The sequence below is a fragment of the Mobula birostris genome, chromosome 18 (assembly GCF_030028105.1).
Source record: "Mobula birostris isolate sMobBir1 chromosome 18, sMobBir1.hap1, whole genome shotgun sequence".
Classification (NCBI taxonomy): domain Eukaryota; kingdom Metazoa; phylum Chordata; class Chondrichthyes; order Myliobatiformes; family Myliobatidae; genus Mobula; species Mobula birostris.
This window is the reverse complement of record NC_092387.1, coordinates 69,717,065-69,861,243: the sequence shown is the minus strand read 5'-3', so window position 1 is coordinate 69,861,243 and position 144,179 is coordinate 69,717,065. Positions and strand designations below refer to the sequence as shown.

Genomic DNA, 144,179 nt, shown 5'->3' with positions numbered 1-144,179 from the left:
GGCAAGTAGGGTAAAGGAAAACCCCAAGGCATTCTTCAATTACGTGAAGAAAAAAAGGTTGATAGGAGTGAAGGTAGGACCGATTAGAGATAAAGGTGGGAAGATGTGCCTGGAGGCTGTGGAAGTGAGCGAGGTCCTCAATGAATGCTTCTCTTCGGTATTCACCAATGAGAGGGAACTTGATGATGTTGAGGACAATATGAGTGAGGTTGATGTTCTGGAGCATGTTGATATTAAGGGAGAGGAGGTGTTGGAGTTGTTAAAATACATTAGGACAGATAAGTACCCGGGGCTTGATGGAATATTCCCCAGGCTGCTCCACGAGGCGAGAGAAGAGGTTGCTGAGCCTCTGGCTAGGATCTTTATGTCCTCGTTGTCCATGGGAATGGTACCGGAGGATTGGAGGGAGGCGAATGTTGTCTCCTTGTTCAAAAAAGGTAGTAGGGATAGTCCAGGTGATTATAGACCAGTGAGTCTTACGTTTGTGGTGGGAAAGCTGTTGGAAAGGATTCTTAGAGATAGGATCTATAGGCATTTAGAGAATCATGGTCTGATCAGGGACAGTCAGCATGGCTTTGTGAAGGGCAGACTGTGTCTAACAAGCCTGATAGAGTTCTTTGAGGAGGTGACCAGAAATATAGATGAAGGTAGTGCAGTGGATGTGATCTATATGGATTTTAGTAAGGCATTTGACAAGGTTCCACACGGTAGGCTTATTCAGAAAGTTAGAAGGCATGAGATCCAGAGTAGTTTGGCCAGGTGGATTCAGAATTGGCTTGCCTGCAGAAGGCAGAGGGTGGTGGTGGAGGGAGTACATTCAGATTGGAGGATTGTGACTAGTGGTGTCCCACAAGGATCTGTTCTGGAACCTCTACTTTTCGTGATTTTTATTAACGACCTGGATGTGGGCGTAGAAGGGTGGGTTGGCAAGTTTGCAGATGACACAAAGGTTGGTGATGTTGTGGATAGTGTAGAGGATTGTCAAAGATTGCAGAGAGACATTGATAGGATGCAGAAGTGGGCTGAGAAGTGGCAGATGGAGTTCAACCCAGAGAAGTGTGAGGTGGTACACTTTGGAAGGACAAACTCCAAGGCAGAGTACAAAGTAAATGGCAGGATACTTGGTAGTGTGGAGGAGCAGAGGGATCTCGGGGTACATGTCCACAGATCCCTGAAAGTTGCCTCACAGGTGGATAGGGTAGTTAAGAAAGCTTATGGGGTGTTAGCTTTCATAAGTCGAGGAGTAGAGTTTAAGAGTCGTGATGTAATGATGCAGCTCTATAAAACTCTGGTTAGGTCACACTTGGAGTACTGTGTCCAGTTCTGGTCAGCTCACTATAGGAAGGATGTGGAAGCATTGGAAAGGGTACAGAGGAGATTTACCAGGATGCTGCCTGGTTTAGAGCGTATGGATTATGATCAGAGATTAAGGGAGCTAGGGCTTTACTCTTTGGAGAGAAGGAGGATGAGAGGAGACATGATAGAGGTGTACAAGTTTAAAAGAGGAATAGATAGAGTGGATAGCCAGCGCCTCTTCCCCAGGGCACCACTGCTCAATACAAGAGAACATGGCTTTAAGGTAAGGGGTGGGAAGTTCAAGGGGGATATTAGAGGAAGGTTTTTTACTTAGAGAGTGGTTGGTGCGTGGAATGCACTGCCTGAGTCAGTGGTGGAGGCAGATACACTAGTGAAGTTTAAGAGACTACTAGACAGGTATATGGAGGAATTTAAGGTGGGGGCTTATATGGGAGGCAGGGTTTGAGGGTCGGCACAACATTGTGGGCCGAAAGGCCTGTATTGTGCTGTATTATTCTATATTTTCTATATGTTCTGTATATGTGTCTGTGTGTCTTTATGTGTGTGTGCATCTGTATGTGTATATGTGTGTGCTTGTGTCTGAGTGTGTGCGTGTGTCTGTGTGTATATGTCTATATCTGTGTGTCTGTGTTTATGTGTGTCTGTGTTGTGTGCTTGGCCTCCACTCAGAGAAGCAATTCTCTACCACCACTCTCTGGCTTCTTCCATCGAGCCAATGTCTAATCCAACTTACCACCTCTCCATGTATACCTAGCGACTGAATTTTCCTAACTAACCTCCCATGCGGGACCTTGTCAAAGGCCTTACTGAAGTCCATGTAGACAATATCCACTGCCTTCCCTTCATCCACTTTCCTGGTAACCTCCTTGAAAAACTCCAACAGATTGGTCAAACATGACCTACCACGCACAAAGCCATGTTGACTCTCCCTAATAAGCCCCTGTCTATCCAAATGCTTGTAGATTCTGTCTCTTAGTACTCCCTCCAATAACTTACCTACTACTGACGTTAAACTCACCGGCCTATAATTTCCCGGATTACTTTTCGATCCTTTTTTAAACAACGGAACAACATGAGCCACTCTCCAATCCTCCGGCACTTCACCCGTAGACAGCGACATTTTAAATATTTCTGCCAGGGCCCCCGCAATTTCAACACTAGTCTCCTTCAAGGTCCGAGGGAACACCCTGTCAGGTCCCGGGGATTTATCCACTTTAATTTTCCTCAAGACAGCAAGCACCTCCTCCTTTTCAATCTGTACAGTTTCCATGGTCTCACTACTTGATTCCCTCAATTCCATAGATTTCATGCCAGCTTCCTTAGTAAATACAGACGCAAAAAACCTATTTAAGATCTCCCCCATTTCCTTTGGTTCCGCACAAAGCCGACCACTCTGATCTTCAAGAGGACCAATTTTATCCCTTACAATCCTTTTGCTCTTAATATACTTGTAAAAGCTCTTTGGATTATCCTTCACTTTGACTGCCAAGGCAACCTCATGTCTTCTTTTAGCCCTCCTGATTTCTTTCTTAAGTATTTTCTTGCACTTCTTATACTCCTCAAGCACCTGATTTACCCCCTGTTTCCTATACATTTCATACAACTCCCTCTTCTTCTTTATCAGAGTTGCAATATCCCTTGAGAACCAAGGTTCCTTATTCCTATTCAATTTGCCTTTAATCCTGACAGGAACATACAAACTCTGCACTCTCAAAATTTCCCCTTTGAAGGCTTCCCACCTATCAATCACATCTTTGCCAGAGAACAACCTGTCCCAATCCACACTTTTTAGATCCTTTCTCATTTCTTCAAATTTGGCCTTCTTCCAGTTCAGAACCTCAACCCTAGGACCAGATCTATCCTTGTCCATGATCAAATTGAAACTAATGGTGTTATGATCACTGGAACCAAAGTGCTCCCCTACACAGACTTTTGTCACTTGCCCTAATTCGTTACCTAACAGGAGATCCAATATTGCATCCCCTCTAGTTGGTCCCTGTATATAGTGATTTAGAAAACATTTTACAAACTCTAAACCATCTAGACCCCTAACAGTATGGGAGTCCCAATCAATGTATGGAAAATTAAAATCCCCTACCACCACAACTTTATGTTTCCTGCAGTTGCCTGCTATCTCTCTGCAGGTTTGCTCTTCCAAGTCTCGTTGACTATTGGGTGGTCTGTAATACAATCCCACTAATGTGGCCATACCTTTCCTGTTTCTCAGCTCCACCCATAAGGACTCAGTAGACAAGCCCTCTAATCTGTCCTGCCTGAGCACTGCTGTAATATTTTCCCTAACAAGCAATGCTACTCCCCCACCTTTCATTCTTCTGCCTCGATCACATCTGAAACATCGGAACCCTGGAATATTAAGCTGCCAGTCCTGCCCCTCCTGTAGCCAAGTTTCACTAATTGCTACAACATCATAATTCCACGTGTCAATCAACTCATCCGCCTTCCCCGCAATACTCCTAGCATTGAAATATATACACCTCAGAAGATTTTTACCACTCACAACCTTTCTATCAGTGGATTTGCTTAAACTTTCAACATCATTTATTTTCACCCCAGCCACACTGTCAGCTCTGGCACTCTGGTTCCCATCCCCCTGCAAATCTAGTTTAAAGCCTCCCCAATAGCACTAACAAACCTCCCTGAAAGGATATTGGTCCCCCTGTGGTTCAAGTGTAACCCGTCTCTCTTGTACAGGTCCCACCTGCTCCAGAAGAGATCCCAATGATCCTGAAATCTGAAACCCTGCCCCCTACACCAGTTCCTCAGCCACTTGTTCCTCCTCCAGAGCATCCTATTCCTACCCTCACTGGCACCTAGCACAGGTAGCAATCCTGAGATTACCACCCTTGAGGTCCTGCTTTTCAACTTCCTACCAAGCTCTCTATACTCATTCTCCAGGACCTCTTCACTCTTTCTTGCTATGTCATTGGTACCGATGTGCACCACGACATCTGGCTGATCACCCTCCCACTTCAGAATGTCATGCAATCGATCAGAGACATCAGATAGATATGTTCCACTTAAGAAGATCTCGAATGGCAGGCCTAGGCAACCATGGCTGAAAAAGGAAGTTAAGGACTGCAGAAAAGCCAAGGAAAGGGTATATAATGTAGCAAAAGTGAGTGGGAAGTTGGATGATTGGAAGTTTTTAAAATCCAACAAAAGGCAACTAAAAAAACTGTAAGAAGACAAAAGATGAAATATGAGGGCAAACTATCCAATAATATAAAGCAGGATACTAAAGGTTTTTTAGTTATATAAAGAATAAAAGAGAGGTGAGATGATATTGGGCCACTGGAAAATGATGTTGGTGAGGTAGTAATGGGGTCAAGGAAATGGCAGATGAACTTAATAATGAACTTCAGACTTTACTGTGGAGGACAATAGCTGTTTGCCAGAGTTGTCAGGGAACAGGAGTGAGTGCCATTGCTATTGGAAAGGAAAGAGTGCTAGGCGGACTGAAAGGTCTTAAGGTGGATAAGTCACCTGAGCAGATGAAGTACATCCCAGAGTCCTGAGAGAGGTTGCTGAAGAGGTAACGGATGCATTGGTCATGATCATGTAAAGGGAGATCTTGCCTGACAAATCTGTTAGAGTTCTACGAGGCAGTGACAAGCAGGGTGGACAAAGGAGAGGCAGTGGATGTCATTTACTTAGATTTTCAGTAGGCATTTGATAAGGTGCCACACATGAGGCTGCTTAATAAGATAAATTCCTATGGTGTTACAGGAAAGATACTGGCATGGATAGAGGAATGGCTGACAGGCAGGAGGCAGCCAGTGGAAATAAAGGGGGCCATTCTGGTTAGCTGCCTGTGACTAGTGGTGTTCCTCAGGGGTCAGGATTGGGACTGCTAATTTTCACATTGTTTGTCAATGATTTAGATAGCAGAATTGATGTCTTTGTGGCAACGTTTGTGGATGATACAGATATACATGGAGGGGTAGGTAGTGCTGAGGAAGCAATGTGATTATGACAGGACTTAGACAAACTGGAAGAATGGGCAAAAAAGTGGCAGATGGAATGCAGTGTTAGGTCATGTCTGATAATGCATTTTGGTGAAAGGAACAATGGTGTGGTCTATTAGAAAAACAGAGAGAAAATTCAAAAACATCAGAGGTGCAAAGGGACTTAGGAGTCCTCGTGCAAGACTCCCTGAAGGTTAATTTACAGGTTGAGTCTGGGGTAAAGAGGCAAATGCAATGTTGGCATTTATTTCAAGGGGATTAGAATATAAAAACAAAGAGATAATGCTGAAGATTTATAAGAGAGTAGTCAGGCCACGCTTGGAATATTGTCAACAGTTTTGAGCCCCATATCTCAGAAAGGATGTATTGTCATTGGAGAGAGTCCAGAGGTGTTTCATGAGGATGATTCTGGGAATGAAGGGGTTAACATATGAGGAGCATTTGGCAGCTTTGGGCCTGTACTCACTGGAATTTAGAAGAATGTGTGTGTGTGTGTGGGGGGGGGGTGATCTCATTGAAAATATTGAAAGAACTAGATAGGGTGGATGTGGAGAGGATGTTTCCTGTGGTGGGGGTATCCCTCAAAATTGAGGAGCAATCTTTTAGAATAGAAGTAAGGAGGAATTTTTTTAGCCAGCGAGTGGTGAATCTGTGGAATGCTATGCCACAGACTGTGGTGGAGGGGAGGTCCTTGGGTATATTTAAAGCGGAAGTTGATAGGTTCCAGATTGGTCAGGGATCAAGGGATATGGTGAGAGGGCAGATGTATGGGGTTGAGTGGGACCCAGGATCTGCCATGATGAAATGGTGGAGCAGTCTCGATGGGCTGAATAGACTAATTCTGTTCCTGTGTCTTATTTTGTGTGTGCTTGTCTGTCTGTTGGTGTGTTTCTGTCTGTCTGTGCGTGTGTGTGTGTATGTTCGGCACTGTCTGTGTTTGTGTATGTGTGTGTGTGTTTCTGTCTGCCTGTGCGTGTGTGTGTGTATGTTCGGCACTGTGTTTGTGTATGTGTGTGTGTGTATCTGTCTGTCACCCCGTGTGTGCATGTCTGTCACTGTGTGTCTATGTTTGAATGTGTGTATATGTAACCAGGTGACCATTGAATACAATTTTTTATTGACAAAATGCACTGATGTATCCACCCTGGTAATGCTAAAATAGCTGCCTGTGCCTTAAGAGAAACGGTGATGTCACTATGCACGTGTGGAGTAGAAAGAAGAGTTACAAAGTTCCAGAACAACATCAAGTGCTGGTCGTATGATTTTCATGAGTAAGGTATCAGCATCGGAGAGCGTGGTTGTGCAACGTTCCTTATTGGCCCAGTAGGTTAGTCTTTCCAGTAATTTAAACTACAAGGCAATATATTGTAAAAGTTCTTGCAAAAGTTTATTTTTGTCTTACTTTATTGTTTCATGACCGCATGTGAATGTAACGGAGTAATGTGAATGTGTTAACCTCTGTTTACGCAGTGTGAGCGAAGAGAACTCATTTCAGGGTCTACCCTATACGTGTTTGGAAGTTAAGCACGTGTGTGCCAAAGTGAGTATATCTCTTAGTTAAGATGAGATGTATTTATTCATATTTTTGATGTTGTGTATAACATACGGGATTGATGGAGTTCTAATGTCGTATGTATTGCCACTGCCATATTGGTTTTGTATATTGTTTTATTTATTACCACGCTGCATATGTAATAAGGGTGTGGAGCAAAATTAATCTGAGATTGCAACAGTGAAAGCTTTTTTTTAATTCATTTTGTCGTTTTTTAAAAATTTTGATACCCTCTTTCTGCATTAAAACATCTAAAACAGATAAAGAAATTAAAGACCTGAAAATGTATTTATCCTGCATGTGTATTTTTCCCTAGGTTACAAAATTTGGTACCAGGAGTGGTGTAATTCCAAGCCAGTTTAGAGGGTTTTTGCAGTACAATACATAGTAGTGGTAAAGAACAGGCCAGCCATTCCCGTGGGATGGAAGGAAAACCTGTTGTCACCTGCAGACTGTGGTGGAGTCCTGAGACCAGGCTGAGTCATCAGAATCAGATCAGCTTTATTATTACTGGCATGTGTCATGAAATTTGTTAACTTAGCAGTAGCAGTTCAATGCTTTACATAATATAAAAGAAAATAATAAAAATAATAAATAAATAAATAAATTGCAGTGTGTATATATATATATTGAATAGATTAAAAATCATGCAAAAAACAGAAATAATGAATATTTAAAAAGTGAGGTTGTCTTCATGGGTTCAATGTCCATTTAGGAATCTGATGGCAGAGGGGAAGAAGCTGTTCCTGAGTCGCTGAGTGACTGATGCCAGGGACGTGGAATTGTGACGGTGATCCAGAGCATCTGCAGTTATTGTGTTTTCTGCAAGAGACGTCAGCAAACCCTTTTCCAGGCTTCTTGTAGAGATTTTAAAGTCTTGAGTTTTCATTATGTTACATTCAGAGGACGGACAAACTGAAACTGATTTGAATGAACAAAGTAGAGTGTTGCGTAGTAGGCACAAGGAAACCAAGGCAACTACAATGCCGGCCAATAAGAGAGTAACGCTCTCAGAGATCAATTTGTAGAGGGGATCAGAGATCCTTCCCCTAGAAGGAAGCTCCACAGGTTCATGCAGAACAACCCTGAGTTCTCAATGGTAGAAGTGCGAAAGGAGGCTCGTCTGTGGTTTTTAGAGGAGTCCTCAGGAACTGCAAGGATGTTAGGTCAAAGTATAGCAGTAGCCAGGCACAGTGCTCAACTTTCAAAGCTCAGGAATCTCAGTCTGGCACTCTAGATGTCCTTAAAGTAGTTGTGGAACATAGAACATAGAACATAGAACATAGAATAGTACAGCACAGTACAGGCCCTTCAGCCCATAATGTTGTGCCGACCCTCAAACCCTGCCTCCCATATAAGCCCCCACCTTAGATTCCTCCATGTACCTGTCTAGTAGTCTCTTAAACTTCATTAGTGTATCTGCCTCCACCAGTGACTCAGGCAGTGCATTCCACACACCAACCACTCTTTGAGTAAAAAACCTTCCTCTAATATCCCCCTTGAACTTCCCACCCCTTACCTTAAAGCCATGGCCTCTTGTATTGAGCAGTGGTGCCCTGGGGAAGAGGCACTGGCTATCCACTCTATCTGTTCCTCTTATTATCTTGTACACCTCTATCATGTCTCCTCTCATCCTCCTTCTCTTCAAAGAGTAAAGCCCTAGCTCCCTTAATCTCTGATCATAATGCATACTTTCTAAACCAGGCAGCATCCTGGTAAATCTCCTCTGTACCCTTTCCAATGCTTCCACATCCTTCCTATAGTGAGGCGACCAGAACTGGACACAATACTCCAAGTGTGGCCTAACCAGAGTTTTAAAGAGCTGCATCATTACATCACGACTCTTAAACTCTATCCCTTGACTTATGAAAGCTAACACCCCATAAGCTTTCTTAACTACCCTATCCACCTGTGAAGCAACTTTCAGGGATCTGTGGACATGTACCCCCAGATCCCTCTCCTCCTCCACACTACCAAGTATCCTGCCATTTACTTTGTACTCTGCCTTGGAGTTTGTCTTTCCAAAGTGTACCACCTCACACTTCTCTGGGTTGAACTCCATCTGCCACTTCTCAGCCCACTTCTGCATCCTATCAATGTCTCTCTGCAATCTTTGACAATCCTCTACACTATCTACAACACCACCAACCTTTGTGTCATCTGCAAACTTGCCAACCCACCCTTCTACGCCCACATCCAGGTCGTTAATAAAAATCACGAAAAGTAGAGGTCCCAGAACAGGTCCTTGTGGGACACCACTAGTCACAATCCTCCAATCTGAATGTACTCCCTCCACCACCACCCTCTGCTTTCTGCAGGCAAGCCAATTCTGAATCCACCTGGCCAAACTTCCCTGGACCCCATGCCTTCTAACTTTCGGAATAAGCCTTCCGTGTGGAACCTTGTCAAATGCCTTACTAAAATCCATATAGATCACATCCACTGCACTACCCTCATCTATATGCCTGGTCACCTCCTCAAAGAACTCTATCAGGCTTGTTAGACACGATCTGCCCTTCACAAAGCCATGCTGACTCTCCCTGATCAGACCATGATTCTCTAAATGCCTATAGATCCTATCTCTAAGAATCTTTTCCAACAGCTTTCCCACCACAGACGTAAGGCTCACTGGTCTATAGTTACCTGGACTATCCCTACTACCTTTTTTGAACAAGGGAACAACATTCGCCTCCCTCCAATCCTCCGGTACCACTCCCGTGGACAACGAGGACATAAAGATCCTAGCCAGTGGAGCTGGGCAAAGCCATTAGTGAGTTGACTCAAACAGTGAAAGAGCTGGCTGTACAGAGAGCTGTTGCATATGCTACTAGCAGTAGGCCTAGGCTGACTGTGGGTGGGCAACCAATATGTTTCAAGGGCCAGGTGGGAGGGCATATTGCCAAGAATTGCCCACAGAGGCGAAGTGCAAGAGATGTAGAGCCAGAATTGTCCAGTCCTCAGGTTGTTGTGAGCCGGGCAATCCAAGGGAAACTCACAGACTCAGACAGTGCACAGACATCCCATGACCAGTTACTGCAACATGTCCTGTCATTGAGCCCCAGATACCAGGTGTCGCTGTCCATTGTCTGTCAGACACAGGTGGTCAAGTGGGCACCAGGACTGAGCAGTTATTTTGAGAATATTTGAATGAAGGAGATGAGGATATGTTGTCCACTGCTGGCTGGCTTAGGGTAACAGCTGCTAACCGTCTTGATATTCCTTATCTTGGGTATCTAGAGCTAGAGGTTCAAGTGATGGGTATGAAGATTCCCGGTTGTGGCTTTCTAGTAGTCAGGATCCTGTTAGCACTGAACAACCCGTCCCATGCATTGTAGGCATGAACACTATAAGCCAATGTAGATGACTTGTCTATGCCAAATTTGACACGACCCTGGCAGGAAAGTTGTGTTTTGATTGGAGAGATGTTTTCCAGAAAGTGCGGATGTGCACTACTGAAAAAAAAGCTGTAGTCTGAGTATCAGGAAATGATACTGAGTCCATACCTGCTGAATCTGTAGTTACCACTGTGGCTAGGAAGACCCCTGGTACTGACCATAAGATGTTACCTGAGCCATTTAACACAACTCTACCAGGAAGTCTTGTAGCTATTCCCATGCTTGTTGACTCTTGTTGTCATACACTACCAGCACAGCTTTTAAACCTCTCTCGGGAGGATGTATGGCTCTCACCTAGGACCCGGCTGGGCATACTGTCAAAGGTAGAATGTGTAGGTAGTGATCAGCAGGGTGTTGTAAGATTTCAGCGGATCTCAGCTGGCATTGAACAAGTAACAGTTGGTGTAACGGACGAGGGTAGTAACCTCAAGTTAAAATCAATTCTAGACGACCTCGACGTTGGAGGTGGTGAAGAACAATAAGCTCAGCTAAGAGCTTTACTGGCTAAGTACCTGGATATCTTTGCAGTCGAAGATGAAGACCTTGGCTACACTGACAAGATCAAGCATGAAATTTATTTAAATTGATGATGAGCCCGTTTCACAGCCGTACCATCACATTCCACCAAATCAGAACAGTAAAGTGGAAGAGCACATCTCAAAGTTGTTGAAGGAGGGTATGATTCAGGAGAGCAATAGTGTGTATGCCTCACCTGCAGTGTCAGTACGGGCGGCTGATGGTAGCATAAGACTGTGTGTAGATTAGTGGAGACTGAATCTTAAGACTAAAAAAGATGCCTCCGCATTTTGATGCCCTGCAGGGAGTACATTTTTCTCGACAATAGACCTCGCGAGTGGTTACCACCAAGTGGCGGTGGAGGAGCGTAATAGGCATAAGACGGCTCTTTCGACCCCGTTTGGTCTGTATGAATATCTTCGCATGCCGTTTGGGGTCTGCAATGGGCTGGTGACTTTTCATAGACTCATGCAGGCAACTATGAATGATTTAGTCTTCCAAATTATGCTGGTGTATCTGGATGATATTCTGGTGTGTTCACACACTTTCCAGGAACACTTGGAGAGGCTTGGCACTGTGCTTCATCTCCTCAGGGAAACAGGGCTGAAGATGAAATTGGAAAAATGTCATTTTCTGCAGTCAGAAGTCAAGTTCTTAGGACACCAGATATCAGCCAAGGGACAGGCACAGATCCCGAGAAGGTCTCGGCTGTTCAGCAATGGCCAGTACCATCTATAGTCAAAGACTTTAGATCACTTCTTGGCTTTTATAGTTATTATAGACTGTTCATTCAGAGATTCTCAAAGATTGCAGATCTGCTGCATGATGTAGTGAATTTATGTCATGGTGCAGGGAGTCCAAGTAAAACAAACCAGCTGTTAAAACAGTCTTGGACGGAAGAATGTCAAAGTGACTTTGACTTGCTCAAGGAGAAACTGACCAGTTCACCCATCCTTGGCTTTGCCGATTTCACACAGCCTTTCGTAGTGGAGACCGATGGAAGCAGTCACAGACTAGGAGCTGTTTTATACCAGAAACAGGGAGAGACAAAGAGGGTTATTGCATATGCATATCCCTATAATGGTAGGAATTATAGCAGCATGAAATTAGAGCTGCTTGCACTTAGGTAGGCCATAGTAGAGAAGTTTCGTGGTTACTAATAGGGTTCCAAATTCACTGTAATTGCTGACAATAATCTGTTATCCCACTTGAAAACTGCCAAGTTTGGTGCAATTGAGCAGAGATGGATCTCTCACAGCTGTCAGTGTTTGACTTTGATGTTCACCATCGTCCAGGTTGGGGCAATACCATGGCTGATGCTCTCTCCAGGCAGCCATCTGCAGGGGAGCCTGAGCCTATCTCAGAGGATGCTGAGTTTGACAGGTCTGTGATGATCTGTAGTCTGATCAATTGCAGCACTGCTCTTGACCCAGCACTGGTTATAGCTGGTCCTAAAAGCTGTGTTAAGCAAATTCGAGCTCTTGAGACTGGTACCGGTGATGTAAATGATCTGATGCAAGGACACACCCCAGCTTCCCTGGGTTATTCTGCTGGGGATTTGCACACTTTTCAGCAGCAGGACCCTGTGTTAAGTGTCTTCAGAAACTTATGGAACAGAAAAAGAAAGCCAAATGGCAAGGACGTAGAGCTCTGCTTAAACTGGTTTTGTCTCCGTTAAAACATTAGGACAGGATCAGGGAGCGTAAGGGGTTACTGTATCGTGTAGTTGAGGATGAGAAGCAGGGGAGTGTTATCAGCTACTGCTACATACCAGCTTGAGGAGTAAAGTGTTAGGGTATGTACATGACTCTATGGGCCATCAAGGCGTAGAGCGTACTCTGCACCAGTTGAGAAGCAGATGTTTTTGGGTGGGCATGCATGAGGATGTGGCACAGTGGATCAAAAATTGTCCACATTGTGTGTTAACTAAAATGCCACAGCCTAAGATCTGTTCCCCCATGAAATCATTTCTTGCTTCTAGGCCACTCAGAGTTGTCACTATAGATTTGACTGTGCCTGAGCCAGCAACTGATAGGCGTGAGAATGTCTGAGTAGTCACAGACGTTTTTACAAAGTTCACCCAAGCATTCCCAACTCGGGATCAAAAGGTGGATACCATAGCAAAGGTGCTATTGAGGGAAAGGTCTATGAGGTATGGTGTTCCTGTATGGTTGTATTCTGGCCAGGGGCTGCAACTTTGAAAGTGAGGTCATAGCTGAGCTTTAAAAACTGTACAGGGTAAAGAAAAGTCGTACTCACCCATCACCCTACTGGCAACGCTCAGTGTGAGCGTTTCAACAGGACGATGCATGATTCGTTGCGTATGTTGCCACCAGCAAAGAAACGCAGGTGGCCAGAGCATTTACCTGAGTTACTGTATGCGTATAATGTGATGCCTCATGCAACCGCCAGATATCCCCCTCATTACCTTCTGTTTGGTGTTGATCTCCACTTGCCAGTGGATGATCTGCTGGGGCGAGAACAGTCTGTGGACAGGAAATATAACTGGTTAGCCATACATCAGTAACGACTGAGTGATGCTCATGCCAGAGTGAAAGAATACTCTGAACAGAAGGCGGCAGAACGCATTGCCTGACAGGAGGATAAAATTTATTTTCCCCAGATTGACGTAAATGCACTGGTTTACCTCAGGAACAGATCATTAGGCTGTAATAAGATCCAGGATGCTTGGAAATCAACTGTCCACAGGGTGGTAAAGGTGCAAGACAACACTTACACTGTGGAATCTATGGGGGGGAGGGCCTATTAGGAGGGTAAACAGGGTAAACAGGGTAAACAGGGTGGACAGAACGTTCCCACCCCAGTTCCTAAAAGGAGACTACAAACTCCTGTAATTCAGGTCAACCCTTCCCTGGGACATGAATCAGACTCTGAGGATTCAGAGAATGGTGTGATATTGGGAGAAGGTGTGTCAGAACAGGGTGTACATAATCTCAACCCTAGCTTTGATGGCAAAACTTCGGGAACTGAGACCATAGTGCCTGTGACAGCTGATACAGGGTCAGATGTTGGTAGTCTCCCTGTAGCAGCACCCCGCAGGAGTAAAAGAGTAAATGCTGGACAGCACCCTAACCCACATCACGAACCAAGGTCAGTCCGAGATGTGGCCTCCATAGGTACTGCGGCAGGGTCACAGACACTGGCCAGTCCAAGTTCAGTTCTCTTCAGAGAAGCCGTTAAAGAGGTTGAAAGTACCTTTGCTGTGAGCTAGTAATCAAGGACTCTTACCTGCATGCAGGGGAGAATGTAACCAGGTGACAGGTGAATATAATTTTTTATTGACAAAGTGCATCTTGGTAATGCTAAAATAGCTGCTGTGCCTTTAAGAGAAATGGTGATGTCACTATGCACATGTGGAGTAGAAAGAAGAGTTACAAAGTTCCAGAACAACATCGAATGCTAGTCATATGATTTTCATGAGTAAGGTATCAGCATCGGAGAGCGTGGTTGTGCAACGTTCCTTATCGGCCCAGTAGGTTAGTCTTTCCAGTAATTTAAACTACAAGGCAATATATTGTAAAAGTTTATTTTTGTCTTACTTTATTGTTTCATGACCGAAATGTGAAGGTAACGGAGTAATGTGAATGTGTTAACCTCTGTTTACGCAGTGTGAGTGAAGAGAACTTGTTTCAGGGTCTAGCCTGTACGTGTTTGGAAGTTAAGCACATGTGTGCCAAAGTAAGTATATCTCTTAGTTAAGATGAGATGTATTTAAATTACGAAGACACGTAGTCCTCTTTTATTGTTATTTAGTAATGCATGCATTAAGAAATGATACAATATTTCCTCTGGTGTGATATCACAAAACACAGGACAGACCAAGACTGAAAAAACTGACAAAACCAAATAATTATAACATATAGTTACAACAGTGCAACAATACTGTAACTTGATGAAGAAGTCCGTGAGCACAGTACAGTTCAAAGTCTCTCAAATGTCCCACATCTCTCACAGACGGGAGAAGGAAGAAAAACTCTCCCTGCCATGCTGACCACAATCCGACTCTGAGACATCCGAAAACTTCGAGCTCTGATCAGCTCTCCGACACCGAGTACTGAGCGCCATCTCTGCCCGAACGATTCGACCTCCTTCTTGGTCGCCAAAAGCAGGCAAGGCCGGGGATTTTGAGGCCTACCCTCCGAAAGTTTCCAGACCGCGTAGTAACGACAGCAGCGAAGGAGCGTTTCAGAAATTTCTCCAGATGTTCCTCTGTGCTTTCACATCCATTCTCCATCAAATCAGAATTGTCCACGGCCCCTATTTAACAGATACAATATCATTTTTCACCGGAGGCTGCACGCGTGGGCACGCCGCCATCTTCTCTTCCCGCCTCCCCATATTATTTTATTCATATTTTTGATGTTGTGTATAAGGTACAGGACTCTAATGTTTGTATTGTTTTTAGAATTGCCCCTACCATATTGGTTTTGTATATATTGTTTTATTTATTTTTACACTGCATGTGTAACAAGGGTGTAGAGCGAAATTAATCTGAGATTGCAACAGCAGGAGCTGTTTGTTTAGTTCTTTTTGCTATTTTTCTTTTGATACTCTCTTTTTACATTACAACATCTAAAACAGATAAAGGAATTAAAGACCTGAAAAAAGTATTTGTTGTCCTGCATGTGTATTTTTCCCCAAGCTATAGATATGTGTGGTGTGTGTGTTTATTTGTGTGCAGGTGTATATGTGTGTGTGTGTGTTGTGTGTTTTATTCTTTTATTAAAAATAAGTCGTGCAAAAAGAGAGCAAAAATAGTGAGATTGTGTTCGTGGGTTCATCGTCCATTCAGAAATCTGTTGGTAGAAGGGAAGAAGCTGTTCCAGAAAGGTTGAGCTCGTGTCTTCATGCTTCAGCACCGCCTCCTCTCCTCGATGGCAGCAAAGAGAAGGGGGCATGTCCTGAGTGGTGGGCATCCTTAATGATGGAGCCCACTTTCTTGAGGCATTTGCCCTTTGAAGATGCCCCAGTCTTGGGGAGATTAGTACCCATGAGAGGCTGTCATTACTGGCAGGAGGGAACAAAGCCACAGGCTTGTGGAAGTGTGGGGTCGTCCAGAGCAAGTGTGGGGAAAGTGGGTTCTTTCAAACCCCTCAGTCTCTGATAAACCATGAACTGCCTCGATGCCTTTTACTCTGTCTGGGGCAGACACCATTTCACTCAACAATCATCAAATGAGATCAGGGAAGCAGAGGCAGGCCAAGTGTTATGTCTACAACTTTACTACCAGAATTCAATCAGTTCTCTGTCTTTATGTCATGAATTAAGCTGAATTCTAGTCTGGTGAGCATTCTCTTCAATTGCTATTTGCCAAGCAACTCTTAAATCTACACCAGCCAATTAACTAACGGCAATTGTCTTTGGGTTTATTACAGAAGTTTAATATGATCCAGGTTGCCAGCTGTTTTGTTTTTGCTTAATTTAATTTATTTTATCTTTTCATCAAGATCCAGTTTGCAGCAAGAGCCTGCTTAAAAATGAAATATGATGTTTCTCTGGTTAGAGAGCCGGTTACCTTTCAGTCTGAACCTCTGACTAGCTGTGTGCCTTTGGAAGATGACAAGCAGCAATTTGTCTTGTCTGGGGAAGAAGCAGGCAGCGTGCAGTGGGGTGATTGTTGCAGTGGTTGCTGGTTGCTGCTGGACTCTGCTGGTGTTTAAACAGAAGAAGCAGGCAGCGTGCAGTGGGGTGGCTGTTGAAGAAGTTGCTGGTTGTTGCTGGACTCTGCTGGTGTTTAAACAGAAGAAGCAGGCAGCGTGCAGTGGGGTGGCTGTTGAAGAAGTTGCTGGTTGTTGCTGGACTCTGCTGGTGTTTAAACAGAAGAAGCAGGCAGCGTGCAGTGGGGTGGCTGTTGAAGAAGTTGCTGGTTGTTGCTGGACTCTGCTGGTGTTTAAACAGAAGAAGCAGGCAGCGTGCAGTGGGGTGGCTGTTGCAGAGGTTACTGGTTGCTGCTGGACTCTGCTGGTGTTTAAACAGCCAGCTTCATGGTGACACTGTCAGTGAGCGAGGGGAGCCAGAGTTGGCAGAGCTTCAGAGAGCCCTGGGTGAGGGTCAGACTGTGACCAAACCAAGAACAGTTACGTATGTAATACAATACAAGTGGCCGGGACCTCGAACTGAGGCTCTCACTGACAAAATCAGAATCAGCATTGTTATCACTGACATAGATCAAGAAACTTGTTGTTTTGTGGCAGGAGAACCGTGCAATACATATAAAATACTATAACTTACAATAAGAATATATATAAAAAATAAATAGTGTAAAAAGAGAGCCAATTGGTGAGGTAGTGTCCATGGGCTCATTGTCCATTCAGAAATCTGATGGTGGAAGGGAAGGAGTTGTTCCTAAAATGTTGAGCGTTTGGCTTCAGGTCCCTGTCCCTCCTCGTTGATGGTAGTAATGAGAAGAGGGCGTGTCCTGGATGGCGGGGTTCTTTAGTGATAGATGCTGCCTCCCTGAGACAGTACATTTTGATGCTGGGAAGGTTAGTGCTCATGATGGAGTCGGCTGAGTTTGCAACCCTCCGCAGCTTTTTCCGACCCTGTGCAGCAGCCCTCCATACCAGACAGTGATGCACCCAGTTGAAATGCTCTCCACAATATGTCTGTAGAAATTTGCTGGAGTTTTGTTTTTTGGTGACATACCAAATCTCCTCAAAATCCTAATGAAATGTAGCCTGTGGTGTGCCCTCTTCACGATTACGTCAATGTGTCGGACACGGGAAAGATCCTCTGAGATGTTGACTTTTTCCACTTCTAACCCCTTGTAAATGACTGGTGCGTGTTTCCTTGACTTCCTCTTCCTGAAGTCCACAATCAACTCCTGTTCTCACCGACACTGAGTGCAAGGTTAGTGCACCTCCACTCTGGTGTCCAGCCTGCTGCTGCCCTCCGTTCTGCCTCAAAGCAGAAAACAGTTAAACTATTATTAACAAATTATTTCCAACTAGGTGTAACCCAAAATAATCATGTAGTGTATATATTTTATTTTTCACGGCTAATGGCAGGAGGAGAAGATGGCGGCGCGATGCAGCGCACGTAGCCTCTCCAGTGAAATAATATCGTATTTGTTAAATAGGGTACCGTGCACAATTCTGATTTGATGGAGACAGCCGTGAGAAGCACGGAGGAACATCTGGAGTAACTTCTGAAATGCCTGGCTCGCTGCCGCTGCTACTGTGCGATCGAGAATCTCCGGAGGGAAGGCCCCAAATCCTCGGCTTTGCCTGTTGCTGGCGGCCAGGGCTGGGGTCGAAGCGCTCGGCAGAGATGGTGCTCGGTGCTTGGTGTTGGAGGGCTAGTCGGAGGCTCGAAGTTTTCGGACGACTCAGAGTCGGACTGTGGTCGGGCATGGCAGGGAGAGTTTTCTTCCTTCTCCCGTCTGCGTGAGATGTGGGACTTTCGAGAAACTTTGAACTTTTTTAACTGTGCCATGGACTGTTCTTCATGAGGTTACAGTATTGTTGCACTGTTGTAACTATATGTTATAATTATGTGGTTTTTGTCAGTTTTTCAGTCTTGGTCTGTCCTGTGTTTCTGTGATATCACATCAGAGGAATATTGCATCATATCTTAATGCATGCATTATTAAATGTCAATAAAAGAGGACTGCGTGTCCTCAAAATCTAATGTAATCTAATTACAGCATTTGAACTCATAACAAACATCCTGTGCCTATTCATCCTTAACTGCAAAGTCCTACCAACTTCCATCTTGGATAAATTCATCCACCGCTCCCTGTGGTCGAGAGTTCCACAAACAAGCAGCTCTCCATGTCAGGAAATGTTTTTTTTCAGGTTATCACTGAACGGCTGACGCTTACTAAAGACTCCACTTCTCTTGGATACACAAGATGCTACGGATGCTGGAGTCTGAAGATGCCCTCAAGATGCTGAAGACACTCATTGGGCCAGACAGTATCTACAGGGAGAAACGGACAGTCAACATTTTGAGATCCTTAACTCAGCATCATTGTCACTCAATGGAGAAGTTCGAAGGTCTCATAAACATTCTGTTTAAAACCTGTCCTGATGATGGGTCTTGTCCTGAAACATCGACACTTCATTCCTCTCTATGATGCTACCTGACCTACTGAATTCCTCCTGCATTTTGTGAGTGTTATCTGTCCGTCTATCTCTCTCAACAGTCCTCACTGTATGTTGCAATGTATATGTGACAAGTAAAGTTAATCTTTCCCCTCACACTTGTATTCCATTTCAACTTTCTTGTCCATTCTTGTGACTGTCCTGTCAACCTTCGTAGACTCTGCCTCCTCCTCACAGCTCACTTTCCAACCTACCTCACACAAACTTCATACCCCCAGCATCTCCTCTTCTGTTATAATTTTCCTTCCCGGAATTCCCAGCTTCCAGAACCTTCTCAGTGGGACGCCAAGGCAGTGTAGCAGTCAGCGCGATGCGATTACAGCAGGGGGCGTCAGAATTCAAAGTTCAATTCTGGCATCCTCTGCGAGGAAGTTTGCATGTTCTTCCCGTGGCTTCGTGGGTTTCCTACGGGGGCTCTGGTTTCCTCCCACAGTCCAAAGACATACCAGCTGATTGGTTAATTGGTCATGGTAGATTGCCCTGTGATTAGGCTAGAGTGAAACAGGTGGGGTAGCTGGGCGCTGTGGCTCATTGGGACAGAAGGGCCTGTTCTGCCTTAAATAAAATAAAATATTTACTTAACACTTTGCCCATCTCCTGTGCTTCCACCCATTCTGTAAATGACCATGTTGATCACACTCTTTTGCTTTCCCTTTCCTCCCACATAGAAACATAGAAAAGCTACTGCAGGATACAGGCCCTTCGGCCCACAATGCTGTGCCGAACATGTACTTACCCATAGCCCGCTATTTTTTTGAGCTCCATGTACCTATCCAGGAGTCTCTAAAAAGACCCTATTGTATCTGACTCCACCACCGTTGCCAGTAGCCCATTCCACACACTCACCACTCTCTGCATAAAAAACTTATCCCTGACATCCCCTCTGAACCTACTTCCAAGCACCTTAAAACTGTGCCCTCTGGTGTTAGTCATTTCAGCCCTGGGGAAAAGCCTCTGACTAACTATCCGCATGATTCCACAGATGCTGCGTGGCCCACTGGGCTACTCCAGTGTGTTGTTTTTCACTCCATATTTCAGTGTCTGCAGGCGCTTGGCGTGCATGAAAAGTATTTCTAGTGAAGATTACAACAGTCACTGTTTGCAGACTCATAGAGTCATAAAAAATTACAGCACAGAACAGGCCTTTTGGTTCACTAAGTTCTGCATGAAGCCAACTAAATTAGTAATCAAATGGCCAACTAAACTCTACCCCTCTGCCTACATAATGTCCATATCCCTCTATCCATGTGCCAATCTAAACCTTTCTTAAAAATCCCTAACATATCTGCCTCTGCCACCACCCCAGGCAGCGCATTCCACCACTTCTGTGTAAAAACCTTGCCCCTTACATCTCCTTTAAAAATGCCACCTCTCACCTTCAATACATGCTCTCTGCTATCAGACATTTCAACCCTGGAAAATAGATACTCCTTGTCTACTCTACCTGTACTTCTCATTATCTTACAAACCTCTATCAGATCTCTCCTCAGCCTCCACTGCTCCAGAGAAAACAACCCAAGTTTGTCCAGCCTCTCGTGATAGCACATGCCCTCTAAACCAGACAGCATCCTCGTGAAGCTCTTCTGCACCCCCTCCAAAATATCCATTCTATAGTGGGCGACCAGAACCGTATGCAACATTCCACACACGGCCTACTTAGACTGTTATGAAGCTGCAAGATAACTTCCTCAACTTCTGAACTCAATGCTTTGACTAATGAAGGCAAGCATGTCTTAGGCCTTCTTAAACCCCCCCCCCCCCCCCATCAACCTGTGCAGCCACTTTCAAGGAACTATCAAGTTGGACCCCAAGATCCTTCTGCTCATCAACACTGTCAAGGGTCTTGCCCTTAACAGTGTACTTACTGCCTCTTTACATTTGACTTATTAAGGTGCAAATCTTCACATTTGGCCAGGTTAAACTCCATCTGCCATTTCTCTGCCCATACCCATAAATGATCTTTCTCCCACTGTATTCTTTACCAGTCACCTACGCTACCCACAACACCACCAATCTTTGCGTCATCTGCAAGCTTACTAACCCACCCATCTACAGTTCAATCCAGGAAATTTCCATACATCTCAAACAGCAGAGATCCTAGTACAGACCCCTGCGGAACCCCACTATTCACAGACCTCCAGTTAGAATAAGTCTCTTTGACCGTGACCCTCTGTCGTCTACGGGCAAGCCAGTTCTGAATCCAAACAGCCAATTCACCATCGATCCCATGAATCTTCTGGAAGAGCCTCCCATGAGGGACCTTGTCAAAGACCTTACTGAAATCCATGCAGGCAACATCTACAGCTCTACCTTCGTCAATCACTCTCGTCACCTCATCAAAAAACTCAGTTAAGTTAGGAAGACACGACTTGCCCCACACAAAGTTATGTTGACTCTCCATAACGAGCCCATGGGTTTCCAAATATGTATATATAATTGTAATTTATAGATTTTATGTATTGCACTGTATGCTGCTGCGAAACATCACAGTTCATGGCATATGTCAATGATATTAAATCTGATTCTGATTGTTATTAATTCCAGACCTATCTAAGGTGAATCATCATCCAGATAAACCAGTCCGTAAGAAGTGCTCTCCGAGGCGTGGCTAATGACACAGTAGGTCTGCTAATGTCACCAGCATTCCTCTGTTGGTCTGCAAAACCTGAAATGGATTGCTGTGGATTCCAAATTAGCAGGAAAAAAATCAGAGGAAGTGAGGACCAAGATGAAGACATTAAACATGACTGATGTATTCAAAGTGCCCAAAGCAAAAGGGTTACAATTCGATATGTTCACAACAGAAACAAGCAGTCCGCAACAAGCATTCGGAACACAAGCAACATGGGAGTTGCTAGAATAATTAATTACTGACAAAAATTCAAATTATGGAGGTATAATTACGCCACACAAATGTTATAAAATGCCATTAACGTAAGAGTTAAAATTATCTCTGAGCCCAATGATAAAATCAAACTTGCATCTTCTGGCACAGAATGAGGGAAAGTTTTGAAAGAGAGAAAATTGGCAATTAAATAAATATCCAATTTTTTTTTCTTTTGCTTTCAAAGGAACAGACTCAAAGTAAGGCTGCTCTGCCAAGAAAGTTGTTTTGAACCTATGCAATTCTCTTCAGGGCTGTTCGTACAGACTGTGCCAGGAGTGACATGACTTTCTTCCATGGAGTGTTGTTTATAAACCCTCTGGTAAATACCAGCATCTACTTGGTGCCCAAGTTGTTCACTTAAAGGTTTCATCCAGATTCTCTTACACAAGTTGTTTTACTCTGAAGATTGTAGGTGGTAGTGGCTGGAAGGAGATGGAATCAGATTCAGAATCAGGTTTATTCTCACTGTTTTATGTTACATTAAATTTGCAGTTTTAAGATCATAAGACCATAAGGTATAGGAGAAGAATTAGGCCATTTGGCTCGTCGAGTCTGCTCCACCATTTCATCATAGCTGATACATTTTCCCTCTCAGCCCCAGTCTCCAGCTTTCTCTCCGTATCTCTTCATGCTCTGACCAATGAAGAATCTATCAACCTCTGCCTTGTATATATCCAATGGCTTGGCCTCGATTGTCCCCCGTGGCAATGAATTCCACAGATTCACCACGCTCTGCCTAAAGAAATTCCTCCTCATCTCTGTTCTAAAAGGACACCCCTCTATTCTGAGGCTGAGCCGTCTGGTTTTAGACACTCCCACTACAGAAAACGTCCTCTCCACATCCACTCTATTGAGGCCTTTCAACATTTGATAGGTTTTAATGAGGTCACTCTCATTCTTGTAAATTCCAGTCAGTAGAGGCCTAAAGCCATCAAAAGCTCCTCATGACAAGCCTTGCAACCCTAGAATCATTTTCATGAACTTCCATTGAACCATCTCCAATATCAGCACATACTTTCTTAGATAAGTGGCATACTCACAATGCTCCATGAGAAGCCTCACCAGTGATTTACAAAGCCTCAGCTTTACATCCCAACTTTTATATTCTAGTTATCTTGAAATGAATTCCAACATTACATCTGCCTTCCTCACCACCAACTCAATCTGCAAATTGACCTTCAGGAAATCCTGCATAAGGACTACCAATTCCCTTTGCACCTCAGTTTTATGTGGCAGCAGTAGATTGAAAAGACATAAAATTACTGTAAATGAAAATATAAATAAATTGAGCAAAAATAAAGAATAATGAGTTAATGTTCATGATTTCATTGTCCATTCAAAACTCTGATGGCCAAAGGGAAGAAGCTGTCCCTGAACCACTGAGTGTGAGTCTTCAGGCTCCTGTAGCTCCTCCCTGATGGTAGTGATGAGAAGAGGGTATGTCCCGGATGGTGAGGGTTCTCAAAGATAGATGCTGCCTTCCTGAGGCAGTGCTCTTTGAAGATGTTCTTGGTGGTGGAGGGGAGGGGAGGGTTGTGCCTGTGATGGAGATGGCTGAGTTTACAGCCCTCCGCAGTCTCCTACCATCCTGTGTACAGGAGCCTCCCTACCAGACGGTGATGCAACCATTCAGAATGATCTTCACTCGACATTTGTAGAAATTTGCAAAAGTCTTTGGTGATTGACAAAGTATTGTTTAAATCTCTGCCTTGGGGGAATGGACGGTATGCCTACATCGGGGTGTCTCCCATGGCCACATTGACGCAGGTCTCCCTGGAGTGACACCCAAGTTCTTCATTTAGCTCTGAGCTTGAACCTGGGGGTACAGAGACACTGTGTGTCCCACACACTTCTACCACTTCACCTCCCCCGCCCCCCCCCCGCCTCCATGCACCCACCATATGGTTGTTTCCTGTGGGGTCACTGGATGTGAGAAGCCTGAAATGCTGGTCACATTGTCTCACAGTCCAGTGGCCAGTTTAACAAAAAGAAATAAGTTAAAGACGCGAGATTCTGCAGAGGCTGGAAATCTGGAACAAAAACAAGATGCTGGAGGAATTGAGTGGTTGGGGGTGGGGTGTAATTCAAGTTAAAGTGTTTTTGTCAAGGTTCTTGCAGAGCACGAGGGAGATGAAAGGAAGCTGAGACCTTTGCCATCTTGGTACATTGTTAAATTTTTACAGCCATCAACCCCTATTACAACCATCAGGCTCCTGAACTCATCTAAACACCGCACTGATCTAACAACCTACAGGCTCACTTTCGAGGGCCCTCTACAACTCCTGCTTTCAGTCCTGATGAAGGGTCTCGGCTCGAAACATCAACTGTTTACCCCGTTCCATAAATGCTGCCTGACCTGCTGAGTTCCTCCAGCAGTTTGTGTGTGTTACTTGCAGTACTAATGTCTTTTTTATATTTTCACAATTTGTCTTCTTTTGCATATTGGTTGTTTATAAGTCTTTATGTTTAGTTTTTAATAATTCTATTGTTTTTTTCATTTTCTTGTAAGTACCCACAAGAAGATGTATCTCAGGGTAGTATATGGTGACATATACCCACTTTGACTTTGACTACTACAGTATGTAGTTACTCAGGATAAACCCCGGGATAACACACAAAAAAAAACAGTTCTGGAAGCTTTTGCAAATCAAAGGACAAAATTCAATGTTATATTCCAGATGTGTCCAGACTCCCACTTCTCTTACACAAGATCCTGGAATGCCTAGTTCTGTAGATTGACATAATCTGTATTTGAATGGATCGCCCTGGGAAGCAATTCCAATGACTGTCTACTCCAGGGTCTGCCAACTTGGCTCACATCAAAATCCACCTTAGTCATTGGTTAAGTAGTTTATCGTCATCACGTGGACAGAGGTCGTTTGTTTTGCATGTCATCTGTTCAGATTATCTCACCAGTAGAAGTCATGGAACACTACAACTGTGAAACAGGCCCTTTGGCCCATCTAGTCCGTGCCAAACTGTTACAGTACATCGAGGTTACAGTACAGTACAAGGGAACACCAGTAACAGAATGCAGAGTAAAGTATTACAGTTACAGAGAGAGTGCAGTGCAGGTGCAAGATCCACAACATGGTAAATTGTGAGGGGAAGTGTCCATCTTATTATGCAAAGGAACTGTTCAATAGTCTTGCGATAGCAGAGTAGAAGCTGCCCTTGATCGGATGGTACGTGTTTGCAGATGCCACCAGGAGATGCTATCCTTGAGCTGGGAAAATTTGCTTTGTTACACATGTGTGTAAATGTTTAATGCTGCACCAACTGTTCAGGTCCTCCAGGAGGACCACTACACTGTCACAGAGTTTGGACTCTTCTGTACCTCAATGACCTGGAGAGCAATGCTGGCTGGAGTCAGTGCCTTGTGCTTTGAGTCTTGGTAGGGTCACCCATACCAAACAGACCAAAGGATAGAAGCCAGACTAAGAGTTGTCCATTGCTTCTCCAGGTTGAGGGGTTCAGCTCAGGGCTAACAACCCTGACTGGTCAAAAAGAAATTGCTACGGAAAGAGTAATGAAGAATCATATATCTGTGTGTGATGGTATTCCTGAGTCTTCAACCGGGATTTACATGACTGACAGTATTGGAAACCACTAGGAAGCTACTGGCATGATGGCCTGAACACTGCCGAGACCAAGACCTAAATTGATTTTTGGAATGTACGAACCATAAACAACACTGGCAAGCTAACACAAATAACTGCAGAAATATGTCATTGCAACCTGCATGTACTGGGCAGCAATGAAAGGAGATGGGCAGGGTCTGGCAGACCAAAGGCATTAACTGGTGAAAGAGTTTTATACTCGGGACGGGTAGATGGTCAGCATCATGATGGTATAGCAGTCACTTTGAAGAAAGGCATTGAAACATGCTTGCTGCAGTGGAAACCAATCAACAGTGGGCTGATGAGAGTTAGGCTGAAAGGGAAGCAAGTGAACGTGACTGTGATCCAGTGTTATGCTCCGAATAACAATAGCACCATTGAATGAAGGGACGTATTCTGCTATCAGCTGCATCCAAAGGTACAATTAACACCATTCCACAACATAACCATCACCATGAGTGATCCAAACAGCAAAGTGGGAAATAACAGCCAACACTTCACTAGTGTCATGGATGTGACAGAGTCAGACAGAGAAAGTCTGAGACCATCACCCTCAATGTCGAAACTCCTCCTCCTGTCAAGGCATATAACATCGATTTACCCAGCACGGGCATACTCATCGAGCTGGGCAGCATCATGGTGGCTGACTGGTCTAAACCTGCTTCTCTAGCTGAAGGTTTAATCATTTATATTCAATTCATGTTTTTCTTGTGAATGTTGTTTATCTCATGCTGTGTCTGTAACACTGTGTGTGTCTGTGAGTGATACTGATGGCCTGGTGGAAGAAGTTGTCCCGGAGCCTGCTGGTCCTGGCTTTTATGCTGCGGTACCATTTCCTGGATAGTAGCAGCTGGAACAGTTTGTGGTTGAGGTGACTTGGGTCTCCAATGATCCTTCGGTTCCTTTTCACACACCTGTCTCTGTAAATGTCCTGAATAGGGGGAAGTTCACATCTACAGATGTGCTGGGCTGTCCGCACCACTCTCTGCAGGATCCTGCGATTGAGGGAGGTACAGTTCCCATACCAGGCAGTGATGCAGCCAGTCAGGATGCTCTCAGTTGTGCCCCTGTAGAAAATTCTTAGGAGTTGGGGCCCATACCAAACTTCTTCAACCATCTGAGGTGAAAGAGGCGCTGTTGTGCTTTTTTTGGCCACACAGCTGGTGTGTACAGACCACGTGAGGTCCTCGTGAGATGTTCATGCTGGGAACTTAAAACTGTTCACCCTCTCAACCCCAGATCCATTGATGTCAATAGGGGTTAGCCTTTCTCCACTCCTCCTGTAGTCCACAACCAGCTCCTTTGTTTTTGTGACATTGAAGGAGAGGTTGTTTTCTTAACACCGCTGTGTCAGGGTGATGACTTCCTCTCTGTAGGCTGCCTCATTATTATTTGAGATTAGGCCAATCAGTGTAGTGTAATCAGCAAATTTAATTAGCAGATTGGAGCTGTGGGTGACGACACAGTCATGGGTATACAGAGAGTAAAGGAGGGGGCTTAGGACACAGCCCTGGGGGGCTCCTGTGTTGGGGTCAGAGGGGCAGAGGTGAGGGAGCCCACTCTTACCACCTGCTGATGATCTAACAGGAAGTCCAGGATCCAGCTACACAAGGCAGGGTGAAGGCCGAGGTCTCTGAGCTTCTTGTCGAGCTTGGAGGAAATTATGGTTTTGAGAGTAAAGCAGTGGGCTAAGCACACACCCCTGAGGTGTACCAGTGTTGATCATCTGCGAGGAGGAGATGTTATCACCAATCCACACAGACTGTGGTCTTCCAGTTAGGAAGTCGACGATCCAATTGCAGACGGTGGTACAGAGGCCCAGGTTCTGTAACTTCTCAATCAGGATTGTGGGAATGATGGTGTTAAATGCTGAGCTATAGTCAATGAACAGCATCTTGACATAGGTGTTTGTGTTATCCAGCTGGTCTAAGACTGTGTGAAGAGCCATTGAGTTTTGTGTCTGCCATTGACCTATTGTTGCGATTGGCTCGACATTGTCTACTCCTATGCCTCTCCAGTGCTGTGGTGCTATCCAGTGCAATGAGAACTGCTCAGATCTGTATATTGCCGAGACAAAACACCACATCACAAACAATGGCCCAACACAGGAGGGCTAACATCTCAGGTCACGACTCGGCTGTATATCTACACCTAAAGGACAAGGGACACTCCTTTGATGATAACAATGTGCACATTGTGGACAGGAAGGACAGGTGGTTTGGAAGAGGGGTTAACGAAGCCACCTTTGTCAAACTGGAAAACCCATCCCTGAACAGAGGGGGTGAGGTACGACACCTCCTATCAGCTATTTAAAATGCAGTCCTAGTATCTCTACCCCGGCGTCTCCACAACAGCTCACACCTCCATTCATGGAAAGACTAATGACCCTGTCATTACCTCTATGACTCTTAATGACCCTCATGTGATTGCTGTACCTTTAAACAACTCACAGAGTTTATAAGCGGGAAAACCACCCACCAAGGATCAGAACTCAAGCCTTTCAGATGAGTGGCGAATCGTCCCCTGACAACACAACAAGTCCAGTTGCCTTGGATTACAATGATCTGGATGACTGAGAACCTTCATAGACATACTGCATGAAACATAAAATGCCTCACTTTGTTTTATTCGTGATAACCTACATGCTGAAATATGTAGTGTCACAACCACGGACTCTGTGCAGGGTCTATGTACCCGCACAGGCCGGCTGTGTAGCAGGTTCGACAATCATGCTCATCAGTTTGCACGTTCCAGCTAGTTAGTTGTCCATTATGGTGGCAACACACACAAAATACTGGGTAAACTCAACACGCCAGGCTGCACTTATGGAAAAAAATGCAGTCGACGTTGTGGATGGAACCTTTGCCATTTTGGTGGTATTTAACTTCCTTTTTTTTATTTTAGTCTTGTCGAGACTTGACAAAAAGCATGGCAGCGTTTACATTCTCTGCTTACCCTCATCCTTGTCCAGGAGAGAAGACTTCCATTTCAACAGACACTGTCAAGGAGTGGAATTCATTTAATATTTAATTATTGTTTCCAGCAGCAGTGTTGGCGTTACTTTCAATTAGAGAGTTTTAGTTAACGGCTCTGCTGACCTAATGTCTATTGTTTTTCTTTTACTTTAAATTGTTCAACAGGTCTCATTAAAGTTAGTGAACTGTTGATCTGCTACAGTCTCAGTCTCTCTCTCTCTCTCTCTCTCTCTCTCTCTCTCTCTCTCTCCCCCCCCCCCTCTCTCCCTCCCTCCCTCTCTCTCCCCCCCACTCCCCCCCCCCCACATTTGGGCTGTATCTGAATGTCTTGACCTGTTGTGTGAGGTTAAGACCCCAAACTGGGTGCAAGATGGGAACCTAAATCACCCGCTCATGAAACCTCACCTCAACGTTCATTCAAACTTACCTAAATCACTTCAGTTAATAAGGTTTTGTCAGCAGGAACCTGATGATTGGCAATGTGAGTAACTAGACAATTTGTCTAGTCTGTAACTTGCCATATAGAACAAGAAGACCCAAATGATTTGTTAGCAAAAAATCTGTTTACTGAAAACAGCAAATGCCTTTTTTTCTGCTGCAACTTGGAGCATTTGGCAAAATCCATTACACATGTGCTGTGTAATATCATTACAAGCTGTTTTTGATCCTTAAATAGATACCATTCAGCATTTCAACCCAATAGCAATATGAGATCATTAAAACCAAATGTCACGAGGTTTCACAACCTGAATGGATGTCTTTCATGGTGTATTGCTTGGAAGACGTGTTTTCTGAAGCACCAATTATGTTCAATTTATTCTACAAATAGAAACAATAACAGGAAATGCAAGGAATACACAACAGATCAGCAGCATCTGTGAAGTAAGTTTATCATTTCAGCCTGAAATGTACAAGTTATTTTTGTCTATAAACAATGCTTGCAAAAGTCTTAGGCTCTTCATTATAGCTAGGATGCCTGAGACCTTTGCACAGTACTTTAGTAATTTTATGTATTGCACAGTACCGCTGCCACAAAGGAACTTTTCGGAATCAAATGACCTTATCTGGTGTCTCAGGGCACCCACACCACATCCCTCCCCTGGCACTCCTGCTCTGCCATCTATCCACGGCCCTCCCATGGTTCTCCACCCTTGCCACTCCCAGCATCGTTTTCTCCAGCCAGATTTACAAACTTACTCTCCGCTCTGCGTTGACAAACATGATACTGTGTAAAAGTCTTAGCTACCCTAGCTATATATATATGACTTCAGCACAGTACTGTACACATACAGGAAATTTGCAATGTTGTTACTCTTCCTAAAACATCTCTATGCCCTGGGATAGACCAAATGGTGAACTGGTTTATAATCACCAAATGTAGGGTGAAAATTATTGTTTTACGTGCCATCCATACCGATCAGTTCATAACGTCAGTACATCAATGTGGCGATGACAGAATGCAGAATAACATTTTAGTTACTGAGAGAGTGCAGTGTAGGCAGACAATAAAGTGCAAGGACATGACGAAGACTTCAGAGTCAGATTTATTTATCCATGTTTGTGTGGAATGTGGAATGTGAAATGTGTTGTTTGTGTTAAAACCAACACACCTGTGGATGTGCTGAGGCAGCCTGCAACTGTTGCCACGCATGATACCAACATAGCATGTCTACAATGTTCAGCAGAACAACACAACCCACAGCAACGTCAGCAAAACAAGTCCTTTTCCACCCCTCCACCCCTCACACACACGAACAGACCTCTAACCCCAGGAAAGACTCCAGAACTCAGTTCGTATCCATCTCTCACTAAACTCTCTGTGCAAGCACTGTGAGTCCAACTGATTCAATATGTGGTCTAAACCATGAGCATTTATGGTCTAAACCATGAGCACTTATGGTCTAAACCATGAGCATTTATGCTCTAAACCATGAGCCTTTATGGTCTAAACCATGAGCGTTTATGGTCTAAACCATGAGTATTTATGGTACAGCTCTGTGCGGATATTCAGACCACTTCAACAACGTGAACAATAACAGGGCAGAATGTAGCTGGGGACATGGAAACAATCCAAGAATGCTTACTTTAATTTTTAAGATCTATGAGAAATTGGATTACTACAAAAACTGCTGACAGGACCTATGCACTACAGAACATTCAAGGTCAATTCATGATTAATTGGTCGATTAATCTGGTTGTCTATCATATCCGATGATGGCAGTTAGATTTCAGATGAAGTGAATTGCACGAAGAAACCTGTGCCGGAGAGTTTTTGAAGTGGAAAAGCCATTGCTCTAGGACAGTGCTTCCTTCTCGACCTCAGAAGTCCAGGTCCAGTGGTACGAACAAGAGTCACAAACTGGGAACTTCCTTGGTTGGAGTGGATGACCGTGACATCTTCTGTGGCTGGTCCACAGATCACATGGTGTTGCAGAACCATTCTTCTGGCTGTTGGATCTCACAGTTGCTCTCATCCACCCAGTCTGCTGGAGTTGACTTCACATGCTAGGACAGACATGTCCTTATCTCACCAGGTATGAGGCCCACCTGCTACCATCACCTCATTTAGCCCACCTGTCAGAGTGGTGTACCGGGCTTTGGCTGCTGTCACATGTAATACAGGTGAGAGCTGAGTGTCCAGTGGGGACCAAAGCTGAGTGAGTTGCCTCAGAATAGACACGACAATTGAATTGAATTGACCTTATTTCTTACATTCTTCACATACATGAGAGGTAAAAATCTTTACGTTATGTCTCCATCTTAATATGCAATGTGCAATCATAATTTATAATAAATAGAACAGTCAATGTAATATAGCTCAAATCAATGTGAGTTTGTCAATCAGATGACCTGGTGGAGGAAGCTGTCCCAGAGCCTGTTGCCTGGCTTTTATGCTGTGGTATCACTTTCCAAATGGTAGCAGCTGGAATAAATTATGGTTGGGGTGACGGGTTTCCAATGATCCTTTGGACCTTTTTTACACACCTGTCCTTGTAAACGTCCTGAATCATGGGAAGTTCACAACTACAGACGTGCTGGGCTATCCGCACCACTCTCTGCAGAATCCTGTGATCGAGGGAGGTACAATTCCCATACCAGGCAGTGATGCAGCCAGTCAGGATACTCTCAATTGTGCCCCGATAGAAAGTTCTTAGGATTTGGGGGCCCATACCAAACTTCCTCAACCACCTGAGGTGAAAGAGGCGCTGTTGTGCCTTTTTCAACACACAGCTGGTATGTACAGATCACGTGAGGTCCTTGGTGATGTGGATGCCGAGGAACCTAAAGCTGTTTACCCTCTCAATCCCAGATCCATTGACGTCAATAGGGGTTATCCCATCTCCATTCCTCCTATAATCCACAACCAGCTCCTTTGTTTTTCTGACATTGAGGGAGAGGTTGTTTTCTTGACACCACTGTAGGACACCTCGTTATTATTTGAGATAAGGTCAATCAATGAAGTGTTATCGGCAAATTTTGATTAGCAGATTAGAGCAATGGGTGGTGATATATAGTCATGGGTATACTGAGAGTAAAGGAGGGGACTCAGTACGCAGCCCTGAGGGGCTCCTGTATTGAGAGTCAGAGGGTTGGAGGTGAGGGAGCCCACTCTTACAACCTGCTGGCAATCTGACAGGAAGTCCAGGATCCAACTGCCACAAAGCAGGGTGAAGGCCGGGGTCTCTGAGCTTCTTGTCGAGCCTGGATGGAACTATGGTGTTGACTGCTGAACTGTAGTCCAGGAACAGCATTCTCACATAAGCATCCTTCTCCAGATGTGTAAGGGTGGTTTGTTGAGCTGTGGCTATTGCGTCATCTGTTGATCGGTTGTGTCGGTAGGTGAATAGTAGGGGGTCCAGTGTGGGTGGTAGCATGCTGCAGTTGTAATCCTTGACCAGCCTCTCAAAGCATTTGCTTATTATTGAATAGGATGCCAGTTGTTCAGGCATGTTACCTTGTTTTTTTTGGTACAGGGACAATGGTGGATAATTTGAAGCAGGGGGGCACTCTACACTGGGGGAGGGAGAGATTAAAAATGTCTGTAAACACACCTGCCAGTTGTGCTGCGCACATCCTGAGTACTCGCCCTGGGATGCCATCCGGTCCCGCAGCCTTGCAACTGTCCACTTGTTGGAAACACCTGCGTACCTCAGCCTCAGAGATGGCCAGGTTGCAGGTTTGATGGAGGACGAGCACCCCCTCCCTGGACACCCCTTATTTCCTAAGGTGCACTTCGTACAGCGACATCAAACCAGATGAAGAAACACCCTCTAAGATGACGTTTCTGCAGCATTTAAAGGCAGTCTTTGGCCGTCTTTTGCTCCACTTTGCCCATTCTCTCTGCAGTTGGTACCAATCTATTCCTATCCAGGACTCTGTCCTACATAGCAGCCACCCAGCCTCCTGTGGTTGTGCACACAAGGATGAGCTGGTCTCCTGGCTGATATTGTTGTGGACATGGCACACCTGATAGTCCTGATCTATCTCCTGAGAACAACGTAGGCAATGCTGTTTGTATAAAGCAAATGCATCAACTGAGTACCCAAGGGAAACGCTGTTCTGCTCTGTATTGGTTTATGAACAACATTAGCCCAAGGAATGGTCCACACTGGTAACAAATGGAGTTATTACGGAGTGTGGGCTGTACTGGCAGGGCATGAGAGCTTATAATGGTGGTTGATTATTGGGTCTGACGATGACAGGAAACCTGCAAAGTGGAAAAGCCACTGATCTGAGGGAATTCCACTTTCTCAATCTCAGAAGCCTGGGTCCAGTGCTACAAACAGGCGTCACAAACGGGGATCTTCTTTAGTTGCACTGGATGACCATGACACCTTCTGTGCCTTGTCCTGCCCTTCGTTCTCCACGGAACGTCACAGAACTGCTTTCCTGCTCATTGGATCTCACTGTAGATCCCATCCGTCCAGTTCACCAGAGCTGACTTCACCTGCCAAGACAGGCATGTCCCTATCTCAGGGAGGTGTGAGGCTACCAGCTACCCTCACCTGGTATAGCCCGCCTGTTGAAGTGGTGTAACGGGGTGTGGCCGCTGTTGCATGCAAACAGCTTATGCTGTGTAACAAGAAATCTGACCATGAGACATTGTCTAGAGCAGACTTGGGCTATTCAGCCCATCAAGTCTGCTCTGCTATTCCAGCATGGCTGATTTCAAAGATTCAAAGATTCAAAAAACTTTATTGTCATTCTAACCGTACATCAGCTCTGCAGGGCAGAATGAGACAGCGTTTCTCTGGAGCAGTGCAATCATAACATAACAAACGCAACGCTAAATAATAAATATAACAATAAATAGCAAAACACAACAGCCACATGTCAGATAAAATCAAGTTAGAAGTGTCCAAAGCAGAGTCAGGTGGAGCAGCTATTTAGCAGTCTGACTGCTTGTGGGAGGAAGCTGTTTAGTAGCCTTGTGGTTTTAGTTTTGATGCTCCTGTAACATTTCCCCTCTCAAATCCACTCTCCTGCTTTCTCTCTGTAACTTACTAATCAACAACCTATAAATCTTCACTTTAAATAAACCCAGTGACTTGGCCTCCATGGCTGTTTGTGGCAATGAATTCTATTGATTCACCACCCTCTGGCTAAAGCAATTTCTCTGCATCTCTGTACTAAATAGAGGATGTTCCCCTCTTCTGAGGTTATGTCCTCTGGTCCTAGACTTTCCTACTAAAGGAGACATCCTCTCCACATCCACTCTATCGAGGCCTTTCAATGTTCAATAGGTTTCAATGAGATGTTCTCTTAGTCTTCTGATCTTCAGCGAGCACAGACCCTGAGCCTATGTGTTGGAATGCTTAATGCACACATAAAAAATAAGCAGGGACTTAGTAGAAAGGTCTGAGATTCATAATAGGCCATTCAGCCCATTGTGTCTGATAGTTCATTGAAAATATTTATCCATTTGGATTCACTTGTAGGATCTCATCAAAATGGTAAGCCATAGAGTCACTGAAGTCTAAAGCACAGAACCAGGCCCTAATCTATGCTGAACTATTATTTTGCGTAGTTGCATTGACCTGCACCCAGACCATAGCTCTCCATACCCCTCCCTGTGTTTTGATAAAGACAGAATTCACAATAAAACTGCCAGTAAACAATTATTTTGCTTCACCTGTGGGTCTGAAGATAGCAATGTTCTCATTAACTGTCCTGATCACAGTCATCCATTTACTTTCCAATCTGACTTGTAACTTGAAAACCCTGCAGACTGGTAGTTGCTGTGAGGACACACTCTTTCTGGCAGCCGTTTTGAAAATAAAGCAGTGATGAAGCTACTACTAAAGTGCGTGACCATGCATTTTCCAACATTTTATTTCATCTGCCACTTTCTTGCCATTCTCCTAATCTGTCTAAGTCCTTCTGCATCCTACCTGTTTCCTCAACACTACCTGCCCCTCCACCAAACTTCATATCATCTGCAAACTTGGCAACAAAGTCATCTATTCCATCATCTAAATCATTTATATACAGCAGAAAAAGAAGCGGTCCTAACACTGACCCTTGCGGAACACCACTAGTCACTGGCAGCCAACCAGAAAAAGGTCCTTTCATTCCCACTCGCTGCCTCCTACCAATCATCCAATGCTTTAACCATGCCAGCAGCTTTCCTGTAATACCATGGGCTCTTAACTTGGTAAGCAGCCTCATTTGTGGCACCTTGTCAAAAGCTATCTGAAAGTCCAAATATACAACATCCACTGCATCTCCTTTATCAACCCTACTTGTAATTTCCTTAAAGAATTCCAACAGGTTCATCAGGCAAGATTTTCTCTTCAGGAAGTCATACTGACTTTGTCCTACCTTGTCCTGTGCCACTAAGTACTCCATAACCTCGTCTATAACAATTGACTCCAACATCTTCCCAACCACTGAGGTCAGACTAACCTGTCTATAGTTTCCTTTCTGCTGCCTTCCTCCTTTCTTAAAGAGTGGAATGACATTTACAATTTTCCAGTCCTCTGGTACCATGCTAAGGTCCAATGATTTATGAAAGATCATTTCTAATGCACCCACAATCTCTACGGCTACCTCTTTCAGAACCCTAGGGTGCAGTTTATCTGGTCTGGGTGACTTATGTATCCTTAGGTCTTTCAGATTTTTGAACACTTTCTCCCTTGTTATTATTTCTCCAGCCTCATTTTCTAGTGGTCCTATTTCCACTCTCATCTCTGTTTGATTTTTGACATACTTGAAAAAGCTTTTACTATCCACTTTGATATTGTTTTCTAGCTTGATTTTATATTTCATCTTTTCCCTCCTAATGATTCTTTTAGTTGCTCTCTGTAGGTTTCTAAAAGCTTCCCCATACTCTGTCTTACCATTAATTTTTGCTTTGATGTATGCCCTCTCTTGCTTTTACATTAGTTTTGACTTCCCTTGTCAACCACAGTTGTACTATTTTGCCATTTGAGCATTTCTTTATTTCTGGAATGTATCTACATGCAACTTCCTCATTTTTCCCAGAAACTCACGCAATTGCTGCTCTGCTGTCATCCCTGCCAGCAGCTCCTTCCAATTTACTTTGGCCAACTCCTCTCTCCTATCACTGTAATTTCCTTTACTCCACTGAAATATTGCTATGTCAGACTTTACTTTCTCTCTATCAAATTTCAAGTTGAACACAATCATATTGTGAATCCTGCCTGCTAAGGGATCTTTTACCTTAAGCTCCCTAATTGCCTCTGGTTCATTACATAACACCCAATCCTGTATAACGGATCCCCTAGTAGGCTCAATGACAAACTGCTCTAAAAAGCTATCTTGTAGGCATTCAACAAACTTATTCTCTTGAGATCCATCACCAACCTGATTTTTCTAATTGACATGCATGTTGAAATCCCCCACGAGTATCATAACATTGCCCTTTTGACACGCCTTTCCTATTTCCCATTGTAATCTGTGGTGTAATCCCGGCTACTGCTGGGAGGCCAGACTGTCACAGCAACAACCTGGCACTCAATGTCAGTAAGATGAAAGAGCTGACTGTGGACTTCAGGAAGGGTAAGACAAATGAGCACATACCAATCCTCATAGAGGGATCAGACGTGGAGAGAGTGAGCAGTTTCAAGTTCCTGGGTGTCAAGATATCTGAGGATCTAACCTGGTCCCAACATATCGATGTAGTTTTAAAGAAGGCAAGACAGTGGCTATGCTTCATTAGGAGTATGAAGAGATTAGGTATGTCAACAAATACACTCAAAAACTTCTATAGATGTAGCGTGGAGAGCATTCTGACAGGCTGCATCACTGTCTGGTATGGAGGGGCTACTGCACAGGACTGAAAGAAACTGCGGAGGGTTGTAAATCTAGTCAGCTCTATCGTGGATACTAGCCGACAAAGTACCCAGGACATCTTCAAGGAGCGATGTCTCAGAAAGGCAGCGTCCATTATTAAGGACATCCAGCACCCAAGGCATGTCCTTTTCTTGCCGTTACCATCAGGTAGGAGGTACAGAAGCCTGAAGGCACACACTCAGCGATTCAGGAACAGCTTCTTCCCCTCTGCCATCTGATTTCTGAATGGACTTTGAACCCTTGGACACTACCTCACTTTTTTTTAATATACATCATTTTTGTTTTTTGCACAACTTTTAATCTATTTAATATATGTATTGTTACGTACCCCATAACTGGGTTGCCAAACCAGCAGAAATGGATCACTCAGTTGGAGTCTGGATTACTAGAACTAAGAAAGTTTTATTAAAGAAACAAGCAACACAGTACTCTAATCAAAAGGATAATAAATGCAACAGTTCAGCAATGATAAACACACATGTACACAGAATTAAGATAACAGGATCAATCAAGCTCTATCGTTGTCTAGGGGTAAATGACCAGTTTCAAAGTGACACAAAGTTCAGTTCAATTCAGTTCAGTTCAGTTCAGTTCGCAGTAATCGCTGCCGTGGCGATGGACAGTGGGGGGAAGGAGAGAGAGAGCAAAAACGAATGAATATTCAACTCAGCTTCCACACAGACCTTCGCAGTCAGCTTTCAGGCGAGCCCTTTGTGATGTCATCTGAGGTCACCGACCGTGACCCCTCCATTTCCCGATACGATCGTTTCCCTGCGGTGAACCCGGCACCCAGGCAAGGGTGGACACACACCAAGTTCCCACCGATCGTGCCTTTCCACCCTGAGCGTCTATGGCTTGATCCCGCGACCAGCCATCCAAAAGCTTCCCACCGACTTGTGAGAGACGCACCGCTTCCAGGGTCTCGTTACCTCGGGGTGTCGTGTGTGTCCTGCCTTAGCGAACCTGTCCCTTTTTATCCCCCTGCTGGGGTATCACCTGTCCATCACTTCAAACAGTTCAGGGTTCAAAGGGGGAGCCACTCTTGACAGCTCTCCTTCCTTCATTAACATCTCCAAATGCTGCTCCATTGTTTTCCTTATCTCTCTCTCTCCTGAAGACAGGTGGCAGACCAACTGCTGATTCCACTGGTGCCAGCACAGGACAGCTACATCGTAATCTATGTGTATTCTTGTCACAGTATATTGTATTTGATTTACTTATTTATTACTATTATTATTTTTTTTTCTTCTTCTATATTATGTATTGCATTGAACTGCTGCTGCTAAGTTGACAAATTTCATGACACATGCCGGTGATAATAAACCTGATTCTGATTCCGATACTATTCATCGGGGTCCTCTTACCCTCGCAGTTTCTTAATTCAACCCACAAAGATTCACAATTTTCTGATCCCACGTCACATCTCCTACTGATGTGATGCCATTCTTTACCAACAGAGCCATGCTACCTCCTCTGCCTACTTTCCTATCCCTCTGATACAATGTGTAACCTGTTTTTCTGTTTTTTGCATGTTTTTAATCTATTCTATATATGCATACTGTAATTGATCTACTTACTTATTTTTTTCTCTTCTAGATTATGTATTGCATTGAACTGCTGCTGCTAAAAAAGGGGAGGAGGGGTGGCATTACTGGTCAGGGATACTATTACAACTACAGAAAGGGTGGGTAATGTAGCAGGATCCTCTTTTGAGTCAGTATGGGTGGAAGTCAGGAACAGGAAGGGAGCAGTTACTCTACTGGGGATATTCTATAGGCCCCCTGGTAGCAGCAGAGATACAGAGGAGCAGATTGGGAGGCAGATTTTGGAAAGGTGCAAAAATAACAGGGTTGTTATCATGGGTGACTTTAACTTCCCTAATATTGATTGGCACCTGATTAGTTCCAAGGGTTTAGATGGGGCAGAGTTTGTTAAGTGTGTCCAGGACGGATTCCTGTCACAGTTTGTGGACAGGCGGACAAGGGGGAATGTCATACTAGATCTAACACTAGGTAACAAACCAGGTCAGGTCACAGATCTCTCAGTGGGTGAGCATCTGGGGGACAGTGACCACTGCTCCCTGGCCTTTAGCATTATCATGGAAAAGGATAGAATCAGAGAGGACAGGAAAATTTTTAATTGGGGAAGGGCAAATTATGAGGCTATAAGGCTAGAACTTGAGGGTGTGAATTGGGTTGATGTTTTTGCAGGGAAATGTACTATGGACATGTGGTCGATGTCTAGAGATCTCTTGCAGGATGTTAGGGATAAATTTGTCCCGATGAGGAAGATAAAGAATGGTAGGGTGAAGGAACCATGGGTGACAAGTGAGGTGGAAAATCTAGTCAGGTGGAAGAAGGCAGCATACATGAGGTTTAGGAAGCAAGGATCAGATGGGTCTATTGAGGATTATAGGGAAGCAAGGAGGGAGCTTAAGAAGGGGCTGAGAAGAGCAAGAAGGGGGCATGAGAAGGCCTTGGCGAGTAGGGTAAAGGAAAACCCCAAGGCATTCTTCAATTATGTGAAGAACATCAGGAGTGAAAGTAGGACCGATTACAGATAAAGGTGGGGAGATGTTCCTGGAGGCTGTGGAAGTGAGCGAGGTCCTCAATGAATACTTCTCTTCGGTATTCACCAATCAGAGGGAACTTGATGATGGTGAGGATAATATGAGTGAGGCTGATGTTCTGGAGCATGTTGATATTAAGGGAGAGCAGGTGTCGGAGTTGTTAAAATACGTTAGGACGGATAAGTCCCCGGGGCCTGATGGAATATTCCCCAGACTGCTCCACGAGGCGAGGGAAGAGATTGCTGAGCCTCTGGCTAGGATCTTTATGTCCTCGTTGTCCACGGGAATGGTACCAGAGGATTGGAGGGAGGCGAATGTTGTCCCCTTGTTCAAAAAAGGTAGTAGGGATAGTTTGGGTAATTATAAACCAGTGAGCCTTACATCTGTGGTGGGAAAGCTTTTGGAAAAGATTCTTAGAGATAGGATCTCTGGGCATTTAGAGAATCATGGTCTGATCAGGGAGAGTCAGCATGGCTTTGTGAAGGGCAGATCGTGTCTAACAAGCCTGATAGAGTTCTTTCAGGAGGTGACCAGGCATATAGGTGAGGGTAGTGCAGTGGATGTGATCTATATGGATTTTAGTAAGGCATTTGACAAGGTTCTACACGGTAGGCTTATTCAGAAAGTCGGAAGGCATGGGATCCAGGGAAGTTTGGCCAGGTGGATTCAGAATTGGCTTGCCTGCAGAAGGCAGAGGGTCGTTGTGGAGGGAGTACATTCAGATTGGAGGATTGTGACTAGTGGTGTCCCACAAGGATCTGTTCTGGAACCTCTACTTTTCGTGATTTTTATTAACGACCTGGATGTGGGGGTAGAAGGGTGGGTTGGCAAGTTTGCAGATGACACAAAGGTTGGTGGTGTTGTAGATAGTGTAGAGGATTGTCAAAGATTGCAGAGAGACATTGATAGGATGCAGAAGTGGGCTGAGAAGTGGCAGATGGGGTTCAACCCAGAGAAGTGTGAGGTGTACACTTTGGAAGGAGAAACTCCAAGGCAGAGTACAAAGTAAATGGCAGGATACTTGGTAGTGTGGAGGAGGAGAGGGATCTGGGGGTACATGTCCACAGATCCCTGAAATTTGCGTCACAGGTAGACAGGGTAGTTAAGAAAGCCTGTGGGGTGTTAGCTTTCATAAGTCGAGGAATAGAGTTTAAGAGTCGCGATGTAATGATGCAGCTCTATAAATCTCTGGTTAGGCCACACTTGGAGTACTGTGTCCAGTTCTAGTCGCCTCACTATAGGAAGGATGTGGAAGCGTTGGAAAGGGTACAGAGGAGATTTACCAGGATGCTGCCTGGTTTAGAGAGTATGCATTATGATCAGAGATTAAGGAAGCTAGGGTTTTATTCTTTGGAGAGAAGGAGGATGAGAGGAGACATGATAGAGGTGTACAAGATAATAAGAGGAATAGATAGAGTGGATAGCCAGCACCTCTTCCCCAGGGCACCACTGCTCAATACAAGAGGACATGGCTTTAAGGTAAGGGGTGGGAAGTTCAAGGGGGATATTAGAGGAAGGTTTTTTACTCAGAGAGTGGTTGGTGCGTGGAATGCACTGCCTGAGTCAGTGGTGGAGGCAGATACACTGGTGAAATTTAAGAGACTGCTGGACAGGTATATGGAGGAATTTAAGATGGGGGGTTATATGGGAGGCAGGGTTTGAGGGTCGGCACAACTTTGTGGGCCTAAGGGCCTGTACTGTGCTGTACCATTCTATGTTCTAAGATAATAAACCTGATTCTGATTCTGAACGTTGGACATTCAGCTCCCAACTGTAACCATCCTTCAGCCACTATTTAGTGATGGCCACAGAATCATACCTGACAATCTGTAATAGTGTAACCAGATCATCCACTTTATTTGTTATATTCCACTGAGATATAACACTTTGAGTATTGTATTTGCTATCCTTTTTGATACTGCATCCCTAATGCACTGATACTCACCCTGCTGGCTACAATTTTATTCTATCATCTGCCTGCCCTTCCTGACAGTTTGACTGCACACTATCTTTGTGCAGTTTTTTACCATCTGTCCTATCCTGAGACCCTACACTCCGGTTCCGATCCTCCCTGCCAAATTAGTTCAAACCCTCCCCAACAGCTCTAACAAACCTGACTGCTAGAATATTGGTCCCCCTCGGGCTCAGGTGCAACCGATCACTTTTATACAGGTCATACCTCCCCCAGAAGAGAGCGCAATGATCCAAAAACCTGAAGCCCTGCCCCCTGCACCAGCTTCTCAGCCACGCATTAATCTGCCAAATCATCCTGTTTCTACCCTCAATGGCACATGGCACAGGCGGCAATCCAGAAATTACTACCTGGGGAGGTCCTGCTTTTCAGTTTTCTGCCTAGCTCTCTAAATTCTCTTCTCATGACCTCTTTGCTTTTCCTCTTTGCAATGACCTTCCCATGTCATTGGTATCAATCTGTACCGAGACATCTGGCTGCTCTCCCTCCCCCTCCAGTTCATGGTCCATTCCATCATGAATACCAAAACACTGAGATTTCTCAGTCCATCCTATCATGAATACCAGAATACTGAGATTTCTCAGTTCACCTAACAGCGAATACCAAAATCCTGAGATTTCTCGGTCAATCCCATCACGAGCAACAGAATACTGAGCTTTCTAAGTCGACTATTGTTCTGCATTATTGTCTTTCTCGGTTGGACATTGCTTGCTCTCATCTCATTGGTCTGTTCCTCCGTTTCCGTAGCAACTGTTATCTCCAGTGAGTTTTGTTCAGAGTGAATTTCCCTTTTCATCTCCTACCCTGCCACACATTTTCCCATATTGTCACGGCAACACTAATTCATTTTATTTTTCCTTTCTGACCACACTGTTGTTTTAATGTCTCTGTGGCTCATTTTATCCTTTTACCTGTGAAGAATAAATTACTGTTAACATCTGTGCACCCGCAGCTGCTCAAGTTGCAGTATTTGCATGACTTCACCCATTTGGTATGATTTACCTCCAGAACACAATCACTCTCAGCTAATCTTGACGAATCTCAAGTCAATTCCATAGTACAAGAACACATGAAGCCAATTCCTGTTTTCTGTTTAATGTGGAATTCATGCGTTGGGCATTGTCCAGAGGGATTTACCACTTAGTTGCTTACATTGGATTCCTTTCCCACACCACAGCCTCCATTTTCCCCCTGGACATCAGACTCCATTTGACATACTTCCCCTCAATAGAGAAAGGAGGCACTTGGCAAGAATCTTGCTATACCTTTAATTTCATCATTTGCTGCCAAAGCCAAACTCACACCCCGCCTCCATAGAAAAAAAATAAAAGCCACAAAGGAGGAACAGAAGTTGATGAGGGAGGGGAAAATGCAGAAATGGGACGTGGAAATCAAACAGCCAAGAAAGCAAACATGGAGAGCAATCTCCTCCTGGCAAAAAGCCCAAATTGGAAACTATATAGGTTTTCATTAATAGTTTGCGTTTGACCCAACTTGTCTGAACATCAGTCACAAAACTAGGGGAGGATCATCTGCTTAAGTTATTGGCTGACACTAAAAAGATGTCCCAAAGCGAACTTACCCCATTCCTTGGGGAGGAAATAAGAAATTAAATAGAGAGCAAATTGAGGAAAGACTTAAATAAAATGAATGAACAAGGCAGGAAAGTATGCTCCAAAAGGGCTCATTTCAATGGAATGAATGGATTAGTTGGTGATTTCTCATTTCTTGCACATTGTTCCCCAGTGAGTGTTTATTCTCCATGTTACCCAGTCTCACTATTACACATGGACTGAAATGCAAGAATATAAGTCAGAGTTTTAGTTAAACCTTTCCACCAGATCCAATTAATTCAAACATGTCAGGAAATAAACGACACATCGCACTCATGTAACTAAAAACTTCAACAGAGCTAGCTACGACTTGTAAAGACTGAGATGTGAGAACTGAAAGTGCATTTGTACCGTTGCATCATCAGGGACTTGCAGCATCCAGGCCAGGCTCTCTCCTCACTGTTGCCACCAGGAAGAAGGCACAGGAGCCTACGGTCCCACATCAACAGCTTCAGGAGCAGTTAACCATCGGCGTGGATAACTTCATTCACCATATGTATTTACGTGGATTAGAAATCTGTTAGTCAGGGGCCAACAAAAAAGCAGTGACATTCAACAATTATATGGAATATATTAAATCTAGAGTTAGAGATCAAAGTAGGGACATAGAATAAAATGTGCAAAATATATTAACACCAGCATGAAGCCAATCTAAGGAGATGATTGACCATGTACAAGTACAGTTAAGAAACTCTTTTAGGTGATACAGTAGACTTCGTAAGGCAGATCAGGGGGCAGGTGATGGAGACATGAGACTATCACAGCTCGCGGTGTTGGAGTTCGGAGTTGAATTCCTGCGTCCTCAATACATCCTCCCTGTGGAATGCAGGGGTTCTCTCCGCACCCTCCAGCTTCCTCCCACTGTCCAAAGACATACCAGGTAGGTTAATTGTTCATTGTAAATTGTCCCGTGATTAGGTTAAATCAGGTTTTTTGGGGGTGCAGTTTAAAGGGCTGGACGGGCCTGTGCTTGCTGTATCTTCAAATAAATGAACAGAATTGAGCCAGGAAATGGCAGATGATGGAAATTGGAACTCAGCATGTCAGAAAGGAAATGGACAGTCAGGTCAGGACCTTCACCTGGACCAGAATTGAGCCGGGGTGAGATCGTTAACCAAACTAGAAGAGTTTAGTCTCCATTGTCCGGTCTGAACTCTGTTGTCCTCGTATCAGATAAACTGGACTGACAGAGTACATGACAGTAGAACTCATGCATGCAGCACATCACACTGGAATGGAGATACTTGGACTGGTTGTGTACACCTCATATTGCCTGCTTTACAAACTTAGCCTGAGCGAGCACATGATCCTCACCAAATAATAACTGTTTAACCATGTAATCCCTCCTGCCACTCAGGGCATTGTTGGAATTTATTTTAATCATTTCACTGATGTCTCAGTTACTGAAAGACTCCTAAACAAAGAATTATTTGTCTTTATAAAAGCAGTAAGGCTACAGGAATTAAAAAAAAACAGAGGCAGCCAAGAACAGGGTATGAAGCAAAGACAGGAAGAAGAAGTGATGGCTGTTTAAGTTTACAGCTGCAGACTGCAGTCAGCAGTTACTGTGCAATGTTTGAGTCCAACAGATATTGTATTTAAACAATTGTACAGAACCCTGGAGTAATGATTCTGAGATTTTAACTTCAGATGGTGCACTAGTCATCCTGTGCTGGGTACCATGGTGGTGTAGCAGTCAGAGCAACTCCATTAAAGCTCAGAGCACTGGCGTTCGTAGTTCAGTTCCAATGCCATCTGAATGTCCTCCAATGGAAAGTGGGGTTTTCTCCAGGTGCTCTGGTTTCCTCCCTCAGTCCAAAGGTGTACCGGTCAGTCGGTTAATTGGTCATCATAAACTGACCTGTGATTGGGCTCGGGTTAAACGGAGGTTGCTGGGTGCTGCAGCTCAAAGGGCTGAAGGGCCTTTTCCATGCTATATCTCAATCAATCAATAGAAACTGTTCGAGAATTCAGATCTGTTTTGTTAAACTAATTAGTGACATGACTTTGCAGCTCCTGGATTACCGGCTAAGCTCTGGCCGGGCTGCTGGTGTCACTTGGGGAAGGGGGCCTGACTGTACCCAGTTGGGTCTGATCCCATGAATCTGAGGGACATGTTCCTCAGCCTTGGGAATACATGAATGTTCTCCTGCCAGGTGCAAACCACAAACTGCTGGAAAAATTCTGTACATCAGGCAGCATTTGTGATGGGAAATGGATGGCTCATGGTTCAGGTCAAGACCCTGCCTCCGGACAGGCTGAGAAGGGGTAATACCAGAGATGGACTTCTGCCCATAGTTGATGGAAAGGTAGGTGTAGCTGAGACTCCTGGCACATTTTGAAGGATCTGAGAGGAGTTATAAGAGAGATTTCGGAGTAAGCACAGGCTCTGTCAGATGGAGGAGGGTCATAGTAGAGAGGGAGACTAGTACATGAAGATAAATTTTGAAAATAGTCCTGTTAATTATATATGTATACACTAGGAATTATATACACACTATATAAATGCCCTGGTAATTATATATACTCTGGTAATTATATACACACTTCTAATCCAGTTTAAGATGGCGCTGCTGAAGACGTGTGACAGCTTTCTGGTAACTCATAAGGCAAGAGACTTGACTAAAGCGTTATTACAGCATCGTTTCTGAAGGAAGTGCGGTGAACTCTTGGCACAGATGTGAGAAGTTCACCAGAGGTTTGGGGGATGAGCCATACTGAGGCACACTAGGCTCACACTAGGCACACCGTGTTCGAGCTGCAGGGGTCACAGGCCCAGAGTTGGTATCGCTGCCGGAGATGGAGTGAGCGATTTGGAGAGGTGTCAATGTGGAAGAGTTTCGATGCCCGTCCTCCTCACCCGGGTGCGAGGTTGAATCGCTCCAAATGCTGAGCCGATTTGGTGAGGTTGAGAACAGCTTTGGGCTGTGTGGCCTAAGCATACTGGGGCGCTGGGATTCAGGTCCTAGAACCTGGCACTGCTTGGTGCTAGGACAAGTTAAACATCAGCCCAGAAAGACTGGAAGTCTGATTGTCAGTACAGAGGTAAGGGTTGGGCTGATTTCACTCACTCTCCTGCAAATGTCATCCCTTCTCCGCGGCACCGAGGCTGTGAACTGATCCTGCAGGTGTGTGCTTTTGACCCGCTGGTTTGGTGAAATGGGAACCGAAGCTTGGCTTGTGCCTGTGCCGACTCCAGCTGCTCCCGGGGCAGATCTGCATTGTGTGTGTGTGTGTGTGTGTGTGTGTGTGTGTGTCTGTGTGTCTGTGTATGTGTGTCTGTGTCTGTGTCTGTGCCTGTGTGTATGTGTGTCTGTGTCTGTCTGTCTGTCTCTATGTTTCTCTCTCTTCCTCTGTGCTGTGGTTTTTGGTCTCTTTTTTAATTGGGTTATTTGGGTCTCTTGCTTTGTGGCTGCCAGTAGGCAGACAAATCTCACTGTGTATAATTTATACACCCTTTGATAATAAATGTACTTTGAATCCTTGAATGAAACATACACTGTTAATTTTATAAACACAGGCCCATTCTTCTTAAACCTGGGCACCATCCCAAAACCTAACACCCAACATTAAACACATATTAACCAGGTTGACTCAGTAACTCACATTAACCAAGCTGACCCAGTAACTCGTGTTAACTAGGTTGACTCAGTAATTCACTTCAATAGCTCACATTAACCAAACTGACTCAGTAACCGCCATTAAAAGGATTTACCTGTGACAGCCGCACACGTAACTTTCTCAAGGATTCCGGATGAATCCAGCATGTCAGTGAGACTCCATTCCTTCTCAACACACGACAGGTCTGTAGAAAATAGTCATAGTCATACTTCATTCATCCCGGAGGAAATTAGTTTTCGTTACAGTTGCACCATAAATAATAAATAGTAATAAAACCATAAATAGTTAATAGTAATATGTAAATTATGCCAGTAAATTATGAAATAAATCCAGGACCAGCCTATTGGCTCAGGGTTTCTGACCCTCCAAGGGAGGAGTTGTAAAGTTTGATGGCCACAGGCAGGAATGACTTCCTATGACGCTCTGTGTTGCATCTCGGTGGAATGAGTCTCTGGCTGAATGTACTCCTGTGCCCACCCAGTACATTATGTAGTGGGTGGGAGACATTGTCCAAGATGGCATGCAACTTGGACAGCATCCTCTTTTCAGACACCACCGTCAGAGAGTCCAGTTCCATCCCCACAACATCACTGGCCTTATGAATGAGTTTGTTGATTCTATTGGTGTCTGCTACCCTCAGCCTGCTGCCCCAGCACACAACAGCAAACATGATAGCACTGGCCACCACAGACTCGTAGAACATCCTCAGCATCGTCCGGAAAATGTTAAAAGACCTCGCTCTCCTCAGGAAATAGAGATGGCTCTGACCCTTCTTGTAGACAGCCTCAGTGTTCTTAGACCAGTCCAGTTTATTGTCAATTCGTATCCCCAGGTATTTGTATCTTGTATTCCTCGTATCCCCAGGAAAATGATGAATTTCAAACCACTGCTGACACAGGCGATGTTCTGCAGAGACCTGGAGGTAGCACTGAGCTATTGCGAACTGGAGCAGGAGTCAGCATGTGCCAGTCACAACATCTGCTGATCGCACAGGGAGCACATTGGTATTCCGTGTAAAGTGAAAATTAGAAGCAGATTGGGCATTTTAAAAATAAACTGACACCACCGATAACGGGGCTCTGAAACGTGTGCATGAATGATTTGTAATTTGTATTCCAAAGTACAAGACCAATTTAAAAATAATATCCAAAGTAGTGCTTGGACATGTTTCTTGTCGAATGGTAGTTCAAGATGGTTTTCCTTTCTGATATGGTGTTACAAGCAGTTACTTACCTGAATTTCTAAAGAACCAGGCCGAAGGTCTGCTGGAGTTTCACACCACTGCAGAATCATTGGATTTGGCACCTTGATTATTGTCTTCAAGAAAGAATCACATCAGCCAGTTCCATTGCAGGGTCTAGCCATCACCACCATTGAAGAGATCTTCAAAGACGATGCCTCAAAAGGGTGGTATTCATTAGTAAGGAACTTCACCATCCAGAGTGTGTCCTCTTCTCATTGAAATCATCAGGGAGGAGCTACAGGAGCCTGAATACACACACTCAATGTCTTACAAACAGCTCCTTCCCCTCTGTTATCAAATTTCTGATGGAATTATGAACCCATAAATATTCCTCACTCTTCTGCTCTCGTTTTGAGCTACGTATTTTTTTTATATACTTATTGTAACTTAGAGCATTCTAATGTCTTGCACCATACTGCTGCTGAAAAGCTATTCCTGGGATGGCAGGACTTTCATATGATGAAAGACTGGATCGACTAGGCTTATACTCGTTGGAATTTAGAAGATTGATGGGGGATCTGATTGAAACGTATAAAATCCTAAAGGGATTGGACAGGCTAGATGCAGGAAGATTGTTCCCGATGTTGGGGAAGTCCAGAACAAGGGGTCACAGTTTGAGGATAAAGGGGAAGCCTTTTAGGACCGAGATTAGGAAAGACTTCTTCACACAGAGAGTGGTGAATCTGTGGAATTCTCTGCCACAGGAAACAGTTGAGGCCAGTTCATTGGCTATATTTAAGAGGGAGTTAGATATGGCCCTTGTGGCTATGGGGGTCAGGGGGTATGGTGGGAAGGCTGGGGCGGGGTTCTGAGTTGGATGATCAGCCATGATCATAATAAATGGCGGTGCAGGCTCGAAGGGCCGAATGGCCTACTCCTGCACCTATTTTCTATGTTTCTATGTTTCTATACCTCAGCGATAATAAACGATTCTGATTCTGATTCTAAGGGAACCGGGGGAGGATTAGAGGTGGAGAAATATCCAACACAGAGTTTGGCCACGCACAAAGACATTTTCAGGGTGCTATACCTGTCCTTTCAAGACCCTAAATAGTCCTTCCAGGTGAGCAGGCACTTCACTTGCAAATCTGTTGGGGTCATCCACTGTATCCAGTGCTCCCAGTGCTCCCAGTGCAGCCTCCTCAACGTTGGTGAGACCCAATGTAGATTGGGGGATCTCTTTGTCAAGCACCCTGCTCCACCCACAAAAAGTAGAATTTCACAGTGGTCAATAATTTCAACTCCTATCCCTATTTCTGTTTTGACATGTCAGTCCATAGCTACCCACAGCTCCGATCTGCTAATTAAATTTGCCGATGACACTACATTGATTGGCCTTATCTCAAACAATAACAAGGTGGCCTACAGGGAAGAAGTCATCTCTCTGACACAGTGGTGTCAAGAAAACAACCCCTCCCTCAATGTCACAAAAACAAAGGAGCTGGTTGTGGATTACAGGACGAATGGAGATGGGCTAACCTCTATTGGCATCAATGGATCTGGGATTGAGAGGGTAAACAGATCTAAATTCCTCGGCATAAACATCACCGAGGACCTCACATAGTCTGTACACACCAGCTGTGTGGTGAGAAAGGCACAACAGTGCCTCTTTCACCTCTGACGGTTGAGGAAGTTTGGTATGGGCCCCCAAACCCTAAGAACTTTCTATAGGGACACAATTGAGAGCATCCTGACTGGCTGCATCACTGCCTTAATCGCAGGATTCTGCAGAGAGTGGGGCGGACAGCCCAGCGCATCTGCAGTTGTGGACATTTACAAAGACAGGTGTGAAGAAAGGGCCCAAAGGATCACTAGGGACCCGAGTCACCCCAACCATAATCTATTCCAGCTGCTACCATCCAGAAAATGGTACCACAGCATAAAAGCCAAGACCATCAGGCACGGGGACAGCTTCTTCCACCAGGCTATCAGACTGATTAACTCACGCTGATTTGAGTGTATTTCTATGTTACATTGAATGTTCTATTTATATTAAATTTCTAGACAGAGGTGGAGCAAAGTGACAATGGTGTTAAACGGTGACTCCTTCGCTTGCATCTCCAGAAACAGCTCTGTTTCCATCTTTAATATCTCTATTTTTTCCTTTCAGGGTTCTTTTGAAGACCCTGACCTGGAGTTACACACTGACTTTGTTTTTTTGCAGGAATGGGACCTGCTCTCGGGGCGTCATGACTGGCCATTATCCAATGTGCCAAGGGTGCGGCCTATGAGCTCGGCTCACCTTTGGAGACCTAGGATCTCGAGACTCTGGAGACGAGTGGATCGAAGGTCGGTGTCCCGAACCAGTGTGTCGTGTGAGCCAGAAGATCTTTAGTTGTGTGCCCAGAGACCTGAGATCTTTGGGCACAGAGCTCAGAAAAAGCAACGCATTAGACCTTTAACATCATAAACCAGCGAGCTGTTTGTTATGTCTCCCCCTTCGCTGTGAAATGGAGACACTTCTTTCTCCCTTATTAGGAGAGAGAGAGCCTGTGGTATGTTGAATACCGGGTGAACAAGTAGTCTTTGGATTACTGCAAATCGATGTCTTTGCTGTTGCTTTGCCCACACTTGAGTGCTCGGTGACAGGTGCCGATGCTTTTTTTTCCGGTGTGGGGGGTGGGATTGTTGCCTGCTGTGGCTTACACATGGGAGGGAGGGGAGCTGGAGGGTGGGAACTTTGACTGTCACTCGTTCTTTGGGACACTCCTCTGTTTTCATGGATGGTTGTGAAGAAAAAGCATTTCAGGATGTATATTGTATACATTTCTCTGACATTAAATGTACCTTTGAAACCTTTAATTGCACATTGCACATTTAGACGGAAACATGACATACAGATTTTTACTCCTCATGTATGTGAAGGATATAAGAAATAAAGCCAATTCAATTCAATTAAGCCTTCTCTTCTACAATGATGAAGGCACTCTCAGGCTGGAGGAGCAACTCCTCATATTCTGTCTGGGTAGCTCCAACCTGTTGCCATGAACATCAATTTCTCCAACTTTGGTAATTTTCCCCTCCCCCTTCCCTCTTCTGTTCCTCAATCTGGCTTCTTCTCCTCTCCTGCCTATAGCCTTCCCCGGTTTCCTCTCCTCCTTCCCTTTTTCCATGGTCTACACTCCTCTCCTATCCGATTCCCTCTTCTCCAGCCCCTTACCTTTTCCATCTATCACCTCCTAGCTTCTTACTTCATCCCTCCTCCCCCACTCACTCGGTTTCACCTATCACCTTCTAGCTTGTCCTCCTCCCCTCCCCTCCCCTCACCCTCTTATTCCGGTTCCTTTCCCCTTCGTTTCCAGTCCTGATGAACTTCGGCCTGAGAAGTGCACGTATGTTACCACGTACTACTTTGACATTCATTTTTGTAGGCATTTACAGGAAAATAAATAAATACAATAGAATAAATGAAAAACTACACCCAAAAATGACTGACAAATAACCAATGTGGAAAAGAAGGCACACTGTGTAAATACAAAAAATATAATACTAGGAACGTGGGTTGTGGAATCCGTGAAAGTGAGTGCATAGGTTTTGGGAATTGGTTCAGGAGCCTGATGGTTGAGGAATAATAACTGTTCTTGGACCTGGTGATGTGGGACCTAGAGCTCCCATACCTCCTATCTGATGGTTGTAGGGGAAGAGAGCACGGCCTGGATGGTGGGGTCCCTGACGACGGATGCTGCTTTCTTTTGGCTGTGCTCCTTGTAGACGTGCTCAGTGCTGGCGGGACTGGATGATGGCCTGGACATGTTCTGTAGCCTTTTCTCTTCTTTTGGCGCAGGCCTGCGTGCGTGTGAGTCTGTGTGTGCGTCTGCGTGTCCGTGCGTGTGTCCGTGATGATGTCTTTTTCATGGCTTTTACAAGGTGCAGAGCAAGAGAGTGACTGTGTGGCGTGCCACACCTCACACAGACATTTTCGCAGTATTTTCCCTTTATTTTATGAGGTCGAGTTGCGATCTTGACACTCAACCCGGCATGGATGGAAAGCGTACTTGGGAGCGGACCCGACTAGTTTCAAACATGGGAACCTCCGCTCCCAGGTCCAGTGCCGATGTCGTTGCACCACCAGCCGGCCCTCTGTAGCCTTTTCTGTTCCTGGTCATTGATGTTCTCCACATAGTACTCCATGTAGGTGTACTCAATGGTGGCGATGGCTTTGCCCATGATGGACTGGGATGTTTCCACCACTTTCTGTAGCCTTTTCTGATTCTGGGCATTGGCGTTTCCATACCAGGTCATGATGCAACCAGTTAGGATACTTTCCACTGTGCACCTATAGAAATTCATCAAAGTTTTAGGTTAGACACCGAATCAACACAAACTTGTAAGAAAGTGATGAGTTGAATTTTGACTTGTGCTTACGGTCATGTGTTGTTTATTTTGTGCCTATAAGCTGTGTGCTTTGTTGTTTATATCTGTGTTTCTTGTATTTGTGATTTTAGCTACCTGTTATGGATTGTACAGCACTTTGGTCAACATGGGTTGTTTTTAAATGTGCTTTATAAGTAAATTTGACTTGACTTGACTTGACTTGAATGGCCAATTTCTCTGCTGTAGCTTGGTATGATATATCAGCATAAAGTCAGTGGGTTTTGACCTGAGGAGCTGAGGCAAGGACAAGTTGTGGACCCAGTGGGTCAACATCCCTGGATGAACAGGGTATAAGGATGGCTTTCCATAACCAGAGTGAATAAAGACCGGGGGTGAGTGAGGAGTGGAATGGACAGTACCCCAGGCAGCCAGCAGACTCTTCATGTCCACCATACGACCCACACAGCTGGTGTAAGATTTCATATTCAAATGAATAAAACCCCTTGTGGTCAACCCAAGATTGTCTGCTGTGTGGATTTTAATTTAGCAAGTTAGTTTTTTTTGTTTGTTAACACTTGCAGGGATGATAATTATGATATTTTATTAAACATTCACTTAATCAGAAATAACAGATGTTTGTAGAAAATCCTCAGAATATTCAGTAATAAAGATGGTAATCTGATTTCAATAAATTGAAAATGATCTTGTTCACAATATTGACTAGAGGTGAACAATGTGGCAGGTTAACATTTCGGAAGCATTTTTAATTGATGTTACGTTGTGCAGCAGAAGAGTGGTTTTGTTCTGCTGGGTGGTGTGATCGTCCAAGATCGTTCAGTGATGGACTGAGTCTGTTCCAGGGTGCCTGGGCTGTGTCGTGCCACGTGGTCTGTTCAGTGATGGACTGAGTCTGTTCCAGGGTGCCCGGGCTGTGTCGTGCCACGTGGTCTGTTCAGTGATGGACTGAGTCTGTTCCAGGGTGCCCGGGCTGTGTCGTGCCACTTGGTCTGTTCAGTGATGAAATGAGTCTGTTCCATGGTGCCCGGGCTGTGTCGTGCCACGTGGTCTGTTCAGTGATGAAATGAGTCTGTTCCATGGTGCCCGGGCTGTGTCGTGCCACGTGGTCTGTTCAGTGATTGACTGAGTCTGTTCCAGGGTGCCCGGGCTGTGTCGTGCCACGTGGTCTGTGCAGTGATGGACTGAGTCTGTTCCACGGTACCCAGCTAGGTCGTGTCACGTGGTCTGTTCAGTGATGAAATGAGTCTGTTCCAGGGTGCTCGGGTTGTGTCGTGCCACGTGGTCTGTTCAGTGATGGACTGAGTCTGTTCCAGGGTGCCCGGGCTGTGTCGTGCCACGTGGTCTGTTCAGTGATGGGGATTGGTGGGGCAGCCTTCAGAACACAGAATCGAAGGGTTACCCTCAAAGGTGGAGATTTATCAGTATATAGGAAGGAGATTGAAAGTCTGGTTGAATGGTGCCACAACAACAACGTCCTAATCCATATCGTGTCCATTAAATAGGGGCCGTGGACAATTCTGATTTGATGGAGACAGACGTGAAAGCACAGAGGAACATCTGGAGAAATTTCTGAAACACAGGTCCGCTGCTGTTGTTACTGCGCGGTTGGGAATCTTCCGGAGGGAAGGCCTCAAAATCTTCGGCTTTGCCTGCTGTTGGTGACCGAGATTGAGGTAGAATCGTTCGGATAGAGATGGTGCTCGGCACTCGGTGTCGGAGGGCTGGTCGGAGGCTCGAAGTTTTTGGACGACTCAGAGGCGGACCGTGGTCGGGCATGGCAGGGAGAGTTTTTTTCCTTCTCCTGTCTGCGTGAGATGTGGGACTTCCGAGAGACTTTGAACTTTTTTACTGTGCTCATGGACTGTTCTTCATCAAGTTATGGTATTGTTGCACTGTTGTAATTATATGTTATAATTATGTGGTTTTGTCAGTTTTTTCAGTCTTGGTTTGTCCTGTATTTTGTGATATCACACTGGAGGAAATAATGTATCATTTCTTAATGCATGCATTACTAAATGACAATAAAAGAGGACTGCGTGTCTTCATAATCTAATCAATGTAGCAAAACCAAAGAGCTGATTATGTACTGCAGGAGGTAACAGCCAGAGGTCCGTGTGCCAGTCCTCTTTAGGGAATCAGAGGTGGAGTGGGTCAATAGCTTTAAATACTTCAGAGTTAGTGTATCAGAGGATCCTTCCTGGGATGCAGTAAGTGCTATCACAGAAAGCATAACAGCACTTCCACTTTCTTAGAAGTTTGCGTAGATTTGGCATGTCAACCAAAAACTTTGACAAACTTCTACAGATGCACGGTGAAGAGTATCTGGACTGGTTGGATCATGGTTTGGTATGGAAACACCAATAACCAGGAATGGAAAAGTTTACAGTCCAGTTCTTCACAGGCAAAGCTGTCCCACTATTGAACACATTTACACAGAGCACTGCCACAAGAAAGAAGCATCCATTATTAAGGACACCACCCCCTCAGTCCAGATCATGTTCTCTTCTCACTACTACCTTTGGGTAGGATATACAGGAGCCCTTGGTTCCACACCACCAGGTTCAGGGACCTACAACCTACAACCATCAGATTCCTGAATCAGTATGGATAACTTCATTCACCTCAACTCTGAACTGATTTACACAATATGTCTTGCGAAATAAACAAAAAAGAAAAGGTGGATATTATTTACTTGGATTTTTAGAAGGCTTTTGACAAGGTGCCACACATGAGGCTAGTTAACAAGCTAAGAGCCTTTGGTATTATAAAAAGATACTAACATTGATAGAGCATTGGCTGATTGGCAGGAGGTGAAGAGTGGGGATAGAGGGAGTCTTTTCTAGCTGGCTGCCAATGACTGATGGTGTTCCACAGGGGTCTGCGTGCGGGCTGTTTCTTTTCACATTAGATGTCAATGATTTAGATGATGGAATTGATGGCATTGTGACCAAGTTTGCAGATGATATGAAGATAGGTAGAGGGGCAAGTAGTTTTCAGTAAGTAGGGAGACTACAGATGGATTAGACAGATGAGGAGAATGGATAGGGTGGCAGAAGGAATAGGGTGTCGAGAAGTGTATGGTCATGCACTTTGGTAGAAAAAATAAAAGGGTTGACTATTTTCTAAATGAAGAGAAAATTCAAAAATATGAGGTGTAGGGGACTTGGGAGTCCTCGTGCAGGATTCCCGAATAGGTGGTAAGGATTCCCGAAAGGTTGATTTGCAGATGGAATAGGTGGTAAGGATTCCCGAAAGGTTGATTTGCAGATGGAATTGGTGGTAAGGAAGGCAAATGTGCTATTAGCATTAATTTTGAGAGGACTAGAATATAAAAGCAAGGATGTAATGTTGAGACTTTGCAAAGCACTGGTGAGGTCTCACTTTGAATATTGTGAGCAGTTTTGGGCCCCTTATCTAAGAAAGCATGTGCTGACATTAGAGAGGGTTCAAAGGAGGTTCATGAAATAATTCCAGGATTGAATGGCTTGTCATATGAGGAGCTTTTGATGCCTCTGTCCCTGTATTCACTAGAATTCACAATAATGAGAGGTGACCTCATTAAAACCTTTCAAATGTTGAAAGGCCTAAATAGAGTGGCTGTGGAGAGAATGTTTTCTATGGTGGGAGAGTCTGAGACCACAAGACGCAGCCTCAGAATAGAGGGATATCTTTTTAGATGATGTGGAATTTCTTTAGCCAGAGGGTGCTGATTCTGTGGAAGTCATTGGGCATATTTAAGGCGGAGGTTGATAGATTCTTGATTAGTCAGGGTATGAGGGAATACAAGGAGATGCCAGGAGACTGGGGCTAAGAGGGAAAGTGGATTGGCAATGATGAAATGCTGGAGCAGGGTCGATGGGCCAAACGCCCTAATTCTGCTCCTGTATCTTAAGGTCTAATGGTCTTCTTTCGCACATTGGTTGTTGGTCAGTCTTTGTTTCTATACAGTGCTTATAAAAAGTACTCACCCCCCTGGAAGTTTAAATGTTTAATTGTTTTACAACATTGAATCACAGTGGATTTAATTTGGCTTTTTTTGGCACTGATCAACAGAAAAAGACATTTTTGTGTCAAAGTGTAAACAGATCATAGGTCTCTTGGTGGCCTCCCTCTCTAGTCCCCTTCTTGCATGGCCACTCAGTTTCTGAGGACAGCCTGCTCTAGGCAGATTTACAGCTGGCCATATTCTTTCCATTTCCTGATGATTGACTAAACTGTACTTTAAGGGATATTCAGCGACTTGGAAATCTTCTTCTGTCCGTTTCCTGACTTGTGCTTTTCAATAACCTTTTTGCGGAGTTGCTTGGAGTGTTCTTTTGTCTTCATGGTGTCGTTTTTGCCAGGATACTGACTCACCTGCAGTTGGACCTTCCAGATACTGGTCTCCATTTAACTGATTACGTGACTTCTAAAACCAATCGGCTGCACCAGTGGTGATTTGGAGTGTCATTTTAAAGTGGGGGGGGGGAGTGAATACTTAGGCAATCAATTATTTTGTGCTTTATATTTGTAATTAATTTAGATCGCTTTGTGGAGATCAGTTTTCACTTTGACACAAAAGTGTCTTTTTCTGTTGATCAGTGTCAAAAAAGCCAAATTAAATCCGCTGTGATTCAATGTTGTAAAACAATAAAACATAAACACTTCCAAAGGGGGTGAATACTTTTTATAGGCACTGTGTGTGTGTGTGTATATATATATATATAGAGAGAGAGAGAGAGAGAGAGAAAGAGAAAAAGAAAAAGAACGCACGCACTGGGAGGCAGCCCATACAGTCATGGTGAAAATCTACAAGCTCCTTACTGGCGCTGCCGTGTAATTCCGGCCACTACACTACCGTATAAGAGCTCCAGATGATGGAGCGCCAGATCTGACTGCGATACCAAAGATAGCCAAGCCGTTTGAGAAGTGCTGGCAGTCTCCTGTTAACATAGCGGCAAAACCATAAACAGTTTGTCAGCCCATAATAACACCAAGAAACTTCCAGGTCAGATTTACAGGAAAGCAAAATTGTCACTGCCTATGGTTTGATTTTGCTAGGGTTGTGAGAGTACTGCGGCCAGTCGTTCAGTACCCTTGAGATCTCAGAGTAGGCTATTGGGCAGCTTCTGTTTGAACTAATTAAACTGCACTACAACAGAAATACAGTTTATATCACTCCTAATCTGAACAGAAATCTCAATTAAAAAATAGCACATTTTTCCTGCATTTCAGTAAGTCTTTTGAAGTCCAGCTTCCAAGTTTCAAAACACCTTTTAGCTACTGATTATACAGGAACGAGATTTCCTTCACCTCGATGGCATGCTGATTGAGGGGAAAGATCTGATTAAAAGCCCAAACCAGACTTTATTCCTGCTGTAGGAGCAGGTGGGTCTCCACCGTCACGATGTGCGCTGGCAGTATTGGAAGCCAAGAGCGGAGTAAAGGCAGACTGTGATGTAGAGATGGTGATGATGAGGGTTTTTCATAATAATGCCAAAAGAACATTGATGACACAGCCGAGCGACACAGTGAGAAGTAATATTCTCAAACCTAGGACCCTGTGATTAGCACTTTTCTGGCATCCGCTTAAATAATACAAAGAACACAGAACCCCTGAGCCTATCAAATAAATTTAACAAGCTTAAAGGGAAAGCGCCAGGAGCCACATTATAAAGAGCAAGTCGCTTGAGAAAAACACAGGGAACTCTAAACTATTAAAGACTCTTATTAAACAATAATTAACCACTTCAGGTGCTTTAAAAACCTCGGAGCCCAATGTTCTCTGGCTCCCTGCACAGGCCTGAGGCACTTATTATGGCAGCAGCTAAGGAAAATGATTTGTGTAGGTGAATAACAAAGAATGACTTGCATCTATTTAGCCATTCTTATAAAACATAGAACAGAGAACATACTATGGAATTTAAAAATAAAACAGTACAATGGAACCCTTTAAGCTACTCCAAGATCAATCTAACCCTTCCCTCCTACACAGTCCTCCATTTTTCTATCATCCCAATGTCTATCTAATAGTACAACACCAAACGGGCCTTCAGCCCATCACCTCTGCACTGACCGTGACCCCAATTAAAACCAATCCTACTTTCTTTCACATGTCTGCATCGTCCATTCCCTGTCTGTATAAATGCCTCGGTGTAGTTCATGAATGCAATATATGCTTATCCAATACCCGATACCCACCAGCCTCAGTACCTGATACCCGCTGGCTCTGGCGCCTGATACCCACAGGGTTCAGTACCGATACCCACCGGCCTCAGTAACTGGGATCCACCGGCAGTGCCCGATACCCGCAGGCTCCAATATCCAACACTCACCGGCCTCACTACCCTATACCCACCGGCCTCAGTGCTCGATACCCGTTGGCCCCAGTGCCTGATACCCATCAGCCCCAGTGCCCGATACCCACAGGGTTCAGTATCCGATACCCACTAGCCTCAGTGCTCGAAACCCACAGTGTTCAGTACCCGATACCCACCGGCCTCAGTGCCCGATAACGACAGGGTTCAGTGCCCAATACCCATAGGGTTCAGTATCCGTGAGCCACCGGCCTCAGTACCTGCGATCCACCGGCCTCAGTGCCCGATACCCACTGGCCTCACTACCCTATACCCACCGACCTCAGTACCCGATACCCGCAGGCTCCAATATCCAACACTCACCGGCCTCACGACCCTATACCCACCGACCTCAGTACCCGATACCCGCAGGCTCCAATATCCAACACTCACCGGCCTCACGACCCTATACCCACCGACCTCAGTACCCGATACCCGCAGGCTCCAATATCCAACACTCACCGGCCTCACTACCCTATACCCACCGACCTCAGTACCCGATAACCACAGGCTCCAATATCCAATACTCACCAGCCTCACTATCCTATACCCACTGGCCTCAGTATCCGGGATAGTGAGGTGTGTGTTGGATAATTTTGCTCCTTCTTCGTGAATGTTTATTCCTTTCTCTGCAGTGTCAAAGCTGTGAACTGATCCGCTGCTGCCCATTTCTGCCCTGCTGGTGTGATGAACTGGGAATTGAGACTGTTGGCCCACTCCAGGACTGGATCCTGGACTCTGACTGGTTGAGAATGTTGTAGGCTTGCTTCTATTGTTTGCCTGATGTGTGCGTTTTCTCTCTGCACAATGGGTTTTGGTCTTTTTTTTAGATTGAATTATTTGGGTTTCTTGCTTTGTATCTACCTGTAAGTAAGCTGTATAATTTATACATTCTTTGATAATCGATGTGCTTTGTAATTTTGAATCATACACAAGAACAGCCACATGTCTCTGAGGGAATTACAGTATATTTGGTGGCTGTGTAGTCAATAGCCTGGGCAGAATCTGAACAGTTATGTCAGGGACCAGGCCATCTATCCCCCTCACATCTCTACAAAGCTTCCCCTTCGATGTATTGACGAGTTGCTGACAAAGGGCAGCCATTTTGTGCCCTTTACCTGGAGTGTCAGGTCAGTAATTCTGGCTGCTGCTTCACGTGGATACTAAGAGTTCTGGAGGAGCAGTTCCTGCAGATTAATAAACTGAGAGACTCGTATCTGAAGAGAAAACTGTTGATTTATTTTACTGATTTCAAAGCAGGTAATCACTATCTCCATTTGGCACTTTAAACACTCCAATGTGCTGGCAGCAATGTGAAAGTCACAAGATCTATAAATACATACAAAGTGTTGCTAAATTAACAGTGTCACACTGTGAACATTGCTGGTACTAAGGACAAATGCTGATAGAGGTACCACAACAGTATTACAACATTCATTATACTTATTAGAAGCAACCTCATTAGATTTTTAGACAAACCAAGGCAACCTGCTGCAACTTAATTAAAATCCTGTCGGTTCTTGTACAGCTCCTTGCAAGCAAAGGAGCGAAATGTTTCTGTTCCACGGCAGCTCGACCTGATGTTCATGTCATGATGCAGCTTGGCCATTTCTCCAGACTGCATGCTCCTCACGGCTGCCTGGATCACAGCTGTTCAGTTGCGGTTTAGTCCCCAACCTGTCTTGAGATGTGACGTGCCAGAGGTGTACAAGATGATGAGGGGCATAGATAGAGTTAACAGCCAGAGACATTTTCCCAGGGTGGAAATGGCTAATAGGAGAGAGCATATTTTAAAGTGATTGGAGGAAAATTTATGGGGATGTTAGAGGTTATTGATTTATTGATTTATTTTACACAAGAGTGGTGGGTATGTGGGTCACATGTGCTGGAAGAGGCAGATACATTAGGGACATTTAGGAAGCACTTAAATAGGCACACGTGGCGCGTGGCCAAGTGGTTGGGGCATTGGGCTCAAGATCTGAAGGTCGTGGGTTCAAGTCTCGGCCGAGGCAGCGTGTTGTGTCTTTGAGCAAGGCACTTAACCACACACTGCTCCAGTCCACCCAGCTGAAAATGGGTACCGGCAAATGCTGGGGGTTAACCTCGTGACAGACTGGCGTCCTATCCGGGGGGCAGTCTCGTACCCTCAGTCGCTTCACGCCACAGAAACCGGCATAAGCACCGGCCTGATGGGCCACAAGGCTCGGGACAGACTTTAACTAAATAGGCACACAGATGATAACAAAAATGGAGAGCTATGTCAGGGTTAAGTTGTTTTTTTCTTTTACACAGATGGTGGGTGCGTGGAATAGTCTGCCAGTGGTGGAGGCGGACACGATAGGGTCTTTTAAGAGACTCCTGGACGGGTACATGGAGTTCAGAAAAGTAGAGGGCTATGGGTAACCCTAGGTAATTTGTAAGGTAGGGACATGTTCGGCACAGCGTTGTGCCTGTATTGTGCTGTAGGTTTTCTATGTTTCTGCGTGGAACGTAAGGGTTAGATTGGTCTTAGAGCAGATTAAAAGGATGGCACAACACTGTGGGCCGAAGGGCCTGTACTGGTCTACAAAGCAGCTGCTAGAGGCTTGCAGAGGTGTGGGGTTCTGTTTTCTCAGATACCCACACAATGCAGTCTGCTGGTCTTTGGTGATCCCCAAAGCCACCCAGCTGGTACTGTCCGTGTCAGTAGGTCCAGCCGACCCATGGAAAGTCAGCTTAACAAGACTAGGCAGAGTGCAGTGCTGGGAGATTCCAACTTGCACACTCTTGCAAGAACTGGTGTTGAATTCAAGAATCTATGCTCAGAGCAGCTCCAAGTGATGTGATCGATTGACCCAACTTCGTTGAATCTAATTATTTGGGAACGTGAAGGCTATGATCAGGGTCAGGGCTGTCTCTCTACCCTATAGCACACAATTGTGTTTCTTTGGATGGTACCTTACTCTCACCTCTGTTCCTAAACCTGCTGTTACACAACAGTGTCCTTTACTTTTCTCTTTTGTGACAGAGATATTGTTCTTCCAGAGATTTCCCACATGATGGAATTAACTCCATTGTATATAGCCTTTGTGAATCTACTGTGAGAACAGTTATCCATTCTACTGGAATCTACTTGTAGACATGTTCACATGAACCATATCAACCATATAACCCATCTACAAAAGAGCTCACCAGCTCACCTGTACAACATCTGAAAGGTGGAATGCCTACTACTTTGTGTGAAAGCTAACACATCTAATGCCTATTGAGGTCCAGGAGATCTGTACTCACCCCTAGCATGGTTCAAGCGAGGCCATTACTGAAAGCTGTGCAGTGGAAACATTGAAGGAAGAATGCAAAGCCGTGGAATGGAAGTGGTCATGTGGTAGACTTTGCTGTCTCTGTAGAAACGTACAGGCCGGTAACACAGATGCTGCAGCCAAGAATGAGGAATACATCCCCTCATTTTCTACATACACATGGAAGGCAATAGCAGTGACCGGATTCACAGGGAATTAAACAAAATACAGAAACACTCAACACTGCAGGCCGTGTCTGTGGATTAAGGTCCAGAGTGTGTCCCACAGCCCTGAGCTTCACTTCACAGCTAAATGACGAGAGTGTGTCCCACAGTCCCAATGTGCACGTCACAACTTGTGTGTGTTCACTTGTTGGCTCTATCCCCCTAACAACCCCATTAACTTTATCAGCCAGATGCCTGATCCCCACAACCATGAGCTCCCTGACCCACTCATCTCTCCCCAATCTCTGCAATGTAAAATTAACCTGTGTTCATTTCCTTTCCTGGTATTGAGAACAGGCCATCCTTGAGAGTAATATCTGTTCCTTTTCCACAGACACTGTTGACCTGCCACCTTCCTGCAGCTTGATTTTATTTCCCGTTTCCACTACGTGCAGCTCTCCTAATCTTGAAGAAGCATGTTCACACGAGAGGTGAAACCCAAACTTCCTCCACATTCCTCCTTACTCTCAACAGATTCCAATTTAAAGGCAAGGAATTTGGAAGAGAAGGATTACCAAATTATCCAAATGATGTCAAGTCCTAGTTTCTGCTGAGACTCAGGAAATGGAACTTGAAATTAATGAAGAACAAAATTGCTTTTAAATGTTAAATAACAAATTACTGCAAACCAATGTCTTGTTGCTGATTGGCTGACATGACGAAGGCACAGTTAGTAACTCACTGGGATTCTGACTTTGGACCAAAATGTTAATCCCTATGTGGTGATCCAGCCACAAACCACAGACCAGTTACCAAGGGACATTAGCTCATTCAGTGGGAAAACTAGAAGGGAAAATAAAACAAATAACATCAATTATTTCAATGAAGGAATAGGGTAGTAAAGACAAGTCCAGAGCAACATGAAAAAATTCAGAAGGAACTCAGCAGGTCAGGCAGTATCTATGGAGAGGAATAAATAGTCCATGTTTTGGGCCGAGACCTTTCATCAGCCCTGATAAAGGGCCTGGTCTGAAACGTCGACTGTTTATTCATTTCCATAGATGCTTCTTTTCCAATCCTGATGAAGAGTCTCGACCCAAAATGTTGACTGTTAATTCCTTTCCGTAGATGCCGCCTGACCTGCTGAGTTTCTCCAGTATTTTGTGTGTGTTGTTCGGCTCATACAGAAATCCTTTGCTTACAAAGGGGTAACTCTTTATCCAAGGTTGTCAAGCCAAGGGGTGGTAGTAGGGAACAAACTCCCACTACCTAAAAGTGCTCCTCGCGGCATGCACCTCAAATAGCCTCTGACAACCAAGTCCAACTCCTGGCTTAGCCTCTAGGCCCAGCGGAACTGCTTCTACTGACAGGAGAAGGGACGAAGGCGGGTCCTGGCGCCTTAAAACCAGTGCTTCGGGTAGATGGAGCAACTCAGCCTGGGAAGGCAGTCCACCTAAGAGAGGAAAAGCTCTGATTTCAAACCTGCGCTGCCTTGCGGCCATGCCCACTCATGGGAAAGGCTTTGGGAGTAAACCCTGAGGACAAGTCTGGAGCTGGAGTCCCTAAGGCAGTCCGACATTGCCTTCAACCTCGTTCTGGCAACTCCTGCAACGACACCGGTGCCAAGTTGTGTCGGCCCTCGCCCTTCCCTTGGACAACATCGGTGGCATGGAGAGGGGAGAGTTGCTGCTTGGGCAACTGCCGGTCTTCCATACAACCTCGGCCAGGCCTGCGCCCTGGAGAGACTGAAGCAAGACTTTCCAGGTGCAGATCTATGGTCTCGCGAGACTAATGGATGCCATTTACAATTCTTGACATCTCAGGACTAATGAAGGATCACAGCGCAAAACGTCGACTCTGTATCCCTTTCCACGGATGCTGCCCGAGCTGCTGTTCCTCCAGCACAAAGGGTTAATAAACATTATTTACACACTTTCTCCAGCATCTGCAGTGCCAGGATTTCATTCACTGTTGTCCGAGCAAATCATTCTCTCCCACTCTTGTAGCCGTACTACCTGTGGTCAGCTCAGTTACCAGGGCAAGGCCACAAGGGATCTGGCTGGTTGACTGAAAGCTTTCTATTTGGGGCTCATCTATGAATCAATGGATGATTCTCTTTCAACCTCTGGGTGTTTATTTCAGACATTGTCTCATCCTCTGACAGTGGGCTCCAAAGGGAGAACAAACCTTTGGCCATTGAGTTTTGCCATACAATAATAAAGCTGGGACTTAAGGGGAAGTAACCAAAGAGCATTGGGAATTGGAGTCAGGTCAAACAATGCAAACAACAAACAATCATTACACAGATACGTTAGAGTGTTAGAAACAGCTAACATAGCCACAATGGGAAAATGTGCTCAGTTTCACGGGCCTTTTTCAGACCTGGTCCCTAAAGCCAATTTACAGAAAAATGTTTTAACAGTACTGCCCTGTTATTTTGTTACCTACTGAGAGTTGGACTTGATTGGTCAAGAATGAACAAATTAACCTTCACTTTAACCCCCAACAGCAGCTTGGAAAAACCAACTAAATTTGATTATATAATGCGATTTGATTGTGGTTGTCTCACCCATCTCTCTCTCTCTCACTCACTCAGATACACTGACACATATTCACACAGACTCAAGTCAACAAAAATACACGTGGATAGATACTCAAATACTCTCCCTGTCTCTCTCACACTCATACATACACAAACATACACTCTCTAACATACATGTATACACACATGAACTCTCTTTCATACACACGATTGCACAAACAGAACAAATTACCATACACACTATGCATGTGTGTGTACATCTCTATTGTACAGTCGCAGAGTTAGACCCCCACACATGAATATGTACATACACACACACACACACACACACACACACATACACAGGCACACACACATACCCCGCCACCCCCAACAAGAGAAAGACTTGTCCTGCTCAGGACATTGATATAATGCTTGAGTATTTCAATAACCAATGAGATGAATTTATTTTTCTTCTTGACTCTTCTATTGCTGAGGTTTGTTAGGCTCCTTGTTTGACGACGCAGCTCCTTTCAAGGCAGGAATGCCCGGTAGCCATGGTGATGAGAGATCAGGAATGGTTCTCTTAGCCTGACGTAAGTGGCTAATGGCCGTGTAGAGGCTTCCGCGGGGCCCTGCCTCTTGCTCAGAGTAATACATCTCCAGAGCGGCAGGGGTGCAGTGTTTATGCTGCAAGAGGAAACAGAACATACCATGACAACCGCTTGGCAGGCAGAATTATCCCTCCCTAGATCTCACAGAGTGATTCCCAGGAATTTTCCCGTTCTGGAAAGGGGAAGGTTTTTTTATCCATAATAAATTTCATTCATAATAAAAAATGTTTAGTAGAATAAACCACGCAATGGTTTTTCATTCTTACATACAGAGACAGAGAGCACTACAACCCAGAACAGGCCCTTCAGCTCATCTAGTTCATGCCAAACTGTTGTTCTGCCTAGTCCCACTGAAGTGGACCATATCCCTCCATACTCCTCCATCCATGTACCTATACAAACTTCTAAATGTTGCAATCAGACTCACATTCACCACTTCTGCTGGCAGCTCATTCCACACTCTCACTGCCCTCTGAGTGAAGACATTCCCCCTTATATTTCACCTTTAACCCTTAACCCATGACTTCTAGTTAGAAACATAGAAAAACCTGCAGCACAATACAGGCCCTTTGGTCCACAAAGCTGTGCCGAACATGTACTTACATTAGAAAATACCTAGGGTTACCCACAGCCCTCTATTTTTCTAAGCTCCATGTACCTATCCAGTAGCCCCTGAAAGGACCCTATCGGATCTGCCTCCACCACCGTCGCCGGCAGCCCATTCCACGCACTCACCACTCTCTGCATAAAAAAAACTTACCCAACCTCAGTGGGAAAAACCCTACTTGCATCTACCCTATCAATACCCCTCGTAATTTTGTCTACCTCTATCAAATCTTCCCCCATCTATGTTCCAGGGAATAAAGTGCTAACCAACCTTTCCCTATAACTCCAATCCTCATGTCCCGCCAACATCCTTCTAAATTTTCTCAGTACTCTTTCAATCTTATTGATAGCTTTCCTGGACATAGGTGACATACCAAATCTCCTCAAACTCCCAATGAAATCTAAAGCTGCAGAGAATAATCCAAATTTGGCCTCACCATTGTCGTATACAACTTCAATATAACATCCCAACTTCTGTACTCAGAACTTTGATTTATGAAGGCAAATGTGCCAAAAGACAATGCATTAATCGACAATTCATTAGGTAATATTTAATTACATTTCTTGAAGTTTCTTAACAGTCCTTGATGACCCAAATGGCCTAACCTGCTCCTATATCTTATGAACTTAAAACCAAAAGCACCATTGGTACTTCATGTGCATGTGGAGTTGGAACAATAATCGAGAGGCTTCCTCACCCAACTTGGCCCCTCCCTGTCTAATAGTGGTAGACCATGGTGTTAAGAAAGTTGAACTAGCTTTGACTCAGGTGAAGCTGCGAAGATCTTGCCCAGATTTCCCGCATTCAATAGGTGAGAGACCTGTTACAGGTGCAGGGTATGCAACTGATCTAGACATTATATAAACTTCTCATATTTCCATATCACAGACAAGCTCAGCTGTGGAAAGGGCGAGCAGTTTCAAGTTCCTGGATGTCAATATCTTGTGAAGATCTATCCTGGGACTAACATACTGATGCAATCACAAAGAAGGCAAACCAGTGGCCATGTTTCATTAGGAGTTACCAAAGACTAGCAAATGTCTACAGATGTGGAGAGTATGCTGCCTGGTTGCATTACGATCTGGTATGGACGGGCCAATGCACAGGATCAGAAAAGGCTGCAGAGGGATGCAAGTTCAGCCAGCTCCATCATGGGCTCTAGCCTCCCCATATGAAGGACATCTCCAAAAGACAAAGCTTCAAGAAAGCAACATCCGCCATTAAGGACCTTCGCCCTCCAGGTCTGCTCATTACTACTATCAAGCAGGTGGTGCAGGAGCCCGAAGATGCACACTCAACAGGTTCTTCCCCTTGCCATCAGGTTTCTGAATGGCCCACGAACCCCCGAACACTGCCTCACTACTTCTGCTCTTTCTGTACTACGTATTTATTCGTATCTGTATTTTTATTTGTAATTTATAATGTATTTATGCTGTGCTCTGTACAGCTGCTGCAAAACAACAATTTTCATGAGATATATCAGCGACAATACACCTGATTCCGATTCTGATGCCATTTGGCCACCCAGTCTCTACTGTCCGTATACTTGATATAACTACACAAAAGATGGACAATATTGACCATGCAAACACGAGGAATTCTGCAGATACTGGAAATTCAAGCAACACACATCAAAGTTGCTGGTGAACGCAGCAGGCCAGGCAGTATCTCTAGGAAGAGGTACAGTCGACGTTTCAGGCCGAGACCCTTCGTCAGGACTAACTGAAGGAAGAGCTAGTAAGAGATTTGAGAGGGGGAGGGGGAGATCCAAAATGATAGGAGAAGACAGGAGGGGGAGGGATAGAGCCAAGAGCTGGACAGGTGATTGGTGAAAGGGATACGAGAGGATCATGGGACAGGTCCAGGGAGAAGGAAAAGGGGGAGGAGGGGAAAAACCCAGAGGATGGGCAAGGGGTATGGTGAGAGGGACAGAGGGAGAAAAAGGAGAGAGGGAGAGAGAATGTGTGTATAAAAATAAATAACAGATGGGGTACGAGAGGGAGGTGGGGCATTAGCAGAAGTTTGAGAAGTCAACATTGACGAAGGGTCTCGGCCCGAAACGTTGACTGTACCTCTTCCTAGAGATGCTGCCTGGCCTGCTGCGTTCACCAGCAACTTTGATGTGCAATATTGACCATGATAGTAACACAACACATGCATAAGGGATTTCGTTCTGATGCATTGTGTTTGAACAACAGCATTGCAGGAAATCTCACAACACCACCCGGGCACCCACTGGCATACCAGTCACACGACGATATCGCAGTGTTTGCATTGACACCAACAGGGCTCTTGTCCCTGAATAATTTATTTATAAATTTACATTCCAGAGGTAACTAGCTCGCTCACCCTGTCATCTGTTACACCACTGTTGCCATGGTGAATCATGAATTTTCAAACAGTTTCACGACACGACACATCTCATTGCTGTGTGAGTTGTAAAAGAACGATGTTAGGAAGGCTCTGTTTTTAAGACATGATAATACGATGCTCTTCTAATCCCTTATAGTATCTCCTTCACTCTCGCTCAACCAATCAGATGGTGCAACAGTGAGATGCAGACATTCTCGTTTAGCACAGCTCTCTGACTGAGAGGCAACTGGGGCTTTTTGGAATGCTGCTGAGAGAGGACGATAACACACAGGAGCACAATTAGGCCATTCGAGTCTGCTCTACTATTTCATCGTGGCTGATATATTAAACCTCTCAACCCCATTCTCTTGTCTTCCTCCCACATCCTCTGACACCCTGACTAACCATCAATCTCGAAACTATCAACCTCTGCTTCAAATATACCCAATGACATGGCCTCCATAAATGTCTGTAGGAATGAATGCCACAGATTCATCACCCACTAGCTAAATAAATTCCTCCTCATCTCTGTTCTAAATAGACGTCCCTCTATTCTGAGGCTGTGCCCTCTGGTCCTAGACATTGCCACTACAGAAAGCATCCACTCCATGTCCACTGGCGAGGACTTCTTATATTTGATAGGAATCAATGAGATGCCCTCCGCGTTGTTCTAAACTCCAGCAAGTAGACACACACAGCAATCAAATGCACCCCAAGCATTAACCCATTCATTCCAAAATATACTGGGTTCAGGGAAGGAGCTGCGGATGACGGATTGGTACCATCACTTCTGCAGTATCCCCTGATCCCACTCCACACAGCTCACACACTGTACTGAAACCATCAGTTCACACAGCTCACACACTGTACTGAAACTGTCAGCCTGCCCAGCTCACACACTGTACTGAAACCGTCAGTCCCCACGACTCTAACACTGTACTGAAACCATCAGTCCGCCCAGCTCACACACTGCACTGAAACCGTCAGTCTGCACGTCTCACAAACTGTACTGAAACCCTCAGTCGTCACAGCTCACACACTGTACTGAAACCGTCAGTCCCCCCAGCTCACACACTGCACTGAAACCGTCAATCCCCATGGCTCACACACTGTACTGAAACCGTCAATTCCCATGGCTCATACACTGTACTGAAGCCATCAGTCTGCCCAGCTCACACACTGTACTGAAAACCTCAGTCCCCACGGCTCACACACTGTACTGAAACCATCAGTCCGCCCAGCTCACACACTGTACTGAAACCGTCAGTCCGCCCAGCTCACACACTGTACTGAAACCGTCAGTCCGCACAGCTCACAGACTGTACTGAAACCGTCAGTCCGCACAGCTCACAGACTGTATTGAAACCGTCAGTCCACCCAGCTCACACACTGCACTGAAACCATCAGTCCGCCCAGCTCACACACTGCACTGAAACCGTCAGTCGTCACAGCTCACACACTGCACTGAAACCATCAGTCCACCCAGCTCACACACTGTACTGAAACCGTCAGTCGTCACAGCTCACACACTGCACTGAAACCGTCAATCCCCACGGCTCACACACTGTACTGAAACCATCAATTCCCATGGCTCACACACTGTACTGAAACCGTCAGCCTGACTAGCTCACACACTGTACTGAAACCGTCAATTCCCATGGCTCACACACTGTACTGAAACTGTCAGCCTGCCCAGCTCACACACTGTACTGAAACCGTCAGTCCGCACGGCTCACAGACTGTACTGAAACCGTCAGTCCACCCAGCTCACACACTGCCCTGAAATCGTCAGTCCCCCCCAGCTCACACACTGTACTGAAACCGTCAGTCCCCACGGCTCACACACTGTACTGAAACCGTCAGTCCCCCCAGCTCACACACTGCACTGAAACCGTCAGTCGTCACAGCTCACACACTGTACTGAAACAGTCAGTAGTCACAACTCACACACTGTACTGAAACAGTCAGTCGTCACAGCTTGCACACTGCACTGAAACTGTCAGTCCCCACGGCTCGCACACTGCACTGAAACTGTCAGTCCCCACGGCTCACACACTGTACTGAAACCGTCAGCCTACCCAGCTCACAGACTGTACTGAAACCGTCAGTCCGCACAGCTCACACACTGCACTGAAATCGTCAGTCCCCCCAGCTCACACACTGTACTGAAACCGTCAGTCCCCACGGCTCACACACTGTACTGAAACCGTCAGCCTACCCAGCTCACAGACGGTACTGAAACCGTCAGTCTCCCCAGCTCATACACTGTACTGAAACCGTCAGTCCGCCCAGCTCACACACTGTACTGAGTCCGTCAGTCTGCCCAGCTCACACACTGTACTGAAACCGTCAGTCCGCCCAGCTCGCACACTGTACTGAAACCGTCAGTCCGCCCAGCTCACACACTGCACTGAAACCGTCACTCCGCACTGCTCACAGACTGTACTGAAACCGTCAGTCCGCACAGCTCACACACTGTACTGAAACCATCAGTCTGCCCAGCTCACACACTGTACTGAAAACGTCAGTCCCCACGGCTCAGACACTGTACTGAAACCGTCAGTCGGCACAGCTCACACACTGTACTGAAACAGTCAGTCCGCACAGCTCAAACACTGTACTGAAACCATCAGTCTCCCCAGCTCACACACTGTACTGATACCGTCAGTCTCCCCAGCTCACACACTGTACTGAAACCATCAGTCAGCACAGCTCACACACTGTACTGAAACCGTCGGTCCGCACGGCTCACACACTGTACTGAAACCATCAGTCTGCCCAGCTCACACACTGTACTGAAAACGTCAGTCCCCACGGCTCACACACTGTACTGAAACCATCAGTCCGCCCAGCTCACACACTGTACTGAAACCGTCAGTCCGCCCAGCTCACACACTGTACTGAAACCGTCAGTCCGCCCAGCTCACACACTGTACTGAAAACGTCAGTCCGCACGGCTCACAGACTGTACTGAAACCGTCATTCCGCACAGCTCACACACTGCACTGAAACCGTCAGTCTGCCCAGCTCACACACTGTACTGAAACCATCAGTCTGCCCAGCTCACACACTGTACTGAAACTGTCAGTCTCCTAGCTCACACACTGTACTGAAACCGTCAGTCTCCCCAGCTCACACACTGTACTGAAACCGTCAGTCTCCCCAGCTCACACACTGTACTGAAACCGTCAGTCCACACAGCTCACACACTGTACTGAAACCGTCAGTCTGCCCAGCTCACACACTGTACTGAAACCGTCAGTCCGCCCAGCTCACACACTGTATTGAAACCGTCAGTCCACATAGCTCACACAGTGTACTGAAACCATCAGTCTGCCCAGCTCACACACTGTACTGAAACGTCAGTCGTCACAGCTCACACACTGTACTGAAACCGTCAGTTGTCAGAGCTCACACTCTGTACTGAAACCGTCAGTCGTCACAACTCACACACTGTACTGAAACCGTCAGTCCACACAGCTCACACACTGTACTGAAACCATCAGTCCGCCCAGCTACACACTGTACTGAAACCGTCAGTCCACACAGCTCACACACTGTACTGAAACCGTCAGTCTGCCCAGCTCACACACTGTACTGAAACCGTCAGTCCGCCCAGCTCACACATTGCACTGAAACTATCAGTCCCCACAGCTCACACACTGTACTGAAACCGTAAGTCCACCCAGCTCACACACTGTATTGAAACCGTCAGTCCCCACAGCTCACACACTGTACTGAAACCGTAAGTCCACCCAGCTCACACACTGTACTGAAACCGTAAGTCCACCCAGCTCACACACTGTACTGAAACCGTCAGTCCACCCAGCTCACGCACTGTACTGAAACCGTCAGTCTGCCCAGCTCACACACTGCACTGAAACCATCAGATTGGCTGGCTCATTTCTCTCTATAACTTGGAAGGCATCTCAAACCCTGTCACCCCTGGGCTCAGCACTTTAACAAGAGATCCTCCGATGAAAAAATTCATAGTTCAAAGTAAATTTATTCTCAGAGTATACATGTATATGTCACCATATACAACCCTGAGATTTATTTTCTTGCAGGCATTCACAGTAGATTCAAAGAAACACAACAGAATCAATGAAAAGCAGTGCACGACAGAGATGGACAACAACCAATGTGATAAACACAACAACTGGCAAACACAAAAAGAAAATCTGAAAATTAAATAAAGCAATTAATATTAAAAACACAAGTTGTAGAACCCTTAAAAGCGAGTCCATAGGTTGTAGCATCAGATCAATGTTGGGGTGAGTTTTGGTTCAAGAGTCTGACAGTTGAGGGGTATTAACTGTTCCTGAACCTTATGGTGTGAGTTCTGGGTTTCCTGTACCTTCTTCCTGATGGCAGCGATGAGAAGAGAGCATGGCCTGGGTGCTGGGAGACCCTGCTGATGGGTGCTGCTGCTCTCCTGTAATGACTTACCTTGTAAATGCCACCCACCCTCATCCCTACCAGTTTGTCACTGTTCCTCCTGTGACTTTAGCAGTCCCTCTCACCGTGAAGAGTGTAAATCATGATGGCAAGAAATAAAGTAATTAGTTTTACTTGTCACATGTGTCGAAATAGAGAAACATACAGTGAAGTGTATCGCTTGCATCAAATCAAATGAAATCAGCCGGGTTTGTAATGGGCAGCCCACAAGTGATGCCATGATTCCGCTACTGACATAACATGCCCACTACTCAGAAACCCTAACCGGAATATGTTCTTGGAATGTGGGAGGATACAGGAGCACCCGAAGGGAACCAACGCTGTTATGGAGTGAGCAGACATCAGTGGGAATTGAAGCTCCATCTTCCAGCAAGCACTAAGCAATGTAGTAACTGCTTTACTGCTGCGCCACTCCCGCCTGGCACAGTTCCTGCCACAACCTCATCAATCCTTCTTGCCACGAACACTGTGAACCACAAACTCACAACATAAAGAGGTTGAGCTTTATTTGTCACATCTACATTGAAACACAGTGAAATGAGTTGCTTGGATCACCGACCAACACAGTCCGAGGATGTACTGGGAGCAGCCCACAAGTATTGCCATGCCTCCAGTACCAGCGTAGCCTGCCCACAACCCACTCGTCCATATGCCCACAACTCACTAGCCCGTATGCCCACAACACACTCATCCATATGCCCACAACTCACTAGCCCATATGCCCACAACTCACTCGTCCGTATGCCCACAACCCACTCGTCCGTATGCCCACAACTCACTCATCCGTATGCCCACAACCCACTCGTCCGTATGCCCACAACTCACTAGTCCGTATACCCACAACTCATTAGTCCGTATACCCACAACTCACTATCCCGGATGCCAGAGCAGCCCCAGGAAACTCATATGGACACAGGAAGAATGTGTAAACTCTTTACAGACAGTGGTGAGAATTGTACCCAGGTCACTACCGCTGTAAAATGTTACTCTAGCTACAATGCTACCATGCCATCTTATCGCCAACAACTCCAAGAAAATACACTCACAACTTTAATGACATTCAGTGTAGGCAATCTACCCCAAATCTAGGACACGTCATCCTTCAAGGTTAGCTCAGAAAAAAAGCCCTTCTCCATTGGCACCAATGCTAATTTGGACTCTCGGCCTGACCTGATTCTGCAACACGGTGGAACCTCGCTCTGGTGGGGAGTTCCTTCAGTCACCTGCAGTAAATCTATGCAGAGACAAATTGCAGGTGGAACAAGTGCTACACCTCTTCCCTCACTACCAGTCAGGGCAGCAAACAGTCCTTCCAGGTGAGGTGACACTTCACCTGGGAGCTTGTTGGGAACATCTACTGGATCCGGTGCTCCCAGTGTGACCTCCTGTACACCAGTGAGCTCCAATATATATTGGGAGACTGCTTCTCCGTGCACTAGAAAAAGCAGGATATCTCAGTGGCCACCCATTTCAATTCTACTTCTTATTCCCATTTCGACATGTCAGTCCATAGCCTCCTCTACTGCTGCAATGAGGCCACACTCAGGTTGAAGGAGAAACACCTTATATTCTGCCTGCGAAGCCTCCAACCTGAACATTAGTTTCTCAAATCCCAGTAATTGACACCCCCTTTCACTTCACCATTCCCCCATTCCTGTTTCCCTCTCTCACCTTATCTCCTTACCTGCCCATCACCTCCCTCCAGTGCTCCTCCCCTTTCCTTTCTTCCATTATCTTCTACCTCCTTCTGCAGCCCTTTATCTCTTTCACCAATCAACTTCCCAGCTCTTTACTTCACCCTCCTCCTCTCCTGGTTTCACCTAGCACCTACCACCTTGTCCTTCTTCCTCCCCTCCTCCCACATTATTGCTCTGACTTCTCATCTTTTTTTCCTGTCCTGATGAAGGGTCTCGGCCCAAAACCTCGACTGTACTTTTTTCCACAGATGCTGCCTGGCCTGCTGAGTTCCTCCAGCATTTTGTGTGTGTTGCTTGGATTTCCAGCGTCTGCAGATTTTCTCTTGTAGGCACTATCTTAGTTCCTTAATCTCTCTCTTTGCATAGTGGACCTCTATCATTATCTGTTCCACTTTCTTTTGTTCTATCAACTCTTAATAAAATGATTGTGAAGCAACTTGTTTTGTGCCTCTTTCCTGACTTCTGAAAGAACCTTGGATTTAAACATCAAAATCCAACAACCTGTAATGAAATAAACTCCTGTATATTTAGATAATCTCACAGGACCTGGGGGAATTAAACCCAGGTGATAATAGCCAACTTGGATTCATTCTGTCTGTGGAACAGAGCATCAGGATTTGGGAATATGAAATGATCCACCCAACCACAAAGATATGAAAAGCCACTGTGGTCTTAATTCTCAGTACTCTGAAATGGCTATAACGGAAGAGGTCGTTATTTGGCAGGTAGAAAATACACAGAGTACACAACACGGTGGTGTAGTGATGTTATCACAGCTCGGGTCATCGGGGTTCAGAGTTTTATCCCAGCGTCCTCTGTCGGGAGCCGCCAAATGCGCTCCTCGTGGAATGTGTAGGCTTCCTCTGGGTCCTCCGGTTTCCTCCTACACTCCTGAGACCTTTTAGGTAGGTCTATATTATGGTACACTATACACTATATTACGGTACACTATAACACACTAGACACAGTTCACTATTTTAATGAAACCTTTCTCCACAGAGCCCTGTCCTCCAGTTATCTGTTAACATGCTCGTGTTGTTCTGCACTAATCTGCAAGAGGTGGATAAACTCCCTTAGGGTGAATGGCTAGGATCCCGCAATCCACTGTCCTCTCTACTCATGACGTATCTCACCAGTGCGTGGCTGGAAGAGTTAGCTATGTACGAGAAACACATCGTACAGACTTCTGGATCTCTTCGCATTGTTGTGCCAGACAACTGAAGTATCTGAAGATTTTTACTGTGACAACATGCCCTCGTTCCCTACAACACTGCCTAATGATATTTCCATCATCCCTATAATCAGTACAGCAATGTACGAAATTAGCAGAAATGCTGACAGCGCGCTTACCTTAAATACAAAACCTTCGGGGCAGCTTAACTGATCGTACCAGAATGCCTTGTACATGACGAGCATCAAGAGGCAGGCGAGGAACGCCATGGTGATGATGATCAATCCCGTGAGCTGTACGGATCAAAGCAGATCTCCCGTGAGGAGGACACAGAGCCATTCAACAGGCAGAGAATGAGAACCAGGGCAATGAGCAGTGTCACCTACCTTGACTTTCTCAGAGACTTCATCATAAAGATTAATGTTCAGCTTCTTAATCCCCGGGATGTGCAGCTTCCTCTTCTTCTTCTGCTGGATCTGATACTCAGTCCTGGTCTTCACTACCACCTGGGCAGTGCATGAAAGCAAGAGAGGTCAGGAGCAGATTGAGGCAGCAGCAAAGTGAAATGGGACTCATTAAGTTCTCCTCACTCTCCATATCTCCATGAAGCAGTCTTCACTTTCTGTCTAAGGGATGCGAACATAATAGATGGGCTGAATGGCCTCTATGCTAGTACTTCTATTTGACCCCATGAATCAGTGTGACATCCTGCCGCAGCTATTAGTTAGACAGAGAGGAAGGGAGCTTCAGTGCAATGCTTTTTGAAACTGTCTGTTAAGTTCAGACAGAGCAGACAGGACCACAAGTGCACAGTTCATTGAAAGTGTTGTCACAGGTACCGAGGTGATGGAAAAAAGCATTTTGTATGCTGGCCGCCATCAGTCAGGGCACTAAGTGTAAGAGTTGAAACATTATGATAGATGATAAGACACAGCAGCAGAATTAGGCTGTTTGACTCCTCAGGTCTGCTCTGTCATTCAATTATGGCCGATTTCCCTCTCAATCCCATTCTTATGCTTTCTCCCTGTAACCTTTGATGCCCTGCGTAATCAAGAATCCATCAACCTTCACTTTAAATATTCCCAGTGAGCTGGTTTCCCTGGCCATGTGTGGCAATGAATTCCACAGATTCACCACTCCTCATTTCTGTACTGAAGTGATTTCCTTCCTTTCTGAGGCTGTGTCCTCTGGTGCAAGATTCCCAGCATTACTGAAGACTCACAGTATTTATTACAGATGTACAAGTTATTAGTGAGGCCACACAGTGCACAGTTTTAGTAAGCTTGTTATAGGAAAGTAGTGATCAAACTGGAACCAATGAGATAAGATTTTCTTGGGTGTTAGCAGAATTAGAGGACTTGAGTTTGAGGGAGATGTTGGCCAGGTTATGTCTTAAGGAAATTCCTTGAAATGTAGGACAATGAGGGGTGATCTTACGCAAAGATAAGGTGGATGGTACAGGCTGGGGGGGGGGGGTATAAAACTAGGGGCCATTGATTTAGTGTGAGAGGAGGAAATTTAAAAGGGCCCTGAGAGACAACTTTCTTCACACAGATAGTAAATACATGGAACGAGCTGTCAGAGGAGGTGGACAAGGCAAGTCCAGTAGTATCATTTTGGAAGCATTCGAAGAGGCACATGGAGGGGCAGGGCTTAGAGAGGTACCGGCCAAGCACAGGACATTAGGACGAGCTGAATGGGCACTGTGGTCAACACGGAGTGGTTGGGCCAAAGAGCCTGTATTACTCAGGTTTATTACCACTGACTTACAAGATGTGAAATATGCAGTTCTGTGGCAGTAGTACAGTGCAAACATGTAAAAATCACATGAATAAATAAATAGCACTAAGAAAGGGATGAGAAGGTAATGTTCATGGGCTCACTGATCTTTCAGAAATCTGATGCTGGAAGGATGAAGCTGTTTCTGAAGCTACCTCTGACGTAAGACCATAAGACATAGGAGCAGAATTAGGCCATCTGGCCCATCGAGTCTGCTCCGCCATTCAATCATGGCAGATCCTTTTTTTTCCTCCTCAGCCCCACTCCCTTGCCTTCTCGCTGTAACCTTTGATGCCTTGTCCAATCAAGAAACTATCAATCTCTGCCTTAAATACACCTAACTGCCTCCACAACTGCCTGTGGTAATAAATTCCTCAAATTCACCACCCTCTGGCTAAGAAATTTCTCTGCTTCTCTGTTTTGAAAGGGTGCCCCTCTATCCTGAGGCTGTGCCCTCTTGTCCTAGACTCCCCCATCATGGGAAATATCCTATCCACATCTACTCTGTCTCGGTCTTTCAACATTTGAAAGGTTTCAATGACATCCTCCCTCATCCTTCTCAGATCCAGCAAGTACAGAGCTATCAAACGTTCCTCGTATGATAACTATTTCATTCCTGGAGTCATCCTTGTGAACTTCTCCTGGACTCCCTCCAATACCAGCACATCTTTTCCAAGTTGAGGGGCCCAAAACTGTTCACAATACTCAAGGTGAGGCCTCACCAGTGCCTTATAAAGCCTCAGCATCACATCCCTGCTCTTGTATTCTAGACCTCTTGAAATGAATGCTAACATTGCATTTCCCTTCCTCAGCACCAACTCTACCTACAAGTTAACCTTTAGGGTTTCTGCACAAGGACTCCCAAGTCTCTTTGCATCTCAGATTTTTGTTTTTTTTCCCCATTAAGAAAATAGTCTGCACATTTATTTCTACTACCAAAGCGCATGACCATGCATTTTCCAACATTATAGTTCATGTTCCCTTCTCCTAATCTGTCCAAGTCCTTCTGCATCTTACCTGTTTCCTTGACACTACCTGCCCTTCCACCAATCTTCGTATTGTCTGCAAACTTGGCAACAAAAGTCATCTATTCCATCATCTAAATCATTTATATACAGCATAAAAAGAAGTGGTCCCAACACCAACCCCTGTGAAACACCAGTAGTCAGTGGCAGCCAACCAGAAAAGGATCCTTTTAATCCCACTTGCTGCCTCCTGCCACTCAGCCAATGCTCTAATCGTGTTAGTAGCTTTCCTGTAATATCAAGGGTTCTTGACTTGGTAAGCAGCCTCATGTGTGGCACCTTGTCAAAGGCCTTCTGAAAGTCCAAATATACAACATCCACTATACTTTACTCTTTTAACCTTATATTTTCTTCCTCTTTTGATCTCTTTCTGTATTATAATCAAATGGTTGCTTCCCAGTTCTGCCGGTGAGCAGTCGAGTGTCTGTGGACACTCACCTGTCATTACCTGCTTTTCTCTGGGGGAAAAGTTTCCTCAAGGCAGCTGACCTGATCGAAAGACTGAGACAGGGAAATGGCGACGGCTGCAGCCACCAAAGGTATTTTAGTGTCAGTGGCAAAAAGGTGAGATCTCCTGTTGCTCACCTATTTCAGTTTGACTTCCCATTCACATTCTGACATGTCATACCAAGGCCCCTACAGCCATGCTGAGGACATACTCCGGTTGGATGAGTAAAACCTCATATTCCATCTGGGTAACCTCCAATCTGACAGCATAAACATCGTTTTTTCCAACATCTGGTAATCTCTCCCCCTCCACCTTCTCTCTTTTTCCATTCACTATTATGGTTCCCTTCTCACCCTTTGTCTTCTCCTCACCTGCCCATCACCTCCCTCCAGTTTCCCTCCCTTTCCCTTTCTCCCATTGTCCACTCTTAGTTCCTTTTTCTTCAGCCCTTTTCCAACTATCACCTCCCAGCTTCTCACTTCATCCCCCCTCTCCCCCAGCCACGCACCTTCCCCCTCACCTGGTCTCACCTATCACCACTCAGCTTCTCACTTCATCCCCCCTCTCCCCTCCCCTACGCACCTTCCCCCTCATCTGGTCTCACCTATCACCTGTCAGCTTGTACTCCCCCCTCCCACCACCTTCTTTTTCTGACTTTCTCCCCTTCCTTTCCAGCCTGATGAATGGTCTTGGCTTGAAACATCAGCAGTTTATTCCTCTCTGTAGATGTTGCCTGACCTGCCGAGTTCCTCCAGCAAATTCTGCCAGCTCTGCTATGGGCATTCACCACTCTCCCAACATCAAAGGCATCTGCCTCAGAAAGGCAGCTCCCAACACCCAGGACATGCCCCCTTCTCATTGCTACCATCAGGGAGACGATGCAGGAGCCTGAAGGCACACACTCAACATTTTAGGAACAGCTTCTTCCCCTCTGCCACCAGATTCCTGCATGGACAATGAACCCAATAACACTACCTCATTATTTTTGCTCTCTTTTTGCACTCCTGATTTAATTTTATTTGTAACTTAGAGAATTTGTTGTATATTGAGCTATGCTGTTGCCGTAAAACAACAAATGCCGTGACAAATGATATTAAACCTTATGCAGATTCTGCTGTGCAAGTTGCTCAAGATCTCCAGCATCTGCAGAGTCTTGCGTGCTTAAGCTTTTACACTGTGTCATTTTTAAATTCGTTCCTAAAGGATTTATTGTGTTAGAAACATAGAAACATAGAAAATAGGTACAGGAGTAGGCCATTCAGTCCTTCGAGCCTGCACCGCCATTCAGTATGATCATGGCTGATCATCCAACTCAGAACCCTGCACCAGCCTTCCCTCCATACCCCCTGATCCCCATAGCCACAAGGGCCATATCTAACTCCCTCTTAAATATAGCCAATGAACTGGCCTCAACTGTTTCCTGTGGCAGAGAATTCCACAGATTCACCACTCTCTGTGTGAAGAAGTTTTTCCTCATCTCGGTCCTAAAAGGCTTCCCCTTTATCCTCAAACTGTGACCCCTCGTTCTGGACTTCCCCAACATCAGGAACAATCTTCCTTCATCTAGCCTGTCCAATCCCTTTAGGACTTTATACGTTTCAATCAGATCCCCCCTCAATCTTCTAAATTCCAACGAGTACAAGCCCAGTTCATTCAGTCTTTCTTCATATGAAAGTCCTGCCATCCCAGGAATCAATCTGGTGAACCTTCTTTGTACTCCCTCTATGGCAAGGATGTCTTTCCTCAGATTAGGGGACCAAAACTGCACACAATACTCCAGGTGTGGTCTCACCAAGGTCTTGTACAACTGCAGTAGTACCTCCCTGCTCCTGTACTCGAATCCTCTCGCTATAAATGCCAGCATACCATTCGCCTTTTTCACCGCCCGCTGTACCTGCATGCCCACTTTCAATGACTGGTGTATAATGACACCCAGGTCTCGTTGCACCTCCCCTTTTCCTAATCGGCCACCATTCAGATAATAATCTGTTTTCCTATTTTTGCCACCAAAGTGGATAACCTCACATTTATCCACATTAAATTGCATCTGCCATGAATTTGCCCACTCACCCAACCTATCCAAGTCACCCTGCATCCTCTTAGCATCCTCCTCACAGCTAACACTGCCGCCCAGTTTTGTGTCATCCGCGAACTTGGAGATGCTGCATTTAATTCCCTCATCCAAGTCATTAATATATATTGTAAACAACTGGGGTCCCAGCACTGAGCCTTGCGGTACCCCACTAGTCACTGCCTGCCATTCTGAAAAGGTCCCGTTTATTCCCACTCTTTGCTTCCTGTCTGCTAACCAATTCTCCACCCACACCAATACCTTACCCCCAATACCGTGTGCTTTAAGTTTGCACACTAATCTCCTGTGTGGGACCTTGTCAAAAGCCTTTTGAAAATCCAAATATACCACATACACTGGTTCTCCCCTATCCACTCTACTAGTTACATCCTCAAAAAATTCTATGAGACTCGTCAGACATGATTTTCCTTTCACAAATCCATGCTGACTTTGTCCGATCATTTCACCGCTTTCCAAGTGTGCTGTTATCACATCTTTGATAACTGACTCCAGCAGTTTCCCCACCACCGACGTTAGGCTAACCGGTCTATAATTCCCCGGTTTCTCTCTCCCTCCTTTTTTAAAAAGTGGGGTTACATTAGCCACCCTCCAATCCTCAGGAACTCGTCCAGAATCTAATGAGTTTTGAAAAATTATCACTAATGCATCCACTATTTTTTGGGCTACTTCCTTAAGCACTCTGGGATGCAGACCATCTGGCCCTGGGGATTTATCTGCCTTTAATCCCTTCAATTTACCCAACACCACTTCCCTACTAACATGTATTTCGCTCAGTTCCTCCATCTCACTGGACCCTCTGTCCCCTACTATTTCTGGAAGATTATTTATGTCCTCCTCAGTGAAGACAGAACCAAAGTAATTATTCAATTGGTCTGCCATGTCCTTGCTCCCCATAATTAATTCACCTGTTTCTGTCTGTAGGGGACCTACATTTGTCTTTACCAGTCTTTTCCTTTTTACATTATAAAAGCTTTTACAGTCAGTTTTTATGTTCCCTGCCAATTTTCTCTCATAATCTTTTTTCCCCTTCCTAATTAAGCCCTTTGCCCTCCTCTGCTGAACTCTGAATTTCTCCCAGTCCTCAGGTGAGCCACTTTTTCTGGCTAATTTGTATGATTCTTCTTTGGAATTGATACTATCCCTAATTTCTCTTGTCAGCCACGGGTGCACTACCTTCCTTGATTTATTCTTTTGCCAAACTGGGATGAACAATTGTTGTAGTTCATCCATGCAATCCTTAAATGCTTGCCATTGCATATCCACCGTCAATCCTTTAAGTGTCATTTGTCAGTCTATCTTTGCTAATTCACGTCTCATACCTTCAAAGTTACCCCTCTTTAAGTTCAGAACCTTTGTTTCTGAATTAACTATGTCACTCTCCATCTTAATGAAGAATTCCACCATATTATGGTCACTCTTACCCAAGGGGCCTCTCACGACAAGATTGCTAATTAACCCTTCCTCATTGCTCAAAACCCAGTCCAGAATAGCCTGCTCTCTAGTTGGTTCCTCGACATGTTGGTTCAAAAAGCCATCCCGCATACATTCCAAGAAATCCTCTTCCTCAGCACCTTTACCAATTTGGTTCACCCAATCTACATGTAGATTGAAGTCACCCATTATTACTGCTGTTCCTTTATTGCACACATTTCTAATTTCCTGTTTAATACCATCTCTGACCTCACTACTACTGTTAGGTGGCTTGTACACAACCCCCACCAGCGTTTTCTGCCCCTTAGTGTTATGCAGCTCTACCCATATCGATTCCACATCTTCCCGGCTTATGCCCTTCCTTTCTATTGCGTTAATCTCATCTTTAACCAGCAACGCCACCCCACCTCCCCTTCCTTCATGTCTATCCCTCCTGAATATTGAATATCCCTGAACATTGAGCTCCCATCCTTGGTCACCCTGGAGCCACGTCTCTGTGATCCCAACTATATCATAATCATTAATAACAATCTGCACTTTCAATTCATCCACCTTGTTACGAATGCTCCTTGCATTGACACACAAAGCCTTCAGGCGGGCTTTTACAACTCTCTTAGCCCTTATACAATTATGTTGAAAAGTGGCCCTTTTTGATGCTTGCCCTGGATTTGTCGGCCTGCCACTTTTACTTTTCTCCTTACTATTTTTTGTTTCTACCCTCACTTTACACCCCTCTGTCTCTCTGCACTTGTTCCCATCCCCCTGTTGTGAACTAACCACCTCTCACCTAGCCTCTTTAATTTGATTCCCACTCCCCAACCATTCTAGTTTAAAGTCACCTCAGTAGCCCTATACAATAGAAATTAATACAATCTCAGGGCTAGTTATTTAAATTATGCATACATATAAACTTTCAACCAGTGATCTGCCTGTCGGAGGTGTGACCTCCCCTCACAGGGTATTTTATTACGTACCTTCTCGGGGAGTGGCTGCTGAAGTTGATTTACATCAAGTGGAGTTATCAAAGGGATGTTATCAAACCCATCGTCTGTACCCTGCTGTTTCTCTGCCTTCTCAGAGAAATTGCATCCAGGCTTCACCATGTCTGATTGGAACGATTAATCCCACCTGTAAGTGAGCGAGAAAGTTAATCAGGTGCTTTCTCTGATCCACAGGCTTCTGATGTTCTAACTCAACTCGGAGTTCGCAGTTAAAGAACATATTCTGTTATACTCTGGGGCGATTGTTAATTCAAGTCAGGCAGCACATATGAGAGGAAAGAACTGTCAAGGGTTTGGGTTGAGACCCTTCATCAGGAGCCAGAATAAGAGGCTGAGAAAGGGAGGGAGTACAAGCTGACAGGTGATAGGTGAGACCAGGTGAGGGGGAAGGTCAGTGGGCAGGGGGTGGGGATGAAGTGAGAAGCTGGGTGGTGATAGGTGAGACCAGATGAGGGGGAAGGTCAGTGGGCAGGGGGTGGGGATGAAGTGAGAAGCTGGGAGCTGATAGGTGAGACCAGGTGAGGGGGAAGGTCAGTGGGCAGGGGGTGGGGATGAAGTGAGAAGCTGACAAGTGATAGATGAGACCAGGTGAGGGGGAAGGTCAGTGGGCAGGGGGTGGAGATGAAGTGAGAAGCTGACAGGTGATAGGTGAGACCAGGTGAGGGGGAAGGTCAGTGGGCAGGGGGTGGAGATGAAGTGAGAAGCTGGGTGGTGATAGGTGAGACCAGGTGAGGGGGAAGGTCAGTGGGCAGGGGGTGGGGATGAAGTGAGAAGCTGACAGGTGATAGGTGAGACCAGGTGAGGGGGAAGGTCAGTGGGCAGGGGGTGGGGATGAAGTAAGAAGCTGGGTGGTGATAGGTGAGACCAGGTGAGGGGGAAGGTCAGTGGGCAGGGGGTGGGGATGAAGTGAGAAGCTGACAGGTGATAGGTGAGACCAGGTGAGGGGGAAGGTCATTGGGCAGGGGGTGGGGATGAAGTGAGAAACTGGGTGGTGATAGGTGAGACCAGGTGACGGGGAAGGTCAGTGGCAGGGGGTGGGGATGAAGTGAGAAGCTGGGTGGTGATAGGTGAGGGGGAAGGTCAGTGGGCAGGGGGTGGGGATGAAGTGAGAAGCTGACAGGTGATAGGTGAGACCAGGTGAGGGGGAAGGTCAGTGGGCAGGGGGTGAGGATGAAGTGAGAAGCTGGGAGGTGATAGGTGAGACCAGTTGAGGGGGAAGGTCAGTGGGCAGGGGGTGGGTTGGAGTGAGAATCTAGGAGGTGATAGGTGAGACCAGGTGAGGGGGAAGGTCAGTGGGCAGGGGGTGGGGATGAAGTGAGAAGCTGGGTGGTGATAGGTGAGGGGGAAGGTCAGTGGGCAGGGGGTGGGGATGGAGTGAGAAGCTAGGATGTAATAGGTGAGACCAGGTGAACGGGAAGGTCAGTGGGCAGGGGGTGGGAATGAAGTGAGAAGCCGGGTGGTGATAGGTGAGACCAGGTGAGGGGGAAGGTCAGTGGGCAGGGGGTGGAGATGAAGTGAGAAGCTGGGTGTTGATAGGTGAGACCAGGTGAGGGGGAAGGTCAGGGGGTGGGGATGGAGTGAGAAGCTGACAGGTGATAGGTGAGACCAGGTGAGGGGGAAGGTCAGTGGGCAGGGGGTGGGGATGGAGTGAGAAGCTGACAGGTGATAGGTGAGACCAAGTGAGGGGGAAGGTCAGTGGGCAGGGGGTGGGGATGGAGTGAGAAGCTGACAGGTGATAGGTGAGACCAAGTGAGGGGGAAGGTCAGTGGGCAGGGGGTGGGGATGGAGTGAGAAGCTGGGTTGTGATAGGTGAGACCAGGTGAGGGGGAAGGTCAGTGGGCAGGGGGTGGGGATGGAGTGAGAAGCTGACAGGTGATAGGTGAGACCAAGTGAGGGGGAAGGTCAGTGGGCAGGGGGTGGGGATGGAGTGAGAAGCTGGGTTGTGATAGGTGAGACCAGGTGAGGGGGAAGGTCAGTGGGCAGGGGGTGGGGATGGAGTGAGAAGCTGGGTTGTGATAGGTGAGACCAGGTGAGGGGGAAGGTCAGTGGGCAGGGGGTGGAGATGAAGTGAGAAGCTGGGTGTTGATAGGTGAGACCAGGTGAGGGGGAAGGTCAGTGGGCAGGGGGTGGGGATGGAGTGAGAAGCTGACAGGTGATAGGTGAGACCAAGTGAGGGGGAAGGTCAGTGGGCAGGGGGTGGGGATGGAGTGAGAAGCTGGGTTGTGATAGGTGGTAGATTTCCGCAGATGTTGCGTGGACAGCATTCTAACTGGTTGCATCATCGTCTGGTATGGTGGGGCCACTGCACAGGATCAGAAAAGGCTGCAGAAAGTTGTAAGCCCAGTCAGCTTCATCATGGGCACTCGCCTCCCCGGCACTGAAGACATCTTCAAAAGGCGATGCCTCAGAAAGGCAGCATCCGTCGTGAAGAACTCCCCCTCCACCCACACCATCATTCGGGACATGCCTTCTGATCGGGTGAGGTACAGGAGCCTGAAGAAACACACTCAACATTTCAGGAACAACTTCCCCTCTGCCATTGGATTTCTGAATGGACAATGAACCCATGTACACAACGTCACTTTTTTTGCTCTGTCTTTTTGTATGACTTACTTAATTTTTTTATGTATTATATATGCTGCAAGGTAGTCATAGCCAGGAGTGGTAATGGGGACAAGCTCCCATTATCTATTAAATGCTCCCAGTGGCGTGTACCTCAAATAGCCTCTGAAAACCAAGTCCAGTTCCTGGCCTTCACATGTGGTTTAGCTACTAAGCTTGGCGGAACTGTTTCTACTGACAGGAGAAGGGGGAAAGGCAGGTTACTGGTGCCTTAAAACCAGTTGCTTTGGGCAGATGGGGCTCATCAGCCGTGGCTGGCAGCTCATCTAGAAGGAAAACTCTGATCTCACATCTCCGCTGCCTTGCAGCCATACCCACTCATGGTGAAGGCTTCGGGAGTAAACCCTGAAGGAAAAATCCGGAGCTGGTGACCCTAAGGCAGTCCTACGTTGAGTTCAACGCTGACTGGCAACTCCTGTGACAGTGCTGGTACCAAACTGTATCGGTGTCTACCGTTCCTTTGGGTTCATCAGTTGCGTGGAGAGGGAGCTGGCTACATGGACAACAGCTTGTTGTACTGCCCAGGATTGTGTAGGTAGCTAGGACATAACATCCATGTTAAACTCTGACCGACGGAGGCCTTATACTATACTTAGAATTTATAGTTTTTAACATTATATATTGCAAAGTACTGCTGCTGCAAAACAGGAAATTACGTGACGTATACTCATGACGCTAAATCTGATTCTGAGAAGTTCAGTTGCACAGCACTGTTCAGGGACATAAATCTGCTCTTTCTGGAATGGGACAAATCTCCAAACATTTGCAGGTTGCATGTCTCACATGAGAAATTCATCGGGGCACGTCTGCCCATGAATCACGTCTCCACCAACGACACACGTGGTCTATGTGGAATGAGGTCACTTGCTGTGCAAAACTCCACTGCTAGTTTGCTTATGAAATTGGTTCAGGAGTGTATGAGCACATCTGTTGTAGAGCTTTCTCAGAACACCCACCTTTCCAGCTTGCTGCCACATTCATTTCTAAAGGGTTTCGCTGAGCAGGACCCATCCTGATCTACAGATACTGATTCAGATGGGCGGTCAATAATGAAAAAAACAGATACAGGGGCCTACAGATACTCAGCAGGTCAGGAAGTATCTGTGGAGACTGAAACACTTAACTGAAAAGCAGTTCAATTCAAGTCAAAATCGAGATTACATCACAAGTACATAAATGCACAGTCACAATGAAAAATTTCACACTCACAACAAAAACACAAATTAAACATAAATTACACACAACTTCTTTGAGAAAAAAATAATTCAAACAGAAAAAGTCAATGCTAGTGCAAGGTCATGACAGGATGCTGGTGTTGTTAAACGATTTGGATTAGGGTTGTGCCAGATGGTTCACAAGTCCATAAGATACAGGAGCCAAATGAGGCAATTTGGCCCTTCGATTCTGCTCTGCCATTCAACCATGGCTGATTTACTTTCCCTCTCAATCACATTCTCCTGCCTTTTCCTATAACATCTGACACCCTGATGAATCACTAGGCTAAATGCCCTAATCCAATGTCTTATGCTTTTAGATGTGGGAAACAGACAAAAACCTTCCTACTGATCCACCTGCTTCCACCCCGCATTGACATCAGCCCAACATCAATAACACGGTCATTTTGGTAGAACTGAGATAGTCCGCCTGAATCGCATATCAGTAGAGTTCATTATTACCACACACACTAGTGCTTTCATAAGAAGTGTATTTATAATCTACCACACACACAGACACACACCATCACATACACACCATCACAAACACACACACATACACACCATCACACAAAGACTCACACACACTCACAAGCACACAGACACACACACACATACCATCACTCACAGATACACACACCATCACACACACATCATTACACACAATCACACACACACATGCACACTATCACACAGACTCACACACACTATCACACTCACATGCACACACAAACACACACACACATCATCACTCACAGATACACACACCATCACACACAGACTCACACACAGACACACCATCACACACACCTTCGCCTCAGATCTCATGATGTGATCTGAGCTCACTAACACTCACACCTTTAGAGTCCTGTGTTGTTTGGATCACAGTTGGTCACACTGGGATGTTTTGGAAGTCATTATCATCAGAGTCAAACAGACAGTCTTGTTCTGGGATATGAGGGTTCTGTGGTATTAAAGTTTCCTTTAATTTGGGGAGAACTTTACTTAGTTCTGAATGGAAGCACATAATTCATCAACTGTCAACTCATCAACAATATTTTTATCCAGGGTTGAAATATCTAATACCAGAAGGCATGCAATTAAGGTGAGAAGGGAAATTTCAAAGGAGATGTGAGGGGCAAGTTTTTTTAAAAAACACAGAGAGCGGTGAGCAACTGGAAAGTGCTGGTGGTCCAGGCAGATACATTAGGGAATTTTAAGACACACACACAAAATGCTAGAGGAACTCAGTAGGCCAGGCAGCATCTATAGAAAAAAGAACAGTCGATGTTTCGGGCCAAGACCTTTTGACAGGCCTTTGGGTCACATTTATTCCTTATAGTCCTGGTGAAGGGACTTGGCCCAAAATATCTACTGTACTTTTTTCCACAGGTGCTGCTGAGGTCCTCCAGCATCTTGTGTGTGTGCTTGAATTTCCAGCATCTGCAGATTTTCTTTTGTTTGCGGAGGGAATTTTAAGAGGGAACGTGAGGGAAATGGACATTTAGACAGATGAACATGAGGAAAATGGACATTTAGACAGATGAATGTGAGGAAAATGGACATTTAGACAGGCAGATGAATGTGAGGAAATTGGACATTTAGACAGGCAGATGAATGTGAGGAAAATGGACATTTAGACAGATGAACGTGAGGAAAATGGACATTTAGACAGATCAATGTGAGGGAAATGGACATTTAGATAGACAGATCAATGTGGGGAAATTGGACATTTAGACAGATGAACGTGAGGAAAATGGACATTTAGACAGGCAGATGAATGTGAGGAAATTGGACATGTAGATAGACAGATCAATGTGAGGGAAATGGAAGGATATGGACATTGTGTAGACAGAAGGGGCTAGTTATTTGATTATTAATTTAAGGTTCAGCACAATATTGTGGGCTGAATGGCCTGTTTCTGTGCTGTTCTCTTCCATGTTCTATGTTGGTCACAGGGCTCCTTCCCCTGGTTTGATGTCCTGGGTCATAGACCTCAAGGTTCATTTGCCTTTACTTTCCATCAGGCTAAGGGCTTGGAAATCTGGGTTGGTACCATTCACCAGCCAGAGCTGCACATCCCACTCACAGACAGTAATAATCCAAAACTTGGCCTTGGTGAGAAGTCTCTCCACAAACCAGAAATTGTGGTTGCTAAAGGACTGGAAGTTTCCCAGTGGTGAAGTGAAGTGTGGTTCCATTAGACAGAGGTAGCATGGATTTAGAAAGGGCAGATCCTGTTTGACAAACTTACTGGAGTTCTTTGAGGACCTAATGAGTGCAGTGGATAGAGGGGAACAGGTGGACGTCGTATACTTGGATTTCCAGAAGGCGTTCGATAAGGTGCCGCACAAGAGATTTATAAATAAGATACGGATGCATGGAGTCGGAGGAAATGTATTGGCGTGGATAGTGGATTGGTTAACCAATAGAAGGCGGAGATTTGGTATAAATGGGTGTTTCTCCAGTTGGTAGTCAGTGGTGAGTGGGGTGCTGCAGGGGTCGGTGCTGGGCCCGCAGCTGTTTACCATTTACATTGATGATCTGGAAGAGGGGACTGAGTGTAGTGTAGCAAATTTGCTGATGACCCTAAACTGAGTGGAAAAGCAAATTGTACAGAGGATGTGGAGAGCCTGCAGAGGGATATAGATAGGTTAAGTGAGCGGGCCAAGGTCTGGCAGATGGAATACAATGTTGGTAAATGCAAGATCATTCACTTTGGAAGGAATAATAGAAGAGCAGATTATTATTTAAATGGTGGAAGATTGCAGCATGCTGTTGTGCAGAGGGACTTGGGAGTGCTTGTTCATGAATCGCGAAAAGTTGTCTTGCAGGTACAACAGGTTATTAAGAAGGCAAACGGAATGTTGGCCTTCATTACTAGAGGGATTGAATTCAAGAGCAGGGAGGTCATGCTGCAACTATACAGGGTACTGGTGAGGCCGCACCTGGAGTACTGTGTGCAGTTCTGGTCTCCATACTTGAGGAAGGATATACTGGCTTTGGAGGCAGTGCAGAGGAGTTTCACCAGGCTGATTCCAGGGATGAAGGGGTTGACTTATGAGGAGAGATTGAGTCGCCTGGGACTATACTCGCTGGAGTTCAGAAGGATGAGAGGGGATCTTATAGAAACATACAAAATTTTGAAAGGGATAGATAAGATGGAAGTAGGAAAGTTGTTTCCATTGGTAGGTGAAACTAGAACTAGGGGACATTGCCTCAAGATTCAGGGGAGAAGATTTAGGACAGAGATGAGAAGAAACTGTTTTTCCTAGAGAGTGGCAAATCTGTGGAATACCCTGCCCAGGCTTCCTCACTAAATATTCTTAAGAAACATTAGATAGGTTTTTACATAGTAATGGAATTAAGGGTTATGGGGAAAAGGCAGGTAGATGGAGCTGAGTTTACAGACAGATCAGCCATGATCTTAATGGCGGGGCAGGCTCAATGGGCCGGATGGTCTACTTCTGCTCCTATTTCTTGTGTTCTTATGTTTGTCTGCTGATAAGAAAATTATTAGAAAGAAAATAGAATTTGCCTGTCATGTCATCTTGACCGTGATGAATTAAAAAATACAATCAAAGTTCCCAATAGAATAAACTGTTTTCTGAATGGATTGTGCATGGCATTTAGAAAGTTATGGTGAGTGGTTGCAATGTGGCTGCTGCTGAAAGTTCAGATTATGTTCTGGAATCAGCTAATTCATGTAATATACAACCAGGGGCCACTTTATAACGTACAGCAGTGGGACCCAGTGTAGTCTTCTGCTGCTGTAGCCCATCCACTTCAGGGTACAACGTGTTGTGCGTTCAGAGATGCTCTTCTGCACACCGCTGTTGTAACATGTGGTTATTTGAGTTACTGTCACCTTCCTGCCAGTTTGAACCAGTCTGGCCATTCTCCTCTGACCTCCCTCATTAATAAGATATTTTCACTCACAGAACTGCTACTTACTGGATCTTTTTTTTGTATTTTTTTTTAAACACAATTCTCTGTAAACTCTATAGACTATTGTGTGTGAAAATCCCAGGAGATTAGCAGTTTCTGAGATACTCAAACCACTCCATCTGGCACCAACAATCATTCCCCGATCAAAGTCACTTAGATCACATTTCTTCCCCATTCTGATGTTTGGTCTGAACAACAGCTGAACCTCTTGACTGTGCTATTATGCATTGAGTTGCTGCCTCGTGATTGGATGATTAGATATTTTCAATAATGAACAGGTGTACAGGTGTACCTAATAAAGTGATCACTGGGTGTACACTAACGTCTCAGGGCAGCGAAATAGTGCAGCAAGAAGTGCTGCTGCCACGGCTCCGCTGACTGGTGTTCAGCCTCAGGTTCTGGTGCAGTCTGTGGGCGTTTGCATGGCCTCCCTATAATCTAAACTGGGGTGCTCCTCCCACAACCCAAAGTGGGGTACATGAGAGATAGGTGGGGCAACGAACTGATGTGTGTGCTCTTGGAGCCGGCACAGACTTGACAGGCTGAATAGCCTCCTTCTGTGAATTAAGAAAGCACGATGAATGCAACAGTGCTCCTTCTTCAGCGCTTACCTCTGCAAGTCCCCTGCCATCTTGGCAAGAACAAGGGCCTGGATTCAGTCCTGAGGCTAATTGACTAGACAACTTCATTCAGAGATATTCTCTGCTTCAAATAGTGCAGATGGATGGTCCTCGGATGAAGAAGTGGTGATGTTCAGTGTAGCCTCCCCTAAACTGCTGCCACTTAGAACATAGAACAGTGTAGCAGTACAGGCCCATTGACCCATGATGCTGTGCCGACCTCAATCTACTCCAAGACCAATCTAAACCTTTCTTCCTACATAATCCTCCATTTTTAGGAGAGGTACCTAGACAGGCACATTGACAATAGAAAAATGGAGGGTTATGTGCAAGGGAAGGGTTATATTGATCTTAGAGTACATTAAAGCATTCCGAAGGGACTCTACTATGCTGTAATGTTCAAAGTAAAGTCTGTTTGTCAACCCCTAAGACAAAGATCATGAGGCCTTAAGACATAAGAGCAGAATAAGGCCACTTGGTCCATCAAGTCTGCTCTGCCATTCGATCATGGCTGATTTATTTTCCCTCTCAACCCCATTCTCCTGCCTTCTCCCCATAACCTTTGACCCCTTACTGATCAAGAATCTATCAGCCTCTGCTTTAAATATACCCGATGACTTGGCCTCCACAGACATCCATGACAATGAATTCACCACCCTCTGGCTAAAGAAAGTCCTCCTCTTCTCTATTATACAGTGTCCTCTGCTCCTAGACTCCCCCACTATAGGAAACATACTCTCCGCATCCACTCTATCTAGACCTTTCAATATTCAGAAGGTTTCAATGAGATCCCTCCACATTCTTCTAAGCTCCAGCAAGTACAGGCTCAGAGCCATCAAACACTTCACCCTCTCCATCCTCAGGGTTTTTATTCCACAGTTCTGCCTCACACCTTCTCCATTGCCCCTCCAAACTGATGTTCCCCGTCCCTGTGAAGATGCTCTGTAGGTAAGCAAAACATGAACTGTCGGAAAGACTCAGTGTGCCGGACAGCCTGTGGGGAGGCAAAGCAATGTTGTTGATGTTTCAGGCCAAAGACTCTTTGTCTCCAGTGATGTTGCCTGACCCACCAAGCACTCGCAGCTGTTTGTAGCTCCAGGTTCATAAGAATGATCCCAGGAATGAAAAGGTTAACGTAAGAGGAGCAAGGCGTCAAAGGCTATGGGGGCGTAGCACGAGATAGTTTTGAGAGGGTGGAGCAGACTTGATGGGCCGGATGGCCTAATTCTGCTCCTATGTCTTTTGTGTTATTGCAGCATCCATAGCCTTGCGTTTTTCCAGTTTCTAGCTGTGGGATTTTATTCCCTGTATTCAGCAGTTTATTCCCTCCTGTAAAGATTAGGAACTGCATCAGAACACAGATTAACTCAGTGACTCCCACTCCTAACAATGAAGCCTTGAGTGTAAAAAGGTCCAGCATACGTCATCAGAAACAGCTCGAACAGCTTGTCCTAACCTTCACACATTATCTAGGTCAAATGCACTTCATAACACAAAAGTAAAGTGATCCCAAATACAGATACTAAAAGTGAAATGTTGCTGTTATTTGAGAGGAGTGTCAGAACACTTGTGTGTGTGTGTGTCTCTCTCTCTCTGTCACTCTGTCAGAACAGAGTTACAGTCTTGTGTGTGTGTGTGTGTGTGTCTCTCTCTCTGTCTCCCTGTCAGAACAGAGTTACAGTCTTGTGTGTGTGTGTGTGTGTGTGTGTGTCCTTCCTGACTATGGAATCTAACTTCCTTCTCTCAGATTTCACTACCTTCATGCAGCATCCGTCTACAGACCATGCCACTCAGGGAGTAGGGTATATATATATTTATATTTTTTGTGGCTGTATGTTTTTCTGCTATTGGAAATGTATGTGCTGTGTACTGTGCGTGACTGTAGGTACTGTGTCGTGCACTTGGCACACTGTTTCATTTGGCTGTATTCATGTGTATGCATGAATGACAATTAAACTTCAACTTGATAGTCCCTGTGGCCTGACTTACAATGGAAACTGTAAACTTTGTCCACACTAACTCAGACCAGTGACATTAATGCCTCAGCGTCGTCACCCTGCTCTTGTTCCAAACCAGCACTGCTTTTCAGCATTCCAGCACTCCGCTAGGAAAAGTGTCTCTGTGGTGACCTAACTCAAGGACAAAAGGGAAAAGGCAATAAGTGCCAGTTGTGCCCACATCTCTTGACAAAGAAGTCTCCATTGCCCACATCTGTGCATCCAGTCTGTGGAAGACTTGTGCTTCCTGTGAAAGGTATTTTTTGCTGACCTTTGTGTGAGTCCAAAGACTGTCCTTTTCTCAACCTGAGGCTGTACACCATGTGAAAAGCACCTCATGGGTGGTCCCATACCTGATTCCCCACACTCTACCTATGATAGCTCATTGAAAGCAGTTGCTGAGAGATGCATTGTTGGAATTATTATTTAATTACAGTACTTAAATAATTTTCATAACTTTTAAGAATTTATAGTGACTTGATAGAGATGTACAAGATGATAAATGGCATAGATCGTGTGGACAGCCAGAGATATTTTCCCAGGGTGGAAAGGAGACAAATATTTTAGGTGGTTGGAGTAAAGTATAGGGGGGATGTCAGCGATAAGTAGTTTTTTTTTACATGGAGAGTGTGGGTGTGTGGAGCTCTCTGCTAGGTGTGGTGGTCGAGGCAGGTACAATACAGACACTTAGGAAACTTGGATAGGCACATGCGTGATGGAAAAATTGAGGACTATGTAGGAAGGAAGAGTTAAATTGATCATAGAGCAAGTTAAAAGGCCAGCACGCTTCCCAACTCTGTATTCCATCAGCCACTTCTTTGCTCATTCTCCTAATCTGTCTAAGTCCTTCTGTAGCCTCCCTATTTCCTCAACACTACCTGCCCCTCCACCTATTTTCATAACATCTACAAACTAGGCCACAAAACCATCAATTCCATCAAATCATTGACATGTAACATAAAAAGCAGCCCCAATGCAGATCCCTGAGGAACACCACTGGTCACCAGCAGCCAACCAGAAAGGACTCTCTTTACCATCTACCCCTATTCCTCACTCTCTTCATTGCTTTCCAGTTCCCTCACTTCCCTGTCAGGTACCAGGCAGATGCTAAGAAATTCTAGTACGTTCAGTCCTTTTTATGCCTAGTGTTCGAAGGCGGAATAAAACACCATTTGTGGCAGTTCTGGTATCTTTTAGCAGGTGCATATCCATGTGCAGAACCATTTTGAGAGACCATTCCCTTTGTTATTGAGACTAGGCTCATTTTCACTACCGGAGAGATGGGGTGGTGACTGGAATCCATCAAAAATTAGAAAGCAGTCTGCACGTTTTGGCACCCTGACACTGTCAGGCTATGCGCTGTTTCTTCCACACTTAACCCCCATACACGCACCCCCCACATCAAGACTGTGGTTGAGATATAGTCTGTATACAGAGAAGTGGTTCCACTTAGCAGAATAATTAGTTCTCCAGCTCTGTTTCTACTCGAAATTTTCAATTTAATGCCAATTTAGATTAGATTTTAGATTCTGAGGACACACAGTCCTCTTTTATTGTCATTTAGGAATTTCAATTTTAGTATACTCAATTTCTGAGTATTTCTAAACTTGAGCAGATCGTACACACTTTTGGAAAGAAATGTTTCATTTCTCAAACACACTTGTTTCATCACTCAGTCACAAGATCTAGACGACTGACCAAACAACTGTTACTCTGCTTGACCACCTCACCGGACCAGTTCTGGGATCCAATAAGGAAGGAGGATTTTGTTCCCTATATGTTAGTGAACCAAATAGGTTTTTATAACAATCAATAGTTTCACAGTCCCATTCGATAAAAGTGCAATTAATTCCAGAATATTTTTACATAATTAAATCTAAACATTCTGACTGCTGCTCTGGGTATTTGAACATGTTGATTAATCTGTGTGACATATCCTCTCCCTGTCTACAATCCAATTCCATTTGGAAACACTTAAAGCCTCACCCCCTCTTTTAAATTATTTAAAATACAGTCTATTTCTGTTCTACTGCATTTAATGAATTGAATCAAAACGCAAATAGATTTTTTGCTTTTACTCACGTAATTTTGACTGAAAATGGTTGCCAGAAAGTGGCAGAAGTTGTGTGAACTTCTGTTCGTACTGTAATCCTTTCCTTACAGAAGAGGCTTTTTTTTATCCTAACGCTGTTCCCAGCTCATCTGCAGTAAAATCACATCTTATGTATGGAGGGAAGCACTGCTGGCAGGTTCAGAGATATCGGTCGGGATTATACATGCCAGAATTTTTATGGCAATAACTTTCAAAGTTTACATGGGAAATTTAGGGTTAGGGTCAGTCTCCGAAACAGAATGAAAAACAGGAGAGTTGGCTTGTGTAATGCTGCATTTTTAAATAATTCCTTTAAAAAGTTATATCACTGCACTCTGACACTCAGCTGGAAAGCAGTTTTGATATTTGTTGTTTGTATAAGAGAATCTTCAGAAAAAAAAGGAATAAGATGAAAGTCTTGAAAAGAATGCATTGACTCTGCAAAGCATGACAAATCTCCACACCATGAGATTCTTAAAATTCCACTGCCTTCTACCTTCATCTAATTAGTTTCTGTTTGATCTCACAATAACAGTTTATGGCTTTAGCTTCAAGCAACAAAGGGGTGAATATTGTCTCACCAATTTATGCAGGCGAGAGGCACTAATGAGAAACAACTTCTTCAGGTCCTCTGGAGAGAGTGGGTGACCTTCTCAGCAGGGTATTATATCATAGCCTCTCCTTTTGTTACTCTGCATCTAGTTTATCTTCAATCACCACAATGATATCCATCCACAAATTTCACATTGTAAGCTCCGAAAATCATTATCATAATAATCCTGGCATTTAGGATCTTGGCTGGTACCTCCGAATCTTTTAGAAAGTGACAACAGTACACTCGAATATCACTTCTGTGAATCCTGTAATAATTCACAATGGTAGCTTCTTTGTGATGATGTTCTGTTAGCAGTGGATAGACCGGCAGTTCAACCTCACTGTTGTGCTCACTCAACCACGTTAACTCCTTACCAGACAATGCTTGGATTTTAAAAACCTTACCATCTTGTTCAAAATGCAACTCTGATCAACCCTGCTGTCCAGAATCACAACACATCTAAATTTTTAGAATCTAAACCTATTAACAAATTGGAACATACCTCATTGTGGCAATCTACACTCAGTAGCCACTTCATTAGGACATCCTGTACTGAGTGTGTGTTTGTGGTCTTCTGCTGCAGCCCATCCACATTAAGGTTTGACATGTTGTGTATTCAGCGATCTCTTCTGCACCATAGAGACGTAGAAACATAGAAGATAGGTGCAGGAGTAGGCCATTCGGCCCTTCAAGCCTGCACTGCCATTCAGTATGATCATGGCTGATCATCCAACTCAGAACTCTGTACCTGCCTTCTCTCCATACCCCTTGATCCCTTTAGCCACAAGGGCCATATCTAACTCCCTCTTAAATATGGCCAATGAACTGGCCTCAACTGTTTCCTGTGGCAGAGAATTCCACAGATTCACCACACTCTGTGTGAAGAAGTTTTTCCTCAACTCAGTCCTAAAAGGGAGCTAGGGCTTTACTCTTTGGAGAGAAGGAGGTTGAGAGGAGACATGATAGAGGTGTACAAGATAATAAGAGGAATAGATAGAGTGGATAGCCAGCGCCTCTTCCCCAGGGCACCACTGCTCAATACAAGAGGACATGGCTTTAAGGTAAGGGATGGGAAGTTCAAGGGGGATATTAGAGGAAGGTTTTTTACTCAGAGAGTGATTGGTGCGTGGAATGCACTGCCTGAGTCAGTGGTGGAGGCAGATACACTAGTGAAGTTTAAGAGACTACTAGACAGGTATATGGAGGAATCTAAGGTGGGGGCTTACATGGGAGGCAGGGTTTGAGGGTCGGCATAACATTGTGGGCTGAAAGGCCTGTACTGTGCTGTACTATTCTATGTTCTATGTGCTAAAAGGCTTCCCCTTTATCATTAAACTGTGACCCCGCGTTCTGGACTTCCCCAACATCGGGAACAATCTTCCTGCATCTAGCTTGTCCAATCCCTTTAGAAATTTATACGTTTCAATAAGATCCCCCCTCAATCTTCTAAATTCCAGCGAGTATAAGCCTAGTCGATCCAGTCTTTCATCATATGAAAGTCCTGCCATCCTAGGAATCAATCTGGTGAACCTTCTTTTTACTCCCTCTATGGCAAGAATGTCTTTCCTCAGATTAGGGGACCAAAACTGCACACAATACTCCAGGTGTGGTCTCACCAAGGCCCTGTACAACTGCAGTAGTACCTCCCTGCTCCTGTACTCGAATCCTCTTGCTATGAATGCCAGCATACCATTCGCCTTTTTCACCACCTGCTGTACCTGCATGCCCACTTTCAATGACTGGTGTACAATGACACCCAGGTCTCATTGCACCTCCCCTTTTCCTAATTGGCCACCATTCAGATAATAATCTGTTTTCCTGTTCTTGCCACCAAAGTGGATAACCTCACATTTATCCACATTAAATTGCATCTGCCATGAATTTGCCCACTCACCTAACCTATCCAAGTCACCCTGCATCCTCTTAGCATCCTCCTCACAGCTAACACTGCCGCCCAGCTTCGTGTCATCCGCAAACTTGGAGATGCTGCATTTAATTCCCTCGTCTCAGTCATTAATATATATTGTAAACAACTGGGGTCCCAGCACTGAGCCTTGTGGTACCCCACTAGTCACTGCCTGCCATTCTGAAAAGGTCCTGTTTATTCCCACTCTTTGCTTCCTGTCTGCCAACCAATTCTCTATCCACATCAATACCATACCCCCAATACCATGTGCTTTAAGTTTGCACACTAATCTCCTGTGTGGGACCTTGTCAAAAGCCTTTTGAAAATCCAAATATACCACATCCACTGGTTCTCCCCTATCCACTCTACTAGTTACATCCTCAAAAAATTCTATGAGATTCGTCAGACATGATTTTCCTTTCACAAATCCATGCTGACTTTATCTGATGATTTCACTGCTTTCCAAATGTACTGTTATCACATCTTTGATAACTGACTCTAGCATTTTCCTCACCACCAATGTCAGGCTAACTGGTCTATAATTCCCCGGTTTCTCTTTCCCTCCTTTTTTAAAAAGCGGGGTTACATTAGCCACCCTCCAATCCTCAGTTACAACCACTGTTGTAACGAGTGGTTATTCGAGTTACTGTCACTTTCTTCTCTGGCCATTCTCCTCTGAGCTCTCTCATTAACAAGACTTGTTCGCCCACAGAACTGCCACTCACTGAATGTTTTTTTTGGTTTTCACAGTATTCTCTGTAAACTCTGGAGATCGTTCTGCGTGAAAATCTCAGGAGATCAGCAGTTTCTGAGATACTCAAGCCACCCTGTCTGGCACCAACAATCATTCCATGGTCAGTCACTTAGATCACATTTCTTCCCCAGTCTGATGTTTGGTCTGAACAACAACTGAACCTCTTGACCATGTCTACATGCTTTTATGCATTGAGTTGCTGCCACATGATTGGCTAATAAAGTGGGCACTGCGTGTGAATACAAATGGCTGTGATGTTCTGTTATAGTATAGCCTCCTTCTGCTACATCCCAAAATGTTGGAACGTTGCTTTGGGCAGGAATATTGCAATGTTACTTTACATCATTCCAGGCTCTAGTCTTCTATGGCAATCAAAGATTGTGCATACTTCTCCTTTCACAGGCTGCCTGCATCGTGTATTATCTTCAGAATGAGAGCTGTGCTCCATCTACCCATAAGCGCAAGAGATTCTGTAGATGCTGGAAATCCTGAGCAACACACACAAAATGCTGGAGGAACTCAACATCTATGGAGAGGAGTGAAGGGTCTTGGCCTGAAACACAGAAAGTTTATTCCTCTCCATAGATGCTGCCTGACCTGCTGAGTTCCTCCAGCATTTGGTGTGCGTGCCACATCTAGGTTGTGTGTTATTTCTCCAGGTCGCTGAGTGCAACTTAAAACATGACTTCTGGCACTGAGAGAGGACTTTCCTCCTCTCCATTCGGGACACTTATTTATTTACTTAGAGATATGCATGGGACAGACCCTTCCAACCCAACCAGCCATGATGCCCAGCAACACACCTAGCCTAATCACTGGGCAATTTACAATGCTCAATTAACCTACTAACCAGTACGCCTTTGGACTGTGGGAGGAAACCGGAGCACCTTGCGCAAATTCAGGCAGCTACAGGGAGGACATACAAACTTGTAACAAAGGACGCCAGAATTTAACTCAAACTCTGACGACCTAAGTTATCATAGTGTTGTGCTAACTTCCACGTTACCATGGCGCTACTCGGTAAAAACCAGTCATATACGCAGTTGGCTCATCTCTATAGACAGGGCACATCAGAAGTGCAGCATACACAGTGACCCTGGCAATACACATTCCCAAAGACACTTCCCATCCTTCCCACAATCTCTCTGACCTCCTACCATCAGGCAGAAGGTAGCACTGCACAGGAATCAGAACTGTCAGGCTGGGTAACAGCTTCTGCCATCAGGCTGTTGAGACTTCTTAGCACCCTGCTGCCACCCGGCACACATGTACCCCCTGTCTGAATGCCCTGCTGTCCCCCCTCCTCCCCTACATCCAACTCACCAACACACTCCCATCCTGCACTGGTCAATTTTCATCTTTTATTGCTGCTGTTTCACATATTCATATGACTGCTTGTTTTATTACAATAGTGACAGTAACATTACACTGTCTTACGAAACATGCACCTCACACTTTATGTCAATCTCCAGGCCCTGTTATTTTGTGACCGTATGCGCTGGATCGTAACTACATCTGCTGTGTGTGACTGTATGCACTATGTTTTGTACCTTGGTCCCAGAGGAACAATGTTTTGTTTAGCTGTAGATATGCGTAAGGGTGAATGTTTCGTTTAGCTGTAGATATGCGAAGGGCGTGAAGGTGAGCTGATTGCTGAACAAGGATGTGATATTGGGAGCGCTATATGTTTGGATAATGAGCATCACCTTGGCATCAGCAGATACTGAGCTCCCCCGGTGCTTGGTAAACACCGTCCGGTGTTTGGCGCCACGTTCAATCAGTGAAAGCAACTTGCAGTCACATTGCACTTCGAAAGGAAAACATCCCAAGCAGTTTCACCACAGGGTAAACTGACAGAAACCAGCAAAGTAGCAAGGAAGGGGAGAGCTGAAAACTTAATCAAATGGGTATGTTCTAATGGGGAGGGGGTGAGGGGCTTCAGGCCTGAGGTTCAAGGAGAACTCTGGGTGCCACAGTAGTGTAATGGTTAGCATGACTTTATCACAGGGATTCAGAGTTCAATCCCAGCGATCTCTGTATGTCTTCCCCATGGAATGCATGTGCTTTCCCCAGGTACACCAGTTTCCGCCCACAGTTCAAAGACGTTCCGGTTAGGTTAGTATGCCATTGTAAATTGTCCCGTGATTAGGTTAGAGTTAAATTGGGTTTTTTTGGGGGGGGTGGTTGCTGTGCAGTGAGGCTCGAAGGGCCAGAAGGGCCTATTCTGCATTGTATCTCAAAATAAAATAGAAATAAGTAAAAACGTTCCAGAACTAGGGTCATCTCTCATGGGAGGCATGTCTGCAGCGGTAAGGTACAGAGAGAATTTAGAACAAGCGTTAAGGTTACAAGTTGTTCTGAAAGGCTGTGGGTCAGGAAGGCAGCTGGTACAGAGTGTACGACCTATGGGCGGTTGAGGTGGACATTGGGAGAATTGTATAACTAGGGCACTGGGAATCCCAGGAGGTTCTGTAAGCTGGAAACATAGCACTGATATGGAAGCAGATGAGGGACTGTCCAGGGATCAGATAGCTACAGCAGGGCTCTCAATATGATCAGGTGAAATATAGGTGTGCCAGCTGGGAGGCATTGTCCGAAGGAGCCCAGTGCGGGTTGCACCAGAGCTCTGAGGCACATATTGAGCCAGACAGTTTCTAGATCAGTCGAGGCATCAAAGGTTATGTAGAGAAGGCAGGAGACTGGGGCTGGGAGGGACAATAAATCAGTCAAAATTTGCTGATGCACAACCACTGACCCCACTGGGAGGTATAGGCACTGAGCTCAGCACCCATTGCCCGTTCTTCCTCCTCATAAGTAGCCATCCAAAAATACTCCATCAGCAGCTTCTTCTCACCTCTATGCACCCGCGTCTTGGGTCTATGCACCTGCCTCTTGGGTCTATATAACCATAAGACATAGGAGTAGAGGCCATTCAGCCCATCGAGTCTATTCCACCATTCCCCTCATGGCTGATTCATTTTCCCTCTCAACCCCATTCTCCTGCCTTCTCCCCGTAACCTTCAAAGCCCTGACTAATCAAGAACCTATCAACCTCTGCTTTAAATATATTCAATGATTTGGCCTCTACAACTGTCTGTGGCAATGAATTCCACAGATTCACCTCCCTCTTGCTAAAGAAATTCCTCCTCATCTTTGTTCTAAATGGACATCCCTCTGTTCTGAGGTTAAGCTCTCCGGTCCTAGACTCTCACATGATTAGAAATATACTTTCAACGTCCACACTATTCAGGTCTTTCAACATTCGGTAGACTTTAATGAGATCCTTCCCCCTGCCCTCCCCTCCCCCCATTCTTCTAAACCGCAGCGAGCACAGATCTAGAGCCATCAAATGCTGCTCATATGTTAACCCTTTCATTACTGGGATCGTTTTCGCAAACCTCCTCTGGACCCTCTCCAATGCCAGCACATCCTTTTCAGATATGGAACCCCAAACTGCTCACGATATTCCGAGTGAGGTCTGACCAATGCCTTACAAAGCCTTAGTGTTACATTCCTGCTTTTATATTCTTGTTCTCTCAAAATGAATGTTAACATTGCATTTGCCTTCCTTACCACCGACTACACCTGTAAGTTAACCATCAGGGAACCCTGCACGAGGACTCCCAAGTTCCTTTGCATCTCTGATTTCAGAATTTCCTCCCTGTTGAATCCTTGACCAATTTGTGACATTAACCAATGACAAGATGAGGGTATTTGAAAAAGTTCTGAGCCAATATTGTTTTTTTAGCATGAAACTAATGCCGAGTGTTCAGGAACTGAGCTGCTTCTTGACTGGTGGGCCACAGGTGTCAGTCGTGCCACGCACACAAACTGCCACAAGCCCTTTAGTAGCTGTACCCATCTCGGTGCCCACCATACTCCATAGAAGAGCAGCCAAAACTCAGCGTCTAGACCACACTCTCACCCCAAGCACTCAGCAGTACAATGTGAATTCCTTTGTCCACCCCCTAACTCCCCTCTCCCCCGGGAACAGATAGAAGCAATTCCATGCAACACCCACACAAGACATGAGAGCAGGAGGCAGCCATTCGGAAGTTCCCAGCTCATCCCCCACCTCAGCCCCACCTCCCACAGTAGCTCCCGGCTCCTCATTCCCATGAATGTCCACATTCCACTGGCCTTGATGCTGAATTTTACACTCAGACCTCATCACAGCAAAATCCACACCTATCCACACCAGCATCCAACATCCCGGCTCTACAGGAGGTGGAGAACCCTGACTTCTCCCCCTCAAACTCCTTGTTCGAGGCAAATCCAGCTCCAGCCTCACTGTGGAGATCCCTCTCCCAGTTAAAACAGATGTTACAGTTCTCCAGCAGTGTGGTCTCATTGTTCGACAGAGCAAGCTTGGAATGAACAGTGTCTGTCTCACTTCAGGGAGCAACTACCCTCTGTCACCCCCTCACCTCCCCTCCCATCCCTGCACTCTTCTCTCAGTCACCCTCAACTCCCCTCCCTGCACTCTCTCTCACCTCCTCCCCCTCTGCACTCCCCTTTCTCACCCCACTCCCTTACCAGCCCCTCCCTGCACTCCCCTCTCCTCCCTGCAATCCTTTTTCTCACTCCCATAAGACATACCAGCAGAATTAGGCCATTCAGCCCATCGAATCTGTACTGCCATTCCATCATGGCTGATCTCAGATCACACTCGATGTCATACACCTGCCTTCTTGCTCTATCCCTTGATGCCCTGAAAACCATCAACTTCCCCTTTAAATATACCCATGGACCTGGCCTCCACATCTGTCTGACTAAAAAATTCCTTCTTACCTCTGTTCTAAAAGGTCACCCCTCAATTTTCATGCTGCACTCTCTAGTTCTGGATACCCCCACCATAGGAAACATCCTCTCCACATCCACCTTATCTAGTCCTTTCAATATTCATTAGGTTTTAATGAGATCCCCCCCCCCACATTCTTCTAAATTCCAGTGAGTACAGGCCCAAAGCTGCCAAATGCTCCTCATATGTCGCCCCCTCCTGGAATCATCCTCGTGAATCTCCTCTGAATTCTCTCCAATGGCAACACATCCTTTCTGAGATATGGGGACCAAAACTGTTGACAATACTCCAAGTACAGCCCGACTAGTGTCTTATAAAGGCTCAGCATTATCTCCTTGCTTTTATATTCTAGTCCCCTTGAAATAAATGCCAACATTGCATTTCCCTTCTTTACCACAACTCAACCTGTAAATTAACCTTCTGAGAGTCTTGCACGAGGACGCCCAAGTCCCTCTGCACCTCTGATGTTTGAACCTTCTCCCCATTTAGATAATTGACCATACTATGTTCCTTTTACCAAAATGCATTATTGTACATTTCCCAACACTGTATTCCATCTGCCACTTTTTTGCCCACTCTTCCAATTTGTCCAAGTCCTGCTGCAATCACATTGCTTCCACTTTGCCACAAAGCCATCAATTCCATTATCTAAATCATTGACAAACAATGTGAAAAGTAGCGGTCCCTGAGGAACACAACTAGTGGCCAGCGGCCAACCAAAAAAGCCCCCTTTTATTCCCACTCACTGTCTCCTGCCTGTCAGCCATTCCTCTATCCATGCCAGTATCTTTCCTGTAATGCCACAGGATTTTATCTTGTTAAGCAGCCTCATGTAGCACCTTATCAAATGCCTTCTGATAGTCTAAGTAACTGACATCCACTGCCTCTCCTTTGTTCACAACAGGGATTCTGCAGATGCTGGAAAATCAAGCAACACACATAAAAGTTGCTGGTGAATGCAGCAGGCCAGGCAGCATCTCTAGGAAGAGGAGCAGTTGACGTTTCAGGCCGAGACCCTTCGTCAGGACTTGTTCATCTTGTTTGTTACTTCCTCAAAGAACTCCACCAGATTTGTCAGGCAAGATTTCCCTTTACAGAAACTGTGCAGACTTGGACTTATTTTATCATTAGTCTCCAAGTAACCTGAAACCTCATCCTTAATATACTCCAACACTTTGTCAACTGCAGTAACTGGCCTATAATTTCCTTTCTTTTTGTCATCCTCCCTCATTAAAGAGTGGAGCGACACTTGTAGTTTTCCAGTCCTGCTCCCCTCCCCTCCACTCCCCTCTTTCACCCCACCCCTACCACCTCTACCCTCTCCTCTCTCAACCCTCTCCCTTCTCTGCAATCGCCTCTCTCAACCCCTCCCCACCCATCCCTCCTCTCCCAACCTCCCCCTCTCACTCCCTCCCCTCCCTGCCACCCACTCTCACTCCCTCCCCTCCCATCCCTACCTCTCCCCTCACTCCCTCCCTGCCTTCCCCTCACTCCCTCCCCTCCCATCTCTGCCTCCCCCTCTCACTCCCTCCCCTCCCATCCCTGCCTCCCCCTCTCACTCCCTCCCCTCCCATCCCTGCCTCCCCCTCTCACTCCCTCCCCTCCCATCCCTGCCTCCCCCTCTCACACCCTCCCCTCCCATCCCTGCCTCCCCCTCTCACACCCTCCCTTCCCTCCCATCCTATCCCTAAACTCCCCCTCTCACCCCTCCCCTCCCACCGTACGTGGAATGGCCGTTAATCCATCAGTTGCTCTTTTTCACGCTGAATTTATTGGGAGACCCGTCGGTCTGCTCCGCGGCGGTTCACCTGAACTCGCCCTTCGTACACAAGTGGGGGTCACTGGGCAGGTCCATCCTCTCGCCCGTCCGCCCTCGGTCCGGAGGTGGGGGACATCGGGCACTCAGTAACGGACGGATCTCCGTCTCCCGGTTGCACGGAGCAGGAGAGACCCCGGTATTCCGGGTTCAGAGGATGGAGGCTGAACTTCTGCCTTTTTCCCCTCGGAGCCGGCGGGGAGCTCACCCTCTGCCCCAGCCCTGCCCCTGCCCCTGACCCTATTGTCTCACATCCGCATGGGCGGAGGCTGGCTCTGCTCTCCCGGTGTCAGCCCACCGGGTCGGGCCGCAGCGTACAGTGACTTCGCTCCCACCCCGTTACCGACCACCGACCGCCGCCCACCGCACGATGTTACCGAGAACCCGGGGCAAACGTAACCTCTCCCTCTCGTCCACACCAAGCAACCGGCGGCATCAACCCTCAGCAGCGCAGGACACAGACATCCGCTCCTCAGCCTGAACAACCCACGGGGTTTGCCCGGTACTCACCAGCGGCAGACGGCGAGGAACAGGAGACCTGCTCCTGTCTGAGACAAGATGTTGAATAAGAGAGGTAGACGGCTGGGGTGGGGGGAGGGTGGAGTGCGAAGAGTTGCCGAGGCGATCTCTGTCAGCGTTAATTGCTCCCCAGAGTTGGGGTGTGTCAAACTACCTGTTAGTGTACCGGAGAAGCGAGCGCGGCGCGGACCCCAGCACCGCCCTGGAGGCTCGGCACCGTCCCAGCGCAGATGCTGTCCGATTAGTATTCGGGGCAGGTAAAGCTCGGGGCTTCGAGGGAGATCGGTCGTTAATTACAGACACAAGAGATTCTGCGGATTCTGCAAACACGGACGCAAAACGCTGGAGCAACTCAGCCGGTCAGGCAGCGTCTGTGGAGAGAGAAAAAACAGTCGACGTTTCAGGCAGAGACCCTTCCTTCCTCAGGACTGGACAGGAAGGGAGCAGAAACCAGCATAAGAAGATGTTGGGGGAGGGGGAGCAGTACAAACTGGCAGGTTAGGGGGTGGGGATGAGAAAGGAGTCTAGGTGACGGGGAGGATCACACTGGAGAGACCCAGACACTATGGGACACCCGACCCCGACAACAAAGTACCTCAGATACCCCACAGAGTGTACCACCCCCTATAGTCTCACTATGTGTGTGTGCCACCCATACTTACAGGCAGTGTGTGTACCGCTCCCACATACAGTCACAATGTTTGTCTACCACCCCCACCTACAGTGTCAGTCTCTGTGTGTATCATTCCCAGCTACAGTTTCAATGTATGTGTGTACCACCCACACCTACAGTCTGTGTGTACCACTCATATCTACAGTCTCAGTGTGTGTGCCACTCCCACTTAAAGTCTCAATTGCAGTCTGTGTGTGTGTGTACAATCTGCTCCTGCAGTCTCAGCATGGGTGTATCACTCCTAACTACAGTCTCAATGTGTGTGTACCACGCTCACCTATAGCCTCAGTGTGTGTACCACTCCCACTTAAAGTCTGAGAGTGTGTAACACACTCACCTACAATCTTTGTGTGTAGCAACCCATCTACAGTTTCAGTGTGCCTGTACTATTCCCACCTAGTCTTAGTGTGGGTTGTACCACTCCCATCTACTGTCTCATTGTGTGTGTACCACCCACACCTACAGTCTCACAGTGTGTTTACCACTCCCACTTGCAGTCTGTGTGTGTACAACCCTACATGCAGTCTCAGTGTGACCAGTTCCACTTAGTGTGTGTCCCATCCACACTCAGTCTCAAAGTGTGTATACCTCCCCCACATACAGTGTCAGTGTGTGTGTATCGCCCCACCTACAGTCTCAATGTGTGTGCACCACCCCTACATACAGTGTCAGTGTGTGTGTACCGCCCCCACCTACAGTCTCAAAGTGTGTGTACCACCTCCACTTACAGTCTCAGTGTGTACCTCCCCCACATACAGTGTCAGTGTGTGTGTACCAGCCCACCTACATTCTCACTGTGTACCACCCTCACCTATAGTCTCCGCATGTGTGTGCGCCTCCCCCACCTACAGTCTCAGTGTGTGTGTACCACTCCCCACCTGTAGTTTCAATGTGCTGTACCACCCTCAACTACAGGCTGTCATGCGTCATACGAACTGTTACATTATGTGTTGTTACGCGTCACGCTAACCGTTATGTTACGCACTGTCATGCCTTATGCTAAACGTTACCTTATGCACTGTCACGTGTCATCCTAAACATTACGTTACGCGCTGTCATGTGTCATGCAAACCATTACGTTACGTGCTGTCACATGTCATCCTAACCTTTACATTGCCCTATTGCCCAAATTTTATTATCACTGACGTACATCATGAAATTTGATGGTTTGCAGCAGCACTACAGAGCAATACGTAAAAATTACCATAAGTTACAATAACAATATATAAAAAATAAACGGTAATGCAACAGGAAAGCTCAATATCGAGGGCTCATGGGTTCATGGGTTCACGGACTGTTCAGAAAGCTGATGGCAGAGTTGGAAGATCCAGCAAGAGTTTTTCCTTTCGGGTGCCAGTCAAATGTCAGTTCAAGGGGATCCTGGCATCCAGCAGCTGAGATCTCATCAAGCTGCCTCAACAATTCACACAGATTGTTGAACAGGACACAATTTTAATTAACTTTTCAAATAGAGAGCTAAATAAAGATTTGGATCATGTGCCTGTGACTGAGTTAGTTCTTGGAGTATCATAATCATACTGACTTCTTAAAAACAACCATCAGACACTGAGACACTGTAAAATTAATACCTTAGTTCTGGCAAGTTTGCTCAGATCTAACTATGACTGCCTTACTTACTGCCTGTCACACTTGCTGCTGTTTAGGGCAGCAATGAATGTCCTACACTTTGCCCATCTTCTCTCTGGTGCCCGGGTGTGGCTCAGGGTCAGGGCAGCAATGAATGTCCTACACCTTGCCCATCTTCTCTCTGGTGCCCGGGTGTGGCTCCGGGTCAGGGCAGCAATGAATGTCCTACACCTTGCCCATCTTCTCTCTGGTGCCCGGGTGTGGCTCAGGGTCAGCCATGCAAGGCCCGGGTGGAGAAGCAGGTGCACCATCACACATAGATGTAGAAGCATTTTTCCATGACAGTTTTGTCTGACCAGTCATGCTTGTTAACACAGAGCTGGACCACAACTGAGAATATTATTAAAAACTTATTTCCATCTCAAGAAGTAGAAGATATGATTTCCAGGCCTTTCTCAGAAGGAATAATCTGCCTATAGCATAAATTCAAGTTAGTTCAAATCATTTCACTTAAACATGCTGGAGAAGGCCAGAAACAGGCCATTCAGCCCATCTAGTTGATACCAAACTAAATAAGCAACAGAGCACCCTTTCGAACAAACTCATTCAACTCTGCTGTCACAAGGATCGTTACAGAAAATCTTTCCTAACAAATGCAATAAGCATATACAACAGTTCATCTCTGTGCAACAGGAGAACATACATCATAGTACAATAGTGTCTGCTCTATTATTGCGTACATTATTATTGTACATTGGAAAATTATTATTGTGTATATTATTATTCTGTACTTTATTATTAGTTAATTCTGCACACTGTTAAGACCTAAAACCCTCACTAATTTTTATAGATACACCGTAGAAAGCATTCTTCTAGGGTGCATCACAACCTGGTATGGAAGTTGTTCTGTCCAAGACCGAAAGAAGCTGCAGAAGATTGTGAACACGGCGCAGCACATCACACAAACCAATCTTCCGTCCGTGGACTCACTTTACACCGCACGCTGTCAGAGCAGTGCTGCCAGGATAATCACAGACATGACCCACCCAGCCAACAGACTTTTCGTCCCTCTTCCCTCCGGAAGAAGGTTCAGGAGCTTGAAGACTCATACGACCAGATTTGGGAACAGCTTCTTTCCAACTGTGATAAGACTGCTGAATGGATCCTGACTCGAATCTGGGCCATACCATCCAAATATACAGACCTGCCTCTTGGTTTTTTTGCACTACCTTACTTTCCATTTTTCTATTTATGATTTATAATTTAAATTTTTAGTACTTACTAATTTTAACTATTTTTAATATTTTTAATATTTGTAATCCAGGGAGTGTGAAGCCCAGAATCAGATATTGCTGCGATGATTGTACGTTCTAGTACCAATTGTTTGGCGACTATAAAGTATAAAGTATAAGTGTGTTTTGAAATGTTGCTGCTGCAATGAAAAGATTTCCCGCTCGGGATCAGTAAAGTATTTATTATCATTATTATTATTGATCTGTCTAGTCCCATCAACCTGCACCTGCACCATATCCCTCCATACTCCTCCCATCTATGTACCTATCTAAATTTATCTTAAATGTTGAAATCAAACCAAGAGTGATGGAGTCATACAACATGGAAAGAGGCTCTAAGAGGGTCTATACCCTCTTTTTGTATCTTTTAAGTCATGTGAATCTGATCCACTTTTGTGAGGAGTTATATTTAATTCATCACTATGATGTTTAGAAAGTGCCATTCTGAATTTTAGTCTATCTACCCCTTATCTAAGTAAGGATGTGCTAGCATTGGAGAGGGTCCAGAGGAGGTTCACGAGAGTCATTCTGCAAATGAAAGGGTTAATGTACGAGGGGAGTTTGATGACCCTGGTCCTGTACTTGCTGGAGTTTAGAAGAATAGTGGGGGGATGTCATTGAAACCTATCAAGTATTGAAAGCCTCTTCCCTGATGGGAGTGGGACAAAGTCCATGAGCAGGGTGGGTGGGATCCTTTTGGGACACCTCTCTGTATATACGTCCCTGATGGTGGATAGCTTCTCCCTCTGCACAGTAGGATTTTGCCTTTGCTATTCGCCACCCTCATCGTCCACGTCAGGCCATTATGATGTTCCAAACCTGATCTGTGGTGTGGGAAGTCGATTCAAGCTGTTTCCACATTGCTTAATCAACACGTAATCGACACTTTAATTTTCAGATTAATTTCTTGATCACAGTACATCAACACATACTGCACAGTGAAATGTATCATGTACGTTCACATCCAACACAACCCAGGGATGTGCTGTGGCCATACTGCGAGCGTCGCCACACGTTCCAGCACCAAAATAGCATGCCCACAAAGCTCGGCAGACCATCACAGGACACAACAAGCAACAGGACAATAACAATGAGATAAGCCCCTTTCCTTCCTCCCTCCCACCCCCCCCCCCCACACGCACAAGCAGTCCTCCAGCTCGAGAACAGGCCACCAGCTGTGAGTCTCCAGGCTTCGGCCTCCTTGACCACAAATCGACATTTAGCCTCCAATATTCGGTATCAAGCTGCAGACTAGCCGATGACAGGGCACACCGAGCTCCAGGCTTGAAGTCTGGGTGTGCTGACCGACTAACCTTCATGCATTCTCATGCCTCAGACTCCCATGCACTCCTGGTCACTGGCCTTCAAGCCGGAGACGAGGCCTGGACTGTGAATGTCCTTTGCCACCTAATGTTCAGAATTCTGCGATTGATTTTGTGTTCCCCACAGTGGAAGGGTCACATTTGGTGCTATTTTACTTTCAACTCATCACAAGGACAATAGTTAGAACTTTGGAGAGGACTGACACTGATAATGGCCCACTCTCTCACTTTAATCCCAACTAGGTCTCCTTGGTAGCATTAAAAAAGTGAGGATGTCAAATGAACAGTTTATATGAAATTACACTTTGGAGTGGAGAGAGTAATACTCACATAGTGTACAATATTAATAAAGTTTATCCAACCATCATGAAGGATCCCAGCCATCCTGGTCATGGACTGTTTGTCGCACTTCCATCAGGGAGGAGGCTACGTAGCATCCACACCAGGACCACTAGACTCAAAACAGTTCCTTTACCCAAGCAGTCAGGCTGATCAAACAATTTTCAGAAACATTAGTTTCCCACTGTAGGAACCAACTAACCCACTAACCCACCCAACTACCACTAATTTATTATTTCCTGTCAGGCACCTAGTGTCATTTTATGGGTATACAATCTATCTATGCATACATACTATCTTACGTACTTATATCTACTGTATTTTTATTAGCATGGTGTTTTTGTGCTGCATTGGGTCTGGAGTAACAACTATTTCATTCTCCTTTATGCTTGTGTACGGGGCTTACTTGCTTGCTTACTGTCCATTATGCTGTTGGCATTTAGGGCAGCAGTGAGGCTCCTCCATCTCTGGGGTGGTGTTCAGGACTTCCTTCATCATGTCAGTAGCTTCTTCTCCGTTTTCACTACTGTCAGTCCAGGGTGAAGACTCAGGAATACCATTGCACTCAGATGTAGAAGGATTCTTCATTGCTACTCCTGTAACAATTTTGTTTTACCAGTCAGGGTTGTTAGCCCTGAGCTGAAGCTGGAGGACTATTCGACCATGCAACACCTTCAAAATGCTGGAGGAACTCAGCAGGTCAGACAGCATCTATCGAAAAGAGTACCATCGACGTTTCAAGCCGAGACCCTTCTTCGGAATTGAAAAAAAAGATGGAGTCAGAGTAAGAAAAAGTGGGGGGAGGGGAGGAAGAACCACAAGGTGATAGGTGAAACCAGGAAGGGAGGGGAGGGGAGAAGTAAGGAGCTGGCGTTTAGGGCAGCAAGGAAGTCCTCCATCTCTGGCGGTGTTCAGAGCTTCCTTCATCGTGTCAGTAGCTTCCTCTCCGTTTTCACGACTGTCAGATATACAAGTCCCAGCTGGAGACTACCATCACACTCAAATCTTGCTCTTTCTGTAACAGTTTTCTTTTACTAGTCAGGTTGAACCCCTGACCAGGACCACTTTTAGTCTGGCCTCTCCCTTTGAACTGTTTGGCGGGGGTCACCTTACCAGGTCGTTGGGTGACAGTCAGAGGGGGGAAAGCGAAGGTGAGCAGACAGGTAGTGCAGAGCACCCCTGTAGCCATTCCCCTGAATAATAAGTTTACCGTCCTGGATACTGTTGGCGGAGACCACTGACCAGGTGTGAGCCACGGTGGCAGGGCCTCTGGCACTGAGTCTGACCCTGTGGTGCAGAAGGGTGGGACGGAGAAGAGGAGAGCTGTCGTCATTGGAGACTCTATAGTCAGGGGAGCAGACAGGAGATTTTGTGGACATGAGAAGGACACCCGCATGGTTTGTTGCCTCCCGGGTGCCAGGGTCCGGGATGTCTCTGACCGGGTGCACGACATCCTGGTACGAGAGGGAAAGCAACCAGAAGTCATGATACATGTAGGCACCAACGACAAAGGCAGGAAGAGGGATGAGGTCCTGAAGTGTGAGTTTCGGGAATTAGGCAGAAGGCTGAAGAACAGGACCTCAAGGGTGGCATTCTCAGGATTGCTGCCAGTGCTACATGACAGTGATGGTAAGAATTGGAGGAGATGGCAGTTGAATGCATGGCTGAGGAGTTGGTGCAGGGAGCAGGGTTTTAGATTTTTGGACCATTGGGATCTCTTCTGGGGAGGGTGGGACCTGTACAGATTGGATGGGTTGCACCTGAACTCGAGGGGGAGCAATATCTTTGCAGGTAGGTTTGCTAGCATGATTCGGGAGGGTTTAAACCAATTTCCGAGGGGGATGGGACCGAGAGCGATAGAGCAGTGAAAGAAGTGCATGGAGTAAAGCCAGATCTAACATATAGAGAGGCTTTGAGGAAAGAGAAGCAGAATAAAGGGTGGAAAGGTAGTAAGGTAGAAGGGCTGAAATGTGTGTACCTCAATGCAAGAAGCATCAGGAACAAAGGTGATGAACTGAGAGCTTGGATACATACATGGAATTATGATGTAGTGGCCATTACAGAGACTTGGCTGGCACCAGGGCAGGAATGCCTTCTCAATATTCCTGGATTTCAGTGCTTTAAAAGGGACAGAGAGGGCGGGAAAAGGGGAGGAGGGGTGGCATTACTGGCCAGGGATACTATTACAGCTACAGAAAGGGTGGGTAATGTAGCAGAATCCTCTTTTGAGTCAGTATGGGTGGAAGTCAGGAACAGGAAGGGAGCAGTTACTCTACTGGGGGTATTCTATAGGCCCCCTGGTAGCAGCAGAGATACAGAGGAGCAGATTGGGAAGCAGATTTTTGGAAAGGTGCAAAAATAACAGGGTTGTTATCATGGGTGACTTTAACTTCCCTAATATTGATTGGCACCTGATTAGTTCCAAGGGTTTAGATGGGGCAGGGTTTGTTAAGTGTGTCCAGGACAGATTCCTGTCACAGTATGTGGACAGGCCAACCAGGGGGAATCCCATACTAGATCTAGCACTAGGTAATGAACCGGGTCAGGTCACAGATCTCTCAGTGGGTGAGCATCTGGGGGGCAGTGACCACCGCTCCCTGGCCTTTAGCATTATCATGGAAAAGGATAGAATCAGAGAGGACAGGAAAATTTTTAATTGGGGAAGGGCAAATTATGAGGCTATAAGGCTAGAACTTGCGGGTGTGAATTGGGATGATGATTTTGCAGGGAAATGTACTATGGACATGTGGTCGATGTTTAGAGATCTCTTGCGGGATGTTAGGGATGAATTTGTCCCGGTGAGGAAGATAAAGAATGATAGGGTGAAGGAACCATGGGTGACAAGTGAGGTGGAAAATCTAGTCAGGTGGAAGAAGGCAGCATACATGAGGTTTAGGAAGCAAGGATCAGATGGGTCTATTGAGGAATATAGGGAAGCAAGAAAGGAGCTTAAGAAGGGGCTGAGAAGAGCAGGAAGGGGGGCATGAGAAGGCCTTGGCTAGTAGGGTAAAAGAAAACCCCAAGGCATTCTTCAATTATGTGAAGAAAAAAAGGATGACAGGAGTGAAGGTAGGACAGATTAGAGATAAAGGTGGGAAGATGTGCCTGGAGGCTGTGGAAGTGAGCGAGGTCCTCAGTGAATACTTCTCTTCGGTATTCACCAATGAGAGGGAACTTGATGATGTTGAGGACAATATGAGTGAGGTTGATGTTCTGGAGTATGTTGATATTAAGGGAGAGGAGGTGTTGGAATTGTTAAAATACAGTAGGACAGATAAGTCCCCGGGGCCTGACGGAATATTCCCCAGACTGCTCCACGAGGCGAGGGAAGAGATTGCTGAGCCCCTGGCTAGGATCTTTACGTCCTCGTTGTCCACGGGAATGGTACCGGAGGATTAAGGAGGAGAATGTAGTCCCCTTTTTCAAAAAAGGTAGTAGGGATAGTCCAGGTAATTATAGACCAGTGAGCCTTACGTCTGTGGTGGGAAAGCGGTTGGAAAAGATTCTTAGGGATAGGATCTCTGGGCATTTAGAGAATCATGGTCTGATCTGGGACAGTCAGCATGGCTTTGTGAAGGGCAGGTCGTGTCTAACAAGCCTGATAGATTTCTTTGAGGAGGTGACCAGCCATATAGATGATGGTAGTGCAGTGGATGTGATCTATATGGATTTTAGTAAGGCATTTGACAAGGTTCCACACAGTAGGCTTATTTAGAAAGTCAAAAGGCATGGGATCCATGGAAGTTTGGCCAGGTGAATTCAGAATTGGCTTGCCTGCAGAAGGCAGAGGGTCATGGTGGAGGGAGTACATTCAGATTGGAAGATTGTGTCTAGTGGTGTCCCACAAGGATCTGATCTGGGACCTCTACTTTTCGTGATTTTTATTAACGACCTGGATGTGGGCGTAGAAGGGTGGGTTGGCAAGTTTGCAGATGACACAAAGGTTGGTGGTGTTGTAGATAGTGTAGAGGATTGTCAAAGATTGAAGAGAGACATTGATAGAATGCAGAAGTGGGCTGAGAAGTGGCAGATAGAGTTCAACCTGGAGAAGTGTGAGGTGGTACATTTTGGAAGGACAAACTCCAAAGCAGAGTACAAAGTAAATGGCAGGATACTTGGTAGTGTGGAGGAGCAGAGGGATCTGGGGGTACATGTCCACAGATCCCTGAAAGTTGCCTCACAGGTGGATAGGGTAGTTAAGAAAGCTTATGGGTTGTTAGCTTTCATAAGTCGAGGGATAGAGTTTAAGAGTCGCGATGTAATGATGCAGCTCTATAAAACTCTGGTTAGGCCACACTTGGAGAATTGTGTCCAGTTCTGGTCACCTCACTATAGGAAGGATGTGGAAGCATCGGAAAGGGTACAGAGGAGATTTACCAGGATGCTGCCTGGTTTAGAGAGTATGGATTATAGTCAGAGATTAAGAGAGCTAGGGCTTTACTCTTTGGAGAGAAGGAGGATGAGAGGAGACATGATAGAGGTGTACAAGATAATAAGAGGAATAGATAGAGTGGATAGCCAGCGCCTCTTCCCCAGGGCACCACTGCTCAATACAAGAGGACATGGCTTTAAGGTAAGGGGTGGGAAGTTCAAGGGGGATATTAGAGGAAGGTTTTTTACTCAGAGAGTGGTTGGTGCGTGGAATGCACTGCCTGAGTCAGTGGTGGAGGCAGATACACTCGTGAAGTTTAAGAGACTACTAGACAGGTATATGGAGGAATTTAAGGTGGGGGCTTATATGGGAGGCAGGGTTTGAGGGTCGGCACAACATTGTGGGCTGAAGGGCCTGTACTGTGCTGTACTATTCTATGTTCTATGAACCAAAGCATAAAGCCCTATCTCCATCAAACATAGCTCTCGAGGTCACTGAGGCACCTTGTATACTTGAAATTACATTAACCAATCTTGAATCTTGAATAATCTCTGGCATTGGTTCTGAAAGTCCCTCCATTTCTCACTTTCACACTCATTTTTTAAAATTACTCCTTAAAATCTCTTAAATGCATGGCCTCAAACTCTACCATGCCAAATTGTAGCCAATAACACACCAATGAAATGTCCTGGGAGTTGTCAGCAAATAATGAGTGTTTACAAATAAACGAGGCATGGCATTGCATTGCAATGAGCCAAGACGAGGGTAAGACACAAATTCCATGTCTTTGCAAGTTGAAGTGTTGCACAATTATAGTGCCCAGCAGACTTCCGGGCTCATTTCCAAGTTTTGGTCTGCAGACATTCACTCGTGGAAACTTTAATGGTTTGTTAAGGATTAAGGAGAAGAATCACTGCTTTTTCCTAGCCGTGAGCTATCTGAAGTTGGCACGTTTTTGGTTCCTACAGTGGGAAGCTAATGTTTCTGAATATTGTTTGTTTTTCAGTTTGTGTAGTGAATTCTGGTTAACTGTTTAGAATCCAAATCAGAATCAGGTTTAATATCACTGACATATACCGTGGAATGTGTTGATTTGCGGCAGCAGGACATAATAATAAAAACTATAAATTACAGCAAGAACATGTGTAAATTAAATAAGTAGTGCAAAAGGAGAGAAAATAAACAGTGTTCATGGGTTGATTGTCCACTCAGAAATCTGATGGTGAAAGGGAAGAATCTGTCTCTAAAACGTTGAGTTTGTGGCTTCCGGCTCCTGTACCTCCTTCCTGATGATATCAAAGAGAAGAGGATATGTCCTGGGTGATGGGGTCATTAAGCCACCTTTTAGAAGCATCACCTTTTGAAGATGCCCGGGATGCTGGGGGGTGGGTGGGTCTGGTGCCCAGGACAGAGCTGGCAGACCTCGCAGCTTTCTGTAGCTTTTCCCTGTCCTGTGCAGTGGCCCCTCCATACCAGACAGTGATACAATCAGTTAGAAAGCTCTCCACAGTACACCCGTAAACATTTGTGAGTGTCTTTGGTGACGTACCAATTCTCTTCAAACTCCTGATGAAATATAGCCACTGGTGTGCTTTCTTTGTCATGGCATCAATATGGTGGGCCCAGGATAGATCTTCAGAGATGTTTCCACACTGTTCAACCTTTCCACTGATGAGGACGGTGTGTTTTCCTCCACTTCCACCTCCTGAAGTCCACAACTGTTTTCTTGAAACAGTGTCTGAAGAAATCAAAGGTTCACTTTAAGCTAAAGCCTCTCCTGAGAGAAGAGTCATTGAAACAACACAATTACAGGACCTGCATTTTACAAATGTTACAGGCAGTTCCACGAGCTCCTGTGTGGGAAACTGGTGAGCAGAATGAAGACGTATTCAGGAGAACCATTCATCCCAACCACACCCCATGGGCCTAACCTTCACAATCAAGCTTATTATCACCGACATAATGCAAGAAATTTGTCGATTTGCGGAAGCAGTACATTACAAGATATAAAAAGTTACTATCAGTTACAAATATAAAGAGTAGAAAAGAGCAATAAACAAAATGCTGGAGGAACTCAAGCAACACATATCAAAATTGTTGGTGAACACAGCAGGCCAGGCAGCATCTCTAGGAAGAGGTACAGTCGACGTTTCGGGCCGAGACCCTTCGTCAGGACTAACTGAAGGAAGAGCTAGTAAGAGATTTGGAAGTGGGAGGGAGAGGGGGAGATCCAAAATGATAGGAGAAGACAGGAGGGGGAGGGATGGAGCCAAGAGCTGGACAGTTGATTGGCAAAAGGGATATGAGAGGATCATGGGACAGGAGGCCCAAGGAGAAAGAAAAGGGAGGGGGAGAACCCAGAGGATGGGCAAGGGGTATAGTCAGAGGGACAGAGGGAGAAAAAGGAGAGAGAGAGAGAGAAAGAATGCGTGTATATAAATAAATAACGGATGGGGTATGAGGGGGAGGTGGGGCATTAGCGGAAGTCAGAGAAGTCAATGTTCATGCCATCAGGTTAGTGGCTACCCAGACGGAATATAAGGTGTTGTTCCTCCAACCTGAGTGTGGCTTCATCTCTACAATAGAGGAGGCCGTGGATAGACATATCAGAATGGGAATGGGATGTGGAATTAAAATGTGTGGCCACTGGGAGAACCTGCTATCTCTGGCGGTCAGGCAGCATCTATGGAAATGAAGGAGCAGTCAACGTTTTGGGCCAAGACCCAGTCCTGGAGAAGGGCCTCAGCCTGAAACATTCACTGTTTATTCATTTCCACGAATGCTGCCTGAGCTGCTGAGTTCCTCCAGCATTTTGTGTGTGGTGCTCTGGATTGCCAGCATCTGCAGAATCTCTCGTGTTTATTATATACTACAAAAGAGGATCACTTTGCAGAGCCTGCATTCAGGGTTAATTTCTCAGTGCTGTTTGTAAGGAATTTATCCATTCTCCCTGTGATCACATGGGTTTTCTCCATATGTTCCACTTTTCTCCCATGTTCCAAAGTTGTGGCATGCTGTATTGATGCCAGAGGCTGCCCCCAGCACATCCTTGGATTGTGTAGGTCTGTGATGCAAATGATGCATTTCACTGCATGTTTCAATGTTTTGATGTACATGTGTCAAATAAAGCTCATCTTTAATAGTGTGACAAGGTAGTGTTCATGGATCCATGGACCATTCTGAAATCTGATGGTGGACGGCAAAAACCCGTTCCTAAAATGTTGGGCGTGTGTCTTCAGGATCCTGTACCTCCTCTCCGATGGTAGTAATGAGAAGAAAGCATGTTCTGGGTGATGAATGCCATCTGGACCTAATGTTTTGTAAGTCACGCAGAAACCAACACACAGAGGAAGAGAGAGGAAGATGGTGTGGTCACCGATCACATCTGCTAGATTTTAGATCACACGGTTACAGATGATTTGACATCTGTAGCTTGGTGACCACCTTCCCAAGGTGTATTTACGAGGCTTACATCATACCAGCATTGAGGTGTCATCCCTCAGCAATACCAAAGCTGTTGCAAAAGGGACATATTAAAACATAGGACAATATAGCACAGTTAAGCCCTCTGGCCCACAATGTTCTGCTAGATTAAATGAGACCATAAAACATAGGAGCAGAATTAGGCTATTCAGCCCATCGAGTATGCTCCGCATTCTACCATGGCTGATTTATTTTCCCTTTCAACTCCATTCTCCTGCCTTCTCCCTGTAGTACTAAACTAGTAATTAAAAGCCTAACTGAAACGTTCTCTTCTGCCTAAACAATATCCATATTCCTCCATTCTCCACACATTCATATACACTTAAACCCCTATTGTATTTGTCTCCTCCACCAGCCCAAGCAGAACAATACAGGTGCCCACCACCCTCTGTGTGAAATAAAATTTGCCCTGCAGGTTTGTTTTAAATTGTTCCCCTCTGATCTTAAACCTGTGCCCTCTGTTCTTAGACTCCCCTCCCAGAGGAAAAGTCTGTAACTATCCACACTGTTTATGCTACTCAGAATTTACAATCCCCATGAAAAGATGTTCCCAACTTTTTATATGCCATGGACCCCTGCCATTACCTGACCAGTTCATCTATAAATTTAACCCTTGCCCTCCTACACTCCTAGAATAACAGTGGCAGATTATCCAATGTCTCCTTATTACCTAAGCCCCCCAGTCCAGACAGCATTCCTGTGTATCTTCTCCACCACTCTCATCCTTTCTATGGTGTGGAGACAGAACCACACATAAAACTCCACATGTGGCCTAGCCAGCGGTTTGTACAACTATAGCACCATGTCAATGATCAGCTACGAAGGCAAACAAACCATACGCCATCTTGTCTACCCATGTGACAACTTTCAGACAACTGTGTATTTGTACCACGATCTCTCTCTGTTTGGTAACACTCCCCAGGGTCCTGCCATTCACTGTGTCCATCCTAGCCAAATTTGATTTTCCAAAATACTTTGTACATGATTTCACTCTTGAGTAAGTTAAATTCCATCCTTGCCCATTTTCCCAGCTGGGTCTAGATCATAAGACCATAAGACAAAGGAGAGGAATTAGGCCATTTAGACAATCAGACCTTCTTGCAATTTGATCATGGCTGATTTATTATCCTTCTCTGCCAAGTGTGTGTACGGAACCAGAGGAGGTAGCGGAGGTACTTATGATTACTTTGCTTCAGTATTCACCAGTGAAAAGGACCTTGGCAATTGTAGGAATGAATTACAGCAGACTGAAAAGCTTGAGCATATAGACATTAAGAAAAAGGATGTGCTGGAGCTTTTGGAAAGCATCAAGTTGGATAAGTCATTGGGACTGTACAAGATGTACCCCAGGCTACTGTGGAAAGCGAGGGAGGAGATTGCTGAGCCTCTGGCGATTATCTTTGCATCATCAATGGGGACGGGAGAGGTTCCAGAGGATTGGAGGCTGCAGATGTTGTTCCCTTGTTCAAGAAAGGAGGTAGAGATAGCCCAGAAAATTATAGACCAGTGAGTCTTACTTCAGTGGTTGGTAAGATCCTGAGCGACAGGATTTATGAACATTTGGAGAGGCATAATATGATTAGGAATAGTCAGCATGGCTGTGTCGAGGGCAGGTCGTGCCTTACGAGCCTGATTGAATTTTTTGAGGATGTGACTACACACATTGATGAAGGTAGAGTGGTAGATGTAGTATATATGGATTTTAGCAAGGCATTTGATAATGTACCCCATGCAAGGCTTATTGAGAAAGTAAGGAGACATAGGATCCAAGGGGGCATTGCTTTGTGGATCCAGAACTGGCTTGCACACATAATGCAAAGAGTGGTTGTAGACGGACAGGGGCGTATCTATGGAAAATAGCACCTAGGGCAAGCACTGAAATTGCGCCCCTGTCCAAACATCTGACACCCATCTTTTAGATAACTTTACCATAATATCAGCTCAAAGATACAAGTCAAGCTCACTAATCTTTTAATTAACAAATTATGGCACTACATGAAAATTATAACTGCACCTTCCTTGCTTTCACTGAAGCAAATTGGTCTATGATGCGATGAAAGTCAGTTTTTTCATTTTCTTCTCTTTCTACACTCAGCAGAGCAAGATCGCAGAGTCTGCCTTGACCCATGGAGGCTCTCAAATATGAAAGTATTAGTTTTAACTTGCTGAATGATCTCTCACAGCTGGCGATGGAAACTGCGATGGTTAGCACTATCTGAATAGCAATGCGAAGATTGTGGAAGACGCTCTCATCTCCATACCAAACAATAAATTCAAGAAACTCTTCAGGTCTTGATATTTTCATGTTGACCCACCTTGATAGCAACATTCTGCAATCCAAAATTTCTTCATACAGCTCTGTCCATCAACATCTATTATGTCCGAGAGAACTTGAAGTATCTCCTCAAGGTACTTGTTGACGGGCTTCACTGCTTCTGTCCTTGCACTCCACCTGGTTTTGGACTCTGACTTAACTACCACAGGCACAGGCCTCTCGTTTTTGAGTTTTTCCCAGTGGTGTGTTGAACGAGAGAAAAACACGTAGAGAGCTTCGATGGTTCCAAAAAATCCTGCCTGGCTGCATGTACACCCACCAAGTTGAGTGAGTGATTGTCGCAATTCACAAACACTGCCAGGTTATTTTTCTCACTTATTCTTTGACAAACACAACTTCTGTGTCCAACCATCACAGCAGTGTTGTCATAGCACTGTGGCCGACAATCTTGTAGCTCCATTTCATCCTTCTGAGAGAGGCAGAAGAAAGGAAACTATAGGCCAGTTAGTCTGACCTCAGTGGTTGGGAAGATGTTGAAGTCAATTGTTAAGGATGTAGTTTCGGGGTACTTGGAGGCTCATGATAAAATAGACTGTAGTCAGCATGGTTTCCTCAAGGGAAAATCTGCCTGACAAATTTGTTGAAATTTTTTGAAGAAATAACAAGCAGGGTACACAAAGGAGAATCGGTTGATGTTTTGAACTTGGATTTTCAGAAGGCCTTTGACAAGGTGCCACACATGAGGCTGCTTAACAAGATATGAGCCCATGGTATTACAGGAAAGATTCTAGAATGATAAGGCCGTGGTTGATTGTGACAGCTGTGGAGGCCAAGTCTTTATGTATATTTAAGGTAGTGTTTGATTAGTCACGGCATGAAGGGGTACAAAGGGTAGGAAGGCAGGAGACTGGGGCTGAGAGGAAAAATGGATCAGCCATGATGAAGTGCTGGAGCAGACTTGATGGGCCAAATGGCCTAATCCTGCTCCTATATCCTATGGTCTTATAGGCACACGGATGATAGAAAAATAAAGGGCTATGTGGGAGGGACGGGTTAGATTGATCTTGGAGTAGGCTATAATATCAGCACAACATGGTGGGCCGAAGGGCCTGTGTGTTACTGATCTATGTCCTGGAGCCTCCAGGTTTACAATGCAGCCCCCTGTCAACAAACCAGCTGGTCTGTCAGCACCGCGTCATCCTGGCAATGGTGTTCATTAGACTGAGTCCACTTCCCTGACTTTATCTTCTTGGTGTCATCACAGTTTTCCCTAAAGACTGCACGCATTTGTAGAGGAGGACCTGACCTGGTTCCATCGTCATAACAACTGATAAATGCCCTAAAAACTTATGGAACAACAAGGAGTACTTCAGGTCATGAAGGGAAATGTGTGATAAAACTGATTTCTAGGCAAGCCAGAGATCTCAGCTTGAATCAAGGAGGCAGCCAGATAATTTAAACACAGTCAGAGGTAAGATACAAAAAAAAATCAGTTAGAATATCTTCGAGACCAAAATCAGGTTAATATGCCTGGTACATGTTATGAAATTTGTGATTTTGCAGCAGCAATACATTGCGATACATATTGATAAAAACTATAAATTATAATAAGTGTATATAAAAAAAGAAAGTTAAATAATGAGTGCAAATAGGGAGCAGAAAAAACATTAAGGTAGTGTTCATGGATTGATTGTCCATGGTAGAGGGGAAGAAGCTGTTCCTGAAACAGTGAGGTAGTGTTCATGGATTCATTGTCCATGGTAGAGGGGAAGAAGTTGTTCCCGAATCGTTGAGTGTGTGGCTTCAGGCTCCTGTATCTCCTCCTTGATGGTAGTAATGAGAAGAGGGGCATGCCCTGGCTGATGGAGCTCCTTCATGATGATTTTATGGCACAATTATTTTCTCACAATCACCAAATTGTCATGAAAGAATCTTTGAGATTCACTAAGTCCTTCAGGGAAGGAATTCCGCTACCCTTTACCTCCCAGCTGTCAGAGAAAGACATGAATTCTGTCTCAGCAACAATGCCCATGACTTTCCGTTCATTATTAATTTAGAGACACAGTGTGGAACAGGTTCTTCTGGCCGAATGGGCTGTCCCGTCCAGCAACCCACCAATTTTTACCCTAGTCTAATCATGGGACAATTTACAATGACCAATTAATCTCCTAACAGGTACATTATTGGAAAGGAACTGGAGCACTCAGAGGAAACCCACTCAGTCGTGGGGAGAGTGTACAGACTCCTTCCAGACAGTGCCAGAATTGATCACCAAACTCCGGGATACCCTGAGCTAACTGCAATAGTGTTGTGCTAACTGCCCCAATATCGTGTCACTTGTGAGTAAACAGGTTTAGAAATTAATCAGTAAATATGGACTGCACTTCAATGTCCATGCTGCTTCAGTCTATTCAGAACAACTGCCCAGTGCAGCATCGCACAGTGTTATAAGCGGTGGCACTCTCGGTCTGGTAAGTGATCGGGGTCCAGAGGAAGAATCAGCTTCAATATCATCGGCAGACATTGTGAAATTTGTTTTCGTTATGGCAGCAGTACAATGCAATATATAATAATGGGAAAAAAACTGAATTACAGTGTACATTTATAGCAAACAGTTAAATGATATAAGTGGTGCAAAAATAGAAATAAAAATGTAGTGAGGTAGTGTCCATGGGTTCAATGTCCTTTCAGAAATGGGATGGCAGAGAAGAAGAAGCTGATCATAAAATGTTGAGTGGGTGCCTTCAGGCTCCTCCCTGATGGTAGCAATGAGAAGAGAGCATGTCCTGGGTGCTGGGGTTCCTTATGACGGATGCTACCTTTTTGAGGCATCACCTTTTGAAGATGCCCTTGATACTGGGGAGGCTAGTGCTAACAATGGAGCTGGCTCAGTTTACATCCCCCTCAGGCTTAGTGACAATTTGAAATTATTGACTGCTCAAGTTCCATCCAATCGCCTTGTTGGTTTCTTTTCTCCAGTTAATGCTAAACTCCACAGTTTAACTTCCTTGTTAAGCTTCTCCTGTAGATTATCAAACTTTAACGTTCCCTCCCCAATAAATTACATGAAATAGTTTTACAATTGTGGCTGACCCTTGCCTTTTGAAAATGAGTCATTGCCTCTTGGCCCTGTACTCTGTGCCCTGACACAACAAAACTGAACAGAACTAAACAGTTTCTCCCCAGTTCATTGGTGTTCCATGAAACTTTGAACTTTTGGGCATGGTTTGAGAGTTCCAAAGCAATAAAAGCCCTACATTGTTTGTTCAGGTGAAGCCGCCTGAGAGTGGAGTGTAACCGGACGTTCCACAATGGCGAGGTAATATCACTCTGTTACTATAGTATGTCGTTTGATACTGTGTTGGATGGGTGAACTGGATGCCTGTATGAGAGTTATGGACTAAAGAATATCTAGAATACTTCTGATTTTAAGATTTGTGTGGGTTCTGGGTTACTGAAACCAGATACCAGCTGCCAACACAAACTCACAGGGTGACCGTTCACCCGAATGGGTGTGGAACAGGACCGCGGCTCTTGTCCACACTAATATTTCTGCTTTAACTTTGGAGAAAGCTTTCTAGTCATACACTGTCATCTTTGTGCGACTTTATGGGCAGCACTACAGTGAAGGTGTTACCATAACACTATTACTGTGCCAGCGAGAAGAGCTCAATTCCCACCACTGTCTGTAAGGAGTTTGTACATCCTTCCCGTAACCAAATGGGTTTCCTCCAGATGCTCTGGTTTCCTGACACATTCCAAAGATGTATGAGGTTATAGAACATAGAACGTAGAACACTACTGCACAGTATAATCACTTTGGCCCACAATGTTGTGTAAATCTTATAATTCACTTTAAGATCAATCTAGCTCTTTCCACCTACATAATCCTCCATTTTTATTTCATCCATGTGCCTCTCTAAGAGTTTCTTAAAATTCCTCAGTGAATCTGCCTCTATCACCATCTCTGGTAGGGTGTTCCATGCACCCTCCTCTTCCATGTATAAAAAACTTACCTCTGACATCCCCTCTATACTATCCGCCAATCACCTTGTGCCCCATCGTATTAGCCATTTCCACCCTGGAAAAATTAGTCACGTGGTGTAATTGGTCAGCGCGGGCTCACTGGGCAGCATGGGGTCATTGAGCAACACAGGGTCACTGGGCAGTGCGGGGTCATTGGGCAGCGCGGGGTCAATGGGCAGTGCGGGGTCATTGACAATGTAGGGTCATTGGGCAGAGCGGGGTCATTGGGCAGTGTGGGGTCATTGGGCAGCACAGGGTGATTTGGCAGCATGGGGACATTTGGCAACGTGGGGTCATTGACAATGTGGGGTCAATGGGCAGCATGGGGTTATTGGGCAATAAGATCATAAGACCATAAGACATAGGAGCAGAAGTAGGCCATCTGGCCTATCGAGTCTACTCCGCCATTCAAATCATGGCTGATCATTCTTTTTTCTGCTCCTCAACCCCAGCTCCCGGCCTTCTCCCTGTAACCTTTGATGCCATGTCCAATCAAGAACCTATCAATCTTTGCCTTAAGTACACCCAACGACCTGGCCTCCACAATGCATATGGCAACAAATCCCACAAGTTCACCACTCTTTGGCTAAAAAAATTTCTCTGCATCTCTGTTTTGAAATGAGGCGTGCCCTCTTGTCCTAGACTCCCCCACCATGGGAAACATCCTTTCCACATCTACTCTGTTTAGGCCTTTCAACATTCGAAAGGTTTCAGTGAGATCCCCCCCTCATCCTTCTGAATTCCAGCGAGTACAGACCCAGAGCCATCAAATGTTCCTCATATGGTAACCCCTTCGTTCCTGGAATCATCCTTGTGATTGGAAGTCTGTGTGGGGCGCCACTCCTCGCACAGACACTAGAGCAATGTGTGATTAAGTGCCTTGCTCAAGGACACAAACGTGCTGCCACAGCTGAGGCTTGAACTAGCGACCTTCAGATCACTAAATGAACGCCTTAACCACTTGGCCACGTGCCCAACACAAGGGTCTCGGCCCGAAATATCGACTGCACCTCTTCCTATAGATGCTGCCTGGCCTGCTGCGTTCACCAGCAATCTTTATGTGTGTTAGATGGATTACAGTGTTGGGAAATGTGTGATCATGCATTTTGGTTAAAGGAACAATAGTGCAGACGATTATTTAAATAGGGAGAAGGTTCAACCATCAGAGGAGCTGAAGAACTTAGGGTTCCTCATCAAGATTCCCAGAAGGTTAATTTACAAATTTTCCATGGTAAAGAAGGCAAATGCAATGTTAATATATGAAGAGTGTTTGGCAGCTTTGGGCCTGTACTCACTGGAATTTAGAAGAATGCAGGGTGATCTCATTGAAACCTACCGGATGTTGAAAGGACTAAATAGGGTGGATGTGAAGAGGATGTTTCCTATGGTGGGGGTATCCAGAACTGGAGGGCACAGCTTCAAAATTGAGGAGCAACTCTTTAGAACAGAGGTAAGGAGGAACTTTTTTTAGCAGAGGGTAGCAGATCTGTGGAATGCTCTGCCACAGACTGCCATAGAGGCCAAGTCCATGCATATATTTAAGGTGGAAGTTGATAGTTTCCTGATTGGTCTGGGCATCAAAAGATATGGAAAGAAGGCAGGTGTATGGGGTTGAGTTGGGTCCAAGCTCAGCCATAATGGAATGGTGGAGCAGACTCGATGGGCTGAATGGCCTAATTCTCCTCCTATGTTTTATGCTCTTACGGTCTTTCAGAAGACTCACGTCCTTCAGCAGATCACATGCAGGAGAAATATTGACCATTAGATCATAAGACCATAAGACATAGGAACAGAATTAGGCCATTCGGTCCATTGAGTCTGCTCTACCATTCCATCATGGCTGGTTTATTATCCCTCTCAACCCAGTTCTCCTGCTTCCACTCATAACCTTTGACCCCCCCCCGACTAATCAAGAACCTATCAACCTCTGCTTTAAATATACCCAATGACTTGGCCTCCACAGACACCTGTGGCCACAAATTCCACAGATTCACCACTCTCTGCCTTTGAAAATTCCTCGTCATCTCTGTTTTAAAGAGACGTCCCTCTAGTCTGATGCTGTGCCCTCTGGTCCCAGACTCACTCATTATAGAAAGCATCATCCTCATGTCCACTCTATCCAGGCTATTCAATATTTGATATGTTATGGTAATGTCCATCCATAAAACCAATAATTTGTTTTTACAGATATATGCATTGATTCTACATTTTTTGCTCTATATCAGACAGTGTACTAAGTAACAAGGATGGTCACAGCGGCTGCGTTCATCTCTGGGAAAGAACTTCCCTGTGAGGAGCAGTCGTCGTTTTAATGTAATCAGTGCTTGTGGACTTACAGCAGGTCTGATCCCTTCAGGACTAATGAGCTGTCACTGTCGTCTATGCAGCCTGTCTATAAAACCGTGCTCACTTTTTGCCCGCAGTTGCCCTTTTACATAAATCTGACTAAAACCATAAATCTTGCTTGTGCATCATGAAAAGATATGTCCCAACCACCCAAAGCATTTTACAGACAGGAAAGCACTCTTTGAAATGTAGCCATGTTGTAACGTAGCAACAGCAGCCATAATTTCACTGTGCAAAGGAAGATCCTACAAAGCACAAGATCGCCTTTGAAGTTGATTGAGGGGATCATCTTGTCCCAGGAAACTGAGGGGAATTCTCATCCCCTTCTTTAAACAATGCTTTAGGAACTTTTGCAGGTCAGCTGGAAGAGTGATAGGGCCCCAGTTTAAACTATAATACATTTGACAGTACAGCACTCTTTGTCAACCCACAGCCCAATGGCTCTGATGTGAGTATGGCCACTAAGCCACAGTTAACTCCCAACATGACTCTTATTAACGTACATTATATCTGTACTAGCCATGGCTTAGTACTTGACATTTGTAAATCTCTTTCTCTACATTGGACTTCACTGATGTTCGTGCACTGAGTTGAGTGACTTGGAATGGAGCTGAACTAATAGGAGACTTAGAATATAGAACAGTACCATGCAGGAACAGGCCATTCAGCCCATCATCTCTGTGCCAAGCACGATGCCATATTTATCTAATCTCATATCCTTTCATTTTCATGTGACTATCCAAAATCTGCTTAAGTGTCACAATGGTATCTGGTTTCAGTACTGCTTCAGGCAGCACACTGAAGACAGCTATGAATCACTAGGTAAAAATAATTAGCCTCACACATCCCCTTTAAATCTTCCCCCTCTCACCTTAAAGCTATGTCCTCTAGTATTTGAAGTTTTTTTAACCTCGTTGAAAAATACAGAGCTCCTTCCTCAATCAGAGCTAATTGGACCCAAATGGGCCTCGGGCATTCCCGAGTTCAGTTCAATTCCAGAGCTTGTCCTTTCTCCCCGTGAACCTCATGGGTTTCCTCCAGGTGCTCTGGTTTCCTCCCACAGTCCAAAGTTAATTGGTTATTGTAAATTTTCTGCTATTTCAGCCAGGGTTAAAAAGGTCAGTTACAGGGTAGCACGGCTCAATGGCCCTGAAAGGCCTGTTCCACACAGTATCTCTAAATAAAATTTAAAAATTAAAAATAATGTGGGTGCGCTGGGCACGCTGTGTGGATTTGCTGCATTCCCCAACAAGTAGTGCTGACCTATCAGCTCGAGAGTCACTAGAGTATCCGCTGATATACGTGAACAAGTGATTGATACTGACATCCTGTCGAGGAATGAGGCATCAGTCACATGCCACCCAGCTTACCATTAACAAAAAAAATCACCGTCTTGTGGCTTTGGATTTAATGTTACGTGGACCTTAAAAGACATTATGTTAATCTAAACACCTTAAACAAAAAACTCCATTAAAATAGAGGGCAATAGTGCAGTTATTACCTGCATTTGCTGGCATTGGTAGTGCGTAGGTTCAAGGCATTAAAAATAACCATGAATTTGTGACCCTTACACTTGTCTCCTGACACTGCACTTTCACTCTAACTGTAACATGACTGTACATTCTGCATTCTTACTCAGAGACAGATCCAAGATCAATCACTCAATAGAAACATCACATGAAAATCCCCATCAGCAGTAGCTGTTATTGTGACCATCTGCACCACCACTGTTAACAAGAAGGTGTGAGCACTGCAATCTCTGACAGGAAATTAGAACTAATATTAAGATGTTTGTGCAGGAAAGAGGAAATGAACTAGAAATCATACTCTGTTAACTCCACTTGATAAAGATATCGCTGAAGATCAGATTCATGTTTAACATCACTGGCATACATCATACATCTATTGTTTTGTGGCAGCAGTACAGTGCAATATGTACATAATGATTAATAACTATAAATTACAATGAAATATGAGAAAATCTGCAGATGCTGGAAATCCAAGCAACACACACAAAATGCTGGAGGAACACAGCGGACCAGGCAGCATCTATGGAAAAGAGTACAGTCAGTGTTTCGATCCAAGACCCTTCAATCAGGACCGATGAAAATACAATAAGAACTATATATAAAAAAATTAAATTAAGTATGTATTGCAAAAAAAGAGTGGTTAAATAGAGAGGTAGTGATCATGGGTTCAATGTCCATTCACAAATCTGACGGCAGAGGGGAAGAAGCTGTTCCTGAGTGAATGTGTGTCTTCAGGCTCCTGTACCTCCTCGATGGTAGCAATTAATCTACCAGATCAACAAATCTACAGAAAAGTAGCACTGCTCTGAAATGGAGGAAATAGCATTACAGATGCTAGAGGTGCTGGAGAATTTGAGAGAGATGCTGCAAGAACGATTGCCTCATAATCTCAGAGCATAAACATTGTACATGAGCATTTTGGTGTCATAACTGGTTTGACAACAGACAGTAAACAATAGGTGCAGGAGTAAGGCATTTGGCCCCTTTGAGCCAGCACTATCATTCACTGTGATCATGGTTGATCATCCACAATCAGTACCCCGTTCCTGCCTTCTCCCCATATCCCTCGACTCCCCTATCATTAAGAGCTCTACCCAACTCTTTCTTGAAAGCATCCAGAGAATTGGCCTCTACTGCCTTCTGAGGCAGAGCATTCCACAGATCCACAACTCTCTGGGTGAAAAAGTTTTTCCTCAACTCTGTTCTAAATGGCCTACCCCTTATTCTCAAATTGTGGCCTCTGGTTCTGGACTTCCCCAACATTAGGAACATGGTTCCTGCCTCTAGTGTGTCCAATCCCTTAATAATCTTATATGTTTCAATCAGGTCCCCTCTCATCCTTCTAAATTTCAGTGTATACAAGCCCAGTCGCTCCAATCTTTCAACTTATGACAGTCCCGCCATCCCTGAAATTAACCTTGTGAACCTCTGCTGCACTCCCTCAATAACAAGAATGTCCTTCCTCAAATTTGGAGACCAAAACTGTACACAATACTCCAGGTGTGGTCTCACCAGGGCCCTGTACATCTGCAAAAGGACCTCTTTGCTCCTATACTCAACTCCCCTTGTTATGAAGGCCAACATGCCATTAGCTTTCTTCACTGCCTGCTGTACCTGCATGCTTACTTTCAGTGACTGATGAACAAGGACACCTAGTTCTCGTTGTACTTCCCCTTTTCCTAACTTGACACCATTCAGATAGTAATCTGCCTTCCTGTTCTTGCTACCAAAGTGGATAATCTCACCGTTATCCACATTAAACTGCATCTGCCATGCGGCTGCCCACTCACCCAACCTGTCCAAGTCATCCTGCATTATCTCAACATCCTCTGCAAATTTCTCACTGCCACCCAGCTTTGTGTCATCTGCAAATTAGCTAATGTTACTTTTAATCCCTTCATCTAAATCATTAATGTATTTAGTAAATAGCTGCGGTCCCAGCACCGAACCCTGCGGTACCCCACTAGTCACCGCCTGCCATTCTGAAAGGGACCCGTTAATCCCTACTCTTTGTTTCCTGTCTACCAACCAATTTTCTATCCATGTCAGTACCCTACCCCCAATACCATGTGCTCTAATTTTGCCCACTAATCTCCTATGTGGGACCTTATCAAAGGCTTTCTGAAAGTCCAGGTACACTGCATCCACTGGCTCTCCCTTGTCCATTTTCATAGTTACATCCTCAAAAAAATTCCAGAAGATCAGTCAAGCATGATTTCCCCTTCGTAAATCCATGCTGACTCGGACCAATCCTGTTACTGCTATCCAGATGTGCCACAATTTCATCCTTTATAATTGACTCCAGCATTTTCCCCACCATCGATGTCAGGCTAACTGGTCTATAATTCCCTGTTTTCTCTCTCCCTCATTTCTTAAAAAGTGGGATAATATTAGCTACCCTCCAGTCCTCAGGAACTAATCCTGAATCTATAGAACATTGGAAAATAATAACCAATGCATCCACGATTCCTAGAGCCACCTCCTTAAGTACCCTAGGGTGCAGACCATCAGGCTCTGGGGATTTATCAGCCTTCAGTCCCATCAGTCTATCTGACACCATTTTCTGCCTAATGTGAATCTCCTTCAGTTCCTCTGTTACCCTAGGTCCTCCGGCCACTATTACATCTGGGAGATTGTTTGTGTCTTCCCTAGTGAAGACAGATCCAAAGTACCTGTTCAACTCGTCTGCCATTTCCTTGTTCCCCATAACAAATTCACCCGTTTCTGTCTTCAAGGGCCCAACTTTGGTCTGAACTAATTTTTTCCTCTTCACATACCTAAAGAAGCTTTTACTATCCTCCTTTATATTCTTGGCTAGCTTGCCTTCATATCTCATCTTTTCTCCCCGTATTACCTTTTTAGTTATCCTCTGTTGCTCTTTAAAAGTTTCCCAATCCTCTGGCTTCCCGCTCATCTTTGCTATGTTATACTTCTTCTCTTTTATTTTTATACTGTCCTTGACTTCCCTTGTCATCCACGGTCGCCCCTTACTCCCCTTAGAATCTTTCTTCCTCTTTGGAATGAACTGATCCTGCACCTTCTGTATGATTCCCGGAAATACCTGCCATTGCTGTTCCACTGTCATCCCTGCTAGGGTATATTTCCAGTCAACTTTGGCCAGCTCCTCCCTCATGGCTCCATAGTCCCCTTTGTTCAACTGTAACACTGACACTTCCGATTTTCCTTTCTCCCTCTCAAATTGTAGATTAAAACTTACCATATTATGGTCACTACCTCCTAATGGCTCCTTTACCTCAAGGTCCCTGATCAAATCCAGTTCATTGCACAACACTAAATCTAGAATTGCGTTCTCTCTGGTAGGCTCCAGTACAAGCTGTTCTAAGAATCCATCTCGGAGGCACTCCACAAACTCCCTTTCTTGGGGTCCAGTACCAACCTGATTCCTCCAGTCTACCTGCATGTTGAAATCCCCTATAACAACTATAGCATTACCTTTGCAACATGCCAATTTTAACTCTTGATTCAACTTACACCCTACATCCAGGCTACTGTTTGGGGGCCTGTAGATAACTCCCATTAGGGTCTTTTTGCCCTTACAGTTTCTCAGTTGCATCCATACTGACTCTACATCTCCTGATTCTATGTCGCCCCCCGCAAGGGACTGAATTTCATTCCTCACCAACAAAGCCACCCCACCCCCTCTGCCCATCAGTCTGTCCTTTCGATAGGACGTATACCCTTGAATATTCATTTCCCAGGCTTCATCCACTTGAAGCCATGTCTCTGTTATTCCCACAACATCATACTTGCCAATTTCCATCTGAGCCTCAAGCTCATCCACTTTATTTCTTATACTTCGTGCATTCATATATAATACTTTTAATTCATTACTCTCCTCACCTTTCACATCGATTCCTATTGCACTTGGCCATACTCTCTGATCCCTTCCTGAGCTTTCTGCCCCGGTAATTCTGTTGTCTTTCTTAACTTTCTTATTCTCGCTTTCCCTTTAACTCCATCCTTATATTTCCTCTCCCCCCCCCCCCACTACTTAGTTTAAACACACCCGTGTTGCAGAGGCAAACTTGCCTGCCAGAATGCTGGTGCCCCGCTTATTAAGGTGCAACCCGTCCCTTTTGTACAATTCATCCTTACCCCGAAACATACCCCAGTGGTCCAAGACTCTAAATCCCTGCTTCCTGCACCAGCTCCTCAGCCACACATTCAGATCCCCTGTCTCCTTTTTCTTGCCCACTCCAGCACAAGGAACTGGAAGCAAACCGGAGATAACCACCCTGGAAGTCCTGCTTTTCCACCTTCTTCCGAGTTCTCTGAAGTCACGCTGTAGAATGTCTTTCCTCTTCTTCCCCACGTCATTTGTGCCGACATGCACCACCACTTTCGGATGTTCACCTTCACTCTTGAGGATTCCCTGGAATCGGTCCGTGACATCCTGGATCCCGGCACCAGGGAGGCAACCCACCATCCTTAAATCTTTCCTGTTGCCACAGAAACCCCTTTCTGTACCTCTCACTACGGAGTCCCCTACTACCACGGCTCTACCTGATGTCTGTCTCCTCGGCTTTGCTTCAGCGCCAATTGTTGACTCGCAGACCCGTCCGCCTCTCAGACTGGCATCATCTTCTGTCCCGACAGCTTCCAAGAGGGTGAACCTGTTTTCAAGAGGCACATCCCCCAGGGTCTCCTGTACTCCAAGCATCCATCCCTTCCTCATCATCGCCCCCCCCCTTCTCTCTTCCGTTGTCTTTGGTGTAACGATCTCGCTGTAGGTCCTGTCCAGAAAACTCCCGGTTTCCCGGATGAAACTGAGGCCATCCAGTTGCTTCTCCCGTTTGGCCAAGATTGATTTGACCCTGACCCTGGTTTCAAGAGTTCTGTCTCCAGATATAAACTGGAAGCAAATTTCCTGGACAAGAACTATCCTTAAATTGTTGGAACAGTAACAGTGTTCTTAAAGCAAGTCAAGAAAGGCTCTCCGAAGCCCGAAGTTTTGCGTAAGACACTCTAGGTAGACAAAACCAACTGTGTAGGAAGAATTTAATGCTTATATTATATATAAGGCAGAAGAAATATTTACGTTGACTATTTACTCTTTTCCACAGATGCTGCCTGGCCTGCTATGTTCCTCTAGCATTTCGTCTGTGTTATTTAGAATACTTCTTCCTTGGGATGGATTTCTCCTGCACCTTCCAAATTGCCCCCAGAAACTCCCATGATAGAATAGATAGTCAGAGATTTTTTCCCAGGGCAGAAATGAATTATACAAGGGGCATAATTTTAACATGATTGGAGGAAAGCGTAAGGGGGATGTCAGGGGTAAGTTTTTTACTTAGAGAGTGGAGGGTGCATGGAACGTGCTGCCAGGATGGTGGTGGAGGCAATACATTAGGGGCATTTAAAATACTTAGATAGGCACATGGATGATAGAAAATTGGCAGGCTATTTAGAAGGGAAAGTTTAGATTAATCTTAGAGCAGGTCAGCACAACGTTATGGACCGAATGGCTTGTACTGTGCTATAATGATCTAAATCTAAACTGGTGTTGACATCACTGCAAGCCTTAATAAGCTTTCATCCTGACAGTAACAGGGAGATAGCAAGGGGGTTCACTGAGCATATACAGATGTCCCGGCGTGTGATCAGAATTCGAGTCAGCAATTTCCTTGTACCTGTTGCTAAGATGAGATAGAGAATCCTCACAGCCCTTCACCCTGTGTTTCAGGTGAGGCCTCACAGCCTGAACTAGCCCTGTGTGTCAGACTCTGACCAGGTGAGATCTCACAGTTTGACACCAGCCCTTCTCCCTGTGTGTCAGACTCTGACCAGGTGAGGTCTCACAGTTTGACACCAGACCTTCACCCTGTGTATCTTGATGGTAATAATTAGTACAATCTGTGTCGGTTAGTAACTGTGAGATAAAAGTAAGTAGCTAGCATAAGGAAGCTACGATTTCTCATTGCAGTTCCAATGTAGTTGTTGTTCCGGTTTCAATGTATTCTGTTGAATTTTAGGATCTTTATTCCTGTGATTGGATTGGTCTTCCTTCTCCAAGCTGTCAGTGCCTTGCCTGTGGTGAGTGATATTCTGCTCCAGGAATTGAAAGTAGCAGATTTCTTTAAGGGATTTGCATGCATTTATTCTAATGGAATGCTGGGAATAGAATGAAATATCTTGTATATTTAGAGTTATAGAGTTATACATCAGGAAGATAGGCCCTTCAGCCCATCCTGTCTATGCCAACCAAGTTGTCAATAGGCCCTTTGGCCCAACAGGTCCATGCCAGCCAGTTGTCAATAGACACTTTGGCCCACTTGCCCGTGCCAGCCAAGATGTTATGGCCCAACCAAGTTGTCAATTTGCTCTTCAGACCAACTAGTCCATCCCAACTAAGTTGTCATGCCAGCCAAGTTGTCAATAGGCCCTTCAACCCAACTTGTCCATGCCATACAAATTGTCTATTTGAGCTATTCCTGTTTCCCCGCATTGGGTCCATACCCTCTTAATCTTTCACCTGTTCAAGTGCCTGTCTAAATATCCTATAAACATTATAATTGTAGAAATATGGATACTTTATTGATCCAAAGGAAAACTACAGTGGCATAGTAGCATTCCAAGTGCACAGATTTACAAATATTAGAAGAGAAGGAAGAAGGAATAAAAATAAGTTACCCTAAAAATAAAATGTACAAGATTTACAAGTCAAAGATTATAAGATCACTTCCCCAGCTATAGGTTGACTCAGTATAGAGCCTAATGGCCGAAAGTAAAAATGACCTCATATTGCACTCTTTGCATCAGCACTGTTGTCTTAGTCTATTACTAAAAATGCTCCTTTATTCAGCCAAGGTGGTGTGCAGAGGGTGAGAAACATTGTCCAGAACTGCCAGGCTTTTCTGCAGGGCCCTTTGTTCTACCACAGCCTCCAATATGTCTAATTTGTTTCCTATAACACAGCCAGCCTTTCTAATCAGTTTATTGAGCTTGTTGGCATCACCTGCGTTGATGCCATTGCCCCAGCACATCACCACATAGAAGTTTGTACTGGCAACAACAGACAGGTAGAAAATGTGAGGGAGAGGCCAGCATACTCCAAAGGACCTCAGTCTCCTCAGGAAGTAGAGGTGACTCTGGCCCTTCTTGTACACAGCCTCTGTGTTGGTGCTCCACTCAAGTCTGTCATTCAGAAGCAGCCCCAGGTACTTGTAGGTCCTCACCACGTCCACATCCACATCCTCACATCAATATTAACCGGGAGCAGTGCACGATTAGCCTTCCTAAAGTCCATCATCATCTCCTTTGTCTTACTGATGATGAGCTGCAGATGATTCCGCTTGCACCGTTGGGCAAAGTCCTCCACCAGGGGGCCCTGTATTCATCCTCCTGTCCCAACTCTACCACTTCCTCTTCCACATCCCTATTTACAGGACATTTGTAGTTTCAGAATCAAATCGGAATCAGGTTTATTATCATTGGTATATCTCGTGGAACCGATTTTTTTGCTGCAAAAGTACATTGCAATACATAATAATAAAAAACTATACATGACAGTAAAAGCAAATATAAAAAAGAAAATTAAATTAAATAAGTTGTGCAAAAAGAGAGGGAAATAGTGAGGTAGTGTTCATGGGTTCATAATCTATTCATAAATCTGATGGTAGAGGGGAAGAATCTGTTCCTAAATCATTGCTGTGTGTCTTTAAGCTCCTGTACCTCCTTCTTGATGGTAGCAATGAGAAGCGGGGCACGTCCTAAGTGATGAAGGTCCTTAAAGCAGGATGCCTCCTTTTGTGGTATCGCTTTTTGAAGTTTTCCTTGATGCTAGGGAGGCCAGTGCCCATGACAGAATTGGTTCTTTACAACTTTCTGCCACTTTTTTTCTGATCCTGTGCAGTGGTCCCTCCACACCAGACAGTGACGCAACCATTTAGAATGCTCTCCAACGTAGAAATCTGTAGAAATTTGTGAGACAATTTGGTGACATATCAATTCTCCTCAAACTTCTAATGAAATACAGCCACTGTTGTGCCTTCTTTGTAATTGCATTGATATGTTGGGCCCTGGATATGTATAGATCTCAGAGATGTTGACACCCAGAAGCTTGAAACTGCTTACGCTTTTCACTTCTGATCCCTTAACTTCCCCTTCCAGAAGTCCACAATCAATTCCTTGGTCTTGCTGACTTTAAGAGCAAGATTGTTGCTGTGACACCATCAACCAGCTGATCTATCTAGCTTCACATAGTTCTTTACACAATGGTATAAAATAAATGTGCATAGAATTTGAATTACCACTTTGTGTCAACAAAAACATCTATAAGCACAAACTCGATCAGATACTCCATCACTAGAGCACACCACAGCCCTCCTTCAAACACAAGCCCAGAGATGAGGTTCAAAGAATTTCGCTTGACCTTGAAGATTGTGAGGCATGAGTCAGTACCCAGAAGCCCTCCAAAAGCTGAACTATTAAGGCACGTAGGGGAATGTTTCCAATACCTAAGGCAAGGATAAAGTTGTCTGTGACACTGTGAGTGAATTTTGTGAACGTGGACATCACTGGTAAAGCCAGCATTTACCAACCAGTGAGGCATCTCCTGGAATATCCTGTGCAATCTGCCTCTACTTGCCGTAGTGAGAGGGCCAAAACAGATATTCTTGTAAGAAGAAGATTGAGTGCACTTCAAAGGGTGTACTCTGGAGTTTAGAAGAATGGAAGCTGACCACAATGAGGCATGTAAGGGACTTAGAATGCTACATAAGAACATAAGAAGTCAGAGCAGGGATAGGCCATTTGGCCTGTTGAGCTGCTCCAGCATTCAATAAGATCATGGCACCATCTCCACCTACCTGCCTTTTCCCCATAACCTTTAATTCCCCTACTATGCAAAAATTCCACTACTGTGCAAAATACTGTGGGAGGATGTTTCTCCTCAAGGTCTAGGACGAGCATCAGAGATTTAATATAAAGGGCGGGCCAAATAGAACTGAAATGGGGTGAAATTTCTTCACTCAGAGAGTGGTGGCTTGTGGAATACTCTAACTCATGGCGTACTCAACACTCTGTCACTGCACTCAAAACAGACAGTTGCTAGATTTCCAGATACAAGGGGAATCAAGAGATTTGAGGATGTGGAAGGAAAATGAGTTTTGAGGTAGATCAGGCATGATATTTTGTAAGGTCACTTGGCTTTTTTCAGCTCTGAATGTCTAAGGTTGGGTTTTTATGTACATGGAAAACATGATTAAAAGGTCCACCATGCTCGACAGCATTTTATTTCATGTTATAGCTGAGTGTTGGTACAACGTACCCAGCATCTCCAGCATATTGCAGGACAATTGGCTGAAAATCTCCCAGCACCAATGTTGCATTCCAGTGACTGCCTGAAGCTGGGAGCAAAGCTGCTGTAGATGCATGTCAAACTAGAAGGTGAGACCATTGGATGGGCATAAATAGACCTTATTCCAGATCACTGACCTGAGTGTTCTGAGTTGGAACATAGGATATAGAACACAACAGCACAGCACAGGCCTTTTGGCCCACAGTGTTGGACCGATCTTTCAGCCATTCAAGTATCAAACTAACCCTTACCTCCACTTTTCTGTCTAAGATATAGGGACATTTAAATGTCCCTAATATATTTGGCTCTACCGCCACCCCTGGCAGGGTGTTCCACGCTCCCAACATTCTCTATGTAAAAGATTTACCTTTGACATCCCCCTATACTTTCCTCCAATCACCTTAAAATTATGCCCCCTCATACTAGTCATTTCTGCCCTGCAAAAAAGTCTCTGGCTCAGTCTATGCCTCTTATCATCTTGTACCACTCTATCAAGTTACTGCTCATCCTCTTTTGCTCCAAAGGGAAAAGCCCTCACCCTAGCTCGCTCAACCCAACCTCATAAGGCATGCCCTCCAATCTGGCGGCATCCTGGTAAGTTAACTGTGCACCGTCTAAATCTTCCACATCCTTCCTATAATGACCAGAACTGAACACAGTGTGGTCTAGCAGGGTTTTATAGAGCTACGTTACCTCACAGTTCCTGATCTCAATGCCCCTATGAATGAAGGTCAACACACCACATGCCTTCTTAGCAACCTTATCAACTTACATAGCAACTTTGAGGGAGCTATAGACACAGACCCCAAGGTCCCTCTGATCTTCAACACTGCTAATAACCATGCCATTAACCCTGTATCTGCCTTCAAATTCGTCCTTCCCAAGTGAATTACCTTATAATTTTCTGGGTTGAATTCCATCTGCCACTTCTCAGTCCAACTCTGTATCCTATCAATGTTACCCTTGACAACCTTCAACACTATCCACAACACCACCACAGATCGTAGGCACCAAACTTCAACACTATCCACAACACCACGAGAGATAATAGGCACCAACCTTCTAAAATTAACAAGGAAGGTGAGATGCCTGCATCACTTTCATTTAAATCTGGTAAAGGTCATGGCTGTAGGAACTGGAGTTAACATTGATTTCCAAGAAGTAAAGTTAAATGTTACAACATGCCAAAGAAATGTAAGAACCCTTGTCCATAGCTAGAGAAGTCTGTGACCATCTGCTGAATCATCATTGCTCTAGCTCAGATTTCGTTCTTGGACTGACCGGCACCAAGTCAGTTAAGTGGGATTAAACACAGACATTGCAAAGTCGACAACACCCGAACTTCCTCTTCCTCGCTGTAATTTGTCAATTTACCATTGGTAATATTTTATTATTAATCATATCTGAGTTTTACAGTTATTGGTTCCAGGTATGGGCCCCAAATTGTTTAGTTCCCCTGTGATCTATGTTTTCTTTGACAGTTTGTATATTAATCAGCCATATGATAGCAACAGGGGTAAAATCAGAGCCATATCCCACATCCCTAGCAAAGCCTGCCATGAATTATTCTATTCAGTACAGAATGGGGTCTCTTGACCCAATGAGCCTGCTGCCCAGCAACACACCTATTTAACCCTCGTCCAATCACAAGACAACTTACAATGACTAATTAACCAACCCGGTACAGCCCTGGACTGTGGAGGAAACCAGAGCACCCAGCGAAAACTCACACTTTTCCACAGGGATCCTTACAGAGATTGAACTCCGACACCAACACTCTAACTGCTACAGCACCGCGGCACCCAATTATGACCAGAGAACGTGCCCATTTAAATTAAAGATTAAACCGAGGATACTTTACTTCTCTACCTCACCCAATCGTAAAGCTTGTATATGTAGAATTTATGATTCTGATAACAAGTTAAGGTCTATGTGTGGTAATGCCATCATTAAAATTAAATTTTTGGTAATGTGATGATGACTGTGATTTTTCTTTTCAAAGCTTTTTATTGCATTATAATCAGTTAAATGAACATATCAATAATAACAATACCAAGAGAACAGGATTACAATAATACCAATAATATATACAAACATTAGTTCCAAATATCATATCCAGACAAGTCCACCTGATCTCTTGATAATTGAAAAAGGAACAAGTTCAAAAGATTTGTTCAAGAAAAAAAAACAAAAATCCCCTAAACTAAACAGAAAACAAAACAAAGCAAAAAAAACTGGGCCTCCATAATTTGTCAATTATAATTATTCTGTTCTTGACTCCGTTCCTTCTTCCATAAACGATTAAGTATTAGGAAAAAGGATTCCATAAAAAAATCAACTTAAGTCATATGTATGGAAATATTGAATAAAAGGCTCCTAAGTTTCCTCAAATTTAATCGAGGAATTAACCGTGCCACTCCTAATTTTTTCTAGGTTTAAACAAGCTATAGTCTGAGAAAACCATTGAAGTGTAGTAGGAGGATCAAAATCTTTCCATTTAAATAAAATGGATCTTCTGGCCATCAGCATAACAAATGCTATCAAACGGTAGGCTGAAGATGATAAATAACTAGAATCAATCATTGGTAATCCAAAAATTGCAGTAATAGGATGGAGTTGTAAATCAATATGTAAAACTGATGAAACAATATCAAAGATGTCTTTCCAATAGTTTTTCAAAAGAGGGCAGGACCAAAACCTATGGGTTAAAGAAGCAACCTCAGAGTTACATCTATCACACGTAGGGTTTATATGGGAATAAAAACAGGCTAGTTTATCTTTTGACATATATGTTCTATGAACCACTTTAAATTATATTAAAGTATGTCTAGCACACATTGAAGAAGTATTAACTAATTTAAGAATCTTTTCCCATTCTTCTATGGATATACTTAATTGAAGTTCTCGTTCCCATTCATTCTTTATTTTATCAGATATACCTGAAGGGGTTTTCATGATCAAGTCGTAGATAGTTGCTATTACACTCTTTTGTAAGGGATTTAAGACTGTGATCTTTCTGCAAGCTCTGTTCCATGTTTTCCTGTTCAGGGTACATGGAATGCAAATTAGCACAGTCAGTGGCCACTTTATAAGGTACACCAGGCTCGTTAATGCAAACATCTAATCAGCCTATCATGTGACAGCAACAATGAATAAAAGCGTGCAGACATGGTCAAGAGGTTCAGTTGTTGTACAAACTGAACATAAAAATGAGAAAAAATATGATCTAAGTGACCTTGATCATGGAATGATTGTTGGTGCCAGATGGGGTGGTTTGAGTAACTCAGAAACTGCTGATCTCCCAGAATTTTCACTCACAACAGACTCTAGAGATTACAAAGAAGGGTCTGGAAAACTGAAAGAAATCTAGTGAGTGGCAGTTCTGTGGGCAAAAACACCTTGTTAATGAGAGAGGTCAGAGGAGAATGGCCAGACTGTTTCAAACTGACAGAAAGGTGACAGTAACTCAAATAACCACATGTTACAACACTGGGGTGCAGAAGAGCATCTCTGAATGCACAACACGTTGAACCTTGCGGAGGATGGTCGACAGGACCAGAAGACCATGAACATACACTGAGTGGCCACTTAATTAGGTACAGGAGGTAGCTAATAGTGTAGCTGCTGAGTGTATAATTTATTGATATTATTCAGCTAAAGATAGTTATTTTATAAGTGGACAAGGTATTCATGTTTCTGTAGTCAGTATTTACCTATCAGAAGGTTTATAATCTGGAGAGTAAATGCATACACTAATTATTAACGCTGGATTATCCCATGACTGTCATGAGCACAAGACCATCTAATCTGCCACAAGAATATTTTACAAACCCCTACTCAGAACAGGACAACCTGTTCCATTACTGTGACATTTTAACTCCATGTTGCTTTGTGCCCTTTGGAATACTATTCTGATTTTAATTCCAATCTGTGTCAAGTGTGTTAGAATTAAACTGACTTTGAATCATAAAGTTTGTATTTCCTCAGAATTCCTACAGCCTGTAGGAATGCAATTGGCAGCTGGATATTCAAGATCCATGTTGAGGAATAATGTGCTAGTTCGCAATGACATCTAGCCCTTCATTTACATTACATTTCCATATCCTTTTGTTCCCATGCTTCAGGAATCCCATTCAGAGGATGTTCCGTCTCCTGATCAGTTGAAGGATCAGAACTGGATCTATCCTAGAGTCCCAGATAATCCTCAACGCCAACTCCAACCTGAGGATCTGCGTGAGAGTCCAATGAACAAGCCGGAGGAAGATCGGGATATGATCCATCATGGTTCAGATTTTCTTCAACAGGACCTTCTGCCGAGGATGAACCAACCAGCTGAAGCTTTAAGTCTTCAGGCACATCGCTTGCCGATGGTCTTACCTTATGAGCCAATGAATGAGCCGGAGGAGGATCGGGATATGATCTATCATGGGTTCTGATGGTCCTACCATGCTCTAATAGCCCAAGCTGAAGATCCTGTTCACCTTGGTAACATCTTCACAGAAAGCGGTCAATCAAAACCGTCACATTGATCTTGTCTAAAACATGAAAAATATGGGTGTAATCACAGTTTCTGAATGCTTCAATAATGATCAACAGAGAAATAAATGATCAATTCTTTATTAAATCATCACATTGTCAACTCAAACTGAAAATACTTTACTTGTAATAGAACTATTCAGAATCAGAATCAGGTTTTCTATCACTGGCATATGCTGTGAAATTTGCTCTGTTATGTGACAGCAGTACATTACAATACATTATAAAAAAAACTGCAAATTACAGTAAGAAGTGTGTGTGTATATATATATATATATATCTGTGAAAAAGAGAAAAAAAGTAGTGAGATAGAGGAGTTCATGGGTTCAAAGTCCATTCAGAAATCGTATGGCAGAGAGGAAGAAGCTGCTCCTGAATCGTTGAGTGTGTGCCTTCAGGCTCCTGTACCTCCTCCTGGATGGCAGAGGGGAAGGAGCTGTTCCTGAATCGTTGAGTGTGTGCCTTCAGGCTCCTGTACCTCCTCCTGGATGGCAGAGGGGAAGGAGCTGTTCCTGAATCGTTGAGTGTGTGCCTTCAGGCTCCTGTACCTCCTCGCTGATGGTAACAGTGAGAAGAGGACATGACCTGATGATGAGAGTCCTTAATGGTAGATGTGCCTTTCTGAGGCACCACTCCTTGAAGATGTCCTGGATGCTGGGGAGGCTGTTACTCATGATGGAGCTGGCTGAATTTACCACTTTCTGCAGCTTATTTTGATCCATTTCCGTGCCCCCGCCCCCATGTACCAGACGGTGATGCAGCCAGTTAGAATGCCCTCCATGGTACATCTGTAGAAATTTGCAAGTGTCTTTGGTGACAGACCAAATCTCCTCAAACTCCAAATGAAATATAGCTGTATTGATAATGAAATTATTTCTGATTTTGCCAATGCAGATATTATCAACTAGATAGCAATATCAATCAATGCACAACATCCACCATATTTAACTCAATGAAGACAACATCTTGGGCTTGAAATTATCCCGTGGGATACCAGTGGAAATTTCCTCGGAGATGCTGAAACTGCACAGGAGGGAAACCATTGAAACACAGCAAGGAGCATGAATTCCCAGCAGCTTCTGCTTTCATTATAGGACGGGCCCTTTGAGTACAGCCCGTCACTCAGTATGAGGCCCCTTAACAAAGGATTTCAAAGAAGGATTTTACACAGGGTGTGATGGGT

General features: G+C 45.0%; 2 protein-coding genes across 7 annotated transcripts; one reads left to right on the top strand and one right to left on the bottom strand.

Moving 5' to 3' along the window:
- Positions 1-59,611: 59,611 nt before the first annotated feature.
- caly (calcyon neuron-specific vesicular protein) lies at positions 59,612-106,272 on the bottom strand. Of its 6 annotated transcripts, none has more exons than XM_072282921.1 (5): positions 106,052-106,272; positions 82,987-83,140; positions 75,624-75,743; positions 75,417-75,530; positions 59,612-65,028 (listed from the first exon to the last, which is right to left on the bottom strand). In XM_072282921.1, exons 2-5 carry the CDS (start codon positions 83,113-83,115, stop codon positions 64,825-64,827), a joined length of 567 nt encoding a protein of 188 aa, XP_072139022.1. In that variant the 5' UTR covers positions 83,116-83,140; positions 106,052-106,272; the 3' UTR covers positions 59,612-64,824. The 6 variants fall into 6 exon arrangements, with proteins under 6 accessions (XP_072139022.1, XP_072139021.1, XP_072139024.1 ...); XM_072282920.1 differs by lacking the exon at positions 106,052-106,272 and adding an exon at positions 105,889-106,020; XM_072282923.1 differs by lacking the exon at positions 106,052-106,272 and adding an exon at positions 105,779-105,818.
- Positions 106,273-124,462: 18,190 nt separating this feature from the next.
- Positions 124,463-143,227, top strand: LOC140211876 (uncharacterized). Its single transcript, XM_072282063.1, has 3 exons — positions 124,463-124,559; positions 135,135-135,195; positions 142,585-143,227. The coding sequence occupies exons 1-3, from the start codon at positions 124,552-124,554 to the stop codon at positions 142,894-142,896; spliced, it is 381 nt and encodes a 126-aa protein (XP_072138164.1). The 5' UTR covers positions 124,463-124,551; the 3' UTR covers positions 142,897-143,227.
- Positions 143,228-144,179: the final 952 nt, after the last annotated feature.

Coding starts and splice junctions, on each gene's coding strand:
- caly (XM_072282921.1), bottom strand. CDS start 83,115: ATGGTGAAGCCTGGATGCAATTTCTCTGAGAAGGCAGAGAAACAGCAG. Junction 75,744..82,986: donor AGCAGCCACTCCCCGAGAAG/GTACGTAATAAA, acceptor TGCACTGCCCAG/GTGGTAGTGAAGACCAGGAC. Junction 65,029..75,416: donor CCGAAGGTTTTGTATTTAAG/GTAAGCGCGCTG, acceptor TTCCTCTTGCAG/CATAAACACTGCACCCCTGC.
- LOC140211876 (XM_072282063.1), top strand. Junction 135,196..142,584: donor CTGTCAGTGCCTTGCCTGTG/GTGAGTGATATT, acceptor CCCATGCTTCAG/GAATCCCATTCAGAGGATGT.